The sequence below is a fragment of the Musa acuminata genome, chromosome BXJ1-6, assembly GCF_036884655.1.
Source record: "Musa acuminata AAA Group cultivar baxijiao chromosome BXJ1-6, Cavendish_Baxijiao_AAA, whole genome shotgun sequence".
NCBI lineage: Eukaryota > Viridiplantae > Streptophyta > Magnoliopsida > Zingiberales > Musaceae > Musa > Musa acuminata.
In genome coordinates, this window is record NC_088332.1 from 5124875 (window position 1) to 5264251 (window position 139377).

At 38.1% G+C, this 139377-nt stretch overlaps 16 protein-coding genes and 1 pseudogene across 30 annotated transcripts in view; 8 read left to right on the top strand and 9 right to left on the bottom strand.

Annotated features, from left to right (window-relative positions):
• Positions 1–2657: 2657 nt before the first annotated feature.
• Positions 2658–4439, bottom strand: LOC135675777 (protein GAMETE EXPRESSED 1-like). The gene is made up of 4 exons (XM_065186285.1): positions 3890–4439; positions 3216–3803; positions 3001–3127; positions 2658–2914 (listed from the first exon to the last, which is right to left on the bottom strand). The coding sequence occupies exons 1-4, from the start codon at positions 4363–4365 to the stop codon at positions 2693–2695; spliced, it is 1413 nt and encodes a 470-aa protein (XP_065042357.1). The 5' UTR covers positions 4366–4439; the 3' UTR covers positions 2658–2692.
• A 3635-nt stretch (positions 4440–8074) lies between these two features.
• Positions 8075–11075, top strand: LOC103986944 (serine/threonine-protein kinase RIPK). Its single transcript, XM_009405104.3, has 5 exons — positions 8075–8692; positions 8768–8903; positions 9192–9328; positions 10168–10291; positions 10378–11075. The coding sequence occupies exons 1-5, from the start codon at positions 8309–8311 to the stop codon at positions 10914–10916; spliced, it is 1320 nt and encodes a 439-aa protein (XP_009403379.2). The 5' UTR covers positions 8075–8308; the 3' UTR covers positions 10917–11075.
• A 5599-nt stretch (positions 11076–16674) lies between these two features.
• Positions 16675–19862, bottom strand: LOC135675778 (formin-like protein 16). The gene is made up of 2 exons (XM_065186286.1): positions 18559–19862; positions 16675–18219 (listed from the first exon to the last, which is right to left on the bottom strand). The coding sequence occupies exons 1-2, from the start codon at positions 19827–19829 to the stop codon at positions 16872–16874; spliced, it is 2619 nt and encodes an 872-aa protein (XP_065042358.1). The 5' UTR covers positions 19830–19862; the 3' UTR covers positions 16675–16871.
• Positions 19863–23203: 3341 nt separating this feature from the next.
• Positions 23204–23722, bottom strand: LOC135675389 (ethylene-responsive transcription factor 1A-like). Its single transcript, XM_065185543.1, has one exon. The coding sequence runs from the start codon at positions 23720–23722 to the stop codon at positions 23204–23206; it is 519 nt and encodes a 172-aa protein (XP_065041615.1).
• Positions 23723–30080: 6358 nt separating this feature from the next.
• On the top strand, positions 30081–39036 carry LOC135675779 (uncharacterized). Its single transcript, XM_065186287.1, has 20 exons — positions 30081–31526; positions 31683–31886; positions 32694–32798; positions 32903–32968; positions 33061–33225; positions 34141–34215; positions 34298–34452; positions 34610–34745; positions 34823–34892; positions 34972–35099; positions 35198–35254; positions 36083–36268; positions 36383–36475; positions 37070–37155; positions 37245–37311; positions 37447–37513; positions 37604–37740; positions 38396–38487; positions 38571–38637; positions 38774–39036. Exons 1-20 carry the CDS (start codon positions 30267–30269, stop codon positions 38936–38938), a joined length of 3381 nt encoding a protein of 1126 aa, XP_065042359.1. The 5' UTR covers positions 30081–30266; the 3' UTR covers positions 38939–39036.
• A 956-nt stretch (positions 39037–39992) lies between these two features.
• Positions 39993–41470, top strand: LOC135675780 (mavicyanin-like). The gene is made up of 2 exons (XM_065186288.1): positions 39993–40268; positions 40680–41470. Exons 1-2 carry the CDS (start codon positions 40100–40102, stop codon positions 41075–41077), a joined length of 567 nt encoding a protein of 188 aa, XP_065042360.1. The 5' UTR covers positions 39993–40099; the 3' UTR covers positions 41078–41470.
• An 859-nt stretch (positions 41471–42329) lies between these two features.
• On the top strand, positions 42330–46352 carry LOC135675781 (uncharacterized). The gene is made up of 2 exons (XM_065186289.1): positions 42330–42955; positions 46136–46352. The coding sequence occupies exon 1, from the start codon at positions 42437–42439 to the stop codon at positions 42953–42955; it is 519 nt and encodes a 172-aa protein (XP_065042361.1). The 5' UTR covers positions 42330–42436; the 3' UTR covers positions 46136–46352.
• A 207-nt stretch (positions 46353–46559) lies between these two features.
• LOC103986947 (probable prolyl 4-hydroxylase 6) lies at positions 46560–48491 on the bottom strand. Its single transcript, XM_009405106.3, has 7 exons — positions 48279–48491; positions 48139–48196; positions 47951–48055; positions 47569–47626; positions 47305–47480; positions 47167–47227; positions 46560–47066 (listed from the first exon to the last, which is right to left on the bottom strand). The coding sequence occupies exons 1-7, from the start codon at positions 48419–48421 to the stop codon at positions 46759–46761; spliced, it is 909 nt and encodes a 302-aa protein (XP_009403381.3). The 5' UTR covers positions 48422–48491; the 3' UTR covers positions 46560–46758.
• Positions 48492–53614: 5123 nt separating this feature from the next.
• LOC135677646 (putative vesicle-associated membrane protein 726) lies at positions 53615–58001 on the bottom strand (annotated as a pseudogene).
• A 3632-nt stretch (positions 58002–61633) lies between these two features.
• Positions 61634–79673, top strand: LOC103986950 (uncharacterized). 3 transcript variants are annotated; one of them, XM_018828309.2, is made up of 11 exons: positions 61634–61904; positions 63804–63906; positions 64083–64258; positions 68780–68845; positions 69539–69678; positions 70170–70296; positions 73464–73612; positions 76518–76653; positions 78723–78807; positions 78889–79130; positions 79338–79673. In XM_018828309.2, the coding sequence occupies exons 1-11, from the start codon at positions 61758–61760 to the stop codon at positions 79473–79475; spliced, it is 1509 nt and encodes a 502-aa protein (XP_018683854.2). In that variant the 5' UTR covers positions 61634–61757; the 3' UTR covers positions 79476–79673. The 3 variants fall into 3 exon arrangements, with proteins under 3 accessions (XP_018683854.2, XP_009403382.2, XP_065042362.1); XM_009405107.3 differs by having other exon boundaries at positions 61635–61904; positions 78889–79157; XM_065186290.1 differs by lacking the exon at positions 79338–79673 and having other exon boundaries at positions 61635–61904; positions 78906–79044.
• Positions 79674–80278: 605 nt separating this feature from the next.
• LOC103986951 (GATA transcription factor 18) lies at positions 80279–87512 on the top strand. 3 transcript variants are annotated; one of them, XR_671832.3, is made up of 8 exons: positions 80279–80757; positions 81776–81862; positions 81949–82085; positions 83559–83678; positions 83805–83910; positions 86792–86849; positions 86948–87039; positions 87118–87512. XR_671832.3 is itself a non-coding variant. In XM_009405108.3 (8 exons), exons 1-8 carry the CDS (start codon positions 80497–80499, stop codon positions 87191–87193), a joined length of 945 nt encoding a protein of 314 aa, XP_009403383.2. In that variant the 5' UTR covers positions 80292–80496; the 3' UTR covers positions 87194–87512. The 3 variants fall into 3 exon arrangements, 2 of the variants coding, with proteins under 2 accessions (XP_009403384.2, XP_009403383.2); XM_009405108.3 differs by having other exon boundaries at positions 80292–80757; positions 86792–86857; XM_009405109.3 differs by lacking the exon at positions 86948–87039 and having other exon boundaries at positions 80284–80757; positions 86792–86905.
• Positions 87513–89025: 1513 nt separating this feature from the next.
• On the top strand, positions 89026–96268 carry LOC135675783 (protein argonaute MEL1-like). The gene is made up of 22 exons (XM_065186293.1): positions 89026–89748; positions 90449–90654; positions 90741–90887; positions 90991–91124; positions 91726–91835; positions 91975–92081; positions 92167–92305; positions 92414–92530; positions 92794–92901; positions 93063–93134; positions 93556–93675; positions 93759–93921; positions 93994–94115; positions 94194–94328; positions 94502–94644; positions 94713–94775; positions 94854–94917; positions 95044–95179; positions 95246–95319; positions 95412–95506; positions 95654–95685; positions 95781–96268. The coding sequence occupies exons 1-22, from the start codon at positions 89236–89238 to the stop codon at positions 95960–95962; spliced, it is 2982 nt and encodes a 993-aa protein (XP_065042365.1). The 5' UTR covers positions 89026–89235; the 3' UTR covers positions 95963–96268.
• Positions 96269–97739: 1471 nt separating this feature from the next.
• LOC135675784 (uncharacterized) lies at positions 97740–104828 on the bottom strand. 2 transcript variants are annotated; one of them, XM_065186295.1, is made up of 7 exons: positions 104672–104828; positions 100238–100379; positions 98940–99087; positions 98787–98862; positions 98582–98693; positions 98406–98492; positions 97740–98049 (listed from the first exon to the last, which is right to left on the bottom strand). In XM_065186295.1, the coding sequence occupies exons 1-7, from the start codon at positions 104810–104812 to the stop codon at positions 98009–98011; spliced, it is 747 nt and encodes a 248-aa protein (XP_065042367.1). In that variant the 5' UTR covers positions 104813–104828; the 3' UTR covers positions 97740–98008. The 2 variants fall into 2 exon arrangements, with proteins under 2 accessions (XP_065042367.1, XP_065042366.1); XM_065186294.1 differs by having other exon boundaries at positions 98401–98492.
• A 10884-nt stretch (positions 104829–115712) lies between these two features.
• On the top strand, positions 115713–127755 carry LOC103986954 (protein CHROMATIN REMODELING 35). 9 transcript variants are annotated; one of them, XM_065186298.1, is made up of 10 exons: positions 115713–115903; positions 116049–116109; positions 116208–116361; positions 117129–117227; positions 118636–119512; positions 122040–122294; positions 123740–123889; positions 125375–127140; positions 127239–127305; positions 127406–127755. In XM_065186298.1, exons 5-9 carry the CDS (start codon positions 118640–118642, stop codon positions 127240–127242), a joined length of 3048 nt encoding a protein of 1015 aa, XP_065042370.1. In that variant the 5' UTR covers positions 115713–115903; positions 116049–116109; positions 116208–116361; positions 117129–117227; positions 118636–118639; the 3' UTR covers positions 127243–127305; positions 127406–127755. The 9 variants fall into 9 exon arrangements, with proteins under 9 accessions (XP_065042370.1, XP_018683675.2, XP_065042371.1 ...); XM_018828130.2 differs by having other exon boundaries at positions 116049–116361; XM_065186299.1 differs by lacking the exon at positions 116049–116109.
• Positions 127756–128924: 1169 nt separating this feature from the next.
• Positions 128925–132959, bottom strand: LOC103986956 (tRNA (mnm(5)s(2)U34)-methyltransferase, chloroplastic). Its single transcript, XM_009405115.3, has 6 exons — positions 132757–132959; positions 132566–132629; positions 131050–131242; positions 130757–130830; positions 129577–129732; positions 128925–129165 (listed from the first exon to the last, which is right to left on the bottom strand). The coding sequence occupies exons 1-6, from the start codon at positions 132905–132907 to the stop codon at positions 129042–129044; spliced, it is 762 nt and encodes a 253-aa protein (XP_009403390.2). The 5' UTR covers positions 132908–132959; the 3' UTR covers positions 128925–129041.
• A 1777-nt stretch (positions 132960–134736) lies between these two features.
• On the bottom strand, positions 134737–138505 carry LOC135675785 (reticulon-like protein B8). 2 transcript variants are annotated; one of them, XM_065186301.1, is made up of 6 exons: positions 138354–138505; positions 136689–136894; positions 136429–136609; positions 136222–136363; positions 135632–135701; positions 134737–135075 (listed from the first exon to the last, which is right to left on the bottom strand). In XM_065186301.1, the coding sequence occupies exons 2-6, from the start codon at positions 136891–136893 to the stop codon at positions 134906–134908; spliced, it is 768 nt and encodes a 255-aa protein (XP_065042373.1). In that variant the 5' UTR covers position 136894; positions 138354–138505; the 3' UTR covers positions 134737–134905. The 2 variants fall into 2 exon arrangements, with proteins under 2 accessions (XP_065042373.1, XP_065042374.1); XM_065186302.1 differs by lacking the exon at positions 135632–135701.
• Positions 138506–138893: 388 nt separating this feature from the next.
• The window catches only part of LOC135675786 (early nodulin-93-like), a 774-nt gene continuing 290 nt past the window's right edge, over positions 138894–139377 (bottom strand). Inside the window, exons 2-4 of the mRNA XM_065186304.1 lie at positions 139376–139377; positions 139230–139305; positions 138894–139139 (exon numbers count right to left, since the gene is read on the bottom strand). The exon at positions 139376–139377 is cut by the window's right edge and continues 60 nt beyond it. Of these exons, the coding sequence (XP_065042376.1) occupies positions 139042–139139; positions 139230–139305; positions 139376–139377 (176 nt within the window). The 3' untranslated portion in view covers positions 138894–139041. The remainder of the gene's footprint in view (positions 139140–139229; positions 139306–139375) is intronic.

Genomic DNA, 139377 nt, shown 5'->3' on the forward strand with positions numbered 1-139377 from the left:
TTGAAGAACTCGAAGATTTACACACATTATGACGAAGAACTACCATCACTGAACAAAATTTTTTGGATGATCACTCCACTGATTATGTCATTAATCAACACAAAACAACACGATGAACTTGGGAATGGGGGATTCAGAATGATGTCTTCTCTTCCCAGTTTGGATTATATCAAGCCAAAATTATATTATACCTATGGATTTGGAGGTCACATGACATATCGGTAATATACAAATATGATCATTAAAATAGAAGCGTCAACAAACCTTCAACATACACTGAACCCGAACATGATAATGCTTCGGCTGCTATCGTGCATGTATAGGCTGCTATTTGAAGAAAAAGAGTAGCCGCCACAAGTGGCTTTGGTATCGCTATCACCAGTGGAAGCGTAATCAAAGACTTGTTAGCTTGCTTTACAGCTCTATCTGTATGTATGACTAGTTGAAGGTTGTGATTTGGATGAGGCTGCCACCGAAGTCACTCTAGTGTTGATGTCTGCTGAATTCTCAGGATTTGGATGACAGAAATTGTAGGAGGATCTCTTAGTATCTATCTATGTGTTATGGAATAAAATCTTGAACATCCTACAGATTGTGAAGTTTTATGTCAAGTATGATTTACTTCTTTGATGGCATAGTCTGCTGTGGTCCATAACATCCTACTTCACGCGTGGTGTAAACAAGGTCTAAGTTTCTCGGCTTTTCCAGGAAACATTGGCGCCTTCACCCCACTGGTGGCTCAAAAGTGAGGATGTTCTCTTTGTTAAGATGGAATGCTTTGATTAGATAAGATAAGACTTTCCACCTGACGTTCTTTCATCCAAAAGCAGTATCTCATACTGAAAACATCATCATGAGTGATGATGACAACGCGGTGCAAGATCATTTGATTTAGATTGTCGGAACAAATTAGTATAAGCATACGGCGATCGAGATTTTGATGAGAAATTTTGAGCTCTTGGTTCCTTTTTTGGTCTGATTCAGAAGCTTCTGAGATGGTTATGCCATGACAAGTCGGGTAGAAGGATGAGTCAGTGAAAGAACTCCTCATCTGTTGTTTTTTCTTGACTGCTCATCTCTTTTGCCTGCCTTTGTCGAGCAATTCGCTCTGTGTTTCTTCTCTCTTTCTTGTTACTCACGAAAGTTGCATATCAGCTCAGATACCATCGATAACGCATTGATTAAGAGGTCCCTATCGAGTTGCTGAAGGACTTGGGGAGCAGTTCACTTTCAGGAAAACTGAGAATAGGCATAGTCGTAAGGCAAGTCACAATGTACCATCCATACAAAAAGAGTTGTACTTGGCGCCTAAAACAGTGCATCAAGTGCAAGAGAAACTATAGTAAAAGACTTAGGATTCTTCCCATTTCATTTCTATAGTAAGAGAATTCTAGATAGCTGCAATGCTCAAGTTGTGAGGTGTTTGTGCCTCTCTTCTTGGGTAAGCTGATAGTTAATTGGATCGAGTATTTTGCCAATGTCAGTATGATGATATAATGAATCCAGCAATATATGATGACATGGTTTAGAATTGGACACAGTATGAGAGTTAAAAATGGTACTGCACTACAATCTGGTTTTTGATGAAGACAAGAGCATTTGGTCAAAAGGAAGGCTTCTTTGCTATTTCTTAAACTGGGTAAAAGAAGCATCCATTTGTCTCATCTCATTACAGGATAGTTAGTGAGATCAGAAATGGACAGTTGCGAATGACCAATAAATAGTCAGTAATTTAGGTGCCTTAATGAAGATTGACAGTAAATGATGCATGTGGTCTAAGAATCATGGATTTTCCACACACAGAAACAGGGACACAGACTAAGGACAAGAGAGAGCATGCATGGATGATGTGGACAGTTCAACCCATGGTGTGGATTGTGAGGTAGAAGCATGAAACATTTGAATTATTCGATTAGTATCATATGAAGCCTGAAACCATTGCTGGAGAAACTTTCTCGGAGAAAGCTGGTGTAGTTCCACTTGCCATTGTCTTTAATGGAAGAGTCATTATATTAGAACTTGTTAGAAGGAACAATAACAATTGAGAGTTCATTGCCTACGACGAGGCCTAAGGTTGTATTTTCTGCTGTCTGAGATTACAGTGATGGAATTCTCCCCAACTTCTTCCTCCGGCAATATATAATCTGGATCAACCTTGTCATCGATGTCTTCCGGCAACTCATCGTACATCCATGAGTACTGGCTCACACTTATGTCACTCTCTGAGCCGAAAGCCAAGAACTTGTTTCCTGCACCACATCCATCAGTGTTCAGAAGCTCAATCTACAGATAATCTATCTACAATGGCAATGTCAACTTGAGTGATGCAATTACAGACCTTCATTTTGTTCCATTATCCGAACCTTCTCCACCAACGTTAGCAGCAACTGATGATTTAATATCTCATAGTCTCTGCACAGGCAAATATGTGATCTCAAATCCATGATTTCTTTTCTTATTCTTGAAGAGAAGCTACAAATTCTGTTGATGTATTGTCACCTGTAGGTAAACAAAGAATGAATGATTTGGATGGTTGAAGCAACCAGAAACGAGGATCGAGTTAGGAACACTTTGGACATGATTCGAGACTGCTGATCGAAGTCATCGCCACCAAATCGAACGATGAGGACCTCGAGCACAAATGTGGTACAGAGACCTGTAATCGTTTGGTATCCAATGCTATCAATGGTGATCAGCAAATGTAAAGAATCAAACGCAGAGTCTCACCTAAGTAAAGGCGTGCCCGGATGCTGTATGTCTGTTTCGTACTAGTGAGCATGTAGAGAAGAAAGATCACGCAGGAGTAGAAGAAGAAAGCCTTCAAGAATCGTGATTCTACTAGAATTGCGTTGTGCAGCGCGAAGAGCTTGTCCAGAGCAGCGAAAATGTTTGCTTGCTTCGTTTCGAATTCTTCCTGTTACAGAAGCCAAATCTGTCTGATGCGCCGGAAGAGAAGAATGCTTAACGGTCAGATTCAAGCATGGCTGTCATGTGTCATACCTGAGCTGCTAATATCGATTGAGAGTTCCGAATCAGACGGTCATGAGCGTGTTGGATTTGCTCTTGTCCGAGGAGTAGCTCCTCTTGCTGCTTGTGACCGAGCTCCGCTAGTCTTTGCAAGGTGTCCCTGATGAGAGAGAGCAAAGGTGGCAGTAGCAGATTCAGCAATGTGGTAGCAGATTCATAGAATTAACGAAGCGAATTTGGTACATTACCGGCTTTCTTCAAGCGCTTGGGATTGAAACTTGGTGAGGAAATCGAGGCCTTCGAGGGCCAAAGCCTGCCTGTCGAGAAGCTGCTTCTGTTTCTCCAAGGACAAGCCTGCAACACTACCAATATCGTCGGCTTTGCTTTGAAGATTCTGCATCTTTGAGGACATGGAGCTCCCAACTACCTGTATTTCTCTTTCGATTTCTACAGCTTCCTCCCTTAGCTTCAGCATCCCATCATCCAAACTCTTGTAGGACTCCTGCAAGCTGGCCATGCCGGAGATGAGCTTCTCTTTCATGTCGAGCTGTCCTCCTTGCAGCTCTACCTGCGAAGCTGCTATCTCTTTGGACTGCTCAAAGATCGCCTTGGAGTGTTCCAACACGTCATGGATCTGGGCCTCGACAGCACTTGATGCTTGGGCTAATTGCTGGTTCTGGAGGTTGATGGAAGCTAATGAATCCTGGACTTTATCGGAGTGCTGCAGTAGCTGCTCGGATTTCTCTTCCATGACATCCAACTTCTGTTCTGCAAACTGAGCTGATCTCAGTAAATCATTGACCAACCTCTCTGTGTCATGCTTGAATGCATCAGTCCTGAAAAGATTCAACTCAAAAATCTCAACATTAGAATGCTGAACTGTGAATGAACAAAGATATGATCGAGTATTACAATGCTTAACTGTAACTGGTGGCAGATGGAGTTGGTCTCCAAGAAGAACTCGAGGTAGACCTTGTGCTCCACATCATCTAACGTCTTGAGACATCTCAACATCGGAGCCCCTGCATCACAACTCGGAAAAGCTGATCTCCCGGAGTCTATCTGAAAGCAATCACTGAGCTGCCAAGCTAATCTCGATTGCTTCTCTTTATCGGCTATGATCTCTGCACAACCAGAGAAAAGGTTTCGGTAAGCGTTTTGCCAGCAACTGTTTGCTCCGACCAGCTTTCTCCTTGCGTTCTCCACCAGCTTCAATCCCTTTCGGTCGTCGAGCGTTTCCATGGAGAACTCGGCTGTTGCAGCGTTGATCTCCTTCGGGAAGCCTTGGTTCAATTCTCTTATAGATGATGGTGACGACGAAGAAGAAGAAAAGGGCCACGAAAGGCTCTGGCTCTGAGCACACAAGCAAACCAAGAGGAACGGCAACAAGATGTGCATGTTTACCGTGATCAGACAAATGTTACTTTGGGAGACGCTGATTGCTTAGCCTGTATCGACAGTCAACAAAGAAAGATCACTCAGATCGCAATGCAAACATACGATACTATTAACTTCAATTACAAATTCACAGAGTGCACTCATATTTAGCATAGAACAAACTTAGCATATTCTGACTGCAAATTCTGCCAATTACTTGCTGCTTTATCAAGTTACAGAAATAAATACCTCCCAGAGTTAATTCCTCGGGAAAAGATCATGCCATCTTCCTAATTATTAGAACTATTATGAGAACGATCTGTGCAAATAACACAACGAGCAACGAGACAAATATGCAAAGTCCGAACAACAATTAAAAGAAGACGACAAAACAATCATCGAAAGCAAAACGTTAAACAGGATTTCTTGAGCCGGCCGCAAAAGACAGCATCATCCACAGATAGTCCGTAATCATATATATATATATATATATATATATATATATATATATATATATAGAGAGAGAGAGAGAGAGAGAGAGAGAGAGAGAGAGAGAGAGAGAGAGAGATGAACCGGCGTCGACTTGGGTGTTGGACGTCCGTCTCCTAAAAGTCGATGCATGGAAGAAGGGGAGCGACTTGGTACTTATGGCTGCCCGCGAGTGGCGGCTCTCGGAGGAGGCGCGACCACATGAGACGAGAAGCGTCGGCTGGGAGATTAAATCGTGTGTTAAACCGGAATGGGATCTTTTATGAGGTGGAGTTATGGTGATACGCCCGTAATAAATGAATTGGAGGATCTGACGGCCTGTATTGCTTTCCTACTTGGGAAAGTCAAAGAGATTTGATTGGGAGTTAGAAGCCACCCTTCCTTACTGGAAAAGGTCATCTAATTCCACTAAAAGAAGAATTGAATTGAATTGACTTGGTCAACCTGTGTTCTCCAATAGCCCATATATGACTGACTCATGGTTTCATAGATAGATAGATGTCTCATTGTGATGACTGAAAAGAAATTAACCTTTAGCCAATTTATTATACTTTGCTTAATAATCTTCCTAACTTGTTCCAAATATTTTGATCAACATAGCAGTCTTAGCCAAAAGTACATACACAATCAATCTCTTGGTCTTATATTACTCTTAGCACTAATAGGAAAACTCACATATTGATCAACTTATGGTGTTGTAGAAAGAAGATCTCTGAGGTTGTGATATTCCTACTATTTTTTATTCAAACAAACGAATAGATAATTTATTTGTTTTAAAAAAATAAGCTTAATTTGATTATAGCAAATTATGTGGGTGAAGGATAATTAAGAAAAATAAAAGCATTGGTTAACATCTTTCCTTGAGTTAGCATCACAATCCACCTACCAGATTGAAGATTATGTCCATTTATATTTCTTCTGGGATTACATTCATGTTCTTGTATTCCTCGAGATATTGTTCATAGGATGTAAAAAGGATTGCCATGTACCATTAATCTTAATTTGCAAATCAAATTGTTTCAATCTTTAATCTAAAGCATTACTTTCCATCTGATATGATAAAAACTCGACACTTAAGAACCAATCAAATGGGTTTGTCAGGCAAACATGAACCAAATATTCTTGAAAATATTTTTTATTCTAAAAATATTCTTTATCTAGGATTCAATCTTTCCATCCTTACACTTCAAAAATTATGTTGACTTGAGCATAAAAATAATTATATTAAACATATTTCTAATATTAATTATATATATATAATATAAATAATTAGTTGGGTGGATCATCTTTCCAAAAAATAATAATAATAGTGTTTGTAAGATTACTAGCAAAAGTATTGTTATTCTTATTGATGTAGGACCATAAGTGACTTACACCATTAATGCCACTCACACAAAATATTATAGATGGGTCATACTCGAGAGATTTTATTTTCTTTGCAAAAGATAAGTGATGAAGACAAGATATAAAACTATTATCTTATTGAGATATTCATGTGCATATTAATCATGGTTTTGAAGTTTGCATAGACAATATGGCATGTGAGTTGATGAGTAATTTTGAGGCCCTCCAATATGGCAAAGCATTTATTTCACTTGGAGGGTAATAATTTTGCTATCCCACTTATCTGATTTAATTGCTCTGAACATACCACTATGAAATATTTGACTCCTCATCAGAATGGACTCAATTTAATTGCTCTGTATTTTCAAAAATCAAAGTTTTTTTCTTCTTTGTAATCTATATTAAATAAATTAACAGCTCTCTTCTTAGGTTTATCTTAATTTTTTTTATCATTTTCCTGAATGACTTTAATTGTTTATCATTACTGTTCATCCACAATTAAAATTCGGCTTGAATTTATTATAGGTTTATCTTATCAATTATGTTGAAGCTAATCATGAATAAGAATGAAATCATGAATATATAATTAGAGGACAGATTTGTTGCTTACATATTAGGGCATGCAATAATCATGACATATGACATATGATATAGTCTTTATCAACTAAACTAACTATTCGGCACCAATAGTGTACTCATATGCAAATCCAATTTTCTTGTACCTTATGTTCTCCATAGATTATACAATATAAACAATTACAATATAAATAATTTATAATTATTTAATTATATATATAATTCATAAATACGAATGGCGGTTTAGTTTCATGTAAATAATTATCGTAATATCACTATTAGTTATGTAGACAAAGATTAAGAATTACCTACAATGATGTAATGAGTAGATTATTATTGTTATTTTAAGCTAAAATATTTTGAATTAATAGTTCAAGAATGATATTAACGTGACAATTGGTATTAATTTTAACATTAAAAAAGTCGATGAAAATTAAGATTGACTTATAAGAGCTTGATAAATATATTATTTTTAAATTTAGTTGAGCATTTTGAACCGATTTCATTGGATAGTGATAATTAGGGTGCATTTTAAATGTTAACTTTTTTCTTAAATCTCATTCATTTATCTTAATAATGATATTAATTGCATTATACACATGGACAACAAGGCATCTTTCATGTGATAAACAATAAATATATATAGTTTTACCCAACTTTATACATATCCAATGAAATAATAATCAACGCTACGCGCAAAAAAGATTTTGCATGTGAAATAGTTGAATTAGAAATCAGCGTTCATAATATATGTCAAGGCGCTTTCGATGGTGTCTTACACTTTGGTTATAGGTTTGCAGAAACCATCTCATTCACAGCCTAAAATACCATCAAACTTGTTTGAGAGACGTCATTGTTTAAGAGCAGTAAATTCATGTGTCGGCATCACACCAAATGACATGTTGATCATTCTATGAATTTGACATGGAACGATCTGAATCGATTGAATGATACTGTTTCGGAATAGATGTTGTCAATCATGCATGTGCTACGATTAATAAATGCTTTCGATCAGCAAAACCACTTTTGTTGGGAACTCGGTGTTTACACCTCTTGCCATTTACTTTGGTGGATGAGATAACATGCTAATACATCTGATCTTTGAGTTAGATTTTCTTGAAAGCTTGATGATAATAATCCGGATTTTTAGCAATATAATTAAGGAAAAATAACGCATTAAACATGCTTAGAAGTTGAAAGATCTTTTGTTAGCAGTGGTCAACGGGAAGAGTTTTCAACGCAGCTAAACTGCGGCAAGTTAAGAGGAACATGATTCCGTGTTTTCGGAGGATTTGCACCTTCTTCGCCTTCCCCATTTGACATTTCTGCTCTGAGAATAGTTCCTGTATAGACTACGCGGATTGTTGCTAAGTTGTGTGTCTGACCTCCTCCCTCTTTCGTCTCAGTGTCTCTCACCGAACCCTCCTCCACCAGAGGCGTCTTCAGATGTCTATATAACTCCGTCAGGATGACTTGTTTCTTCTAACCACCAGAAGAATTTATTCATGCGGTTTGAGTAGATATCGTTGCGGTCACACTCGGCTACCTTACAACGATGTCTAGGCATTCATGGCGGTCCTTCATAACAAGCTGCTGGAGAAGCACCAAAGAGGGCTCCGTGACAGAAACCAAGAAGCCTCGGCCGATTCCCAAGTCCCCCCAGAGGCTGTCCTATTATGATATCAGCAACTCCGGCACTCCGCTCTCCCCCGAGGACCTGTCTCTGAGTCTTCCAGGATCAAATCTCCATGTGTTCACGCTTGCGGAGCTGAAGGCCGTGACGAGGAACTTCTCCACGACTAATTTCATCGGGTCAGGCGGCTTCGGTCCCGTCTTCAAGGGGTACGTCGACGACAAGCTGCGGCCGGGGCTGAAGGCGCAGCATGTGGCGGTGAAGTCCCTGGACTTGGAGGGGCTGCAAGGCCACCGGGAATGGCTGGTGAGTATTCATTCTTGCAGCACTGTTTGGTCTCAAAACTCGGTGGAATTTAGCCTCGCCGTGATTTGTTCTTAGGCTGAGGTTATATTTCTTGGACAATTGCGGCATCCTCATCTGGCGAAACTGATCGGCTACTGCTGTGAGGATGAGCACCGGATGCTGGTTTACGAGTACATGGCTCGAGGAAGCCTGGAGAACCACCTCTTCAAGAGTAAGTCTCCATTGCTCAATGATTACATCCTTAATTGCAAGGCATCCCTGTTCCTATTAGAAGAATATAGATTAATGAAGCAAGGAAGATAACCTTTTCTATTCATCCACGAATTTTTCAAATCTGGCATACAGTGAAAATGGCCAAACAATGTCAGTGGTTAGGATAGGGAAAGCTTAAAAAGCAAGGCAGGTAAACTATCACATCGACGTGGTTTGCTTTGGCACCACAATTTCACCGAGAACCTCTTCAAGGAGAAGACTAAATCAAGCATCTAAATGTTCGCAGGGTTGCTTGCTTCGTTGCCATGGTCTACGAGGATAAAGATAGCAGTGGGAGCTGCCAAGGGGCTTGCGTTTCTTCACGAAGCAGAGAAGCCCGTGATCTACCGCGACTTCAAAGCCTCAAACATATTACTAGACTCGGTAATATTCCTGCACCTTCCTCCTCCCTAAAGTCATAGGGTTGAAGAAGTCAACGAGAAAGTTGAAGTGTGTATTCACGTTGTCAATTTGGTCTTCGTATCTAAACGCAAATGCATTGTCGTCATCCCTGAAGTAGTTGGCGTGTAGCTTTCAATGACATGTGGATGACGTTAAACCAAGTTGGCTGGTTCAATTTTGGATCTGAACGCTTCAGCTTTATGTCAGGCTGAACTCACATCTGAAATGCTTTAGGAAAGGAAAGCAAGTGAGCCATTTTACTTGTTGAATAAGGAGAGGCAGAGTGTCTATTGTCCATAGTAGGGTTATAGGGTGTTTCAGATCCAATCCAATTGGAGCCAACCGGTTTCAAAATAGTTCGATTTTAATCGGTTCATATTTTGAAGTTATAAATATTTCTGACTAGGAGCGTTCTTTTTCAGTTCCATTAGTCGGTTAAAATCGAATCGATTTTAATTTACACAATATCAATCTAATCGAATTTACTATAGATTCAAATTGATTAATTGAGTCAAATTTGATCCAATTTCACAAGTAAGATGAGTTCAATTTTATAAATTTTACCGGTCTAATTGAACCAAATTTCGGTTCGGTTCACTTGGACCGAATCAATTTATCGAATCCCATCAATTTATTTAAATATATATGATAATTTTAAATTATAAATCAATTAATCGAACTGGTTTGGTTCAGTTGAACCAAACCAAATCGATTCGGACCTCTTAACTGTCCGGTTTAAACCGATTCGAGGGGGGGGGTCTTACCATGCAAACGTCCATGTTACGTGAGCTTGAGCTGATCATCTCTACTGCAAAACGCAGGACTACACGGCGAAGCTTTCGGACTTCGGGCTGGCAAAGGACGGACCCCAAGGAGAGGAAACGCACGTCACAACCCGTGTCATGGGAACACGTGGCTACGCCGCGCCGGAGTACTTGTTGACTGGTAAGACTCCGAACGAAGCTAATTTGCTGTCGACTCTCTTTCGTCTTCATGAACAAGGAGCTCACTGCCTGGTCATCCTTACCCAGGCCACCTGACGGCGAAGAGCGACGTCTACAGCTTCGGAGTGGTACTGTTAGAGCTGCTCAGTGGGCGGCGGTCCGTCGACAAGAACCGGTCAAACCGGGAGAAGAACCTCGTCGAATGGGCGAGGCCTCAACTGAACAATCCACAGAAGCTGAGCCGCGTCATGGATCGCAACCTCGAAGGCCAGTACTCCACCAAAGGTGCGCAGAAGGCAGCGGCAGTGGCTTACAAGTGCCTCAACCTCAACCCCAAAAAGAGGCCTGACATGAGAGCCGTCGTGGAAACCTTGGAGCCTCTGCTGGAGATGAATGACGTACCCATCGGCCCCTTCGTGTACACAGCGCCAGCAGAGACAGAAAATGATGGCAGGAAGGAGATGGACGTGAAGACTGCAGCAAAGGTGAACGGACTCAAGCAACGGGTCCCCAACTCAGCGGTCCGTTCTGAGGCCACCATTCACATGGATAGCAAGGGTTTGTACAGGAACTCTCCAAGGCACCACCAGAGCTCGAGGAGACAGAACAGGGAACATGGAGTGTGACTCTTTATGTTATGTATAGAGAACAGATTGATGATGCATTGTATTGGTTTCCTCTTTACATGTTCAGATAATAGTGAATGTTTGGAAGAAGTTTTGGCAAAGATTGTGCAGTTTAATGCCGCAAATTAATGGAATATGGCTGAAAGGAAGGTTATTGGATCAACAGCTTATACATTCTCCAATTCTTTGGTTCATTGCATCATATGTGTGTGGTGAAGAAAGATGGGCTAAGATAATAATCTCGTATTACTAAGGATTAAAAGAGTCGAGTTATACTGGATCTAATCTACAACTTAAATAAAAGCTTAAGATTTTGATTGAATTGGCATAAAGTCTTATATATGTTATGTTGATCCCGATTAGTTCGACTCAAATTCATCATTATTTGATTTCTGAAAATTTATACATTTGTTTCTTTTCTATTTTTCAATTGTTGTCAAACTTAATCTCTATCATAATAATACATATTAAGTCTATCGTCTCCTATTTATACAGGTAAGGAGGATTTTCCTCAACAGATTAGAGGACTTTCCTCAACATAGTAGAGAGATTTTCTCATAGTTAGGAAAATCTTATCTGCTATCATGCCCCCGCAAGATGGTGCTCATGTCAAGAACACTAATCTTGGATCGATGTAATGCAAAATTTTGACGAGTGAGAGGCTTAGTGAGTGAGTCGGCTAACTGATCAGCCGAATGGACATGAGAAACTCGTAGTTGACGGCAGACAACTGGATCTCGCATAAAATGAAAGTCGATGGTAATATGTTTCATGCAGGAGTGAAATACTGGATTAGCGCACAAATAAGTAGCTACGATATTATCTCAATATATTGTAGGCGTATAGTTGATGTTGAGTTCCTTCAATAGTAGATTTGTGACCCAATTGAGTTCTGCAGTGGCAGTGGCGATGACATGGTATTCAGCTTCAGTTGTAGACCGTGCGATTGTCATTTGCTTCTTAGAACTCCAACTAATTGGATTAGTGCCAAGGAAGATAATATACCCCGATGTGGATGTTCTATCATCAAAGTTGTCTGGCCAATCAGCATCGGTAAAAGCATGAAGCTGAAGTAGAGAGTGTTTACAAAGAAAGAGACCATGATTGAGGGTCCCCTTAAGATATCGCAGGATTCGTTTGGCCGTAGACCAGTGTATAGTAGATAGTCTCTGCATAAACTGTGATAATTTGTTGATTGCAAATGAGATATCGGGACAGGTGAGAGCTAAGTATTGTAGGGAACTAACAACTTGTCGATATTGAGTGGGTTCCGTAATAGGACTTCCATCAGATAATTTGAGAGAGCCACTAGCAAAAAGAGGAGTTGTAACCACATTTGCGTCCTGCATATTTGTTTTGGATAATAAATATTGAATATACTTTCTTTGTGATAGAAAGAGACCGGAAGATGTGAATGTAGCCTCTACACTCAGAAAGTAGTTCAGGGGTCCTAGATCTTTGAGCGAGAACCGATTTGCCAACTATTTGATAAACGCTTGGATTTCTATGGGGTTGCTGCCTGTGACAATGATGTCATCCACATATACTAGAATATATATTGTGTCACTATGGTATTATCGTAAAAATAACGAGGAATCAGATTTGGAGTTGAGAAAGCCAACGAAAGTCAAAGAGGAGCTAAGTTCAATGTACCAAGCTCTTGGAGCCTGATGAAGTCCATAAATAGCTTTCGAAGTTTGCAAACATGCTTTAGATACTGAGGATGAGTGAAACTAGGAGGTTGTTGCATAAAAACATCTTCGATTAGAGACCCATGGAAAAAGGCATTATTAACATTCAAATATCGTAATTGCTAGCTTTTAGTGGTGGCCAAACTCAGGATAAGCCGAATTATAGTAGGCTTAACAACGGGACTAAACGTCTCAGTGAAATTAACTCCAAGTCGTTGATGTTTGGCGAGGAGGCATGCCTTATATCGGACAACATAACCATCTGGGTTTTGCTTAATTCGAAAGACCCACTTACACCCGATGATGTTTTGTGATCGATAAAAGGGTATTAGATCCCACGTTGAGTCATGGAGGAGAGTATTATATTCCTCACACATGGCAGTACGCTAATGCAGAGATTTTTGGGCTTGAGTTAATGTGGTGGGTTCAACGGTGGTGGATGATGAATCCATGATAGCATGTAGGTTAAGGACTTGACGAGGTTTGAAAATACCACTCTTAGAGTATGTGGTCATATGATGGTTGGAGACTATAGGATCAGGAGGCTGTGTTGGTGGAATAAGCGGTTGAGGGTCAGTGGTACAAGCCAGGTCAAGTGAAGACACGTTAAGGGCACTTGGTCGAGAAGGAGGTAAAGGTAATGGTTGCATTTCGGAACTTATTACCCCATCAATTTTAGAAGAAATGAGTGGAGTAGGAATGGAAGGAATCGACAATTGCTAAACTGGAGTAGTATAGCATGGATCATAAGGGGAGGAACTGGACGATATCATGGGAGGCTCGTCCGATAGGACCGGAGGTATACTCCAGTGAGAATTGGATAGTGAAGTAGTCTGCATGGCAGGATAGTGATGGTTGTGGAAAGGAAAGTTAGACTCAACAAAAATAACATGACGTGATATAAAGACTTTGTGAGTATAGAGATTATAGTAGCGGAAAGTATTATATTTAAGTGAGTAACCAATAAAGACGCAAGGACTAGATCTTGATGTTAACTTATGAGAGGCATAGGGATGTAACCAAGGATAACATAGACAACCGAACACTCTAAGTTTATGAAGGTTTGGGGGTTTGTAAAATAGTGTGTCAAAGGGGGACTGGTACTATAGTACTGCTGTAGGTATTCTATTAATAAGGTAGACTATGGTTTGAAAGGTTGTTGTCCAAAAGGTTGGAGGCATGGAAGCCTGATGTAAAAGTGTAAGCCCAGTTTCTACTATATGCCGATGTTTGCATTCGGCAGAGCCAACTAGTTGAGAAATATGCGGGGGAGACTTGATGTGTTGGATTCCACAAGTTGAGAGATAGGATGCCAAAGCTTGATATTCACCGCCACCATCAGAGTTGACCGTTTTGATTATAGACTGAAATAGTTTTCGACCAACTTTCGGAAGGTGGGAAAGATGCTGAAAATGTCAGATTTTTTATGAAGAGGATATAGTCATGTGTACTTAGTGAAGTGATTTACAAAAATGACATAAAATTTAAACTTATCAAAAGACAGGATTGGAGCAGGACCCCAAATATCGATATAAATAATTTCAAATGATTTAGAGGAGGAAATGAAAGATGAGCCAAAAGGCTGCTGATGACTTTTATTACTAAGACATGCATGACAATGCATTATAGAACTAGTGAATTTAAAAATAGGAAGAGAGTAACGAGAAAGTAATTTTTGCTAAATAAGGGACGAGGGATGACCAAGACGATGATGCCACATATCAACTGGAGCCGCAACAGAAGAATGAATAGTGGGCTGGGTTATTTATGAAGCTGATGGCCATTCGTAAATATTACCTCTATTCGGGCCCTGGACCAAGGATGCCCCCGTGCTCAAGTCCTTAATAAGAAATAAATCAGGAAAAAATTCAATTAAAGTATTGTTATGTTTGTAAAATTGAGAAATGGAAATGAGGTTGTATTTAATATAAGGGGCGCATAAAACATCATCGAATGTAAATGTAGTAGAATCAGAATTAAGTGTTGTGGAACCAGTATGAGTCATAGGAAGTCTTTTACTATCACTGATGATGATATCTTCATCGCTATCATAGGGATTGTGAAGAGACAAATTCTGAAGATTAGCGGTGATGTGATGAGAGGCGCTAGAGTCGACAATCTAGTTGGACTGGGTAGTCGTCGGAGTAGTTATGAGATTTGCCTGAGGCTAGTGTGGCGGAGCAAGGAGGCAGGGATGAGACCAGTAAACTTTAGTGGAGTGTCCGACTTTATCACATAGTTGGCAGACTACCCGTCTTTGATGGCTCAGTGGGGCAGGATGCCAAGATGGACGATTATTAGAGTTGCCACTTTGCAAGAAGTTATTATTAGAAGGATAAGAGGGGTGTTGCATGAGACCCATATAATCAAGATGTGTATTGGCCAAACCTTTGGTGATGTTCGGAGGGTACCGAATACTTTTCCGTTTAGACTTGTGACTAACTTGAGCTATGATAGTCAGTCCGGGCAGTTTGTCCGCAAGCTTCAAATATGTCTTATAGTCAGTAAGCTTGTCATAGAGTTCTTCAAAGGAGATTGGTTAGTCGTGTGTCTGAATTGCAGTAGCCAATTCCTTTTAGTCGCCGTCGAGACCATTGAAGGTATAGATAATGATCTCTTCATCACATAGGGAATAACCTATCAAAGCCAAGTCATCGATGATAACCTTGATATTTTGTAGATAATTAGTGATAGTACTTCTCTCTTGTTTTGTCACCATCAGCTTGGATAGAAGACTGTGCTTGCGAGTACGTGAATTATTCACCAAGGTTGTTTACAGTTTAAACCATACATCGGTAGCAGTCACACATGAAGATATTAAAGGAGAGACGGATCCAGCAATTGGGGCTTGAATAGCTTGGAGGGTGAGATGATCTCGATGCAATCACAGTTTGTGAGCTGGATTGGGTACTGGACTGGGTTCTCCAGAGATATTGAGCATGGTTGGCGGACAATTGAAAGGGCCATCAATGTAGCCTAACAAGTCGTATCCAAATAAGAGATTAGAAAATTGAGCCCACCAAGATGCATAGTTGTCATCCTTCGATAACTTGAAAGGGATTAGCATGGCAGCACTGATGGAGATAAGCCCTGTAGGAGACGAAGGGTGAGTCTCTGCAGAAATAAGAACTGGAAAATCAGAAGAAGAAGAAGAGAACGAAGACATCCCAGTTTTTTTTTTTAGGCTGCTGCAGCTCACTGCTGCTGTGGCTGCTGCTACACAGCGACTGCTGCAGTAGAGGAAGATGTTGTAGGAGGAAGCTGTAGTAGCGATGCTATTGGAGGAGAAATCTATAATGATTTGGGGAATCTGTAGGCAGCGAAGAAATCTGCAGTCGACGAAGAGGGCCCAACCGCGATAACCGGGAAGGTAATGGGAGCCCGCGATGGTCTCCCATAAGATCTTTTCATCGAACGACCAAGGAGATGCCCGCTACAATTTTAGAGGACGAGGCAGAACGGTCGCGACCCTTCTCGCTCGAGCGAGATGCGAGAACAAGGAGGAGAGGAGAGTGCAGTCGACTCTACTTCGCCTCTACTTCAAAGAATGTCGCCGGCACAGAGAGGAGAAGAGGGAAGGACAAGCCGCGATCTAGTTGTTGAAGGAGGTTGCATCCACCGTTCGCTTACGGAGAGGAAGCTGTAGCATCCATCGTTCTCTGTGGAACAGTAATGAAGATGCCACCAACGTCGAGTGTGGTCATGGTGGGAGCAGCGAGCGGTTGGAGTCGTGGCCGAGGAAGCTGGTCCACTTCTTAGAGAGCCTTCACGGTGATGGCTCTGATACCATATTAAAGTAGAGTAGAAGACAGAAATGATCGAAGAAGATTTACATTAATATGTCATTCTTCTATTTATACAACGAGGAAGGATTATCCTCAATAGATTAAATGATTTTTCTCGAAAGAATAAAAAAATTATCTACTATCCCCAAGTTTTTAGACGATCGAAGTCTCCTTCTGCCTCATCCGATGATGCAAAAGGAAATATATCATTTTGCAGCAAAAGATACAATGATTTGGATTTGATATAATACATCGAAGTCAACGCTTTACCAATTAAATTAATCAGTATGTTTGTAAGAACAAAAATTGATGTAATGTGTGATGGGTAATGTGTGAGTCAGTGGATCGTCCTACTAATCACAAAACCGATAAGATATTCGATGAGAAATTAGTCATACAATGCACCTTTGGGCAACGAAAAATTAATGCCGGTCTTCTTCTTCCTCACCGCGTCCGCTTTCTCCGCCCCGACCTTCCCCTCAGTCCTCGTCGCTGCTCGAATCCGACATCGAATTACGGTATAGGAAATCGGGCGGCAAGTTTGGGAACCTGGCCATCGGTCTCATCCGCCTCTCCGATCCCTCCCTCGACGACGGTTCCGACTGTGAAGCCGACGTGGACCCGGACCCCGTTCTTGCCGCCGCCAGCGAGTGCTTCTTCTTTTTCTGCTGTATATTCCTAGCAATGTCGACGCAGGTCTTGTCCACCATATCCAAGAAATCCTTCACTATCGTAAAGAGCTGGAGTGGGTGAGCCCCTTTGACACTGGAGTCACCGGCATGGTAGTACTCTGTAGTCTTCTTCACCAGCTCCAACACCCTCGCTTGCTCTCCTCTCGCCGCCTTTAGCTCATCCTCTGATTCCTCGACAAAGGTCTGCATCTCCCTCGCGAACCCGCCCACGCCGCACGTCTCCAGCACCCGCCTGATCTCTGTCACGCGGGCTTGCAGCGTCGGGCAGGTGGTTATGAGCTCGCTGTAGTCGATGCCCGCTGCCCTCTTCAGGTTGGCGAACTTGTCGCTGAGTCCACCGACGATGGGCAGGCCGAGCATTATGTACTCCTTCTCCCTCTCTTCCCGTCCTGCGGAGCGGCTCGTGGACCGGTCGAGGGTGGCGCCGCTGTTGGAGCGATGGAGACTGTAGTTGCGGTTGACGACCAGGCTCTTGCCCTCCGATCGCACGACCTCCTCCACCACGAAGTGGAGCAGCGTGGTGCTCCCGTCGCTGCTCTTCACGTCGGCCAGCTTGAGGAGCGCCGTGAGGTTAAAGGCCTGGGCGTTGCCCCTCGCTGTGCCGGCGTTCATGCGGTTGCCGGCTTTGAGCACGGTCTCCAACAGCTTCAGGAAGGGACCCCGGGTGGGCGTCTTGAGCTCCTTGCAGGCCTGCTCGAGAACCTGCAGGTATCGCTTAAAGGTGCCCACCTCGAGCGCGTAGTTGGACCTGAAAAGCATGGCGTCGAGGCGGGCGAATGGAACGGTGACGGCATGAAGGATGTGGAAGAGGAACGACTCGGCGTCGGCGAGCTTGGATGGGTCGCCGGTGTATCCCAAGACGAGATTCTCTTCGTCCTTGGTGAGGGCGATCTTGGTGAGCCGTTCGAGGACGTCGGTGCTGAGGCCACAGCCCTCGGTGAGGCCGTCGATGATGTCTTGGCGGCTGATGGCCGTCGACCGCAGGACGATGGCGATGTTCTGCGACCTGCGCGGGTCCAGCAGGACTATCTGAGTGATGGCCGCCTTGGAAGTGGAGGGTTTGGCGGCGGCGTCGACTGCTTTCCTGTTGCTGAATGCGCTACCGAAGAGAGCTTCCATGGTGTCTTCGTCAACCCTGTTTCGATTACACAGAGAAATCAAATCAGAACAATGAACTCAAACCAATTATTTTCTTGTGGCTGGTCACTGGTCAATCGATGTTGACAATGCTAAATTACTAAACCACATCAACTATCTTTTGATATTATAATAGACGACTGATGTGCTCAACAAGGACTAAATTTCCTCCTAAATCAGCAAAATCACGCAACTACTAGGTCAACTAACTTCATAATCGTGGTCAAGGGTTGACCAGTTCATGCTACCATGTAAAACATATATAAAAAGATGTTCAAACCTAAATATAAATTGACTTAATCGCATATACATAAATCGTAATCAAGAATTTACTTACTTTAATGAGCCATTGGAGATCTTGTCCCACACCATTGAATGTTCAACGTTAATGGGGTTCATCTTGTCCCAGTGCAATGGCTTCAGCTTCTTGGGCCCACCGTCCGCCGCACCTGCAGCCGATGTCCGCGCTGGGGCCGGTGGCGGAGGCCCCGAAGATGGCGCACCGCCCGGGCGGCGACCGCCTGGTGGCGGTGGTGGCGCTGCCGGTGCTGGATTATTGTTGTTTGGCAGGGGTGGCGGAGGCGGCGCGGGTTTTGGAATTGATTTCGTCGCCGGCGGTGGGGGAGGCGGTGCAGGCGCCGCGGCGTTCGACTTCAACACTGGCGGCGGAGGAGGCGGAGCAGGCGCCGCGGTGTTCGAATTCATCACTGGCGGCAGAGTTGCCGCATTGGACTTTGTCGTCGGTGGTAGCGGAGGAGATGGTGGAGCCGGTGGTCTTGGCGGCTGTGACATATTACTGGTCTCTGTTGGTGCCGCTAGTAGCGACCACGGCGAGCCACTTTGGGGCGGTGGCGAATGTGATGCCGATAACATGGCCGTACTGGGCGGTTGCGAGCTTGTCGAGCCGCTTCCAAACACCGATTGCCGTGACGTCAATGGTATGGCTCTACCTGACGCCGGTGGCAATTGCTGATTGACCTGCGTCGGTCTCCGCCAATACGAGCTCCGATCATGAAAATTCCGGGACGAGGAATCGATGAAGCTAGCCGGAAGCAATGAATTCTCTTGAATCCTCCGATCGTTTCCTGGCGGCGAAGCGAACACATCATACTCGCGTCGTTCTTCATCGGCGTCCTCCCTCGGCCCGAACAGATACCCTTTATTGCAGTGACTGCAGAACTTCGTGTCGAACTCGCGCCAGTACAGAGCATCCAAGCCATCGTCGTCCACGAACGCACTCCTCCGCCGCGCAGGATTCGCATTGGATCGCAGCGGCCGCAAGCGGGTGCTTTTCACGGGTTGTACCGCTTTCTCCTCACGCCGCCTGGCGACGAAGAAATAGAAGACGACGAAGAGGAAGCCGCAGAAGGCACAGCTGCTGACGGCGGCGACGACGACGGCCTTTGTGACACCGGTATCTGTCGGTCTCAAAGATGACGGCGCCGGAGGAGACGACGGATACTGGAAGGCTGGAGAAGGGAGGGACGGGAAGAAGGTCTCTATGTTCCTTTGCAAGGTTGGTTGTGAGGATGTTAGTGTGAGAGAAAGAGAGCAAGAAAGGTAGAAAAGAGGAAGAAGAAAAAGAAGAGGCCTTAGGTCTGAAGCCATGAAGGAGAAGGGAAAGGATCTGAGGGCATGGCGTAGTTGTTCGATCTATGTAGGGGTGTGGAGGTCGCTTGTGGCTTTGGCTCACCTGCCCAGTTTGGCTGACGGATTCAAAGGAAGCCAAGAGTGGTTGCCGGTGGTCGCATTCAACAACTCTGCAGAATAAATGAATTAGGTTGTGATGTTTTACCTCCTCCGACCTGCCTGCCTTGTGTTCAAATGGAAGGACAATAAAAGTCGGAATCTAATATTATATTTGCAATTGAGGTTTTGTCGTTCGAATTCAACTCACGCAAAACCTTCCTTAAACTGTAGTAGTGTTTATCTAAATAATGAACTTACCGTGGTTGAGAATGGAGATGACATGAAAGAATAGGAGACATCATGAGTATTTGAAACTTCAATTTTTTTTTATGTCTTTTATCTTTCTTTGTGCAAAATATAAGTTTTGAGTAAATTTCATTGATGTATAATGTACAAAGGATATTTAATAATTATCTCATGTTTGATCGTAATGAACGTTTTTTTAATCTAAGATAAACGTATAACGACAAAGATGTGTTAATCGTATCGTATACTTTAGATTTTTTTTTATTCGTAGTAAATGTATCATGCGCAAAGAGATTCGTCGATTGTATCATATGCAAACAAGTTATACGCAAAGGGGATACATTGATCACTTCAGATCTAAAACATGGTCTTATGGATAGCTATATTTTAATATAAAAAAACTTTTACATAATGAATTTGTTAAGAGTTGAAGCTTTTAAAAGATACAAAATATTTTATTTTGTTATCTCAAGTCCAACTATGGTGAGATGGGCCATTGCAGGCCCGTTGAGCAAGATGAGAAGAGATTCGATGAGGAGATATTAAGATATGATAAGGAGCGGAAGAATTGCTCGAAGAGGGGAGGTCTGAATTGAGGCCGAATCCAATGAGGTCGAGATTGAGATGATTCCAAGTTGCTGTCCGATTGCAAGCAATTTGTTGTGATAGATATCGATCCTAATTGGCAGGTCGATAGGAACAGCTTAAACTGTGAGGGCTGATGCTATCTAACTTGGTAATATGGTTTAGGATTCTAAAAATAATGTAACCGGAGAACAAAGAATCTAATTTAAGCTATTCCATTGGAAAAATTTATTATAGCGAAATAATTATTTTTCCTCTTTATATATCAAAATGAGTTTCTCATCAAAATATTAATTTATTATTAAAAATAAATAATAAAATAATAAATCAATTAGAAACTAAGATACCGAATTTTTTACATAAAAAATTCAATATGAAAAAAATCATCATGGGATCGTAGCCCACTTCAAATTTTTACTATCATAAATAATGATAACAAATTTATAATAAGTCTTCTCCCGAATAACTAGCGGATCATAATAATATCAACAACACATGTCTTAGCTCAATAGTAACATATTATCATCAAATAAATTTCGAAAAAAAATTTAGATCTCACCAAGTGGATATAGCAAAAAAGCATCTTAGAGGATAAATTATATATCGATACCGTTAAGATTATAGAGCTTTTGCAATGATTCTTCATATAAAATTTGAGCTAAAAATGATAAAGTCTAGCAAAAACCTTAAAACCATAACATTTCTTTCTCTATTCAGTTTTTTCTCGGCATGCTTTTGTTCGCAGCACTCTCACGTCATATGTCACTTTTTTTTTAATAAATTAAATTTAGGCTCAATACCTAAATACATCCGTCTAAGCTTAGGACTCAACAGATTCTACCTAACATAATTGGTTAAAACTTCGGTTGTTTAATAGTAAAGTTCATCATTAAGGAAAAGAATTTTGCAGAATTAATTCTTGATTTTTTTAAGTAAATACCTTAGTTAAATATTTGCAAGTCATTATCTATTCTTAAAAATTTTAAAATTAATTTGTTAGGGAAAAAAATCTAAGTATGAAAAAACTTCTATGTTAAAAGGAAAGAAATCCAAATGTAAATTAAGAGACTACACAAGAGATTCCAGATTATGTCTAGGTTAATTCAAAAGAAAATTTTATTCATTATATTTAATTATTTTCATATAGTGAATAATTTATTTTCATATACTAAATTTTAGACTGGCTAATCGGATTTGAGTTCGATTGTTAATAGTTAAATCTATTTATTTGTTATCGTAGTAATATACCCTAATATCATTCTTTGTGTCCGATGGGTTAGGAAGAGATGTTAGATTTATGACCATATTGAGTATTATTTTCCCACAAAGTTAAAATATGGCTTTGATTAAGTTGTCGAACACAACTGGTTTGACTTGTGACCATGCGATCTCCCATAACATTATAGGACCTAATCAAACTTATATTTATAAATTTATTTTAATTGGTTTAGATCTATTTTAGTTCATAGCTCAATCTCCATGTTGTGTTGTACTATTGATTACTACAAAAGCCTCTTCATGGCATAATCAAGACGATTGTAATTACGATGATAATAATCCAAACCCCTCAAACGAACTATTAATATATTCATGGTAATTATAGAGATCAAATTAATTATTAATTTGTGCATACATCCACTTCATTTAAGTGTAACTATGGAAGCAAACAAATATATTAGTTGTATGAAGGAAAATAAAAGGGGTTCAAACTTACCATATATATATATATATATATATATATATATATATATATATATATATATATATATCATTTAATTATGTTAGAAATATTTAATCATACACGTGAGCTACCATTATCATATATTTTAGTGGCTAAAATATAATATAAATAGTGTTAAGATATATTTTTATTGTCTGATATCGAAAGAAATTGGGATTCAATCATAGTCTATATCAAATAATAAATTAGATTAAAATATCTAGAATAATCTTAAAATGAAGGAAGTATTCAAATAAGAAAAAGGTAAAACATGCGGTCAACGGAAGATGGTAATGAAACACAAACAAATCATAAAGTTTTCACTAATGCTGATCGATTGTGGCATCTCACGGGAGAATATATGCTTCGAAAGCATATATGAATAAATCATTAAAGAACCATGAGATAAACCATTTATATTTTAGGAATATGATAATATTTTTTTTAATAATTAGAAATCATTTAATAAAAAAGAGTAATTCACCTTTTTTTTCTCCTTTTTATCAATTAAAATTAATTTTGACGTCGTTGAGTATCTTTCATTTTCCATAAAAAATTAATTATGTCTCATCTTAAATTTGTTACTGTTTCAGCGATAAGATGGAAAAAGAGTCAACAAAGTCTATTCCTCATAAACCCACCATTAATGTCATATTGACTTATGTTCGTTGACCAAAATGAAGCTTATGATCGCGTGCGGTCACTTCTTTTTCTTTTTGGATTTTGTACAACAAGCGAGAAATTATAGCTCGAAATTTCGACTCTCACTAATCCCTTCGCGTTGACCCCCGGCAGAAGAAACAGGCGCTGCCACTCTCTTTCTTCTCTTATTCTCCGACGGCGGCGGCGTCTCCGGCGATGCCCTCTTCGGTGGCGCCGCGTCGTCCTGCGAGCTGATGAGGAGAGGGAAGTTGAGCAGCGCTCGCGAGCCACGGATGCGGAACGCCGCACGGTCGTAGGCCAGCGCCGCCTCCTCCGCCGTAGCGAAGGTCCCCAGCCAGACCCGCGCCCCTTTCCTTCCCGGGTCCCTGATCTCCGCCGCGTACTTCCCCCACGGTCGCTGCCTCACCCCCCGATAGTTCCTCCCCCTTTCCCGTGCTTGCAGCGGCGGAGGCCGCTGCGGTGCAACGACGGCGGAAAACACCGCACTGTCTCCGCCATTCGCGTCCAACGTCGCGACGGCCTCTTCGTTGAGGAGATGGTCGCGGATCGCGTCGAGGAAGGCGAGGTCGGGGCACCGTCGTTGCCAGTCCTGTTCCATTCTATTGATCCGTGGGATGAACGAGGGAAGAGCAAGCTGAGAGAGTTGTAGTCGTGGCGGCGGTGTTAGATGGGGTTGCAGACGGTCATATAGACGGCGACGAAAGCAACCATCTCCCTCTCTGCCTTCAGCAGCTCGGCTTCGCTGAAGCTTCCTGTTGGGAACGAACACGTGCATGTTTTTCACGTGCAAACTTACCTTTAAAATAAGATAACGTATATAATCTAAGACTTTTCCTTTTCAGGCAAGTCTTCGCTCCGTTGAAATGGTCAGCGGTCGCATTTGGACTGCGCCGCCGCCCCCGTATCTAATGGTAATATGTTGGATCGAACAAGGCCAAATTGGGCACATCGAGTTCACGAGTTAGGTGGGTTTTGTTCTTCGTCTTCCTGCGAGGAAAAGGGTTTAGCCAAATAGACCACATGATATGCAAAAAGAGTAAAGATCTCAATTTAGGGTCAATCTAAATTCTAATGGACATAGAAACTAATGGTGCAATTTATTGCAGGGGTACAAACCCTTACAACTAAGTCTGATCATGATTGAATAAGGATTGGAAACGTAATGGAGAGAGAGGATGTATTTACAAATAGAAATCACTAAATAAATAAATGCTTGTCGGATATATGTACTGTAGCTAACCTTCCGACCAACCTTGCGAGATATACACACATATAGTTGTGATACCATTTCATCTATTATTTTCCCAATAATTGTCCGATGTCAATTAAAGTGTGATGTATGTAATGTAATCATTATTATTAAATATTTTATTTAATAATAATATAACCGTTCTTAAGTTCATCATTCATTATAATCAATTTCATCAATATTTTAATTTTTCATTCTAAATAAATTATTTATTATTAAATATTTTATTTAATATCATTAAAAATTTTCGTTATGGTTCAAACATTAAAATTTGAATTAATTCTTGAACGTTATGAGTTTGTGATAATAAATATTCTTGATGAAAGAAAATCTATATAAATGAGGATTTTGGTAAGGCTCAACATCTCTTTGAAGTTAAAAGGATTTCCTATACCATCTAAAGTGAGAGTTCTGAGTTGAGAAGTGTCAAAGTTCAAGAAAAAATCATTACTGAAATTCTTGACAACAATGATTGGAGGTACGCTATTTCGTTTTCACATTAGTTTTATTGTGTTTCTATTATAATGATTTAGAAACATATTTTAATATCAAAAATATCTAACATGTAAAACAATTTCGTTAAAACTAGCATCTTATAAAACATAATATCACAAAATATTCGAACAAATAATTTCATGAAAATTAGCACCTTATAAAACACCATATAAACAAAGTAAAAGGTATCGCTAGCCTTTCAATTGTTGGTACGATATTATATCAATCATTATGATTATAATGCCTTTTTACGAGCATCTCGATTCTTGATCAACTTAGATCTTGGAAAAACATATATTTGAACCCTTAGTTAATCTTATCAATTGAGTTGTGCATCATCGGAATAAAAGATGCCTAATGTCTCTCCTTTTTCAAAGATAACAATCGATGATGCATGACATAAGATAGAACTTGAAACAATTGACTCTACAATATCACGAAAGCAAGTGCGTATTAAACAAGGAGTTTCGTTCACCTATTATCATGTAATTTCCATGTATATTAGATATTAGTCGTATATGATAAAATGTCATGCGTACATGAGATATAAGGAATATATTTTTGATGTAGTAATATGAAATATAATCTCGTATAAAAGCATATATGTATAAGCTAAAATATTGAAACTTCAAGCATATTTGTCATCTCGTATCGGCGATCATCACGAAGAAGCCTTCCATCGATCCTCATGTTCTTATTACGATCATGAAAAATCAACAAAGATGTTTCGTTATTAGTAAATTAAAAACATAAAAAGTCATTAAAAAGGTCACGAAGAAAGAGTATTAAAGTAGATTTTGATTGTTTGATTTAGATGTTGTTTCGAAACTAATCGAGGTCCTACTTCGTGTCTATCTTGCCTTCCGCCTTCCATCGATCCTCATGTGCTTACGATTATAAAAAATCGACAAAGATGTTTCGTTATTAGTAAATTAAAAACATAGAAAGTCATTAAAAAGGTCACGAAGAAAGAGTATTAAAGTAGATTTTGATTGTTTGATTTGGATGTTGTTTCGAAACTAATCGAGGTCCTACTTCGTGTCTATCTCGCCTTCCACTTTCCATCGATCCTCATGTGCTTACGATTATGAAAACAAAGATGTTTTATTATTAGTAAATTAAAAACATAGAAAGTCATTAAAAAGGTCATGAAGAAAGACTATTAAGGTAGATTTTGATCGTTTGATTTGGATGTTGTTTCGAAATTAATCGAGGTCCTACTTTGTGTCTATCTCGATGTGAAGTGGAATCATACGTAACTTTCCGATATCGTTCGTTACAAAATTATGTCAAAAATTAAAAATGCATCGGATATTCCTAACAAAACCTCTCAAAAACATAAACTAATTTTTAAATCCATAAATTTAATTAGATGTCAAAGGAGAATGTACCTAAAAATCCTATCAACAAAGATGTTTTTGTATTAGAAAATTTTAAAAATAAAAATATATGAATAAAAAAAGTGTCAAAGTTGATTATTGAATTTTTTATATTAGATTTCAAGATCGTTCGTTGTGAAATTATGTCAAATCATGAAAACAAATGCGTTGAGACATTTCTGACAAAATCCCTAAAAACTTAAATTAGTTTTTGAATCAGAGGATTCAGCTATGTGTGATCTTTAAAAGCAAAATACATTGGAAGAAAGTCCAAGAGATGTTCTTATATTAAAGCTCAAAACCATCGGATTTGAGGTCGTGATTGATTTAGATGTGATCGAATAACGACGAGGTACCAGTCGTTGGTCAGCTTTCTTCGTCAAACCGTGGACTACCAAACGACAACTACCAACGTATGCCATGCATGCATCATGTTGTAATTGAAGTCAATCCTGTCTGCTGCTACCGCTGTGACTAATACAACAAGTGGTGTCATCGGTGATATATGGTGGTATAATGATCAACATGCACACTCGTGATGCTTATACTTCATATAACATTTCACTTGGTCTATTTTGTATAAGACAATATTAGTTTGCCATATTCGAAATCCTCGTTTGAATTGATATGACATTTCACTTGGTTGAAATAAGTTTGCTTCACATATTTTTATACATTTTTACTACTATAACTTGTGTTTATCTAGTCGATGTCGATGTCAAATAAATACCAACACTTTCGATCGAACTAATTACATATTACCTTATATAATTAGTTATTTTTAATATTTTAATTTTATTTATTTTTTAAATTATATTGAGATCCTTATATTTATGAAAGTAAAATATTTAATCATATTTCTCCTTACGTTATACTGTACGTATTATCACGAGTGGAAAATGATACTAAAATAGAGTTAAAAAGATAATTTCATAGTGCTATTCTTATCGTCCAAAGAAAAAAAAAATAGGAGAAAGAAGGGTTTTGTTAGGATACGAAGTAAGTAAGATAGCGCTATTCAATTGCTCCACCTTTTTTCTCTATTTTCGGAAGATTCATTGGAAAGTAAAGCACTCGATAGAAAGAATATTTCTCTTTTTCTTGTAATCCTGCCTCCTCCTCATTTGTCTATTATTATAGAATTATTGGTTTCTCGACTATTGCTTTCACAGAAATTATAAAGGGAAAAATTAATATGGATAAGAATTTTTATACATGACAACACATATTTTTGTCAATAGAACCAATAGCATGAGAAAAAATAAAATTCAAAATATAAGGATCTTAATATAATTTTTAAAAATATAAGAATCATAAAACTAAAGATAGCTACATGGTAATATATAATTAGTCTCACTTCAACCCCTCTCGTTGATCTCCGAGATGTCAATAGTGGTGACACAGAGTTTTTAGAGAGGGAAATCGATCACCTTAAAAAATTATTAGAACAAATTTAGAGCACTCCGACTTTATTTCTCAAAATAATAATAGAATGATTAAGATTTCTAATCCAAACTAGCTTTAGTTTGCACTTGATATCGATGCAGTAGTGCTCATCTCATTAGGAAATATCATATTAGAATATTTTGTTCCAATTAAAATTGGATCCTATTTAGGATCTTAAACCTACTCTTTGGTTGCCACCAGTTTTCTAAACCCAAAAGAAAAGTTGAGTGTCTTTGTGAATGTGGATATGCTTTTCGAAAAGTGATGCCTTGGATCATGTGGGGGTGAAAGAAAGTTTCAGTGACAGCAATGTTTGAGGGGGACATAAAAATGAGCTGTTTTCTTGTAATGAATTAATTATCTTCAGATGCTTAATCAGGAAGATACAGCTTATCTTATACTCGCTAATTATGTGTCGAAGGAAACATATTGCGTCCAATCAATTCCATGACCACTTACTTTAAGAGAGTTCTTCTATTCCCTTTCATGCCATATTTATATTTTAACATTAATTTTTTTTTACTCAATCTTTTGGTAAGTGAGTTTAATATATTTTAGGTGACAAAAAATTCATTGGATTAGATTTTGATAAATGAGGCTGGTAAACGAACATTAGATTAATATTTTAGATGATAAAAATTTATCGAATAAGATTTTAAACTTTTAATCCTTTGTAAATATGGGTTTAGTACCACCGAAGCGATGATTTAAGCGTAAAAATAATTTCGCATTAAATTTTCTTATACGTTTAACCCTCAAACTTTAGAATAGTCTCCTCTTATTGGAGACTATTTCCGATACCAATCTAATGATGTTTATTTCCGATAAACATGTTTATTTTCTCTTAGAATAAACTCATGTTTATTTCCGATACCAATCTAATGATGAAGATGGTTCCAAACTAGATTTGGTTCTATCAGGGCAATCAATCAATATTGACATTAACGAGTGTCCTATCACATCATTACATTTGTTGATGTATCATCAAAACATTTAAATACATTGCATGAGATTGAGGTTAATTTAGTATTGGGTTCTCACTCACATAATATCCTCCTCTAATAAAAGGCATGACATACTGTTGTTTCTTGGTTTAGCCGCATTGTAATGATTCCTTTATCGTTGGTGCCAACGAGTTAGCCGCCCTATTCCAATTCATCATGGTCTTTTTCTTATTTGGACCTAAATACAAGTCTAACTAATCACATTAAATATAAGTCTAATTATTCTTCTTCTTTTTTCTTATTTGGCTACAAACACAACTCAATTTAATCAATATTTGGCTACGGCTTCACTCGTAAATGCAAGTCACATTAACTATTTATCAGAATGATTTTAGGTATTTTACTCTAAAAATTCTTCGATATTAGACTTTAACCGTGGGTATTCATCTTTCATTGATTTGATAAAAGTATCTCTCACCTCCACCAGTAACCTTCAATTGTCGTCACCTTCGTCACTCCATGCTCCCATCATGAGCAGCATCGCCTTCTTCTCCATTGCCTTCGATAGAAGCTCATGAGCAGGGTCAAAAGGCTCCCGTCTTCGATCGTAAGAAAAAGGGAGCAATAGAGGGCGATATAGGCTCTCCGTCTTCGATTGTAAGGAAGGGAGAGCTACAACCACAATGGTTGCAATTTTATTGAGAAAGGTAAGCAATAATGATGCTAGCGATGAACGATAAGAACACTGGTACCAGAGATAGTACGGGAAAGAGAAGTAAGGATGATGACGATATCATGAGAGAAGAGGGTAACAAGACAATGATGATCGACGACAAAAGTGATGACAACGATATCAATTAAAAATCGTTAGTAGAGACGAATGATATTTTTATCAAATCGACAAAAGAGGGATACTCTCAGCGAAAATCTGTTCGGAAGGGCACTATTCGGTAAAAGTTTAATATTAAAATAAATAAGATAAAATAACCAATAATTTTAGTATAATTTAATATTTCAATGATGTAATATCTCCATTCCTTTTTCATATACCACTTAAACAGTCTAATCCGGGAAAGCAAGTTGTCTGAGGACGCCTACGTAAGGAAAGTAATCAAAGGTCTTTCTAGAATCCTCTTCTCCATTTTTATTTTATTTTATTTTATTTTATATATTAGCCACCCGTAATAACGAAAATAAATATTATACTCTACGAGTGGAACGAATGGGAACGAGCGATTGGGATCACAAAGTTACGAGGAGATGAAGGAATCCGAACGGTCCATTACGAACTAAGGACACGTCACCCACATACCATTTGTATTCTTGGTGGGGTTCTCTTCCAAACCCAAACCAACGGAAGTCTCCTGCATTCCTCCATCAACAGTTGCCGCCAATCCGGCGCGCCCCCAACCCCAGCATCGGACCTTCCTCAACTCATCCCCCCTCCTCGCATCCCCCCCTTTACATATTTGCACCCCTTCCGAACCCGAACAACAAAACCCCTCCCGATCCCCCGATCCATCCAACAACCGCAATCCCCCCCCGCCAGCGACAGGGAGTGTCGGATACAGCCTCCCATCTGCTCGCTCCCGTCTTCCCCATCGAGGAGCGGGAGGAGGAGAAGAAGAAATGGATCCGCAACAGCAGCAGCAGCAGGTGGCGGCGATCCTCGGGCCGGACGCGGCGCCCTTCGAATCGCTCGTGTCGCAGCTGATGTCGTCGTCGAACGAGCAGCGCTCCCACGCCGAGTCGCTCTTCAACCTCTGTCGTGACCTTCATCCGGACGCCCTTGCTCACAAGCTGGCCTCCCTCCTCCACTCCTCCCCCGCCTTCGACCTCCGCGCCATGTCAGCTCTCCTCCTACGCAAGCTCCTCACCTACCGCGTTGGTTCATTCGCCTCCGACGCCGACCTTTCCTACCTCTGGCCCCGCCTCTCCCCCTCCTCCCAGGCCTCGCTCAAGTCTCTCCTCCTCTCTGCTCTTCACCTCGAGACGGACCGCTCCGTCTCCAAGAAGCTGTCCGACGCCATCTCCGTTCTTGCTTCCTCCCTCCTACCCGACTCTGCCTGGCCCGAACTCCTTCCTTTCCTTTTCCATGCCGTCTCGGCGCCCGATTCCCCCCGCCTCCATGAGTCCGCTCTCCTCATCTTCTCCCAGCTTGCCTTCTACCTGGCCGACGATACGTCCTTTGTCGGGCATCATCTGTCCGCCCTCCACTCCATCCTTCTCGCTTCCCTCTCCCACCCGTCCTCAAGCGACGTACGCATCGCCGCGCTGTCGACGTCGGTCAACCTTATAATGGCGCTCGAATCGGCTTCCGACCGTGATCGACTGGCCGACCTCCTTTCTGCTATGATGCGGACGCTCACTGAGTCGCTCAATTCTAGCCAGGAGGCCACAGCCCAGGAGGCGCTCGAGCTGCTCATCGAGCTCGCCGGTGTTGAGCCACGCTTTATCCGCCACCAGCTTGCTGATGTGGTTGGTGCCATGCTGCAGATTGCGGAGGCTGATGGACTTGAGGAGGGCACGCGCCACCTCGCAATTGAGTTTCTTGTCACGCTTGCTGAGGCGAGGGAACGCGCTCCTGGGATGATGCGGAAACTTCCTCAGTTCGTGGGAAGGCTCTTTGCGGTCCTTATGAGGATGTTGCTTGATATCGAGGATGATCCTGCATGGCACACTGCTGAGATTATCGATGAAAATGCAGGGGAGACTAGCAATTATGGCATGGCCCAGGAGTGCCTCGACCGGATTTCGGTTGCCATGGGGGGAAACACCATTGTTCCCATTGCATCCGAGTTGCTTCCGGCTTACCTAGCAGCACCAGAGTGGCAGAGGCACCATGCTGCTCTCATCACTCTTGCCCAGATTGCAGAAGGTTGCTCAAAGGTACGGTTTGTTGATCTGGATCATTCTTTTCTAAAGTCAGGATATATACATATTCTCATAAAAGAGTGTCACCTGGTTGAACTGACTAACATTTTTCTCAAGAAACAAACAACTTTTGCTTGGTTTGACTCCATTTGGTGTTCTTACTACAAGTAGGTGATGACTAAGAACCTGGAGCAAGTGGTGAATATGGCTCTGAATTCATTCCAACACCCACATCCTCGTGTTCGTTGGGCTGCAATTAATGCTGTAGGGCAGCTGTCAACAGATTTGGGTCCAGATTTGCAGGTCCAGTATCATCAAAGGGTGCTTCCTGCATTGGCATCAGCTATGGATGATTTCCAAAATCCTCGTGTACTGGCAAGTCGATTAGCTAGTTAACATGTCGTGGTTTCTTTACAACATGTGCAACAACTGTCGAGTTGGAACACATTTCTCTGTTAAATGAAATTAAATCATGATTAAAATTTCTATGATTTAAATGTTTTTAACTTTTTACCTAAGGTTTACTAATCTGGTGTCTCATGATTTGGGTCGTAAGCATACAACAATCTTCTAAAATTTAATACTACACATTTAGTTTAGTTGCATCAATAATCAGAATAATAAGATACATGTAAAAGAGGGATCTTGGCGGCAATACAGTAGCCAAATTTTTAGTTCTACTTTAATTTACCATGCCACTTTACAATGTATATGGAGTCACATTTTAATATTATGAAAAGCTACTTTGTTGATGAGAGTGACATGTTAGACTGTAACTTGAAATGTGAACAGAGCTTGGGCATCTGTGATTGGATCATGCTTATTAAATGCAATTGTTGTCATGCTAATTACCAACTAATGCTGTATGTAGTGCCATATCAACTGGTGTTTGCATTTATATGGACAATTTCTATGACATGTCAATGCCACCAATCACTTTATTACTTGCAATATGGAAAATTTTGGGTTGTTTATGGATGAAGATAAAAATTACACCATGTGGCCTGGCCCTTGAGATTTGAAGGTAGAATTAGTTGGTCTCCTATTTTGAATCGTGGAAGCATCAAATTCCTTAGGATACTTAACATATTAGATAAGATATGTAATCTTGCTAAATCATTAGCTATATAGTTAGTTGGGTCATTTCTTTCTCCAGGTGCTAAATTTTCTATACTTGTACAGGCCCATGCTGGTTCAGCAGTTTTGAACTTTTGTGAAAACTGCACTCCAGATATTTTGCCACCTTACTTAGATGGGATCGTTGGCAAATTACTTGTGTTGCTCCAGGTATATACCAAGTATACTATCTTGTTTTTGACACTGCTCTTGTGTTTTCTCCACTTGGTCATTATTGTTGGAGATGAGTTGTACATGAAAATGTCTCTATTCAGAATGGAAAGCAGATGGTGCAAGAAGGAGCTTTGACTGCTCTAGCCTCAGTAGCAGATTTATCACAGGTTCTTGTTTAATCATTTTTTCTTAGATTGTTAATTCTTCATGTTACTATGACTGGTATATATTTAAATTTGTATGCACATATCAATTGCAGGAAAACTTCCAAAAGTACTATGATGCAGTTATGACTTACCTCAAAGTTATTTTGGTTAATGCTACTGACAAGTCCAATCGCATGCTTCGTGCCAAATCCATGGAGTGCATAAGTTTGGTTGGAATGGCTGTCGGCAAGGAGAAGTTCAAGAATGATGCTAAACAGGCAATAATATTATTTTCCTTCACTCTAAAGTTGTGTATATTTATTCGTTGTTCACTCTTAAAATTATCCACTTAGTATTGGACTGGTTGATGTTTTCAGAATGAGGCTTTTTGGTTATTTGTTATTTTTCTTTTAGGTTTGTAAAGTTTTATTCATTTTGGTTGTCTCTAGTTGAATTGGAGTTTTTTTGAAGAAGCTTTCTTCATCTTCTTTGGGAGGTTGCAGCATGTTAGAAGCAGATAAATCTTCATAATCTATTCCTTTTTGTCTAGAAAGTTAACATTTAATAAATAAAGTCTAATAATGGCTATTTGAGTTTCTATACCTTTTTGTCGAAAGACAATCACTGAAAGAATCTAGAATCTTTTGTTCTACCTTGTGGTAAATTCTGCATCATAGATTTTGGAATTTGCAGTAAACGACTAGTTCTTTACCATCTCTGTTCTTGTATACTTATGCAAGTTTTGTCTTCAGTTGATTTTTTTTCTTTTATTCTCATTTGTTCCTGAAACAGAAGCAAAACATCTGGCTAGTTAAAACTATTTTTGTTTCTTCTGCTTCTTTTATGCATAATTTTTGTTTGTTCGAAATTAGTTGTTTATGAATTCTAAGTATTGTTTTCCAGAATGTGAGACTAAAGAGAGGATTCGGTAATTTTGTTTTCTCTCTGTCAGCAACAGAAAAAAATAAATGAACTGGAAATTGATGAGAAAATTTACTTAAAACGTTATCTAATTGGCATGTAATATCAGTAGTCATAGGTGATAACAAATTTGATGTGCCTCATAAAACAATCATATTCTTTCTTTTCTCATGGCAACCAAATAGATCTATTGGGATAGTGACTGTGTGTATGCGTTTTTCTTGTCTTAAACATGAAGAGACATGGAAAGCTTATGAATCTAGCTTTTGTAGGTAATGGAAATGCTGATGACCCTGCAAGGATCACAGATGGAGACCGATGACCCAACAACAATCTACATGCTACAGGTACATTTGATCTCTTGTAGCTTAATGCATGACATAGCAGCATAAGTCAACAACACATTTAATTCCTATGTTTTGCATGTAGGCATGGGCCAGATTTTGCAAGTGCTTAGGACAAGATTTTCTACCATACATGAGTGTTGTTATGCCCCCACTGTTTCAGTCTGCTCAGTTGAAACCAGATGTAACAATTACCTCTGTAGATTCAGATGATGATATAGAAGATTCAGATGATGAAAGGTTTGTATTAATGACCATTACATATAGTTCACTAGGCACTTTTTACTGGTAATCCTGGTGTGCTATACCATAGGACTTGGTACATTTTTTGGAATACATGATGAGGAACACGTAGTTCCATGCAATTGGTATGCTTAGTTGTATTGTTCTGGTGCAGCATTGAAACCATCACTCTTGGAGATAAACGGATAGGTATCCGGACTAGCGTGTTGGAGGAGAAAGCCACTGCTTGTAACATGCTTTGTTGCTATGCTGATGAGCTCAAGGATGGATTCTATCCTTGGATTGATCAGGTTGGTTATGATTACTATCATAATCTAGAAAAGAATACATCAAATGACTAATCAGTTATAATGCAACCTGAGTGCAGGTTGCTCCTATTTTGGTACCCCTTTTGAAATTTTATTTTCATGAAGAAGTTCGGAGGGCTGCTGTGTCAGGTAATATTATATTTATTACTTTATGCTTTAGTAAAATAAAAAATATCCTAAGATTCCTATGTTTTCCTTCTTTCACTAGCCATGCCAGATTTACTTCGTTCAGCAAAGCTAGCTATTGAAAAGGGGGTAGCTCAAGGTCGGGATAAATCATATGTGAAGAAATTATCAGATTATATAATTCCAGCTTTGTTGGAAGCATTGCAGAAGGTCAGCTTAAATGTGTGGTCTGGTATAGTAGTATTGTATGTTATTATGTCTCATGAGGTATACTTTTGATCTTTTCACTTGAAATCATCTGTCTGTAGGAACCTGAAACCGAAATATGTGCAAGCATGTTGGATTCCTTGAATGAGTGCATGCAGGTATGTCTTTTTTCCTAGAGTTATGTATTTAGTTTGCCCACATTTTTAATACTTTGTATAGATTTATCATGATACAATTCAATATCATCGCATGTCAACTGACGTCTTGCACATGAAGCACAAAGTTGTCTCTTTGATTTAGTGACACTAAGATATATGCTGAAACGTTTTAGATCTGCAGCTCATCTTGTAACACCAAACATCGAAACCTTATTTCATTTGTGTAGAAGACTCAGCAAAGAAGAATGAAGGAAAGATTGCTTTGGGTCCTGTCAGAATAAAAGGGTGTACCTAGTGCATAAGGTCCCCGCATAGGCAGGTCCATAGACGGTCAACATACGCAGCATTGCCTCTAAATATAAATAGGTTTTTTCCATGACTCGAACTTTGGTTTGTCACATCGTGGAGGAGCAGTCTTACCATTGATCCTACCAAAATACATAATTATTTTCAAAGCATAATGTAGGTCAAGTAATTATTGCTTTTGTGTTCCAATTTATGGTTTTGTTTTGTTTTTTTTTTTTCTACAGATGAATTATTTATCTACACAGCAAAAAAAAAAGTCAATTCCCCTTCTTCTGTAGCCATTGTTCTTGTTTTAATAAACAAAATTTTGGCCATTGCCTTTTGGATTTTGTCTTATGAACGAAAGAATTTGTTCATCCTTTGGATCCTATTTTTGTCGTGCCTATGGAAGTTCACATAAAAGAATGGGAATAAATTTATTATCATTATAAAGTCCCTCCTGTTATTAAAACCTATCCTGCATTTTTTTCTGAAAAGAACCACCAAAATAGCTTTTGGGTTTATCACGTTTATGTCATACAGCTTGCTGGAGCACATCTTATTGAAGGCCACGTCAAAATGATGGTTGATCAAATCAAGCATGTAATGACAGCTAGTGTAGCCAGGAAAAAGGAAATGGCAGAGCGAGCAAAGGAGGAGGATTTTGATGATGAGGAAGGAGAAATGCTTAAAGAAGAGACTGAAGAAGAAGAAGAAGTTTTTGATAGGGTTTGAACTCAGTGGAAGATATTCAGTTGCAGGATTATTCACAAATTTTCTTATTTAAAAATGTTATTTTGATGCCAAACTTGAACTTTATTTGCTGTCATTATTTTAATCCAGGTTGGTGATTGCCTGAGCACCTTGATAAAATACTACAAGGCTTCATTCCTTCCATTTTTTGATGAACTATCAATATATATGACACCAATGTTGGTAAGTCCTCTTTATGTCATATTAAGATTTGTCAATGGCACAGTCAATCTTGCAAAAATTTCCATTTTATATACTTTTTTCTGTCATGGCCTAGCTTTGCTCAAGCTTCTTTCACTAAACAAATATTGGGGCCATTTGTGCTATATGTTTTTGCTTATCTGCATCCAATAATTTTCTTAACTAATTTGAGAATAGAGACCTTGAAATCCCAACTCAGCTACCTCACCAGTTATTCTAGCAGCCATCATTCAATTAGACCAAGTAAACCAATTTTCAGAAATTCTGAATTAGCATATATAGTTACTTATGTACTAATCTCAACCCCAGTTTTTTGTTTTTTGTTTTTCATCAAAATTCGGTAACGTATCCATTTGGTCATAACTCATAAGTCTAGATACTTATTTGCAGATCTCTTCAGATGTTATTGGATCATATTCTTGACATTCAATATACTTTCTTACATTGGTTATTCAATATATCTCTTTTCTTTTCTTGTATGCTAAAGTGTAGAAGCTCCTTTGATCATTAGAAAAAGCAAAGTCCTGCTCCCAACTTCTTCAAACATAATTTATGTAAGTGGTTTTTAATGTCCAGGGAAAGGATAAAACGGCTGGGGAGAGAAGGATTGCCATTTGCATTTTTGATGATGTTGCAGAGCATTGCCAAGGAACAGCTCTCAAGTATATCTTTTTCTGTATATTTTTACTAATATTTGGGTATCTTTTAGTCCAATTTCCTCTTTAACATATTTAAATTTTTTTAATGACAGATACTATGAAACCTATCTTCCTTTCCTACTAGAAGCCTGCAATGATGAAGATGCAGATGTCAGACAGGTTCACATCCATTCTCTGTCCATCCTCGACCTTACCTAAAACAGATGCAGAATTTCAATATGAACATGCATAATTGCATTATTGCATATTCACGAATTTGTCATGTTTTGAATACTATGACTAATTTAATTTCAGGCTGCTGTTTATGGAGTTGGTGTTTGTGCTGAATTTGGTGGTTCTGTATTTGGCCCACTTGTTGGAGGTATATCATATTTAATTGTATGAATGACATTTCTGCCGTTCTCCTCATGTCAATTATTATCTTGTATGACATTTCACTTCTGTTTTTCAGAGGCTCTCTCAAAGTTAAATAATGTGGTTAGACATCCTGATGCTCTGCAGTCAGATAACATAATGGCATATGACAATGCTGTTTCAGCTTTAGGCAAAATATGCCAATTCCATCGAGACAGTATCGATGCAGCTCAGGTAGTTGACATTTCTTTCTCTTTTATTATACTCTCTCCCTCTCTGTCTCTCACGTGCTAATGTAAGTGAAATAATTGTTACACATATAGACGTTAATTTGACAATGGTGTTAGATGTACCTCTTTCTGGTGGTTGTCTTGTCAATTATGGTTTATATTTTCGATCAGAACCTGACGGCTGATTTTTTGTTGCTTTCAATTCATTAGAAAGCCTGCGTTCAAACATGATAGGAATTTGTTATCGTAGGTGAGTGCTCACTTAGAGATGCCAGGAAAGGGAGGGAAAGTCTAAAGAAGATCTGGTTATAAACAATAGTATCATCATTTTGATTATCTACTTAAATTACCCTCAGCATGATTCACATAGCTGATGTAAAGTAGTGGGTAATTGCTTCTCACAGAGGGGATTCTTTGTCTTGATTCAAGAGCCCATTTCCTGAAGGATGAATGTCCATTATTATAGATATTACTATTGTTATTTCCTTTCCATTATTATAGGTCTTCCATTACAGCATATGTTACTGATGATAGAGGTTTGATAAGTCCTTTCAACCTCTGGAGCATCACTTGCTCTATGCTTCGAATGCAGTTTGTTTTCTGTGCTTATTTTGTTGATTTTATTTTTCAAAGTATTGAACCCTGCAGATATTTGACAGGTTTTACCTGCTTGGTTAAGCTGCTTGCCCGTGAGAGGTGATTTAATTGAAGCCAAAATTGTACATGATCAGCTTTGCTCCATGCTTGAAAAGTAATTCAAATCTTGATTTTTGTGCCTTTATATATATATTTTTTGTTTGGATAAATTTAAAATTTTGAACCATGTGCTCACAGGTCAGATAGGGAACTTTTAGGCCCGAATAATCAGCATCTTCCAAAAATAATTACAGTGTTGGCTGAGGTAATTGTTTAACTCATCTATCTGTAAGATGTGTCTTATCTTATTTGAATGTTTTCAGAATGAATCTCTAGTTTGGCAAAGCCTAGTTGACCAAGTTGATCATCGAGCTGTTTTTTTTTTTTTTTCTTCGTTCCAGGTTTTATGTGCAGGCAATGATCTTGCTACAGAACAAACTGTTATCAGAATGATCAATCTTTTGAGGCAATTGCAACAGACGATTCCACCATCCGTTCTTGCCTCAACTTGGTCTACTTTGCAGCCTCAGCAGCAGCTTGCACTGCAATCCATGTTGTCCTCATAGTTTTACATTTTACTATTTTTTTTCCATCTGTTGGTGTCATTCCGAAACCCCTCTGCTTTTGTGATTGGTTTGTCTTCTAGAAATAACTTTTATTACCATTATTTTGTGTATTTATTTGAGTTGGGTAATGGATCAGTGTGTCGTCGAGTGAGGTTGTTTTCACCAATAGGAATTTGCAATTTTGGTTCAAAGTGCATAAATTCAACTGTGATGCATATTTTGTCATGTACACTTGTGATTGGTTACAATAACATGGCTTTTGAGTTTTGCAAACTGTATAAATAACATGAAATTTTTACAATTCATGAGGATGAAGCATACTCTAATGAACATATGCCTAATAGACTTGTATTTAATGCTACTCGATTACATTATGATCCATGTTGAAGTTGGTACAGATATTTGTAACCGTAAATTGGACTTGCGTCAATGAAGTATGAAACGCCACCAACATTTAATGTTGATAGCTATGTGGGACAAGATTAGATGTCACCTTTCAATAGTCCCTTTGGGTTCGGAGAGGACGGCAAGTATACGATTTAGATTGGGAGTTCCGAATGCCATTCGTCGGTGCGTTCCACCAACGAAGCCACATGGCACGGTGGGATTAGTCTCCGGTGTAACTCATCACACAAATGGTAAGCCTAAGAATTAATTGCCTTCAAGGAATGACTTGACTTCTTTTTCATGTGCTATAGCGAGACGATGCGTCTGCCCCAAGTACGTCGGTGATGAGGTCATTCGTTGTCAACCAGCAGCAAATCTTGCACGATGAGCAACACAAAACGGGCGTGTCGTTGCCCCTCTCTGTCTCGGGTCCACTTCGATCCTTACACCTCACGCCAATTCTGGTTCATCGATGCTCGACACCCGAACCCGATTCGAGTCGAATCGAATCATCACTCGGCAATCAAGTCACGTAAAGGTCACGGCACGGATGGTGCAATCATCGTCCGTCCAAATCCAACGGTTCTTCTTGCCTTGCTGTCTCTAAGGAGCGAGGGGGGCATTACGGGCATGTGGGACGTCGGGTTTTACTGAACGCTTTCTATAAGTGCTGCGCCACCGCGGGCGAGAGGAGAGAGGAAAGATAATTCGAGCCCCGTCTCCCTTCCCTACCGACTCATCTTCTCTTCTGCTGCTGCTGCTGCTGCTTCGGCCATGGCGATGTCCGACATCTTGGTGCTGCTCGTGGTCGCCGCCGCTGGGGTGGGGCTGTCACAGGCCGTCGTTTACAAGGTCGGAGATGCGGTGGGGTGGACCACCATGGGGAGTCCCAACTACACCGCCTGGGCCATCTCCAAGACGTTCCACAAGGGAGACACCGTAGGCGAGTTTCTTCCGTGACCTTTCCATTCTTTGACGTGCTTTGTCTTCTCCAAGAGATTAAAATTGCTGCAGGGATTAGATGATGGTTTTCGTTTCTTTTTCTTTTTCTTTTCTTCTCCAAAGCCAACACTTCGCTTGAATGGTTTCAGAAGAGGATGTATCGCTGTTTTCGACTCAATTAATGTTACGAAAAACCGATCAATGTCGGAATTGATTGCGGTCAAAGATTTATGACTCGGACGGTTGACCAAGATTAAGGTCATGGCGTTTCTGATGTTAGCTTGAATGCATGGCTGCCACTTGTCCGGACGGCGAACTCGAAGCTTTCTGGTGGCAGCGATCACGTTTCATCCGTGGATGTTGTTGATGCATATCCTAATCTTAATGCGTGCGTTGGCTTTTGCATTGGCAGTGTTCGAGTACAACAACACCTACCACAATGTTCTGGAGGTGAGGAGGGAGGACTACAAGGCGTGCAAGGCGGCGTCGCCCATCGCCACCTACACCTCCGGCAACGACTCCATCAAGCTGAAGCGCCACGGCCACCACTTCTTCATATGCGGCAAGCCCGGCCACTGCGAAGCCGGCCAGAAGGTGGACATCAGGATCCCCAAGCCCACGTCCTCTGCTGCCCCTTCCGGCTCTCCCGCCGCATCCCCTCGTCCCGCCACTGGCGGCAAGGGGGACGTCTCCAGTCCCGTGGCCTCCCCTGGGCCCAGTGGCGCTGCTACAGCTGCGCCCGGGGGCCTTGCTTTTGCTCTGACGCTGCTTCACCTTGCTGCTCTCGCTGGTGGCCTCCTTCCGCAGTAGTTATCGCAGGGGGGCAGTGCCTTTGAGATGATGTTTCTGAACATGATCTCAATTGTTCTCTTGCGCTTGTAGTCGAAGAACATTCATGCTCCATTTTGGGTGGCTTTGATATTGAATAAAAGGATACTTTTTTTATTATAATTTATCAGGTATTTGTATTTTTTTATCATATTCTATTTTTTAAAAATATATCAAATTGATTGATCCAATTTTTCTCTTTTTTTTCCAATCAGATCAAGATCGTTTTTTTTTAAATACTTTTTTATTTTTAGACTATTATTATACAATATTTAAATGTGTCTAATATATTGAAAGTATGTATAATTTATTTCTAGAGTCTATCAAAATCCAATAGGTTTTGTTTTTTTGTTCGACCAATCTAAGGGCTCAGGATTGGTAAGCCTATCCATTGATTCATCTCTTTATTTTATTATATATCTTGCATACAATCGTCAGATGATTAATGCTTGTATCATATCATATCTAATTCGTGTTACAAACAAGAGTAAGAATACTTGATGCAGTTTGAAGTGATATTTTTAATTAGATGGAACTGGATATTTTACTTAGGTTAATTAGAACATTAATAAAAAAATAAACATATTTAAATTGATATTAATATGGTCTAAACTCATCAGCTTGTTATTACCATATAAAATAGCATTAAAAAATCTCTCATTCAATCTTTCCAAAGAAGACCCATTAAGATTAATGTTAGGATATAATACTTACTATATATGATTTTACAAAGATAATAAATAACAATTAATTTTTTTAAAAAATTATTAATAAATATATCATGGTCAATAATCATAAATATAAGCAAATGAGCATGCTATCAAATATAAGGTATGAGCATTTCTTTTAAGATATCATTACTTATTCTATATATTTTTTTATATTTTTATTTTAAAAATTAATTAATTTATTTTAAATTCTTTTATCTATATAGACGATCAATGAAGGTAGGATGATTATTTTAAAATAATATTATTTAAAAAAATTAAAATTATAATGCTCTAAAAAAAATTAAATCTGAGTTTTCTTTTTTAAGAATTCCCCCAAATACTAAATCGCTACTTTTTTTTCCCAATAAATCGCCTATTTTTTTACGCACAACAACGAAGAACGACTATAAAAGACGTTTCCAAACAAACACGGCAAAGGTGTGAAACAGGTGTCGGTCTCGGCCAAATCCGCAGCCTGTCCCTTTCTCCACTGCGTCAACACCAGACGATCCCCAGAAAGGCCCTTAATACCAATTGAAGTGGAAAACCTCCCCAAGTTATCGACCAAACCACCCTTCCTTCCCTCTTCCAACTTCCCCCACCTTCCCCTTTCCCCATCTAATCCAACACCATGACCGTCTTGTCTTCCTCCTCCTCCTCCCCTTCTTCTGTTCAACTTCTTCTCCTCTTGTTTTCTCTTCTCCTCGCATCCCTCACCGCCCAATCCCCCGGCTCCCCGCCCACCGGCACTACCATCTACGACCTCCTCCCCGAGTACGGCCTCCCGTCGGGCCTCCTCCCCGACACCGTCAAGTCCTTCTCCCTCGCGGAGAACGGGAGCTTCGCCGTCGAGCTCTCCGGCCCCTGCTACATCGACTTCGAATACCTCGTCTACTACGAGCCCAAGATCTCCGGCGTCGTCAAGTACGGCGGCATCGAGGACCTCAAGGGCGTCAAGGTGCGCCGCTTCCTCATCTGGTTCGATGTGGATGCCATCAAGGTCGACCTGCCCCCCTCCGAGTACATCTACTTCCAGGTGGGTTGGATTACCCGCAAGCTCCACGTCGATCAGTTCCAGACGGTGCATTCGTGCAAGGCGAATCAGGGATTCCTGGAAAGCGCCGAGGAGGTTTTCGGTTGGTCGATATAGGTTTGAGCTTTTCGTTCCTTTTTATCTCTATTTTTTTGGTTTAATTGGTGTTGAGATTTGGGAATCATTTCTTGTGCTAATCATAATGCGGACTTTAATCGTGCCCTCGTTTGACTTAGTTGTACTTCGCCATGCTTTTGCATTGTTGACTAGTTATTTTTTTGCTTTGTGCTCTTTATATGAAATACTTCGGGGACGAAATTTTATGTGGAGCATGAATTTGCACTCTTTCTGTTCGCATATGCAGAAAATTAGAAAAAATCTTATATGAAAATTTTGAACTATGTAATTTGAAGTTTGTAAGTTGATCGAGAATTAATCTTCGCTAATCTTGGTTTATGATGTCTCTGCTCCAGCGCAGATATAATCTTCTAAGGCACTAAACGAGAGAAAATACAAGTAATAGAACTGAGATCCAAGGTGGTTCTTTCTCTAAGGTCACCCTTGAAAGATTGATCTACCACTGACAGAAAAAAAAAAAAAAAAAGAAAGAAAGAAAGACATAGGACAAAGCCATCCAATGTCATCTGTTTCTTTTTGCTCTATTTGAGCAACCTTTTACTGGGCTAAACAGAGATGCCCTTATCGGATAAGCCTGGATGATGCTTATTTCAAGTGGCTGCGCCCTTCCCAAGTAGGAGACTGTCTTAATTTCATGTCCCAGGACATTGAGGATCAATGTTCCACAAGTTTAGGGGTCACTGCTTCAAAATAGGCAAGTTTCTAGCCTCCTCTCTTCCAAGCTGTAGGATACATTTTTAGTCTAGCTAACTAGCTGCAAATTCATTTAATATCAGCCTCTTGTTTTGATGGTCATCGAACAGAGTTGTCACCATGTGCTTCCATCATTCATTCCTGGAACTAAAGGGGCTTGATCCATCAATTTCCAGAGCCAGCCAGCCTGCTTGACCTTCTGATTGGCAAACCAACTTTACAGGTGTCCAACCTGGTACATTAAGGGGTTAGCTGCCTTTGCTTGGTGCCTTCGGTCTTTGGTTAAGTCATTATCCTAGTTATCACTTTTACTTATCTCATATTGTTAATTTTTATGTTTTATGTTTCTTTCAATAGTCCCACATTGTTAGTTAGGTAGGTTTGAAAGCCTAGAACTAGTATAAATAAAGACCTCCTCCAAGTCTATGAAATTATCAAAAAACAATATCTTCAGGTATTGTAAAGGTTTTCTCCACCATAAAGAGTTGATTTATTTTGTCCTCTCTTATCAGGTCAGTTTACTAGAATCTTTTCTAGTAGTAATTTCCTATTTTTATTTCCGTTATGCATCATTTTGCCCCTCCACTACTTATGACATTCTTCTGGTACAATCCTTCCTGTGAGAGCGACACCATGATTATCTCATGACAATAGTGCCACCATTATCCATACGGCAGTAATGTTTATGAGACGGTTACGGTAGTAGTGTCGAAGAGGAAGACCTTCAAGAGAAGGTTATGGAAGAGTCGTTGAAGAGGATGCAATGATGGAAATCAGTGATATGATAGAAATTGAAGTATGCATTGAATGTCATGTGAAGCATGTTGCAAGGGGCTCATCACTTGATGAGATTTAAGAGAAATCATCAGATGAGCCGCAGTTGATCTTATATTATATGTCTTAGTTTGTATGAATTGGTTAGATTGAACTGAACTGAATCTGGTCTGGGTCAAAAAGGCTCATTTGTGCTTAGTTGAGCTGGCTCAATTAAAGCCCAGAAGCCCACATGGCTCCATCCTGACCTGGCTTAAATATTGCTTAGCTCCATAGGCCCAAGCCAGTTCAGGCCCATTTTTAACTCCAACCGAGGCAAACAAGTTGTATTTTTCTATGTCCTTTTTAATTGTGTAGGTGTCTCAGCTGACACTACATAGTTTTAGCTTGCATCAACCAAAACCATTGTTTTAGCTGCTCACTAGTTAAAATGACACATTTTTTACTATTGTATCTTATAAAGGTTTTTTTTTTTTTTTCCTTTCTTCTTTATCAGCCAAGGATCACTTACAATTAGGATGATCTTAATTTTGAGGGTTTTCTTGTAGTTTTAGAAACTTCTATATATATTTGGCTGAGATAAAATGACTCATGCAATTCAACATATTGTTAAAAAATACAGAAAAATTGGTCCAACTTTGTATTTTTGTGCAACCTTGAGTTTGATGAATTTGACTCTCAATGTCCAGCTAGTACATGGGTAACTCAACTGAGTCACTGTATTTGCTTGCCACGTTTTCTAAAACTGTACCCAACTTGCGTATGTTGACAAGAACTTTTTGCTTTGACTATATCAGGTACTCTGACACTTTGCTTCTTCAAAATTTTTTAAAAGCAAGTATAAAGTGAAGGAAACTGATATTTCCAAAATTTGTGCTTCTTTTTTGTTTGATGAACTCCATTCCATGTGCAGAGGAATGAACCTCCTTGATTCATTTCAGTCTCTGATTCGCAGAATTTTTATTCTTGGTTTGTCCTGGTTTTCTTTTGATGACAAGCATTAGGCATGCATTCTCGTCTACACTTTTGTCTGTTTCCTCAACTAAACATCCAGCTTATTGTTGATCAGAGGATTTACTAGTAGTGGCATATCATTAAGCTGCCTCACTGATGATCATATGAATGTGCTCCTGTAACTGTTCCTCTTACATTGAAGTAATACATCATTTCTGTTCTTTTCACTGGTGCAGTTTTGATCCTAAAGTAAGAGTAGCAAACTCACTTGAAATGTACGACTTTGGTCCATAGACTAAGCATGGAGAAATTTGTCGGATTAGTGATCCTGAGAGTTAACATCGGACATGTTCAGGGTGACCCATGCCGAATACAGATATTGAGTCATAGAGGGATGGTTGATCCCACTAGTAAGCAATTTTTGCTAGTTGCTCGTATGTCATTTGACAATAAATTACAGTAACTTTTACCTATTGCCATGATTTGTTTTGTTGCTCTTCCTATTATTTTTTTCAATGTCTTCTGGATGGGGGGAACCAAAGGAAACATCCAAAGGTGTGCAGACACAAAGCACCAGGACATGCATTCTTTGATGTGGACTTAATGCACCCATATCAGTATCATGTGTCAAGTTATGCCTACATTTGGAATGTTCTTTCATGGATAATAGAATAATCTATTTTGCTGGAATATTAAGCCTGATGTCTTCAATTAATTCTTTCTTTCGCAATTTTGCAGCTCTGTGATATCTCCCAGCCAATGCCATAGATCAAGCTGGAGACCATTGGAAGATACAGTTGGGCAATTCAAGGCAGCCTAGCTAGCGATGTAACTGTCATTTTGGCATCTCTACAACCGTATGAACCTTTGGCATGAAGATATCCTTCCTTATGTCACTTACCTAAGCTTCGTAAGTGGTGGTTCAATCCATCTAAATAACATTACTCTTTCTTTCTTTCTTTGTTTGTAGTAAAATGATTCTAATCATGCTCTCCTCAATTCAAAACAGAGGATTTAACAAGAACTGCGCCTGCTAACTCAGCAGCAGTAGAATATTATGGCATTTAATTCTTCTTATGAAGCATTAGTCAGTTAGAAAAATATGAATGGCTACAGAAACATAAAACATTTAAGCTCGTATAAGATTGACAAGGAATCTATCTGATGCAATCAAATCTTCGTAAAAGCACTTTCAAAAGTTAGGGACACAATCTCATAATAATTTGTTTGAAATATCTTCTCCTCTCTTCTCTCTTGCAAACGAAAAGACTTACTAATCTGCTATCACAACGCTCAAATTCTATGTGCACCTCATTGACTAAGGATAGATCGAGAATAAGCCACTATAATGGACGAATGGCCTACATGTCACACACCATACAACTCTTGCGACAATTCCCAGCAGTCTCATTGTTTCCGATCATGTAGAGGGGATTCTTTTCGCACTCTCCTGCAGCAGCCCATCGAGGACAAAACTCGCTTGCATCCGAGCAATCCCCTCTTGTGCTTGTCCTCTGTGGATCCTCAAAGGACCTGACATGGATCCATTTTGGTGCTGACCACTTCTCACCTTCTATGACAGGGCAGCTTCCATGTAAACTGGCTGGATCTGTTGTGCCATCGATGTGAAGACTGAAGAAGAGTACAGCATCACCCTTGTGAGGTTTCACTGCAAGCATACAAACCACAAGGTAAAGACACATTATAAACGTATCATCAGAACATCGAGCTGATCATAAACATTTCAATCAGCATTCTTATTAAAGTACCTGCAAGGCCATTTCTTGCACACTCAGACCAGGTTTCATCTTTATGCTGAGATGAAGCACCCTGAAACAGTCGCATATAACTACGATGTAGAAAATAAAATAAAATAAAATAATAATTGCAAGCTTAAGTTTCTTTACCTCTGCATTTGGAAAAACAGTCTCCCCACCCTTTTTCACAGTAGAAAGATACATTAGCACTGTAGCATATCGATGTCCTCCTCGTGCTTGATTCTTTGGATCACGAAAATAGTCATAATGAGGTTCATACTTTTGACCATCCTGGTAGCGCAGTACTTGAATGGATTCACCGTTCTCTGCTTTACGGAAAGAGTTGCTGATTACATATAGAAAGGATAAAAAAAAATTTACATCAAGCAATATACAAATTCCATATGGAATTACCCTCTGGAAGAAAGGTCCATGCGGCAATTCTGCTCTCGATTCTTGCGATTACCTCATCCTTGGTCCCAAGAGAAAGATTATGTTAGACTCCCTATCTTATTCAAATGCAAGCAGCAAACTTTGTGTCACTCGAGCAACAGTAGGTATCAGCATTTCAAGTCTAGTGATCCAAATCAAAAGAAAGAGACGGCCATATCTTTAAGGAGTCAAATTGAGGGAGGATAGTTTCTGTTTTACTTAAGCTTGGATCATCCACACTAAATAATCTAATAAAATGTAGTAAAAATCTGATTTTTATGAGCCATGGTAATTCTAAGCTTTTAATCGATAGAAATACTCCATGAGCGAGAAGGAAGATGACCAAGAGAGGGAACAAAAGTACCTGGTGCTTCTGGAGGAACATGCCGGAGCTCGTCCGCACGTTGCTCTTGACGCTGTTGCCGGAGCCGTTGTCCGCCACCATCGATCTCGCCATCTTGCTCCTCGCCTGCTCGAATTTGACATGAAAATGAGTAGACATGAACGCAAACTTAGAGCCATGAAGAGGCAAAGACAGGAGGATCTCCCTACCAATTTGATGATGTGATCACATTCCTCGTCAGAAAGAAACCCCTTGTACAGGGAGATCCTGTTCGAGAGCCAACTCTGTTTGAGCTCCAACAACAAATTACTACATGCATCTACACGTATAATCGGTATTAAATGGGCACCTGGGACGCCAAGAGATCTGGGTGACACGTTTGGGGTCGTAGAAGTCGGGCTGGGCGATGCCGATAGGGACGAGGCCGGGGAAGGAAGCGAGGAAGAGAACGGCAGAGGAGAAGAAGAAAGCAAGAGGAGAGGCGTATCCCATCGCGGATGCGGTGGAGGAAGTGTTTGTTCCTTGTTCATCGCTGCGTTATAAAAAGCAAGCGACGTTGGAAGGAGAGTTCGAAGGTTTCATAGGCGCCCACCGTGTGCTTTTTGGTTTTGCGTTTCCTGCGGCTGGAGCTACGGAGACATCTCTCTCTCTCTCTCTTGTTTTTGACCTTCTCTGTACTGCGTGCGAAGGAGATGAAAGCTTCAAATGCTGCGCCCACAGGATTGAGAGTGAGCTGCGGAGTACTCTTTGGAACTACTCGACGTCCTACCTGCCATATGATTGGAGGACGTCGGGAGACGCTCACCGCATTCTGATGCGACGACCGGCAGGTGAGACACGTAAGCTATTAGCCTTTAGAGTCAACTCCATCGTCATCGTTTCAAAGGTGTAACCTGGGGTGCTACGGTCCGGTCCGGTCCGACCGGCTTCGTTTGGCCGCGGAACGGCTCTTGGTCGACTCGGATTCCGTTTCGACCGAATCAATCGTACTGGCTTAGAAATTTTATGCCGGCAGCCCACGATGTCTTGGTCGTCGTGGGCTTAACATTAGGCTAATTATAGATTATCTTCGTATTGGATTGCACAGTTATACTTTTTAGTATTTCTATTTTTAGACTTAAAAAATTTAAATTTAAATTTCTATGGTTATGAAAATAAAATATCTTATTTAATTTCTCCTAATGTCGTTGGTTTTATTGGCGGAAGTATGAAAGCGATATGCAAAAAGATAATTTCAATATTACAATTACGTTTTCAATGGTGATGAACGACGACACCGTTAGGGGTTGTGACAACTGTGTCGACATCAACATAAATGTAAAGTAGCATCGATGCAGATATAGAGCGACGAAAGGACCACTCGACATCTGCATCGGTACCAACATAGATGTAGAGCGACGAAAGAGCGACGGTCTATTGCGAGACAGATGCGACCTTCCTTTGTTGGGCCTGCAACGCGTTTGTCCACCACACTAACTTCCTCGTGGCTTTGCCACGTCCACCAGATCACTTATGCCTCTTGCCACTCCCTCGATACTAACGGTCGTAACTTTAGAGTACACCTCTAGTTGTCGGAGCGTCGCCCAACTGCCCCTTTCCGCTCTCGCATCCTGCTCTTGGAGGTTGATGGCGAATCGCAACATGGCCATGAGGGCCACTTGTAGTGGTAGGGTCATGATTGTTTCTTGGTGTAGTAGGTCAACCACGTGAGCCACTGCTTCCATGCACCATCATCCGCTCCGTAACCCCATCTTTCGTCTCCAACCTTAGATGACGATCGCCACCCTCTCCTTAATCACCTTGTGTGGTCGCTTCATGATCATTTGTCAAGGATCTGTGGGCTTCTTCGCCTGAGGTATTATTGTGGACTCGAATGTGGAAAGACAAGAGTTAGAGGATGAGGAGGCCATGGAGTACGAAGAGGATGCTACAAGATCGAGATCGTGGGAAGTGCAGAAGGGGTGGACCTACGCCGGAGATGCAACAACCAACATTAAGGGAGTGGTAAGTGGCATAGGTGACCTGATAGACGTGATGAGCCATGAGGAAGTTAGCTCCATGGACGAACGCGTTGTAGGCTCTACAAAGGAAGGCTGTGTTTGGCTCATAGTAGACCATTGCTCTGCATTTACGTCGGCATTACTCAACAACTACGTTGGTGTCGAGACAAGGGCCGCTTAACATCTATATCAACATTCATATAGTTGTCACAACCCCCCGCGATGTTGCCATCTGTTCGAAAATATAATTCGGATGTTGAAATTATTTTTTTGTCAATTGTTTTTGTGCTTTTATTTAGGACAAATGGAGATAAATATTTTGATTTCATAATTATAAAAATTTTAATATAAAATTTTTAAGTCTAGAAACTTAGTTTTTTAAAAAAAAAGGAGAATTCGATGGAGTGATAGAACAACGCAGTTAAGTCTAGAGACTTAAGTTCCGAGTTAAGAGGTCTTAAGTGTTCGGATTGTAGTTGAAATTTATCTACAACAAATATTTTATTTTGTAAACAATTGAAATATATCTCAATAAAGAATAATATGTTAAAAACGAAAAAAGGGATTCGATGGAGAGATAGAACAAAGCAGTCATACCGTCAATCACCTATCACGTCTTTGGTTGTAATGGAGCGGCTCGGTTGACTCCAATTGGATTCCGTTTCGATCGAGTCAATCGTGCTGGGTTGGAAATTTCATACCGACGGCCCGCCCATGTTGTCTTGGTCGTAAAAAAGGGCTAAAAACTTGGCCCACTACTTGACAAAATGGATTCAATGGACGAAGAGATAGAACAAAGCAATCGAACCTTTCGGTCACCATCATGTCTTGGCTCGTGCAAAACTCGACTCGGATTCCATTTCGATCGAATCAATCATGCTGACTTGGAAACTTCATACCACTCGGCCAATATGTCTTGGTCATAATTTAAAACTTGACCCACTATTTGACGAGCTTCTTACTATTTAAAGTCCTCTTTTTATCATCGTATTTTTTTTTATAAAATTAATAAAAAAAATAATTTACTGATTGTCGATCTTTCATTGATGTGATCGTCATTGGCTTTGTTGGCTACGGAAGAGGAGGAAGTCATTATGATCATCGACCCAATTTTTCTTTTTATAGTCGATCTTCTGTCAACTCTGTTGCCTATGAAAAGGGGGAAGAAGATGAGAAGAAAAAAAAAGATGAAATGGAGAAGGAAGAAAGAAAAAAAAAGAAGATATTTTGATACATTTCCAAAGGAGTATTTTAGATATATTAAAAATAAAATGAATTAAAAAAAACTAAACTACACCTGATGACACTATTTCCAGAAGAGATGTTGATTTTGAATGGCGTTTCAATTGATTTCCTAGTTAGAATAAGATTACATTATTATTATTATTATTATTATTATTATTTTATAGTAATTTTATGTTTTTAACATTATTTTATCTTGACTAACTTTGAGCTTCGATATCCCAGAAGATTAAATATAATCGATAGCCACAGCTGTGCAGGTGTTAGAACATCCTGGTTGGAGATGGTGGTGACATGATTGAGATCTGATCCGTGAAACAGGTCTGCTGCTTGGGACTCTGTCTTTGCTCCCCGGTCTCTTCAAAGATGGTGCAAGAAAAGAAGCAATAAAGAGAGAAGCAAAAGGGAAAGCTACTTTGGTAGTTGAATTGCCATTCTGGATATACGTTCTCTCTCCTCCTGCTTTGTGTCACTCCATAGCCAAGTCGATTGATACGAGACTAGATGAATTGTCATGCATATTTAAGCTATTTTCTCGATGACCTTACACTGCTCATTTCTCACCGCCAGTGAACCACATCAATATCCTCACACATACACATGCACATGCAGTGAGAGGAGACAGAGAGAGAGAGAGAGAGAGAGAGAGAGAGAGATTAAACTCTCTTCGATTTGCTCATCTTTCCATGGCAAGCCATGGTAGTATAGTTGCTAATAGGATTGTTCTTTTGTGATCGAGCTTAGTGTATTAGATTTACTTTCCTTCTAAATCAGTAAAGAGGATGACAAATCTCTTCACATCAAGATTTCTAGAATGAACTGCTTGTTTCAACAACAGTCGGCAAAGCAAGGATGTCATGCGTGGCTAATGTTTCAGGAGTCTTTGAAGGTGGTCCATTTCATGGAGACATGCAAGCTGAGACCCACACTCTGCAATCCTTCTTGCGAACAGAAGCCTCCATTCTTTTGCGCACCACTATGCTTCGACCGGAGGTTGTCGGAGTCTCCCCAATCTCCTGAGAAGCACACCCATAGACACGATGCAGTATCAGCTTCATCGATCCCAATAGTCACAATGTCTTACCTTAGATATGCGACGCATCGATTTCAGAATGAGACGAGAACAAGCAGGAAGAAATCAATCACAAGTTGTGCAAACAAGCACCAGGAAAAGAACCTATAGAGCTCGGTAGATCTCAAAAAGCTTAAGCGAAAACATCGTGAGCTGTATTGTGTACCTGTTGTGAATGGGATCAGGCCCCTTGGGCACTCTCCTCTTGCAGGCATTGAGCGGGTCCAAGCTCCTGTTCATGGTGAGCATGTCTCTTGCTGAAGCCACGACTGCAACAGGCACCGGCGGTGGTGTTCCTCCGCTAATCGTGGATGCAGAGAGAAGGAGCTCGATACACAAGCAGCATACTAGGCCAGTAACCAAGGCCCTCGTGGACCTACCACCGCACATTCTTCCCCTTCTCCTAAATCCTCTTCCCTTGGAACAGCAGGTTGCCGATCGGAGTCGGAAGAGCAAAGCCAGGGAGAGAGGTGTGGGATGCTGTTGTCTTGTGGAGGGGATTGGTGTGTGTGTCTTTCTCTTTACGTATCTTCAAGAGATGGGAGGCATTTTTTGGTGCAGTTTCGTACAATCTAAAAGTAAATGCAAAAAAGGAATACGATAAGAAGAATCCCATGCTTGGGACCAAAAATGGCCCCACGAACTGCTTTATATGCTTGGCTTTGTGTTGGAGCTCAAAACTGCTCGTGCTCAGCTCAACCAAGCGTGTTCTGATCCACCTTTCTTGCCCAATAGATTAAAGTTGGGTGTGAGTGAGGGACTCCGTGGTTTGCAACTGAGAGAGAGAGAGAGACAATGTGTAGAAGCAGATGGTCCCAGTAAACTACAGAGAGGGACAAATGGACCATCAAAATAAAACAAGAACAAGGAGAAAAAGGGCTACATTGCCATTGGGAAACACCGAATACAGTTCATGACAGAAGAAGATGTGTACTGGATGGGAACAAAAAGTGATGAGATGACAAAGACATCAAATGCTTCAAGATTTGGATTCAGTCATACTGAGGCTTAATTCTCCTGACAATTGAGGGAATTCAATTTTTAGATTTGTGTGTAACCAACCTGACATCTTGATTGGAGATTTAAGCCACCTTCTGAGGAAGCAATTTGGCTGCTCCCGTGCAAACATCTCAGCTAATGATTACAATTTTTACAATGGCTGCTTCAGTGTAAAAGGAAATCATCCAATTCCAAATGATGACATCTCAGCTAAATTATTACAGGTGTGATTTCTTATTCTGCTCCAGTGCAAACAGCAAACAATGGATCGTCCATGACATGCGGTGAAACTATAAATTTTGAACTTTACATCAGAGTTTCAACTCATATAACAAGAAAGAACATACAAAGTCAATCCAAGATTCTGGGTGATTAAAGTGAAGCTGTAAAATCCTCATTTATTATAGAATATGCTAAACCATGTAAAGCAACAATATGTGTAAGTTGTAAATGATATATTCATATAGAAAGGAGAGGCGGCAGTGGGCACTCAGAAGCACTGGAAGCCATGGCAAATAGACAAAAATATGAGGAGAATTAGTGCGATAATGATGCCAAAGACAATCAGCTTTATCTTCATATTCTCTATCCACAGTTTCCTCTTCATCTTTGTACCCTGTTGCCTGAAATCTTGTGCCTGAAATTCCATACGTCGGAGATCCATTAGAACTATGAACATGAAAAATCAAGATCAACATGCTAGAAATGAGTAGAAAAAGACCACAAATTCTCCTATCCAAAACAACTAACAAATATACTACTACCTACTACATCCATACTTATGTATGACAAAATGCATTTTGTACCTGGGAGCGAAGGTTTTCTGTTTTGTCAACAAGCAGCTCAATTTTCTCCCCACGATCAAGAACCTAAAAACAGCAGAAATGGGAACAATAACTTACTTTTTGTATCGGCAAGAAAACAAGTTGGGATAAATAAACTTCACACATAACTGGAGGATTAAACAGCAAAAAACATCACCTTCTCAATATTTTCCATCATGACTCCTTTTACTTCAGAAACCTGAGCTTTCACTTTGGCCAGTTTGTTTATCTCCTCAGGGTGCTCCACGCAATATTTCATGTGCTCCTTAAGCTTAGACCTGATATGTCAGTGATAACTTCATAATCTAATATGCTAAAACAAACCTACAACAACTAGGTTGGAGGAGGAAAAAAAGGTACTTGAACTCTCGGTTTAGGCTTTTGGCTGTAGCCGTTGAAGCTTTTCCTCCTCCATATCTTTTATTGAAGTCCTCCTTAACCCTCTCTAGAAAGGCTATGGGAATTTGCCTGCCAGCCGACTCAACAGCAACCACACAATAAGCTGCAACATTGATATCTCAATTAAGCTCCGATAAGTAAAACCAATACAAGAAGCATCTATTAGAATGTCTGGAATGTAAACAACCATTAACCTATTACAAGAAACCTAGTAACCTGCCCGTTGCTATTTGGACAAAGTAATGGGACTTGGAGAAATATGTCAAAAGGCATGTGTGAGACCAAAACACATTGAGAAAAATATCACCCTGGTTTGTGAACCTATGTTGTTCTTATTGACAACACTTTTGTTAGAATCCAAAGTGTGGTTTAGTGGAAATTCCAACAAGTGCTTCTTGTGAGCAAAAAGAAAATGCTACAAGTTGCAATTGCACGTGTAGCTGTTTGGATGCCGGCAGTATAGTTACTAATTATAGTTGCAACTAAAATAGCAGTGGTGGCTAGTGCTCAGAGAGGAAGGAACTTTATCAACATCCTCCAAGAAACAAGCTATATATATGTGACATGTATAATCTTCTAGCTTCGTATGTCCTGTATACTACTATACTACTATGAGTCATTTCATTCGTATTATGCGCAGCAAAAAATGGTTGAGCATCTAGTTAAACACCAATTAATAAAATACATCAATAACCACTTGATTCCATCGTGTTAGCCTAATAGCTAACTATATACCTGTTAATAAGGAAAAACATTTGTTTCTAGGGTTTACTTTAAGGAACTAAAATTATTTATGGCTAGTTATTGACAGCATCCATGTGCAATTTGCTAGTTCATCATTAACTATATCTACCAAAACCCCTTGCATCCCTAAGAGAGGTATCCTATGGAGCTTCTCAAAAACTTTAGCTGTTTTATATTTTATAAACATTTCATATAACTTGACAGGTAAACTTTTAGTTGTAAAGATTCTAAATCTAGTCAAGGGATTTCTCAATCTTCAAAAAATTAAATTGGTCTAATGGACCAAATTTAGAAAAGGCTAGAGAAGATGAGAATATTCTAGACCTAATGTGATTAACCAAGCTTCTAACTGTTCTTTCCACCTAACAAATTTTGAGCAATTGTTTTATTATTGAGCAATTGTCTTTGTTGATGCACTAGTGTTTTATTGTCTTGATCATTGTTGTTGTGCTAGTGTATAATTGCAAAAGTGATAGATTTTATGTTCAAGTCCACATAACAATATTATGCACTATCTAATGTAATAAAAAACTTTTCAAAAATATTTGTATAAAAAATAAATTTGAGAAATTGAACCACAACTTGAGATTGAAGATTAATCTAGGGTCACTAGGCAAATTCTAAATATTTTGTAAGCAAAAAGATAAATCAAGAAGAGCTATATCATGCAAATGTCTTGATCATTGTTGTCGTCGTTTATTCATTGAGCAAAAATGCAATTGATAATTTCTATATTCTTCATTTTTTAATTTGTTATGATATTTGTTTCAAGCAAATAATTATAAGATACCTATTCGTAAGAACTTTTATTTCCCTTTAATTCAAAATTATAATTTAAAATAATTAACGATAGTTATGAAATTTAAATCCTGATATTTAGATCTAATTTTTATAATTTTAAAGTATTACAACACAGAATAGTTGAATAAGTCAAGGAAAAGATGTAAATTTTGAAACATTCTAGACAAAATTTAAAACTACTTAGAATGAAAGACCAGGAGTTTCATTTCGAAATAAAAAAAATAAGTGACTATTTATTCCGGAAAAGGGGATGTAAAAATATTTGCAAGCTGGTCCAAATAAGTATTATTTTTAACAATGAATAAAATACTGTTTTAAATTAAATATCATATAGAAATAAAACAGCTAATAAAACTCTTTTATCAAATAGAAAACTAATTTGACAGGTAAAAATAAAAACTGTCTTTTAAAGATAGAAATGTTCAGTTTTCTAAATTTGTGTTTTCTGAATCAGTAACATTTTTTGCTGAACAGACTTCTTTTATAAGAAACAAAATCTGTTGATATTTCTAAAATAATTATTTTTGAACAATTATAATTTTATTTGAAAAAAAAAATTATTTTTATAAATGAATCTGAGATATTTAATTTAGAACTCTAATTTAATAACTCTTTTTAGAAATTTAGCATAAATACTTGTTTCAAGTAAAGAAGATACATTAAAAATAGAAATATGTTTTTCCAAAAAATAAAATAATTTTCTGTAAACAAAAAAACAAAAGAAAATTCATATCTAAGATATTAATTTAAAAATATAAAATATCCAATAAATTTTCAGAAGTAAGGTCTCTAAATTAGTTTCATTCGAACTTGAATAAAGTCCTTCCAATATTTTCTTGCTTTATTAGATGACATGCTAATTGTTGATGACAATATTAAGAACAATACATATTTGAAAAAGAAATCTGTCTGAAAGAGACTAACAATGTGTAAATAAAGAAATCGTTATCATAACTTGCAAAGAAAAAAAAAAGAAAGAAACAAAAGAGAATGTTTGAGGGAGAAAGCATAATATTCTATCAGAGAAGTAGAAACCTTTATTGATTAGATGGCTGATTTATGTTGACTTTCATGATTTTCAGCACTCATTCTTTTTAATTTCATTAGAATTAACATTAAGCTCGATGATTGGTATTGATTTATGAAAAACTTACTCCTACTCTGTTATTTAACATCCCTATTGATAAGATATTAGCTTTCTCCATGGTGTATTTGTAAAGCGCATCTAGGTGATTATATTATGGACCAAAAGTTATTCTTGTGGATAGTTGATCTAAAGAGGACTTTAGAAATTGTAACAATTTTAATTTATCTTGCCTTGCATGTGATTGTATTCTTTATTGTTCCATTCCTTTTTTGATTGGCTTAAGTATTGTTATTTATTAGAGCTTAATATATTATTTTTGACCTACACGAAGAGGAAAAAGACAATCTTTAAATGTTGCACATTCATGCATCTATTCCCAACGTTCAAAAACATAACACGTGGTCCAAGAACACCAGAAACCACAGAAGCAACCGAATCAATCGCACAAAACCTTACACGATCCATCCAAAACTACGCCACAGAGCTAACATTCTCCCCACCGATCAACCGCAAGATAGAAACGCGACAAAAATCGACCAAATCGCAAGACAGGGGATTCGGGGACTCACTGTAACCATCTTGGACGAGGTAATTGAAGGTGTGGCCGTCGCAATTGTAGGTAAACTTGTTGCTGGTGGCGGGGAGCTTTTGGAGGCATTGGGAGGCGACGGTGGTGAAGTTGCCGGTGAACTCGGTGTATTCCGCCAAGATCACCGTCCCTCGGGCGACGAAACTATAGATCAGAGATTGCTGCCCCATCTCCCCGCCACCAGAAGGGGAAACCGTAACCCTAGATCTGCAGAAGCTCTAAGGGAGGAGGAGCGTGAGGAGATCGAGCAATGACGACGTAAAAAGGGGCTGTTCTGTTTTTATTATTCGCATTTGGAAGCTCGGGGAAATGATGCCAAGAATAAATGTTTATGCATCCCACGGGTTCTATTTTTGGGAGGGATCCGTTCCGTTTCAGGGAGAAGCGTGTTTTGCCCTTACCCTCTTCGATGTTAAGGGATGACAGCAGTTGTTGAGGTTGGTTTTGGTATTGTCCAAGTTTTTGATGCATTTATGAATTAAAAATAATGTTTATCTTTATTTACACCTTTTTTTTAGAAAATTCATTTAATGGTCATCGCTTAACAGTTAATTTTAGATGGTATGAGGTCCAATGTGTAGGGACGAAATCCAAATGACAATTTTTGTTTTGGAATTTTACTATTTGTTTGTCGGACATTATCGGATTATAAATTTTTTATTATTTAATTTTTACAAATAAAAAATATATTTTATTAAATGAAGATAGGGTTATTCATATATTATCCTTTATTTTTAACTTTTTTTTATTTATAAATAATAAATTATATTTGATCCCAAAATCTTGTCATTGTTAATCAAATTATTTATAATTTAATATATAAAATTTTATGAGTGAATTTTTGAAAAAAATCTCTACTTTTTGAAATTGTCCCTATAGAGCATTTACTTTAAAAAAAAAATCCAAAAGAGTGCACGCTGCGCTTGTGAAAAAAATCATTTTGTCATTTCTTATGCTAGACTCGTAACCCATGAGAGGCGCCTCCATTAACCTCATCGACCTATTATATGCCTCGCCCATAACTCTCACGACGACAAAGGCGTGTGCCCTTCTCCTCCTTTCTCTTTTACGGTCAATAACGAGGGCACATGGGTCGCCTCATCTCCTTCTTCACCTATGGTTAACGACACAAGAGGGGCTTAGAGGTGACGAGAAGGGCTATGGGTGAGTAGAGAGGGTGGGTCTACAAGCGATAATGGTAATAGTTACGGGCGATTATTCGGGATGAAAGCATGACCCCACGAGGTAAAGGATAATGGTCAATAAGAGTAAATGGGTCAATTTGAAAAAAAAAAATATATTGTTTCAAAAAATTTTAAAGTAGAGGCATCTCAGTGAAATATTTTGAAGTATGAATTTATTTTGAAAATTGACTCAAAATATATTTGATAAGGTCTCAACCTCCCAATCTTTGTTAAATAGACCAAATACACCATTATGAGTCTAATATTTTAATAAAAAATATTAGATAAAATTTTTAATCATCAACCTTCAATAAGTATGTTCTAATATTTTATGTATGCTTTATGTATAAAAATCGAATATTTGGAATCATTATTCTTTGATAAGTAAATATATTATTACTAGATAAATATTTTAAATATGAAAAATTTATTGAATGAGGTACTAATTGATTGATCTGGTATACCATCACATTAAATGTAAAAAATTATTAAATAAAATTTAAAATAAATATATTTTTGATGATTAGATATTGTTAGAAAAAAATATCGTAATGTCTTAGTCAACCCGACGTGGTCCAGACCCGTGTGTGTATGAATGTCCGAAGAATCTCGAAGTATTGCACTCCCAATGTGAAAGTATTGCGCTATTGAGGTAGATGTATTCACGTTCCTGAGTTAAAAGTTTTGTACTCATAAGGTGGAGGTATTGTATTCTCGATGTACCACCTACATAAAGATTAAGATCGAGAGAGAGGTTTCTAGACTCAATTTTTCTAATGCTCAAATTAATAATATGAGGCCCCTAAATATATGCTCAAATAGTTCAGGAAAGGAGAGAGCTCTCTCCTTTTCCTTGTTTAGAATATGTTTTTATAAGTAGAGGAACGAAGCTTGTGATGATCTTATCACGAAGGAAGAGAAAAATTTAAGATTATTTTTCTTGTCATAAAGAGAGAGAAGGAAGCTTAGGATTGTCTTCCTTGTCATTATTGTAATGAAGAAGAAGGAAGCTTATATTTTTCTTTGAAGCGGATGACTTGAATCTCATATGGCAACCATGTGCCAAACGACAGATTTCGTATCACATATGAGATAGATTTATATTAGTGTTTCTTACTTAATTTTTTTTTTTTACTTCAACTATTTTAGTACTAGATTGTCCCGTTTCTTAAATAAAGCCCAGGAACTCATTACCTGTAACGACCTTTTACTTATTATTTCTCCATGTTTTTGTGAGGCTTATACAAAGAAAATTAATGGAACTTCCGTCGTTACTTAGATCTTTATTTTGCCATCGAAGCAGTATCTTCGTCATCCTTATTTACTCAGGTAGGCAAATGATGATGATTGTAGTTTTGAATGAATTCTAAATCAAAACCTATATAAATATTAAGAATAAGCCCTTTAGACAATTAGTCGTACTTAGGAGTTGAATTATAATCGATAATAATCTATTTTATAATTTTATAAAAAAGATAGGAGACATGAATATTCATCCTATTATCAATATTACCTTTTAGACCTTTTTAACATTCTGATTCTTAGATTTTAAAAAAATTATATTAAAATTTTTATAGTTATAAAAGTGAAACGTTTAACTTCATTTCCCTGAATGTTATCGATTTTACCGACGAAAAATATAACACATGATAGCATATGCATAAATAACATGAAAACGATAGACAAAATGGTAATTTCAATGTCCCAATTACGTTTTCGATGGTGGTGGACGGTGACGTCGCTAGGGGTTGCAAATGGTTGTGATCAGCAAGAATGATGCAGTTGTCGACAAGAACACTAGAAACTTCTTATGGGGGGAGGAGGAGAATGAGGAGCGAGAGTGGTGGCTGAGAGGTCAGGTAAAAGGAGAGGAAGAAAATAATAATGCAGATGTCGACGCTTTGCATCTGCATCGATGCCGCTTGCAACTGCGTCGGTGCCGATGCAGAGGCCACTCTATATCTATGTCAGCACCGACAATGATGTGGGGAATGATGGTGCTCATCCTTCTTCCCCTCTTCTCTTATCTCTTATCCTTTTCCCCTTTTGTTGCTTGGCATGCACAAGGGGTGGGAAGAAGGATCAGCGATGTGGGGATGCCAAGCATCGCTCATCCTTCTTCCCACCCATTATGTATGCCAAGCAACAAAAGGGGAAAAGGATGAGAGATTAGGGAAGAGGGGAAGAAGGATGAGCACCATCCTTCCTCGTATTACTGTCAGTGTCGACGCAGATATAGAGCAGCACTTCTGTTGCTCCACATTTGCGTCGACACTGACATAGTTGTCGTGCGGCACCGACGTAGATGTAGAGTGTCAGCATCTGCGTTGTTCTCTTTCTCCTCTCTCTTTGTCTCACCTCTCACATTCGTTCTCTTTCCTTATCCTTCTCCTCCCTCGCAAGAAGTCCATAGCGTTCTTACTAATCACCAATCACCCATGGCCTCATTACCATCGAAAATATAATTGAGATTTTAAAATTTTTTTTTTTTTATCGATTATTAAAATTATATTTTTATCAATTATTTTTGTATTATTTCTGTATATGCTGTTATATCTTTTGTCAATGGTATTGAAATAAATGAAGTTAAATATTTTACTTACATATTATAATATAAATTTTTTAAGTTTAAAGATCGGGATAGTTTTTAATTAGCTCTATTTACTGTACATCTACAATATGACGCTAATCTTACAGGTATTTGTGATTAAGGACTGATATGATGCTAATCTAACTTTTGGTATTTCGAATCTTTATTTTGCCCATACTAGTGAGAAAAGGGTCTCTCCGACTCGGAGCTCGATTTCTCTCTTGAACGACCGACTTCCATTTTTAGCGCTGCCCTTTCTATTTCTCTCGGTGCCACCACAGTGCACAGACAACACCGATGGCTCCTCCCCGAGAAGAGGAAGGCTCGAGAGCAACTGAGGAAAAGGAAAGCGAAAATTATGTTGAAGAAGAAGCAGGAGGAGACGACGAGGACGAAGCACAAGAAGATGCTCCTTCCCACCTTCCCCTCGCCCCTTGCTCGGAGGTAGCCTAATAGCGAAAGACCAAATAATTTTTCTTGTCCCTCTTTGCTTCTACTCGTAAAAAACTTGATGATTGTCTGATTAGGTCGAGTCGTAAACCTGCTTGTTGACACTATTTCTCGGCAACCTCGTGTCTAATCTGGACTTTCGCTTCCTGGAGCATCTGCTGAAAAACCAATGCTCTCTTTCACACATAAACTCGAACATTTATGCTTCTTTTAATATATATATTTTTTCTTTTTATGTTTCAAGTACTTTTGATACATCTCTCGGTAAGTGGCAAATACTGGTGTTGCATGGAACAACACTTGTCGTGATTAAAGGATGGTTGTTGCAATCATGAATATTTTCCAAGTAACGAGTCTTAAAAATTAATAACCGAATAAATGTTTAAGCTGTATGTATATTTGTGCGGTATGAGTATTATTCTTAAAATGTCTGAGATTAATAATGAGATTTACATTTCAGAGCAACTCATGTAGCAACCGGAAAAAGATTAAGTAGAAGCTATAGATCATTCGGAGCTAAGAAAACAGAGCAGGGAGAAATCAGAAGAGTAAAATTGGAGAAGTAATGTTAATGAAGAATAAAATAAAGAGAGAATGCCAACCAAGCTATTAGAAAGCAAATATTTGGGGATAATAATAGAGGGGTGAGAATAAGAATCGAGGAAGAAGCTTACCATCGCAACTCATTGTCCCCTCACAGTCTCTCAGTTTGTCCAACTTTTACACTAATTTATACATTTTCGAATAGAATCCTTTGATAATTCATATTGTTATCATTTTTGTTGTTTTGGATGGGATGCAGAAAGGGGTTGTTAAGGCCTTATTGATTAGATATTGGCCAAATAGTTGTTAGAATAATTAGGATTTGTTGAAAGGGTGGCATGTGAAGTTCAACTTGAAGCGCGTACTCAAAGGTTTAAAATCTTGGTTTGGTGTTGATCCGGTTGGCGACTGAACTAGTATGTTTCTGATGTAGCGACACTTGTTGTTTCGGTTTGGTAATGTTTGGACTAGAGAGAAAGGAGGAGGAAGAAGAGCAGGCGGGAGAGAGAGATTGGGCAGTAAGCTTGGTACCAACCAGTTATGGGCGTGACTAATGATCTGCATGCCAATTCATGGTCGGACAGATAATTGCCAACCTGTACCAATGCTATCTATCCTTGGTTTTTAATACCTTGGGTACAAGTATGAAATATAAATAACTCTACTTGGTTGTCAAATAAGATTAGATGCATTTGGCTTGCTCTAATTAATCAAGGAATCTTTGGTTCGAAGGGTGATGCATCCATGACTTGTACAATGAAAATGATCTTCTTCGTGAAGTTTTGCTCCTCGTCCTACTTTATTTTTGAGCTTTGTGCTTCCTTAATAACCCCAGCTACGCTTCCAATCCTGTTGACTCTCTAGAATTCATATTTTTACATGATCTGTGATGTTACGACATGGACATCATGCAGATATTTGTGCAGAGTCTGAATACTGATTCAATAGTCAGCTGTTATTCTATGCATTACCTTTTTTCTCTTTTAGGTATAACCTCTTTTAACTTATAGTTAGCCTCCTTAAATACTACAGATTAGTACTTAATGACAAGTCTTGTTAATGAATCATGGATGCCAGTACAGATAGTTTTGATTTTGTTGAAGCTTTATGTTGAGAAGTCTAAATTGACTTTATTAAGATCTTTTGTTGTATCACTTGTATGCAGCCTCCATTTTCTAGATACAGAATCTAACATACTTGAAGTAGTACCATCTGAAGTTGTAATTGCTAGAGAGTTTTCATCATTTTCATTTAAGAGCTCCCTCTGTATAAAAGAGTATGATGATGATGTTTATTGTCAATAGTGATCTAAAAGCTCAGATTTTCTGATGGTTTTTTTTATTTATGTAGACACTAGATATACCAACAACTGTTGACCCCAGCTATATCATCTCTCTTATACGGAGACTTCTGCCACATAATTCAAGGGAAGGGACTCGATCTCAAGTGACAGGTAATCAACTAAAGAATAAGTATGCTTTCTGGAACAGAAATGTGTGAATCTAATTGTCTTCATTAATAAAAAAACTGTGGTGCATAATTACTTTTAAAAAGATCTTTTACATGGCTTTTCACAACAAAAAGAACCATAGTTTTGAGAAGAATGTTGATGATTATAGTATTTAACAGAAAATTCTGCTACATCTGTGATGGGTTGTGAGATGAAGCGGGAACTCAGAAATGAAGAAAGAAGTGATGTTTTAGATGATAGACAATCAATAACCGAAGACACAAAAGATCCTTGGGAAGACTGTGGTTGTGTACTTTGGGATCTCGCCGCTAGTAAATCTAATGCTGAACTAATGGTATATTCTAAGACTTAATATTTCATTATTTCTTTTCTAACTCAAACTACTGGTAGCAGTTAAAAGTTAAAACATAAATAAAGAAGTCACTGGGCTTTGTTCCTGTTCTTACGCTTAAATGTTCATTATAAAGAACTTTCTGTCCTTTGTATGGAAGGCTTATAATTTTATCTATGCTATTAACATGTGAAATATGGATGATTTTTTTTAATTATTCAGGTATTCAACTTTTGATATTGATACCTGATGGTTCTGCTAATCATTTTGTCAGTTACACCAAATGCTTGGAATTGAATACAATTTTTTTGGTTTGTTGATGACAATTGGTGGTTAGGATCCTACTAGTATAAACAGTTAAGGTGTTCTACTTTGGCTGACTTAAATTAGTTTAGTTGATACAATTTGCTCAAACAGGTCTGTTTGTTGGGAGTCCACCAAAAACTAAAGCTGGTTTAGTTTTGAGACACATGGCAAAATTGTGTTTGGTTCTTGTGAGATTGAGGATGTATATACCAATCCAACATTGGTTTCTATAGCAGACTGGTGTGGTATCAGTATAACAAGATGTACTGCCAATTCTCACTCGAAAATAAATTAAAAATGAATATGCAAGGATTAAGTTTTCAGTTATACTGGTTGATATGGGCCAGTTCGTATCAGTCCAACAAAGGACCAATACTGGTTGATATAGATTGGTATATTATCTGGTATACCAGTCTTGTACCAGTTTAACTGATTAACAAAATTTATATTGAATGAGATTTAAATTTTTGTCAAGCAGTGCCCAAGTATATGTATTATTATTAGTTCCTTATCAAAATGGTAAATACCAATAATACATATTGATCCATCTGGTTTTTAAACCATGGTTGCTACATTCAAGTTTTCGAAGTTTGTTTTTTTTTTGGTCATCTCAAGCGTATTAAGATACTGGTTGGATTGAAATGTATAGATTAGTACCGACTGGTCTAGCCAAGCATTAGAATAGGGTCATACAACTCATTATTGTTTGGTATGCCATTAATTTTCCTTTTCTTATTATTGTTTCTAGAAACAGTAATGGTACAAGTTGGAATACTGTTTGATGCCTATGGTTGCAATCCTATAGGCTGTTGAAAATTGAAACTAGTGTAGGAGCAGCTTTTAAAACATTAATTTGGTATAAAATATTTGCATGCACATGGAAAGTGTTGGCAAAATGTTTGATCCTTGTAAAATATGTACAAGAAGAGAGTACTAGTAAATAGTAATATATTGGAATCTATGGTATGTTTACACAAATACAGAGCATTTGCAAACAGGATGCAAACACGTCGACGTATCAAGTTATAAACATGGTTTGCATTATCGGTCTGTACTAATGTATCGACCAGCTGTTGATACGATATGTATCGAGCTATACCAAGTGTATTTACACATGGTACACTAGGGTATATCGATGTACTACCCATATCAATCCTCTGTCATATTGATACGTACCACCCGTACCAAGTAGTATGCTTTGATATGTCAAACCTTGGTTATAAAGTCAAAAATGACTACACAAACATGACAATAATACATTTTGTATTTTCTGTGAATTGTTATAATTCATATGTAGTATAATACAGATAGCTACAAGCATCGTGTATGTATAATTCATATGCGCATAAAGACCGTTCTGATAAATTAGAAACATTAATAATAATCCAAATATGAAATAAAATTTTGAGGATTAAACTAAATGTCCTACTTAGATTCATATTTTCAAGATTCAACTTTTCTTCAAGCCTTATTTCTCTAATTAGCTATATGTATTGGGAGTTATTGAATGATAGTCAGTGTCTGACACAAAAAGGGCTAGTATTTTGAAGCAAGGTTCGCAATACCGTACCGTACCGGAGTTTCGACGTGGGCTCGGTACCGGTACGGTACGGTATACCGCTCGGTACACCCAGGTGTACCGAGCGGTATATTCAGGCGTGCCGAGCACTGTAGCAGTGCTACACTGCTACAGTACTGCTACCGGACCGGTAACAGGCGGTCCGCGTACCAGAAGCCTGTCGGACCGGTACATACCGCCCGTACCGGGCGGTATGGACCGGTACTGCAAACCATGTTTTGAAGTGTCTATGCTTCATAAATTGGCATGCTATGTATGTCCCAAAAGACATGAATCAACATGGTTTCATGGACTCTAGTCTACTCTAAACCTGTGTAACATGCATCTTTGTCATGCTTGTCCTTTGGATCAATAACTTTCCAGCATGAATCAACACAGACTAATACTTAAATCTATGGTTATTTACTTGTTTAGGCCCTTATTGTGCAATTGTAAATTGTTTAGTTTTATTTTGTTCCTTTTGAGAACTTAAAGTGAAGTATTTTAATTTATTAGTTAGTCATGGTACTTTATACACTATCCCATATCCATGCCCCAAAAGGAACAAAATCTCATAAACCCAATATTTTGAAAATCCATGACAAAGATTTTTCGTGCATTTTGCTAATGTAGATAGTTGATATCTGTATGTTTGAGAAACAAAACAAAGTGAAGTAACTTTTTTGTGATGTTTTTGATAGGATATGACATTACTATTAGGCCTTTCTGTAATTTTAGCAGTAAAGGTCTTCAAAGGAAGAACAAGGTAGAAGAGAGATTTGTTGATGAATAAACTCTTACTAAACTAATTGCATAAAAGAAATAATGTCTTCAAGCACGGCTTTTAGTCTTTGTGAGCTCTCAATATAAATATATAGAAAAACGTAAATCCTGTCATCCGAAGCATTCCTACTAAAATTAGAGCCCAGAACTCTCAAAGTATAAGTCCTGATAATAACTTATTTGACCTACACAAGATGCATATTGGAACTCCTTGAAACCATAAAATTAGAAGAGGACACCAAGGACTTCGTAAAATAACTACTGAACTAATGGACAAAATCTATCTGAAAATGATAGAATAATGAAAAAAAATCTATCATATCACTACTAAAATTTGATGAGGAGGTTCGTTCAATCCTCACCTTTCCTAACTTAATTAGGACTCTTGAGGAAGGATAGCTTCCCTCCTATTTCAACTAGGTTTTAGCTGTCGACTCTCTTTTGAAGTTAGAGAGGCAGCCTGCAAATTGCTATATGAAGCTGGAAAAGATTCATATTGTGCTAATTTTGGCCCTTTTGCATATAATTTTGCTGGATTCATGTGTCGAAGGGCTGCACCAAGCTGTCTTGAGCTGAATTGGCCTAGAAGACTAATTTACAGATGATAGGCCATGGCCCTGCCTCAAGTTGATGGGAGTGGGTTGTTGGCCGCATGGTAACTCTTTAAAAATTTGTCTCTCATTCGATTATTAACCATCCATAAGCCACTTTTAAGTCCACTGATTAACAAGTGGACATAGATGTGGATTTTCCAATGTCCAAACTTTTCTTACCCCTATTATAGATGCTTGGTTGAGGTGATGAACATAACCTTGGAAATAGATTTCTAGGATGAGCCTGAACATGGATGTTGGATGGATCACGTGAGGAAAAGCATTTTTCATCTTTATTTGATTGAGGAGCCCGCAATGAATTGGAAGGATGCCTCAAGCACATAAAAACAAGGATTTTAATTTCGAATGATATCGCCCGTACCAGGTGGTACATACCAGTCCACCAACAGACCGGTACGTGGACCGCCCGCTACCGAGTAGTACCGTTGATTGGGGCTGTTTCCGCCTCGTTACCATCCGAAATCGGTCAGTGATAGTCAATTTCGACTGTTGCCGCCCACTACCGGGCGGTATTAGCCGAGGGAGAAGAAAAGGGAGAGCCTGGAGATCCGGCGTCGTTGTCCCTCGACGATCCCGATCCATCGCCACCCTCCCTCACCGGAGCATATGAGATGTTGCCTCCTCCTCGTCTGAGGCGATGAGGCATCGGCGTCGTCGACGACTTCTCCTGATCCGCGCGGGGAGAAGAAATTGAGCAGAAGAAACGAGGCAATGTTGCCCCCTTTTTTATTTTTTAACTTATTATTTTATATATATATATATATATATATATATATATATATATATATATATATATATATATATATATATATATATATATATATATATATATATATATATATATATATATATATATATCGAGCGATATGCCAGAACGTACTGCTCAGTATACTCGTATCGTACTATATCGAGTTGAGCTCGATACTCCGATATGGTACAAATTTACGAATCTTGCATAAAAGTAGGTTCTTTGTGATTAAGTTCACAAGCATGCATTTATATCGTTGATATATCTTTTTGAGGTTTTTTATAGACGTCACTTCTAATTTAACTGATTCGTTAGATGCATTCTATTTCTAGTGAAAATTATAAGTTGTCTCTGACTCTGTTGATTGATTGTTTTTTAAACTTTTCTTAGTTCTTTTTTACGTTTGAAGGAAATATATTGTGGTTCTTGTTGGTTTTAGGTTTAGTAACTTTAGTTAACTATTTTAAATGAATAAGGTTATTCATGTGTTATAATTTGTAATTAACAAAATGCAGGTGAACAATTTAATACTTGAAGTGCTACTCACCAATCTTCATGTAACTGATTCTTTCCGGGTGGTGGTAAGATGCTGAAGTTATTGAAGATGTTTGTTATATACATAAATTATGGGAATATATAAATAGTTGTTGCATCGGATGGTTCTGAAGCATGAGTTGAAGCACCATGTACTATGTTTACTGCACTGTATAATTCTATGTTAGTGAACATGGGGCATGATACAGAGGTGCATATCTCTTTATCATGCATTCCAAATTGCTGTATATAACATGGACTGGTAACCACAATTGCACAAGCATCGACCTATCTTCTAACAATGTGCCATTCCATGTGCCATCAGCACTTAAAAAGAGATGAAAGCGTAGATCTTGTCTTAAAAATTACTCTTTTTTTAGTACATGGATAATCAGATTGTCTAAATGGCTGTTCTTAATTAGATAATCTTGGACATATCTGGTTACCTACAAACTTTTCAATATATGCCACTTAGGATCTAGCATCGAGCATCATATGGTGTATTTGAGATTTAAAAAATCTTCCTTAGAGATTGCAGTATAAGCTTCTGCAACTCGTACAACTTTCTAATTTTCTCCTATGGAAATAGGAGATGGTAGAAGTGATGAGGAGAAATTTGCACCTAACAGAGTTGATTCTTGTTTATTTTAAAATTGAATTACATATCACAAGATTTAAATTTCCCCATAAATCTTTTGTATGATTGCTTTGTAGAGCATTGAATATGTAATTATCTGCAGGAAATTTGCCTGGGAATCATTGGAAACTTAGCCTGCCATGAAAACCTAAGCAATGCAATAGTTTCTACAAATGGTTTGGTTGAAACAATTGTTGACCAGTTGTTTCGAGATGATTCTGCCTGCCTTTCTGAAGCATTCAGGTATTGGATTATAATTATACCAGTAAAATTTCTACAAATGAGAAGAATTACTTTTAGAATATATGGTATCAGGCGTTGAAACAAAATTTCCTGATTGATATGTTGGGAAAGCAAAACTAGGTGAAGAAAAGGTGCCACAACTATTAATTTTAGAATGTATCACAGTAATTTTCTTCATTTTGAAGAACTTTTACTCTATGCAGGTATTTGCCTTTCTCCTGACAGTATGTTTGGGATTTTCAAGTTCATTTCTCTTTTGACATTTATATCTATGTTACCTTATTTATCATTACTGACATTTTATTTGCTTAATGGTGATTCTCTCTTGTAACAATGCTGAACTGCTGTCTAGTATAAAACCTGGAGCATTTCTTTTGCCTTTTTTTTTTGTATGTATGAACTGTTAAAACATGAAATAACCGATATAATTAGCTCTAAATACATGATGCACTGAAGGCATTAAACATATCTAATGTTAGTGTCTATTACAGGTTGTTAGCAGTGAGTCTCCAGACTAGCAATTTTATCTCTTTCGCTGAAGCCTTGCAACCTGAACAAATTCTTTCACGTATACTCTGGATAATTGGGAACACACTGAATTCTACCTTGCTAGAAAAGGTACTGATGTATTTGATTAAGCTCTATAGATATTAAGATTAATGCCATGAAATTCATCTTATTGTTGACAACCTTGGACTTTGGTAATTGTTTTTATAATTTCTGTCATAATACTAAATTTCTTGGACTTTCTAGGGCGTCATTTCACTTTTTTTACTTTGGTGTCTAAAACTACAAATCCATTTGTAAAGGCTATTGCATGTGAATACTATTCTTATTTGTATTATATTCACATGCAACTCGATGCTGAGGCTCTAGAGTTCATCATATCATTTTACTTACTGTCCAATATACTATAACAGAATTTGTGGTTTATGTTTGTGTGCTTGATATTAAGGAAATATTTTGAGAAATATCTATTCTAGAGGCAAACTAGGCAACAGTGAGAATGAATACTAGTTTTTTCTTCCATTAACTTAGTAACTCTCTTGGGGTGGGAGGCTGTATGTTAGAATGGGGGACACCATGCTCTAGTAGTAAGGACCGTGGGCTATATAAGCTTGCTTCTCCAATAACCTTGTTCTCCTTCATGTGTGTGTTGTCTATGCATATTTGTTTTATATAAAATTGATAAGCAGTAGGATCTAGATCAACCATATCAGGAACTCTCCAACTTCTAAATCATTTGATAAATACCCCTAGCCCAGACTGCCTCATGCTTATGGTCATTCCAACAGAGAAGGGTTAGCCAATTACCTCATGCTAGAACTCCTATCCAAGCCTTGTGCATCAGTGGAAGCGGTCCGCACTCATAATCAATAATCGACTGAATTCAGTTGGCCACTGCCACTACGGTTGCCCCTGTCATACTCATACCATAAGTTGCTCTGTCTATGTCTCATCACTTCATTTTAAATGTGCCGATGCTCCATGGGACCATGTATGCTGGCTGCAAGATCAGGAATGACATCATCATCGCGACCCTTGTACTCATCGTATGTATGTGACTCTAAAACATGCCTATCAAATTCCTTCGAATGTTCATTCTTCTGCATTCATAGTGTTCGCCGATATCAAATTTTGCTATGAAGGCCCTTCTGATATCTTGAGGTATCTTTTTGCAAATTTGTATGATGTAGACACAATGAATACTTGTCAGTGATGGTGGTACTTGTCCATGCGACAGGTTTTCTGCCATGCTAAATCATTACTTTACTATGTTGAGGACATTTTCCTACAAAAGAGTTATCAACATATAATCAAGTCCGTAAGTTCTTGGTGGCACCAAAATTAATGCTAGATTCGTTTGGATCAAGGCATTCAAATATAGGCTAGATCCAGCCATCTAGGAATATCAAGGCTACATCCGCAAAGATTGATCATCGATTTGAATGGATGAAGCCTGCATAGTTTTAAGTTAAATGTTTGCGTACTGAGGCTAGATTTTCGTGGATCTAGCCTTGATCCATTCAGATCTAGCCTTTTAAAACAACTATGGTTTGAGGAGCTTAAGAATTATTAAAATGGTTAATTGAAGGTATCATTTGGAGAGCTCAAGAATTCTTAAATATAGTCATGGCCTTTGCATCGAGATATCTTGTGTTCACCCGAGTATTTGTGGTCTATTGCAAGTTGATGCATTTATTGCACTGCTACTAAGGACAATAAGGTGCCATCAAGCATGAACTACAGGCTTGGTTACTATTAGGTCTGAGGTAGCAAGAAACTGCAGATGACATATTTGCCTCCAGAACTTCTTGTGCCTGGTGTAAACATTTGCACTTAAGAATACCTGGTGTTGATAACACTATTTTGCTATCAACAACACCTTCCAAAATTTGGCCACTGGGAGGTTCAAGGTGGTATACCACCTCTTTATGAAGGCCAGGAATCATCCCTCACTAGATGTTGACAAGCAAATCTTTCTCAGACCAGCACAAGGGCAGGTTCAAAAGGTGCTCAAAGTGTGGCTAGATTCTTGATCCATCTTGTTCTCCAGCAAACTAGTTCTAATAAATGATCCTCAACTATTTGAATTCATCGCCTGGAGGCACCCTGGTATAAAGAAATATCTGCATTCGATATCATACTTTATCTAGAGTTCTATATGAGTTATTTGAGCTGTTCATTTGAAGCAGATTTGTCTACATTATTGAGATATTCTTGGATTTCTAGTTTCTATAAACTCCTAAGTCATCAACCTTCTACTACTCCATTTAAGAGAGCTTAACATTTACTTTGCTAGCTAATATGACGTCCAAAATAATGAAATGAAAGCCAAAGATCATTGTGTATCATACTCATTTGGTGTTATCTCCATTAAAGTATTCTGTTGTATCATAGTTATCCATGCTAAGTAGTTTGATAATGCATTCTTAGGACCAAGGTTCGCAATACCGTACCGTACCGGAGTTTCGACCTGGGCTCGGTACCGGTATGGTACGGTATACCGCTCGGTACCAGTGCTACAGTACTACTACAGTACCGGACCGGTAACAGGCGGTCCGCGTACCGGAAGCCTGTCGGACCGGTACGTACCGCCCGTACCGGGCGGTACGGACCGATACTGCAAACCATGCTTAGGACCACATGTTGTTCCTTGTTAAATTTTAAATGAAATAAATTGGAGATTAAGTAAATTGGATAAAAAAATAGTAGAGATTAAAAGGAAATAGAATAGCAGTTTTAAGAACGTGGTTCGCATCATGGTTTGCAATAGCACTGCTACAGTGCTCGGCACGCCTGAATATACCGCTCGGTACACCTGGGTGTACCGAGCGGTATACCGTATCGTACCGGTACCGAGCCCAAATCGAAACTCCGGTACGGTACGGTATTGCGAACCTTGGTTCGCATTACTGTCCGTTCTAGTGTATCTACCAACTATCGGTATGGTACGTACCAAGCTATATCGAGCGTACCGACACATGGTACACTGGGATGTATTGATATACTGCCCATACCTGTCCTCTATCGGACTGGTATGTACCGCCCGTATTGAGCGGTATGATTTGGTACGTCAAACCTTGGTTAAGAAGTCTATGTTATTACATAATTTTAAACTGAAACAGTTGTCTTGTTTCATCTTTCATTTTCTAAGTCTATTTAAGCATTTAGTTAGAAATACAAGACATGCATTTTCTATGAATTTACTTGGTGCTACGTGTTCTTCTAGTACAGATTCATGACATATCCTTTAACTCCCTGATGTCTTTTACTAATGACAGAGCATTGATTTTTTGTTGGCTATAATTTATAATCAAGAAGTGAGAGTTATTCTTCTTCAGCCTTTGGTGAAGCTGGGTTTGCCAAATCTTATTGTGAGTCTGTTGGCATCTGAAACCAACAAATCAACGGAAGTGAACCAACCAGAAAGGTTCCACTAAATTACCTCAACTTTTATTTGTTCAGTCTTGTCGCCAAATCCCTTGATTAAAAGTGTGCAGTCTTTTTCATTTCTGTTTCATGTTTGGAGCTGTTATTTTTTGTTGCTTCAATTTTCTATATCATATTTGGTATCTCTACTATTTACCTCTTGTATTTGTGTTTTGTCATTTTCTTGATCTTTTCCAGAAATCAAATACATAAAATAAGCACCATTTAGCCTGATTTCTTGCAAGTATGTCTAATGGCTTTTCTTTGGGATTGCAGAAAAATTAGAATGTATGCATAATTTATAATTTATAATTTATAGTAAATATGTGGAAGACACTTTATGACAAACCGAGATTAATGTGTATGCATGTTTGTTCTGTGATATTAGAGATTTAGAGGGAAATATTAGCTACCAAGTTAGGGCATTAAACATGCATTCTGGTTCAGGAACATGTAGCATTACTTAAATACGTTTAGAGGTAGACACTTTACAAAATATAGATGAGCTTCGATGCCAATAGGTACAGGATTCTAGGTTCTAGTGGTGTTCAGCTTACTCTCAGTTACATCTTGAACAAGGCCAAGGAGCAACAAACAATAAAGTGTAAACTTTGGCATTTGGGTGAAGAAATAAACCTGCTGGCCAGAGTGGGTTTTAAACTAGTCAATTTTTGGAGAAATTCTAAAACATGTTTGGTTATGAATATCATTTTTTCAAGGAAAGGGTTTGCAATACCTGTCATATTGGTCGGTACTGACCGATGTTACTGGTAATATCTTGTGTTAACCCATATAAATATATAAATTGTTATTAGGCTCTTAGCTCTTAGTTATTTTGAGGAAAAGAATTACGTTTCTTTTTCTCTGATCCCAAATTCTCATCCTCTTCTCATCTTGTTCGACATCAGTTAGTTCCTTCAGGAAAGAAGACAATGCCATATTAGTTCATGAGGGACTAGAAGATTTAGGTATAGATAAAGGGACAGAAAATTTAAGTGGATCAAACAAAAAGAAGGCAAGGCTTGTGGGGCTCCATCATGGTCTTCGTTTGGTTAAATGTAGGTACAGAAGATATGAATAATTTCATGTCAGAACCCCATCTAAATGAGACATACCAGCCAGTACAGTTTGGCATGCTTAGTGTCATCCATGTTTTCTAAGTACTAATGCTTATGATTTTTTTTGGATATGATTCAGTAGCTAGAAAAATCATGAGATGACTGTGCCAAGGCTCGTCATACCACAGCATACCGCCTGGTACAGGTGGTACAAATCGATCCGATAGAGGACTGGCATGGGTGATACATATTAGTCTGTCGGTATGTCCCATGTATCATATGTCGGTATATGTCGATATGTACCATACCAATAGCCGGTCGGTATGCCAGTACGGATTGATAAGGTGAACCATGGACTGTACTATGTTTTTTATTGCACCAATCTACTTTTATTGGAGCTGATTCATTTCATGTAGTAAGATGCTACAATAGCATATATTTGTTGGCTTTGGTAAGGTCCAATATTGCATTCATAATCAGATCATTTAAGGGGTTCTAATTTTACTTTATGTACAATTTGAACACATATAACTTTTCAGCCTACAAAGTTACTGAACATAACATAGGGGCTGTTTCTTTTTTATCAGACAGGTTCCTCCATGTGCAAACTGTGTATTGCGCTTTTGATACTGAACCCTGTACCACTCGTTGGTTAGATTTTTATGATATGCCATTGGCATCCTTTATACTGGTAGTCACCAGTTGGTACTGGTTAAGAAAAATTATGCCAGACTTATCTTTCACTTGCAGTTGAAGCTGTGAGTGTTAGCCCTTATTGGGCATTAGTAGGAAAGGTGGCTGGAGAGAACCCATGGCCAGCCAGATTCCATGGGCAATGGTGGCAGTAGGGAGGTGGCAGTGGAAAGGGAAAGAGTTAAGGTTTCAAAAGGCAAGGTTCATATTTTGTCAGATAAGTAGCTTTTTGACTGTTCTGATTGAAACAGGTGATATCTAAGCTTTTTTGGTGTGTTTTACTATCTATAGCCCTAAACTGGGTGGTTTTCATTATGGTCTCCTAGCTGAATGTTACATACTGCTTGATATGAGTGGTATACTGTGATTTTGCAATCCCTCATTCATACATATTAAAGGAAAATAATCCAGTGGTGCAGGATAATGATTAGCAGAAATGTAGTCAAGCTGATCAGATAAAGGGCTAATTACAGATTATCCTCTGTAATTAATTATCCTTAGCATATCGGTTCTTATACTTTTAAAAATTACATTAAGATCGCTATACTTATGAAAGTGAAATATTTAGCCTTGTTGCTCCAACAAAATCTCTTTTTTTAACCCTATGAAATTACCTTTATAACCCTGTATAGGGATCTTAATATTTCACTTTTGTAAGTATAGAAATCCCAATATAACTTTTGAAAATGTAGGGATCGGAATGTTAAGGATAGCTAATTATATGAGATAATCTGTAATTAGCTCTCAGATAAAAGATGCTATTGAAACAGAGAGGAAGAAAACTTTTGAAGAAGCTAATGTAACATGCTGACACTGTATGATAAGTATGACGAGAAGGAGGTTAATAGAGTATATTTAGGAGAAACAAATTGAAGTTAAGAATTTCTTGCCTGTGTGGGAGTAGGTGCATCTAAAAATACATGCACAGCTATAAAAAAAAAAAAAAGTTATCTTATGATCCTCATCTGATGCTGCATTTCTGATCCTGATAACCTTGTTCAGTGCTAAGTCGGATTTCTATTCTTTGTGTTCTTTTTAGACAGTGTTCATATCACCATATTTTATTAGCTTTCAGTTAGTAGTATATTCTATCATGACATTATAGAACTAATATTTGGTACACATGGAAACACTTATTTGTTGTGATCATCTCAGGTTCTTTATTGTTGATCTAATTCTTCGATTAGTTGAAGCACTTTCTACAGCAGATAATTATTCAGATGTGATATCTTCAAATGGTGACCTTTTTCGTCTTGTTTGTGAAGTGGTTAAGCTGCCTGATAAGTTTGAGGTTTGCATGTTGCTTGACGATTATATATCATTGGATTTTGGACTACTGAAACAATGCATTCTCATACATTGCACCAATTACAATGATCAACATCCACTGCATTAAAAGGTTATGTACATGTTGCTCTTATACTCATAACATCTCTCCTACTGTAGGCATACTTTCTGTGCAATGCTGCATTGTACTGCTAATGCAAAAGAGCCACAGCAAATTTATATAATTGATTCTTGCTATTTTCTGAAACTAAGGGTCGATTTTACCTTATGAGTTTACACGAAAATTCAACCAACTTAAAAGCTCATCATTTTGTTTTTATCTTCTTATTCAGAGTAGAAATAGTATAGTAACCAGACCAAGACAACAAAATGCCTTTTGGCAGTATACTTTCATGCATGATGAAGGCATCTGTTGAGTCATGCCACTTTAGCTTGTACTTAATCTCTTTTATCATGATCAATTTATTATTTATCAAATAAAGAAGTACAAGATGTTAAATAAAAATCAACAACTAACATGCATTATCGTAAACTGGTAAAATGACCAGCAGTCTTTGGATGACCATCTCAAACTACAAGATGTCGCTTGTATATTTTGTTCTCTTGAATATTTTATTCTATTGTGTCGAATGTAGAAGTTGTAGGCAATAAGCATGAAAATCTTGACAACTTAATATCGGTAGTTATTGTACAAAATCAAATTGACAATTTCGAAATATATCTCTTTTTTTATATAAGACAGATTAGTTATAGTGTTAGTTGAGTCTAATTTGGACTTGTAAAGTTAGATCATCATTTTTAATTTTTTTTATTGGTTATCACTTGTTAAAGCAGAATTTGGTTGTCCGACATGTGGCGGAGATTTAAAGCCAACCTTGGTTTGAGTCCGAGCCTATCACAATCTTGAGTCTCTCCTACAAAATTTGCATTGGGAGTGTGCTCGAGAAAGGCCCTTCCGATGCAAAGGATTCGATCAAATGTTGAATCTATAAGACATAACTAGTCTTTAGAAAGCCTTGGAGGAATACCTGGGAGCTCTTTTATAGTGTTATATGCTATCGTTGGTTGAGGTCAACAGTTATGTGCACTGTTCAGTCATGAATGGGGTCGTGGAGTTATATGTTGTGCCGAACTCAACGGATACGAAGCAAAGACTACACAACTCAGCTTTCCGTTGATGTTATGTGGCTAACCACATAGAGTTTAGTCAATCGCCTTGCTAGCACCACACTGTCTGTATCATAGATTCTGGCCCTATGTAATACGTAGGCCGAATGGGGTTGGCATGTCAGCTAGGTGGAGATGATGTGTCGACATGGTTTCAGTTACGTGGAGCTGACGACTATAGTCCACGTGTCATATTACTCAAAACTTTGGATTGGGTTGACATGTGAATTAAAATTAAAGTGCAAAACGTTACAAATTAAAAAGGAATGGATAATTTAACAAATACCTATTTGATGAAGATGCATTAAAGGAAATAGATACATAGTTCGAACTCATAACATGCTTTGCAATCATGATAGAATTTTTTATTAGGTTACAACTAATTCCAAAAGCTTAAGCTGTTAGGAAAAGGTTTAGTTTTGTTTATCTATACTTGCCACTCTAATGACATTTAGGTCTAGGTTTAGGTTTTTTTTATTGTTTGGATTTTTGTCCAGATTTTCATCATTATTTTTCTTGGTTATTTAAGAGTCTTATTTTGAGTGAGACTGATGTTGAAGTCATAACATGAGTATATTATTGTTTAGTACAGGTGTTCATTCAAATAAGTTTTTTTTTTCCATGAGTCTTCTTAATTTACTTGGAGTTAAGTGAAGTCTACAAAATGAGCCTAATTAAAGAGGTGTTATATGATGAGATGATCATCAAAGTTGTGTTTTTGTTTAGGCCTGTTTGCCATGATTGTATCTTCTTCTTGCCTATCTTGCATCTCTCTCTTCCTAAACACCTAAGCACACTTTCTTCCTGTTATGATAAAATAGAAATATTGCAATCATGATAAAAGAAACAGCTAAATGTTGATATCTTGAGAAAAAAATTTATGCTAATTACCATTTCTTACAACAGGTTGCTAGCTTGTGCGTTTCTGCTGTTATCATAATTGCAAATACCTTAGCAGATGAGCAGCATTTGATATTGGGCATTCTGAATGGTATGTGATTCTTCCACTGTAAAGCCTGTTTGGAATACTGTTATGGCATCAGAACAACTTATACAATGTTTTTCCTGCTAGATTTTCAATTTTTGCAGGGCCTATTTGATGTTTTACCTTTTGTTTCCGATGATTCACAAGCTCGAAATGCATTCTGGTGCATCCTAGCTAGGTTGTTCCAACAAGTTGAGAATGTTAGCACCACATCGAATCTGCACCAATTTGTATTGCTTTTGTTGGACAAATCTTTCCTTATTGAAGAAGACCTTGATAGCCATCTGGTGGACGATCCAGGAGATAATTCGAGTTCCTGTGTTGTGGAGGTAAAATCGTATGCAGTGACTACCTGCGTATCCTTTACGTAAAAATTTGGTACTACAAAGCATAGGACATTGCAGCGAACTTTTTTTTTTATCAATTAAATCATTTGAACAATAACAAGTTTCTATTTAAACTGGCAAATTTAATATATATGCTTGATTTATTTGGCTGGCTCTGAAATTTCCTGTTAACCTTGACCCTCATCACAGCTTAAGAGAATTGCCCGTATTCTTGAGAAATGGAACAAAGATGGAGCTGCTAATTTGGAGAAAGATGATTCTTGGGATGGAAACCATGGTAGTAAAGCTCGGAAGTTGCTTAGTTACTGTCTCAAATACTCTTCGTAGGCGCTACCTCTAATGTCAGATCAACTTGAGATGATTAACTCCTTTTATTTTGTGGATTTTCTGCCTTAAATTTTCTTGATAGGAAATTGATAGATAGTTTTTCTTAATTATTTTAGTTTCGTGTGGGTGATCTTCCTTCGCTATCGATATGCTTATGTACGGTGCCATTATTTAATGTTCTGTGCTTAGTGCGACAAATCTCTTGAATTTTCAATGTTTACTGGTGCTTAAATCACTAAGTACCGCAGAATGGATAAGTATTTTGTAATGTATTGGCTCTTTGGATTGCAATGGTCTACAGGATGATGTTTTTTCTTGATGACTAACCTAACCTCATAATGATGAAAGGTGAAAGTGAAAAGAATTCAAATATATTTAGGTTTACTAGAGAGAGGAATTCACCTTACAATTTGCTTTCTAGTTGGAAGTCGATTTATCTTTTTCATCAACTTAATTGGGCATAAATTCTCCAATACGACATAAATGGATTATATTATGTAAGTTACTTTCAATCGGGATCAGTAGCAAAATTTGTAGCTAAAAAATTATATCGATTTGATTTTGAAGAATTAAATTATTATGGATTTGATTTTATTTTTTTCAACGTTACTTTTCTGTGCATCAAACAGATTATTTTCGACTTGTATTTGTGAGCCATAATTCGTGGGCCATTGATGGGTGCCTACGATTCCTCGTGATCATCCCCTCCATCATCGAGTTGGACGGTCGACATTGGCAGCGCTTCACCCATTTGCGGTCCCCACATCGGGGAAGGGCCCCTACTGCCGAAGTGCCACCATCATCATCATCATCCGCAGCAGCATCATCATCATCACCACCATCACGCGTCTCCCGTGTCCTGCAATTCATCAACCCAAATCAGCGGCCGCGATCATCGCTGCTCCTCCCCATCCCCTTCCAAACCCACATCTAGGGCTCTAGTTAGGGTTTCATCCGCTGCCGTACTTCGCCGGCCGCCGCCGCCGCGGTTACCCTCGGCCGCCCACCTTCTCCAGTCGCGATGTCGTCGAACGCGAACCCTGAGGGCCTCGGTATGTACGGCCACGACGACGCGGCCGCCGACGCCAGCGGCGGCCAAGGAGCCATAGAGGGCGCCACCGGTGGGGAGAAAATGGGCGTGTCCCTTATCCCGACGTCGGATCAGGATCATCTCGCGGAGGCTATGGATGCAGCCGCGCCGCTGATGAGTGTAACCTCGAACCAGCTCACGCTGTTGTTCCAGGGCGAAGTGTACGTCTTCGACTCTGTCTCGCCCGAGAAGGTTTGTTCCAATTACTCCATTTTTGTCACTTTGGAGGAATCTGTGCTAAATTTGGTTAAAGGTGGCCTTTTCACATTTTAGTGGAATTGCATATAAACGCGTCTGGTTGCACCATTTTAAGTCACATCTGTTTGACGCCTATGATTCATTCACGAGAATGGTCGAAATCCGACATTTTTTTTAAATTGAAACTCGCATTTGTTTCTTTTTTGCGTTCTAACAAATTGGTGATATATCCAGTGATTTAATTGATGGATGACTTGTACTGAACATTCTTTAATATGTTGGACTTTCCATTTGGTAATGCTAACTTTTGGATGTCATTTGTGGCTACGTTGTGGCTAATCAAACGACTCCTGATGTTTGTTAAGGTAGGATGCACCTTTTATTGATGATGGTAGTGTTTATTAAATTGATCAGATTTTTATTTCGCCTACTAGCAGGTTTATTTTGGGAATAGCAGTATTCTTGATTTTGAGAAAGGGTGCTATTTTCAAATTCATTGAATATTTGAATAATCTGCCAGTGTGTTTTCACTGATCATGATGAAGCATTTACAATGTTTGTGAGAATTGACATTATTGTGGGAAAAAAATGTTTTTGTATGTTAGACATTGTTTTCCGTCGACCATAATTTTCATGGAAATTCCTAGATGGGAAATTCCATCTAGGACATGAGGTTCTTGTAGACTGAAATAAGATTAATTTCTACTATAATTATTTGTGTATGATATCTGATCTCAGTGGTATGACCTGGATTTCTCTCTTTGATGTTTTTTCTGTGGGTCTAATTCTGTGGAATATAAACAAACTTATAATATGGAGTTTTGCTGTGGGATTTCTGTCCCAATATGTTAATTTCTAATCTAGGGTTGTTCTGTTTGTAATTCATAACTTGTCAATCATATATACTAATTATGTCATCCATGTGTAATACCATTTGCTAATCAAATTATTTTACATTTTCATTTAACATAATAAGAATCTGAGCTTTCCTGATTGGATGCTAATGTTGCAGGTGCAAGCTGTGCTCTTACTGCTGGGAGGATGTGAAGTACCTACTGGCGCAGCTGGCATGACATTATCTGGTCAGCAGGATGATAGGGTAGTCCTGCATCTTTCCTCTAGTCTAGATCATCTTGAAGGCAATTCTGTTTCTGTACACTGGTTTCTAACTGCATATTTAAACAGGGTTATGATGATTTACTTCATCGAACAAATATTCCTGCAAAAAGGATTGCTTCGTTGATAAGGTTTCGCGAGAAGCGTAAAGAAAGGAATTTTGATAAGAAAATCCGGTATAATGTCCGCAAAGAGGTTGCCCTCAGGTATTGAGGTCCGGTTGTGATTTTAATATGAATTCTTTTTTTTTCTGTTAGCTATCAAATATAATGAGTTGCAAATGTCATCCAGTTTTTTTGGTTCAGTTTTATTCTGTTTGTCATATCATGTCACATTGATCTCTGTTAGTGTTTTCTTTGTTGTAAAGCAGTGAATATTGTTTTATACTTTGATATCCTCTCTTTTGTTTGCATCATCCTATTTCTTATGTTGAGGAGAACAAGAAAGGAGGATTTTATGAAGCAAGACAATAATTTTTTAAAAGTTAACTTCTCTTTGTGGTGGGTGTTTATGAAGAAAGACACAACTGTTGATCAGACCTCACGCTGGTCCGATCAATAGTTGTACCTTTAGTGTGAACTCTAGCACTGAGGTTCTATCAGAAGAGCTCTTTAGGGAGGTAGGGCTGGATTCTGGGAAACCAATGATGTCTTGACCATCTGAATTGCTGTACCATCAAGTATGGTTCAATGCTTCTCTTTGGAAATGTTCTCAAAATTATCTTATATTTCATTTTTGTTCAAGCTGTATCCTATTGTTGATTTCAGTGCGTTTATTACTCCAACAATTTGGAACAAATGTGGTGCCATCATCCTTTGCATTCTGATCTCATAGTCATTGCTGGACATGCATATTGTTGTCCTTTGCTGTTCTTTTGCTATCTGCACATATTAAAGTTTATCCTTTCTAGGGCGCTGTTAGCATAATCTAGGTCTTTTCACAGATTTGATATCAGTTTTTCATAAGGTGCTATCTACAGGCATGAATTAATTCCGTGAGTAAGAGTTTAAAGGATATTGAAGAACACACATATGACTGTTTGACTTGAACTGCAGACTGAATTTCGATGAGGTCATTATTTTTAAGAAAATACCTATAAAGCATTTTAAAAAATAATAAAAAAATCTCTGGAAAAGTATGATAGAACCAGTATAATTTTGTTTTTATTTGGTTTTGGCATATTGCTATTTTATTGCTCTTAGATTTACCAAGGAATTTGATTTCTCACGTACTGTTGTATTCCCAATTTCTGCATGAATGGCTTTTTCATTAGAGTTGGAGTATGATTTCATCAACATTATTCAATTAAAATCTTAATTTGCTTAATATGCATGTTTGAATGAAATATGTGTATTTTATAATGTATCAAACTGATATAGCCATACCAAATATAGTAGTTTAGCATGATATGTATACATATTACAGAACATTGACAAGTTAAAACTTTCATAATCTGTAAAATACTAGCCCTCTGGAATGCTCAGGAGTCTTTTTCTATCAATTGGCATTGTGATCATATTTGTGACTGAAAGGTGTATTTGTTCATGATACGCATATTTTCAACAGAACCTGTTTAATTTTATGATCGTGGACATTTTGGCCATGCCTCTGTTTGATTATTCCTTAATTGGTTTCTTAACACTGCTTGAAGTCTTTCTAAATGCATAATGGCTTGACAGGATGCAGCGCCGAAAAGGGCAATTTGCAGGGAAGGCTATTACCCAGGAAGGAGCATTGGCCTCTTCAAGCGGTGATCCTCTTCAAAGCTCAATCCAAGAAGATCCTCCTAGGGAATCAAAGTGAGTTGCATATCACTTTTATCTGTTATCATGATTTTGCAGAATTCTCTCCTCTTAAATACTAAAAATAATCAATGTGCCACTGTGTCATATCAATTGCTCTAAACTTTTAAGTTGTCTTTTCAGATGTCAAAATTGTGGAATTAGCGAAAAAATGACACCAGCAATGCGGCGTGGACCTGCTGGACCAAGGTCACTTTGCAATGCTTGCGGACTAATGTGGGCAAACAAGGTCTAGTTAAAAGCTAATTTGATCTATTTATTGATATTTTTGTAGTCTTCATCTTATAAAAGTAATATCTCTCTAAGATTTCTTTAAATCACTATTCTGCCCGCACATGTGCTGGATGTGCTTTTTTTCATAAAAATATGGATATATAAATGTGCTTGTGTATTACTCTTAAAAAGCATGTCGCATTACAAGGGAATGTTTTATACTATGAGTCACCAAAATTTTATAGGGAACTATTGTTTCATGTATATAGATATTACTTTATTTGGTTGAGTTTTGGGAAAAGAAGGATTCCTTTATTGTGTACTATTGCCTAAGCATTGGATCAAAGTAGTATGCCAACGCAAGCAGTCTATCGGGCTGTGTTTACCATGGGAAGAGAAGGAAAAAATAAGAGAGATAAGGAAGAGGTGGTGGGGTTGGTACGGTGGACATAGGTATTGGCAGTAAGCCGAAAACCAATGGTGTAGTAAGCTTACTGGGCATAAGCCTGGCTTTAGATTGGGCCAACTGAATTTGCTTGGTCAGCATACCGATCAGCTGTTAGACTGGGAAAACTAGACTGTACCAATTGGTATGGTTGAGATTTTAATCCATGCTGCTCTGTATCTGTAGTCTCTGATCCCAACCTCCTAGTCTCTTATCCAACTAGTATGCACTGCTGTCAGTATTTGTTTGGTTCGTCCTTGTTGAGAACTATTTGTATCATACCTTATTGCTAACATGCAGTTAAATAACAAAATATCATGGCCTAATGTTTCTCTAGTTTTGTATTAACCATATCTATACTTTATTAACTGGTATATAGAAATCCAACTAGGCTCCAGTATTGTTACCAGGTCATAATTTTAAACCTCAATTGACACTCCATCAAAGTTCAAAATGATATTGCATGACAATACTAATAATTATGTGGAATTTCTTCAAATATGTAAATGATGTTGCATGTGCCTTTTTGAGGGATAGGACATCTAAAGGTTACCCAAGTTCATTACATTTAAAAGAGTGTGACTGTGTGAGAAACTTTTTAGTACCGCGTAGATGTCCTTTGATGGACTGACTCAGTGATGCCTATGTCGACAGTCCAGTGGCTGGCACTGACTAAGGAAAAAGATGCGATCGAATACAATATGAAATCTGAGAATTACCAGAAATATAATCACAGAAAGATGAGTAAGGTCACTGTGTGCATTTTTTTTTCGAATCATCTTCTGTTGTGTATCAGATCCATTGTGAACCTTTGGTGGACTGAGTTGGTGATATGCCTATTTGGGTGGGTCTAGTGGCTGGTACCAACTAGGACAAAGAAGTGAATGAATACATTAAGAACTCAGAGAATAACAAGAACATGGAAATATGAATGAGGTCACTGTGTACATTCTTTCTCCATCATCTTCTTCTGCTCCACCCAGAGTTCTTGCTTCCTTGTGTGTTCATCTTTGCCTCTTTCAGTTGTGGAAGTTGGGAGTCTTGATTGCTGTGAAAGATAGGATTGAGATGACGAATCTTTAGCTTGAAGGGTTTGAAGTCCTAAACCATGGACTAGTTCTAGCGTTGAATCTATCCAATGCATCTAAACAGATTTTGGATGAAAGTTGCCCGAGGCTTGGTTTTATATTAATTTTTTGAAGGGTTTTAAGGTCTATAGTATGAAAGAAAGAATACTGCTCGATTTGGACAATTTGCATCTTGGTCCCCTCTTGACCTATATGTACTGCTTGGATGAAGCTGCAGGGATTGGTTCTTATGTGTGTGTTAAGAATGTATGTATCATTCTTTATTTGCATGCATATTGAAGCTCAGAACCATAATTTTCAAGTAAATGGAAAGTTCTGAAATCTGTATAACTTAATCTGCTCCTTTATTCCACTGAGCTACCACATAAGGTGAAATTTAGAATGTCTTTAACTCTTTATTCACGTGTCCATGATTTCCATCCATAATCTTTCTCTATGATCAAATGAAGCAAAGGCACCTCAAAGTGTTCCAGTGTTGGTGTCAGATGACAGCACTTGTTGGATGCTTTGTGACGCATGTTGGTCACTAAAAAAAACATGTCAACGTACATGTGCATCGTTAAACATGATATTTGTTTAGGTAATGTCATCCTTCCCATAAGACCTTTGAACATACCCATTAGTGGAAACATATATTTTTGGGATTTGACTTACTATGACATCTTTTTATTAATTTTGAATGCATTACCTAATTTATAGATCTGCCGGTCATAAATCATCTAGGGCAACCTGGTGTACAAGGCTCTTGCCAATGCAGGTTATAGACAGGGCCAACTTATGTAGCATTACCTTTATAAACAAAGAATTTATTTCCATGACTCAAACCTTAATCATAAGTTGTCTGGCTTGTTTTAATATCTTTGTATATAAAACTGTTGCAACTCAACTTGGTAATATTACCCTTGCATTTAAATAAGCTATTTATGGTTCAAATGTTTCATCATAAATTGTCTGGGTTGTTCAAAATATTTTTGCATATAAAGCTGTAGCAAGGTTGATAGTGAAGAAAATAATGCAACACGGTAGCCCAAATCTATTCTCTAATAGGTTTTATTGTATGCCCGGCAGAAAATATGTAAAACAAACTAACAAAAGATACAAAGATTAGATGGAAATGCATGAAGCTAAAAGACCATGGATGGCAGTATTAAATTGGCTAGAGAAAAGGCCATTATGTAGTTAATCAATTTCGTGTTGTATCTGTTGGACATATATGTACCATGTTTACTATGCTATTATTACCATAATGCAAATATCAAGTAATTTTGAACATGGATTTACTACATTTAAGATGACTTTTGGGTTCAAAGTTATGAGAATATTTCTTTTCATAATATTGAGTCCACTTCATTTTGTTTTTGCAGGGTACTCTAAGAAGTCCTTCAAGGGCCAAAATAGGTACTCCTAGCACTGCCAACCCAAGTGAGCATGTATGATCTTGTTAGAATTGTGCAGCTAAAACATGAAGCTGCTTAATGGTAAATTATAGATTATCTGTCGGCCTTTTCCTATCTCTATAGGGTCAAGCAATTGACTCGGAATTGATTAGCGACAACAAATTACATGTCCATACACCCAGCAATCATGATGCTGTTGTGTCCAACTCTGAGATGTGAGTTTGGAGTAATGTTGTGGTAACCGCTACGATAACAAACATCAACTGACTTTTGCTTCTGTTTATCCTGTCCAGAGTCGGGGACGGTATGACGGCAGATGTACAGCAGGCAGACACAGTAGGACTGAAGACTGAATTGCGAGAAGTATAAATGTGTTGAATAACAAAATTGACGGCCTACTCTGCGAGTCTGTAGGTATGTTTTGACCTTATAATCGATGATATAGGAGGCTGCGCATGCATGCAGATTAGTAGTGCACGTGGGATGTATTACCTGTCACCGGTGAGTCTGTTTTGGAAGGTCCGGCAGTTTAACGGCATCCATATCGTGCATTGTTCGATTGTTCCATATGAACTCCAATCTTGATGTGTGTAGTTAAGAGTTTTTCGAATCTAGAAGTTCTTCATGCCATAGAGAGAAGCTGGAAACACTTTCCCTTTATAATATTGCTCTGATTACTTGTGGTGAATGCAGGATGTTGGTCGATTGATCTCTCAGCTCTTCGTATCCAGATTCATAAAGTATGCGAATTATCAAACTTATATTATGAATCAAGATAAAATATAAGATTAATTAATTGAATATCGATCCTTTGTCTTCCTGACGAAATCGTTTCCATTTCATATAATATTTTAAGTCCCTCCGTTGACTAACATCTATGACTAAAATTATTTATAAATTAATTAATATTCTTATCAATTAAATTAATCGACATCTTAAAAATTTTATCGAAATAAGCGAATCTAATATAAAAGTTTTTAAGATAAATTTTAGAACTATAAAGTATTTTAATTTCGTTTTCGTCATTTTTTTTAAATAATAATAATATAATAGGATCATAAAGTATGCAACCAAACAAATCGAGGGTGGGTCCCCTGAACTTGCCCCGAACAATCCTAGACAGCTTTTATGTTGCTGCATGCACGGAATTATGTCTTTTGACACGCATATGGCATATATATATACCAGACTGTCCAACCGTTTGGTTTCTTTTGGTTGCTTCGCTGGTGCGTGGTCGTATCCCTGCTTGGCTTTTAAGAAAGAACGTGGAAGCAGCAGTGTTGACTCCAAAGTCGAAGTCTCGCGGGGTGGGACACACCGGCCCCACCCAAGAACCGTGCACTCGTGGTGGGCCCGCGAAAGAAGGACAGTCGTCTGTTCCACGGCCGCATGGGATCGGATTCGTTTGCTGCGGCATTGAATTTGCATCTTCTCCCGACCAAACTACTCGTCGTAATCGATCGGTGAACCACGCCGTCTCGTTTGCTTCGTCTTCTCCGCTTCGAGGATCGTGCTCCGCCCGCACGGCAACATCAACGCTGCGGCATTGAATTGCATCTTCTCCCGACCAAACTACTCGTAATCGATCGGTGAACCACGCCGTCTCGTTTGCTTCGTCTTCCCCGCTTCGAGGATCGTGCTCCGCCCGCACGGCAACATCAACGCTGCGGCCCGAAACATTATCCATTGTGTTTTTCCCACCCGAACGGTACCTTGACCGATGCGTGACGCATTTGGCCTTTTGTTCGCGTTCGTCGTTAGCGTAACAACGAAGGCAAAACACTATACCTTTCTTACATCCGAAGCAACCGACATTGTGGCATTCCCGGAGATTATGGTCATCGGTGTGGGGTATTATAGTCATTATGGTGAGGTAGACTTGAAAAGCCGCCACGTTACGAGGTGGGCTCGATGGGCGTTGTCGCCCGTCCGTTCTGCGGGGCCCACGGGTGCCTTCGGAAGAGAGTGCGTGGGTTGACGTTTTGGTGACGCACGCGACACAGTTAGTGCTTGGGGTTTGGGAGCGTACGACGTCACCTTTTGTTCGCGTTCGTCGTCAGCATAACGACGAAGGCAAAAATACCCTCTTAAACCAGAAGCAACCGACATGGCGGAGTGTAGTCATTCTGACGAGGTCGACTGTATGAACGGAGGGCAAAGCCGCCACCGTACGAGGTGGCCTCGATGGGCGCCAAAAGGGAAGTGGGTGGGTCGACGTTTCGGTGACGTTGTCTTCTCCTTTACACTCGTCGAGTCAATTGGATTTAGAGGGCGAACACTGACAGAGTGAGTGGTTGGGGCGTGGGAGCCTTGATGTTATTCGCATTGTTACGTCCTATATAAGACCTTACCTCGCCTCGAATCTTCTACTTTTACTTTTGTTTGTACGCGATCGGGGTTTCTTTGATCTGATGTCGAGGCGTGGAGGCGACGGTCGGCGAGGCGGCCGAGGCGATTATCCCAGGGAGCAGCATCCCAGCGTCGCTCCGGCGTACCCCACTAGCGGCGGGGGGCGGGGAGGCAGAGGTGGCCCGGGAGGCAGCGGAAGGGGACGTGGCGCCGGCCGCGGTGGTGGTGGTGGAGGGGCTCCGTCTGCGCCGCCTTCCATGATGAGCCAGCGCGCTCCTCCGCCCACCACGTCTTACTATTCCCCTCCGGCTGATGTCCCGTCATCATCGGCAGCTGCGGCCGCTGGGACTTCCTCGACGTCACTGAGCCAGGAGCTGGAGCAACGGCTGACGATTAGGGATCCTGAACCTGCGGTTGCGGAGCCAGAGGCTACCCTGACTCAGTCGACGCCAGCGTCGAGCAAGGCGTTGAGGCCTCCGGCTCGGCCCGGATTTGGGAAGGCGGGGGTGACGTGCATCGTGAGGGCGAACCATTTCCTCGTTGAGGTTGCAGATAAGAGTATCTGCCACTACGATGTGAGATCACTCGGGTCTTGTTCTTGTTTGTTTTTGCTACGACTGCTACAGACTGTGATGGCCTTTTGAACATGTTCTCTCTGCTCTCCTCCAGAAAAGTCCCATTTATCCTTGGTTTGTGATCCAGTGTTGGCATACTAAGCCGATTAGTTTGTGTTTCTTTTGGAATGTTTAGGATCATTTTTATTTTTGAATTTTCGAGGGCATCTTGGATTTCCGGCTTGACCGTTCAGCTTTCTCTTTGAAATCTATGCAGTATTTTCTTAAATTTGTACGTTTTCGGAGCGATATATGAACTTTAGATTTTGCTTATTGTCACATAAAAGTGGTTTGCTTGAAGGTTTTTTCTCTTCAAAAGCTTTTGTTCTTTACCTTCTGATTGAGGAACTTTTGGTTTTCTTCAGAGTTCTTTGAAATTGTTTGCGTAACGAGTTCCGATTCTTCGCTTCTCCTAAAAGATGTCTTGCTTTCAATCTACTGCATTGATTTATATTATAAAAAGTGAATATGTATCTGTCCTAGCGTTTTGTTAACAGTTATGCGATTCGTCTATTTGATCACTCATCACTATAAGTTGTATTGATTAGGAATACTGTGGTTACAATTACAATGAAGTCAGCAATGCTTGCTTAAAAGAGTTTGAGTGCCTACTTTGGAAGTAGCATATAATAATTCAGTTTTGACTTGTTTTAATGATTAGGTAGCAATATCACCCGAATGTACATCCAGGATTACCAACAGAAGAATAATCACTGAGCTTGTTAGGATGCATAAGAATGGAGTTTTAGGAAAGCGATTGCCGGTTTACGATGGACGGAAGAGCTTGTATACTGCTGGACCTCTGCCTTTCACAGATAAAGCTTTTGTGATCAAATTAGCTGATGAAGAAAAGACGGACAAAACCAGGTTTACCTGCCTGAGAAAGGAACTTCCATAGTTTATTATGCCCGTAATGAGTTATCATTTGATTCAACTGCTCTTCAATTCATCAGGGAAAAGGAATTCAAAGTGACAATTAAGCTTGCTGGGCAAGCAGATCTCGATCATCTGAGAAACTTTTTACAGGGCAGACAAATGGATGCTCCACAAGAGACTATCCAAGCTCTTGATATTGTGCTCAGGGAGTCTCCTTCAGCAAAGTAAACTGTCTTTAATTCCTTCTCAGTAACGTTTTGTAAAATAGTTAAAGGTTTCCAATTAAGTTGTGGTGCTTTTCAGCTACTCTAATATCATTGTTTACAGTTATGTCACCTCTTCGCGGTCATTCTTTTCTCCCATGTTTGGGCATAAGTGTGATATAGGTGAGGGTTTGGAATGCTGGAGGGGGTATTTCCAGAGTCTTCGTCCAACGCAGATGGGATTATCTTTGAACACAGGTATTATGGCTTATGTACAGATTTGTCTGTTTGCTTGTTGAACTATATCTTTGTCTTGCATACAATTTCTAAGAAATGTGATAGTTAGAAGAGGTGATATGATTATTATCAGTAATATGAGAATAGGTAGAGGGAGATTAAAAAATTCTTGATAGAAATTGTAAATAAAGATTTAAAAATACTCATAACTACAGATATAACTCTTTATAGATCTTAATAATAGCTAAAAATCCATGTAGTCGACCCCAAATAGTTAAGAGTTAAGACTTTATGATTTTGTTGTTGTTGTTAGATATAAAGTGATGTCAACTAGTTGTGTACTTATGCATACCATCCTTTGTCTTTCCTCATCTCAATTTATCCATTATTCATTATGAGGACACAGGTTCTATATTGTGTACTTGTGCATACTGTCCAGACAACTTGTTGATTGATGCCTTTGGTGCTGCACATTGCTGACAATGGATATATAAAACTTGGGGACAACATTGAAATAAATACTCCAATTGTCTTAAATGTATTATGATCTGCCTCAGTTGTCTTGTTATCAATGTTGATAATGGATTTGAGCAAGTCTTTTACATCCCATGTTTGTTTCCAGATATCTCTGCGACCTCATTCTATAAGCCCGTGACTGTTGTGGAATTTGTAGCAGAGTATCTTAACATCTATGATATCATGAGACCCTTGTCTGACCCGGATCGTATTAAGGTTAATATCCTTGAAACCTTTAGCCATTTAAATTATTATGTTTGGATACTGATAATTGCTTAATGATTCAACAATACATTTCTTTTGTTTTTTCATTCTCATATTCTCTCTTTCCACTTCTGTCTTTTGACTTTGGTAGATAAAGAAAGCTCTAAGAGGAATAAAAGTTGAGGCGATGCACAATAGAAATTGCCGCAGACGTTACAAAATTACGGGGATAACCTCAATGCCCATGAGTGAAATAATGTCCTTTGTCTTTCCCCCTCTTAGTTTATCCCTTTTGTTTTATAATTTTGTTAGATAAAAAGTGAATTATGTCCCTTTTGTTCAGGTTTCCAGTTGATGAATCGGGAACAAAGTTATCTGTGGTGCAATATTTTCGAGAACGGTATCAATGTTCTCTGAAGCATGTTTCATGGCCTTGTCTACAAGCTGGCAGTGACGCCAGACCTACATACTTGCCAATGGAGGTCTATTATTTTATGAACATATAATAGTTTGTTGTCTTACTCTGTTTCACAATTTTGGTGCTTAAATTTGATTTTTTCTAATAATGATCTATATGAATTGATGATTAGGTCTGTAGAATTATAGAAGGACAAAGGTTTACAAAGAAGCTTAATGATCGACAGGTGACTAGCATATTGAAAGCAACATGTCAGCGGCCTCGAGATCGGGAGAGGAGCATCCTGGAGGTATATAGTGAACTGAATTATAAATCAAATATACTCTTTCTTAAAAACTGAAAGAAGATATGCAAGTATATTTACTTAGAGCTTTAAGTTACATTATTCCGGTTGAAAGTTTTGCTAATATGGTTATTTCTGGGAATCTACATTTTTGTTGTGTGTTTGTACAAGGCTTTGACAATGGTCGAATTTAATTCAATTTCTAGGTGTTGATACTTTATCATTTTCTCCTGGTGACCGACTTTAGTTATAACTAAATGTTGCTGCAGATGGTCAGACTGAATAAGTTCAATGATGACAAATTTGTGAAGGAGTTTGGCATTAGGATTAGGAATGAATTTACTCCTGTTGAAGCTCGTGTGCTGCCACCACCTAGGGTAATGTGGTTCAATTAGAATTGTCTTCTGTTAATTATCTGTATGCATCTACTTGTGAAGTGTTCATCTATCTACTTTGCATGCTTATGTCCATGTCTTGATACATTACTTTTTTCATCATAATTCCGTAATGTGAAGCTGATCAATTCTGAATATTTCAGCTGAAATATCATGAGTCAGGGAGAGAGAAATTGTGCAGTCCTAATGTTGGTCAGTGGAACATGATCAATAAGGTAAGCATAGCAGGTCATTTTGTTGCTACTCTTACAACATGATCAATAAGGTCAAAATAATTGGTAACTTTCTGCTACTTCTAAGAAAAATACTCTGCTTTTTCCCTTTCTCCAAAAGACTATGTTTAGGTGCCCAACTAAACACATGCCTGCTACCACTTGATGTGGTGCTTGTCTGTCTGCAGTTCTTGTGTGTATTTTATGACCTTCATTAATTGGATTTCTGTAAAAGCTATGATATTTTGATTTTATGTTTTTTAGCATTTTTATTTCTGACAAATTTTCATTATTGTTTTTTCTTTTTAAACTACATATACTTTAAACTAGGTAATGATAATGGATATACAACTCCTTAAATACAGACTTAAATGAATGTGCAAGTTATGCATATTTGAACTAATCCTCCCTGGTGGATCCACAGAGAATGGTCAATGGTGGCAATGTAGAACACTGGACTTGCTTAAGTTTTTCACGTCTTCGTGGTGATGAGATCGACCGATTCTGCGGTGGTCTTGTTAACATGTGTAATAACATTGGCATGGTACTAGTACATAAATTCTTGTTGTTGTCCCAAACATAACTGTTCTTCCATTTGGTTTACTAACCTTTTTATAAAATCTGAAGGTTTTTAATCCGAGACCTTTTGTTGACATCTGGGCCGTTCACCCTGATAGCATGGAAATAGCTTTAAGAAAAGTTCACAGTCAGTCCTTAAATTGCTTGGGAAAGAGTGGAAGACATATTCAATTGTTAATTATTGTCTTGCCAGAAAAGAGTGGTCACTATGGTATGCACATTTTCTTTTGTATAAGCTTGAGATACATTTGTCTCTATGTTACATTTCCATTTTGCTCCACAGGGAGAATCAAGAGAATATGTGAAACTGATCTTGGGATTGTTTCACAATGTTGTTTGCCAAAACATGTGGCAAAATGTAACAATCAATATTTGGAAAATGTTGCTCTGAAAATCAATGTGAAGGTACTTTAGTTCCGTTCCGTCAGTTTTGCTAATACATATTAATTGTGTGATAATGACTTTCACACATTCTCTAAACAGGTTGGAGGACGTAACACAGTGCTTGAGGATGCCCTCCACTACCGAATTCCCTTTGTAACAGATAAGCCAACAATCATATTTGGGGCTGATGTCACACATCCAGCCCCAGGGGAAGATGCCTCCTCAATTGCTGCGGTTTGTTATTCCTTCTCTTAGCCAGTATTGCATTTTATGTGTTTCACACTTATAGATTCGTGAAAGTGGAAACTGAAAGTGACAACTGCCTCAGATAAAAGAAGAAATCGGATTATGGTACCTTAAACTTTTATGGTGCTTTGTTCTGTATAATTTCTTCCTTGTGTTTGTAGGTTGTAGCATCGATAGATTGGCCTGAAGTTACCAAGTATAAAGGTTTAGTCTCTGCCCAACAAAACCGGGAAGAGATGATACAGGATTTATTTAAAGTTACACAGGATCCACAGAAGGGCACCACCTATGGAGGCATGATTAGGTACAGGCACAAGAAATAACTACTAGGCTTTGGGTATGAATATGAATTGTTGTTTCATTGTTATGCAGGGAACTACTGCTTTCTTTCTTTAGAGCTACTAAACAGAAGCCTCATAGAATCATATTCTACAGGTAACCATTGCTACTTCAAATATCAAATGTGGTTTCTTGCTGCACAACCTGAATTTAGCAAACTTGTGATATATGCAGGGATGGAGTGAGTGAAGGACAATTTAGCCAGGTCCTGCTTCATGAAATGACTGCTATCAGAAAGGTACCTAATGCTTCTTGCTCAGCAGAGTGCAAGGGTTGCTTTCACTTTTATTTGTTTTATTTCGTTTGTTGCTGTTGCTAATTTGCATGACCTACCTTAGTGATGACTAGATTATGTTCATGCCAGGCATGTGCCTCTTTGGAAGAGGGTTACCTGCCCCCTACTACATTTGTGGTAGTTCAAAAAAGGCACCACACACGGCTGTTTCCTGAAATCCATGGAAGCCGGGATTTGACTGATAGAAGTGGGAATATCTTACCAGGTTAGTCAAGTTTACTGTCAATTGCTGTACCATGATTAAGAATTAACATATGTTGGCTGTGTTTAGGAACTGTGGTTGACAAAATGATCTGTCACCCCACGGAGTTTGATTTCTTTCTCTGTAGCCATGCTGGCATACAGGTCCATTTTGTCTACACCTCTTCAGCAATAAATTTTCTGCTACCAAATCCTTTTCTTGCTTTCAAAGCCTAAAATTTATCTTCATTTTGCAGGGAACTAGCCGACCAACACACTATCATGTTCTTTTTGATGAGAATCATTTTTCTGCTGACGATCTACAGAGATTAACCAACAATCTGTGTTATACGTAAGCTTTAAAACTCATTTTATCATTTTAATGGCTTGGTCACGTCTTAGTTCAGGTTGAAATCCTAATTTTCTGGGAGTATTGTGTTTCAAATTCGCTAGTGTCATTTTGTCGATATGCTCATGTTTTCTTGCTTGTGAAATACAGTTATGCTCGGTGCACTCGTTCTGTTTCGGTGGGTAAGTTGCACATCTGTTCATGTGGTTTCTGCCTATGTATTCTTGAACCCTCAGCAGTCTCAATTTTCTTTTCTTTTTCTTCTTTTATTCAACAGTTCCTCCCGCGTATTATGCACATCTAGCAGCATTTCGTGCACGCTATTATATGGAGGGTGAGCTGTCCGATGGAGGATCAACGTCTGCTGGTGGGAGGAGTAGGAGCAAGAACACGTCAACTGAAGTGCGGCAACTTCCTTTAATCAAGCATAATGTGCAGGAAGTCATGTTCTATTGTTGATAGCTTCATTTGGATGGATTTTGGTATTGTCTATGGGTTCTGTCAATACTTAGAATAGTACCAAGTTTGATGTTTTGCCATTTTGGGTAGAAATGGGATCATGAATATGATCATTTTTAACCACATCTACATGGGTATGAAGATGACATGCTTTTAGGCTTCCTCTCAGATATGGAAGTTTAGGTCCGTAGTAGGCCAATACTTGTATGTACACTTCCACATTTTAGAGGCTTTTGCTGCCTGTTGATTTATATTCTCACTGGTAATTGCTTTAACAGCCAATGTGATGTTCCGTTTGTTTTTATATGGACTACGTTCATAGAAGTGAAATGGAAGTGCATGTGGATGACTTTATTTGTTTGGTGTTTGCTCATTCTCTGTTCCACGTTGAACTGTCGTATGTATCATATGGCTCCAATATTCTCATTAGCTGTGACTGAAACTTCAACTCGTATAACTAATGTGATAGCTCCGAAATGTCATGTTGTAGCTGAGGTTGCTCAAGGCAAGTGGCTCCTAAGCGATATTTGTCAGCGAGGATCGGATCTAAGGTTAGATGAATGTGCAGATAATATATTGTCAGTTGCGCGTGAAAAATATAAGATAATTGGGATTGTAAGCAATACAAAGCAATTAATTTTCTTTCTAAACGAGTTGAACGATCTCACATGAAGAGGTTCCGAAGAAAAGTGCAGACCTAATATTCACCAAACATTTTCATCAAATAGAAAGTGGGTATATTGCATTGCCTCTCAAATATATAACAAAGGCTCCATTCGGTCTAATTCCACCCAAGAGATTCCAAGATATTGAGACAGTTGACAATTCTCATTCTCACCATAAGACCATTAGCAGATGGCACACGAGAACAGAGCTATTTTGATTATTTTCTTGTTTGTATAACGTTGTACGATCGGAAACATAAGACAAAAATATTAAAAAAAATCCTTTAAAGTAAAATATGGTTGACGATGGTATTTTCTATCATGTATATGTTATCTATGAAAAAACACTCGAAAACATCAAAAACAACATAAAGACAAGAATTAGCATCATGGACATGTGTCCGACACTTAGCCAACTTCCTCAACTGAACCATCTCAACGACAAAAGAATAAGTGTCGTTGACTTGACAAGGCAAAGAAGTACGAGAACGATAAAAGAATAAGTGTCGGACACATGTCCATGATGCTAATTCTTCCTTTAAAGCAAAATGAAACTGAAGATAATTCTTTCTGTCACGTACATGCTAACTAAAACAAAATACTCAAAAATATCAACAACAAAAAAAAAAAAACATGAACACGGCTCAAACACCTTTCGAGTGCAATTCTCCTTTGGACGTTGGCACAGTATGGTTGCGACAATCTCAACTTGCAGGTGGTGACTCGTTATTAATTAACTCAAAGTGGTTGCTTGTGCCAATAAAAGGCTTCCTTTGTTGTATCTTAGACTTCTTTAGGCAAACTCGGGTCAATAAGTTACAGGTCTGGTTTGACATCACATAGACTTGGTTTGGGTCATTAGTGCTTTGTTGTCCATGTCAGGCAAGATGAATTATTACTCACAGAAGATGAGCAAACTTGGAACAGCTAATTTAGAAGCCTGCTGCATCTATTGCTCAACCAATCTAAAATTTTATCTGGAATACCATGTCATCAGAAAACGGTAGTGATTCACAATTCATGTCATTTCAAAATCACTGGAAACTAAACTTTGCATTGGACATATACAAGCATTCGGATGGTCTTCAGAATAGTGCAGAAGACAACAAACATGTCACTAATCTTTCTGAACATGTTAATTTAGAAGATATTGGGGGCTGTTTCTCACAAATGCACACAATCCCTCTTCCATCCAACCATAAGCAGCTTTTCTCAACCAAATACTCATTAGAGACAACCAAATGTGATTCATATATGATCATGCTTTTAATTATAGGTGGCTGACTGTACAATAATTGGCAGCTCAGAAGATTCTCAGGAGAAATATATCAACCATGACCACATAGGCAAAGTTCATCAAGCACATAACTGCAGTAACTAGTTATCCAAAAAGGCCTTCAATGAAAATGGTGGATGCCCATCCTGTTAAAGTACAAACTTAAACGTGTAAGGCTTCAGAAACTAAAAAACATTCAGTAATACAACAATAATAGTTTGCATTAGATTGATTTTTTAATGACAAAAGCATTTGATGATTGGGATGGAAGGAACAACTCCAGATTCTATGCCAACCTTCAAATTCAAGGATATGTAGTCTCGAGACTTAATATAGCATTAAGCAGTACAACAAGGATTAGCAGTAACATGTGATGTCTATTAGTATACAAAGTCAGCAAATAGCAAATAGAAAAGGCATCAAATTTGTCATATGTTGTATGATAGAAATCACTAAACAGGCAAATGTCTAGATTGTCACACAAAACAACTACTAACCTTACCAAGTTCCTGATGTAGGACATGTCTAACCACAGCTGCTTGCTGTATCAACCTCTCCATGGAAGAATAGCTTGGCAGATTAGCACGATCTAACATTAAAGATAACTCCAAGGCTAGTGACTTCATCGTGATGAATATAAAGCAACATCGAAAAAAAAGTTTAGGTATAGTCAGATACCCAAGATAGCTCGATTCAGACAATCTGCAATGTTTTCTCGATATTCTGGGCTCAAAAGATGAAACATCGGAGATTTCTCAGGCTCCTCATAAGCTAAGAGTGTAATAAAGTCCTGATGAATCAGCTAGTATGAGAAATGACTACATAATTTATTATAACAACAATACTAAAGAAATAAAAGATCGGGTTAGTTTCAGAATCATACTTCCAGTTTCCCAACGAACTTGGGCACCTTTCCGAATGGCGTTAACTTGGTCTGAGCAAATTCCAAAGCTTCCATGCTGCCAATGAAGTATGAATTACATTAGAAGTCTCATGGTATCAAACAGAACCTAACATTTGCTAAAAGATCATTTACCATTTCCGTGAACGTACTAAGTCAATGAAGTGAAGGCTTAGGAGATCAAAACACAGGTCTTTGTTATCTTCCAGTAAGTTGGGCACGAGTTGGTCTGTAAGCTCTATTGCCTTAAGAGCATTCCCCTCCATGGTGAAATGGAGTATTGCTGGAGACAGTCGAATATAAAATTATTATTTGATTCAACAGTTGGTTCCACTGCCATGTACAAGCAACCTACACCTAATCCAAGCATCACTAACCTTAGACAAAAACCTAAACGCATCATACAAGAATATAAAAGTCATCCAATGCCAAGGCATCAAGAAGTTAAAAATAAGATGTAACACCGCCTTGGACTACAACCACAAACAAACATGACCCCACAGGGATTTGCTAAAATAATTTAGCTCCTTTATTAAATGGATGGCATTGTTTATCATGGAAACAACCTCTCTTATTCATAGTCCCAATTCTCATATTTCTTTGCCAAACATAAATGAGTTTGAATTTAAAGGAAATTCAATCCAAGTCTTTTCCACCAAGCAAAGACACTTTTAGTATTGATGCTCTTGATCTTTAGGTTGTAGCATATCAACAATTTCTTCAGAGCGAAAGCAAAAGATCAAGAACTCACCAAGGTTCACATTGTCCAACTTCTTTTTCATTCATTGGCAAGACCAACCTATGACAAGATTAAAAAATTAAAAAGCCCGAGAAGACCTTTCTACAAAAAGATTACACCAAAGATACCCTTGCAAAGATACACTGCAGAAACGAAAAGCTCCCGAACTGAAATGGAAACGTCTCGTCAATTACAAGAGATATGCCCTCATGACACCAATGGACAGGAGAAAAAGGAAAGGTCATCATCATTCCAGTCTTTCATCACTACATTTGACAAAATTTATTTATTTATAAAGGCTTACAATAAACTACAGCATGATTGCAGTGAATTCAGATATATATAAACCACTAAACTGTTAATGAAAGCATTAACTAAAAGATATTTCCAAATCATCATTAAAAGCAAGTACAGTTTGGAGTCTTTGGACAATGTTGCTATTGTGATAGAGGTGTTAGAACCATTTAAACATCTAGCTGAGTGTATTGTGTGTTTTTCTGACCCGCCAGAAGCATTAATCAGTAGACCCTGAAGCCTTTGCAGCGCATGAATGATAGGGTGACTTTTTTATGACTGTCTACATTTCCCTATTTTAAAATATCTGAGGACAACAAACATCATATGTAACAATGATGGAGACAGCATGGTGTTTTTATTAATGCTAAAAATAACACAAGTTACAACAAGAACTTACATTTTCGTTTCTCCATGTCCAAAAGATAATCAACAGGTTGATTCATACCAGTACAAGTAAGAAATGTCTCTGCTGTCTCTTTGAAACAATTATGCACAAGATAAGAGAGGACAATGTTACGAATATCACTGTCACTGATTGCCTATAAAAAAGAAGAAAATCAGCAGACAGAATTATCAATGACAAATGATCTAGTCCAGTAACTTAAGTGTTTTGACTTAAAAAATCAACAGTAATTGGGAGAAAGAATAAGTTGAGATTAAAAAGAAGGCAGAATGGAAAAACCACAGTAATTAGATATGTACAAGAAGCCAAAAACATTTATCTTCTGAATATTTCAAAAGGCACCTTAAAGAAATTTTAAGACGATCAATAGAAGTATTAGCAAGATGCAGAAGCTTGATGATACATTCACCACCAAGAAAGTATATGAGGTATGTTTCTGTATTACCAGGTATACAAGCCTTACTACAACAGCGTGTCCAACCACATGAAACAGCAACATCACTTTAGGTACTGTCAATGAAGTGGTACTATGAAAGAGATAGGTGAGGACAAGAAAGTGATCAGTGTCTGACAGGTCATGGTTTGGAGATGCATGGATCATATACTTATTCTTTTTTACTTAGCCATAGTGACTAATAATCAGCAAAGATTCAGAAAGGATTTTCCCAAAATATTGATTATGCAAGTGTGTTCTATTAATGTCCAGCAAGCACCAACATTATAGTTAGCATCTAATTTGACAAAGTTTGTCATGGCTAAAAAAAATTTCACAATAGAGCAAAGAGATACAGTATCATATTTAGACAAGATAGATTTTCTGCTCTTGGGTCCAGCAAAATACAAGTTCATATGGTCTTAAATTTATGTGCTTGAAAAGTTGCATATAACATCCACCAGGATCACCACCAAGACATAATACATTATTCTGAAAGAAAACTGAGCAGCTAACCCACCATATGGATACCTCGATGTGGATCAGCAGATCTTACAATAAACATGAGATAGGACCTGCTCAGGTAAAGAAATAAGAAGCAAACTTTTTGAATAGATCTTCTGATATTTCAATTTAACCATTGGTGTATCTAGTGATGTTTGTGAAGAGTTAGTATATCATTGTAATATGCCATGTTCAAGTTCAAATAATTCCTGCAAACAATACAACTAAACTATTTTCCTTACACCACTTCAAACAAATACTATTAAGCATGGTAAAGATCATAAAGAACTCTTTAAATCGCTGAAACCTATGGCTGATGGCTGCTCATTGAATCGCATGACATATACCTAGAATATACAGATCGAATTTGTAGAAACTACTAAGTGAACTAAGTCAAGCTGAGACGGCAAATTGCAATAGCAGGAGGGGCTTGTATAGGTATGGAAATTTACTCTTACTAGTAGTACCAAGACATAAAGCATGATGATAGAGTAAAACAACCTCAAGTAACCACAGTCATTATTCACCCTATCCATCAAAGAAGCTTGTCGAACCATTAAAAATATCAAAATGGCTATTATGTAACTTGAATAATTCATTTTTTGATACCACAAGAATGATCAAGGCTGCATTTGCCCTGTTATTGCTCAAAACTAGCTATATTAACAATATTGGAACCCAGTTTTTGGATGCCTACTGACTTCGCACTGAATCAACTCCATTAAGTTCTTCACTTAGAAGGAACCCACCATTAAGGGCACCATTCAAGTTTGACTGCTCAATGTAACTGTTATTGTCAATGTTATAAGCCCTAGCAATTGCCATAGAGGAGAACGAAAAATAACATCAGAAAGAGAGAAGAATGTGTCTGCAATCTATTATTTATCAAAGAAATGTTCATAGTTCTTAAGTTCTTCATTTTCTTGATAGTTCTAGCAACACAACCATGATAAGAAACAACAAACAAACCACCGAGGGACTGGGACACCCTGTTTCGATGACGAATGGGTCCCTGGTAGTGCATTCCATCAACATGAGAAATAAAAACCACTACCAGAAAACATGATAAAGTGCAGAAGTTATAGGATTTTTCACCTCCTAACAAAGATAACCTCCAAAAGAGATATTAAGAGAAATGAGACAAATAAGGAGAAGGAAGAAGAGAAGCCAAGAAGAAAAGGACGAGAGAAGAGAGAAATTTAGAGAGAAACTAGAGAGGTAATAGAATACACAACTATAATACTGGTCTGAGTTGATACCTTAATTGCTCAAAATAGCCTTTGCATATAGGATCTCATCCATTGCCTCTCCTATTTCAAAACAGAGTAGGACTTACCATGATACATTATCTTGTATCCCCACAATATCTCCTCATTAGAGAACTCTGTAACTCTCCAAATATAATCATAAATAGGAGAATAACTATGCTAATCTATTGTACATTGTACATGGGGTTTTGGACTTTAGTTTGATTCTGAATATGACTCTACAGACTTTCCAAAGTACCTCTTGAAATAAGAACAATAATACAATATATTCCTTCTGTCAAAGAAGGTCAATCCTAATAAAAGTAGCCATAGCCCCAATTAACCTTGACTTGAATGTGGCCTAGTTCATTCTCCTTCTGTCTCAATCAGGATATATCACCCAAATGAGAAAGGTTGCCCAATTCAAATATAAAGATCAATTTAGGAAGGGATCTTCTGGTTGCCCAATTCAAATATAAAGATCAAGATATCATCATAAGTATATTTGTGAAGCTCATATTACTTGTGTAACACTCCCAAGTCTAGTCTCATGCCGGACGAAAACTTGAATTGACTTGTGATCTAGCATTTTGAACCAGTGGTTCAAGCTCAACAGAGTTACTAAGTTGGCTATCACATTCGGTCGGGTTGCGGCCACTTGTCTAAGTGATCCCTCGTGGACCTTCAATATGATCCAACCATGAAGGTTATAAGCCAAAACAAGAGTTCTATGACCCCAAAAATAATCTTAGATCGGTAGGGCTTTCATCATAAAAATTTCCCACCGCTCAAAGTCTTTAAGAAAGGATGATATTGATGACAGGTAGTATCTAACTTATAATTAATGATGTAATCCAAAACTTTACTATCCTTGAACACTAAAGGTCATCAAGCAAAAAGCACACGGTAAACAGTTATCTACAAACTGTTGCCATAATATACCCAAATAATTTTCCTTTTACAACAAAGTAAAATAATCGAGAGAAAAAGGTGTATACTCCTTGTCACTAATGAAATTTAGAATAATTTAGCTTGCATGATTATTATGTTATCATAAGCTAGTATAATTTTGAACATATAAGTAAAAGTGAAGAAGATAAAATTCCTATCTAATTCCTTTTAAAAATATTTTTTATTGTATTAAATATAGTACAAGACACTCTCACATGGACTCAATGATGAGACTTAACAATTGTGCACTAACAACCATTAGAATGTCTCATCAGACTCCCATCTGATTCCTTGACATTAGTATAGATTATAAGAAATTTCATGGGAATGTAAACTCGATAAGGTCATATCAAGAATGAGTAGCAGACCTACAAACATGGTAATGTGGCTAACTGATGCCCTCGTAGTATATTCGAACTTTCTTTCGTTTTGGTGCATTTCTTTCTCCATAAGATCCGGAATTTGACATCAAGAAGGCCAATGAAATAAAATAGAAGCCTTCAATCATGTAACTAATTATTCTTTAATGGGTATTTTGCCAAGGGTTTAATAAGTTTAGTTCTTACACATTCTTTCAAACAATCATCAGTTTTCCAAATTATATTTCACACGATGAAGGAAAATAATTCACACTTAGATACAATAAGTAACTTTTTTGTTAAACCTCGAGTGATAAGATTTTCCAAGTATCTTAAACCAAAGCATTCTTTATCAATATGTCTTCAAACTTACTATTTTCATAAATACGTTTCCTTCTGCTTAGGGTTTCTTGAGATGTAGAAATTCAAGTTTCCTGCTACCAACTAATTCATGATATGACGATAGATGGAGGGAAGATTGAAAAGAAAATTTTGTACAGAATATTTGACATGACGAAACAAATAAAGAGGCAAATGTAGATTTGCTTCCCCAATATATCGAACTGTCAAGTACGAATGAACGTGACAAGGCCTTCACACATCAGGAATGCAATCGTGCCACATTACCGAAACAAGGAAACAGTATTCAAATCTCTAACTCAACTTACAACACAGCAACTTCAGAAAAGAACAATATTCGCACCTCTGTCTTCAAAACTGATACCAAAATCAACGGATTAACAAGACCTTCATACTACCATCCGAAACCTATTGAATGAGAATCAAGCACCCAAGAAAGGCAGGAAGATAAAAGAGAATCGAAAGAACAACTGACTCATCAAGAGATCGAAAGCAACCGATAAAGAATTTCCGCACGGAGACTTTAAATCTGTAGGGCAGTAGCAAGGAAGGTCAAGAGGAACAGAAGACTCACGACGTGATCGTAAAGCCTGGGATCCAAGTCCATCAGCGCCGCCACCTGCGAGGAGGAAGGAGACGAAAGCGAGGAAGAAGAGGAGGGGGGAGGGGGAGGATTAGTTCTTCTCGGCCGTGGAAATGAGGCGCAATGTCGCATCAGCTTGTCCCCGCGATACAAAGGGTTGGGGCGCCGCTCGTGTGGCTCGCTCACACGCTTAGCCCGGCTGTGAAATCTTTCCAGATCTTACCTTTCAACTGTAGTTTCACATATGGTAATTATCTTTTCTTTTTTTTATTTATATGATAAATTATTTGGATAATTTGCCCAAAAAAATCTTCTCGTAATCATTTTTATGCTCCTCTATTAAAAAATTATTAAATCATTTTTTATAAATACATATACTGAAAAAAAAGATAATTAAGATAATTGATTAAAAATATATATAATTAAATTTTAAATTGTAAATTTTAAATTTTAAAAAATAATATATTTTTTTAATAGAAGAGTGCTTTTTAGTAAAATAAATTATTACGAGGATTTTTTGATAAATTACCAAATTATTATCAATTTATTTTTATTGTAAAAAGAATGCTACATTTTTGTTATTTGTGATAGCGTGAGGCATAGTTGAGTTTTTAATTTCTTACCAGCGTAGAACTCTCTTTTTTTTATTCATATATATATATATATATATATATATATATATATATATATATCATTAAACACCAAAATTAACCATCGCCACTGATACAGTAGTCTTTCCTTAAAAATATGATCTAACGCAAAATTTTGACTTTTGGAAGTTTAAGTGCTTGTTTGTTGTATGTTTCCAATGTTTGATCCTTTCCAAACCATCCATTGCCTTTTCTTTTTCTTAGATTGCTAAAGATTACTACAGGATATGTTTAAGGAGATTGATGTTAATTATTTGTTATAAATTTATTTATTAACTTAGTCGTTTTTAATATTTTTATTAATTATTTTTTGTCACGTGATTTACAGAAAATGTAAAACAAGGTTTAAATTACACTTTGTCCAGATAATATTGCATACTAAAATAATTATAACCAAAGTTTGAAATTTCGTATTCATTATAGATTTGGTTCATGTGATACGGATTAATTACATATTAAATAATATAATTAATTATCCTTAATAAATTATTTGATTACGATTGCATTTACAACCCGATATGAATCGCTTCTTGGATGACATGGCAAGAGTTGTCACGCAAATGTCGTGAAAAGTGAGTGCCACGTTACGAGTTCATTGGTTCTGTCGACTTGTATAGACGTTGAAAAGATATATAAAAGGAATCCATCTGCTTGACTTCATTTACTTCACGTATTTACTCCTCAATTGATCAACTTGTTTTTGCCTTCGCCATTTTCTAACTCCAACTCTACTCAATTATTAGAGGGAGGAGAAGTATCTTTTTCCCTTTCAATCGTAATCCAAATAGTAAACAACTGTGTGCATGACTCGACGTCCTACATTAGTCGAATGATCCAAGCGAGCTTTCTCAAATAGCATTAAGTGGATACATCATTAGTAACGAGGAATTATGAAGTAATTTTTATTCAAAAACATAAAAAAAAATTGCCTCTATTGCTTCGTACAAAGAGTGGTTAGATAATTCTTTGACTTAATCTACAGTATCTTGGCTAATTATTTAGTTACCTACATTTAGTATTTTAATTCATATATTTTAAAAAATTACATTTGTATCCCTATAATTATGATTATATAAAAGTAAAATATTTATGTTTATTTACCTTGACGTCATAGATTTTTGTAACTAAAATATAAAAATAAAGAATAAAAATATAATTTTAATATTGTAAATGATGGTGACGGACGATTGTACTGTTGGGGCCACAAGTGGTTGTTATTGATGAGGATAACAACAACGAAAGGTGAGGGCCACTCTACATCTACGTTAACATCGACGTAATTATCGAATAGCCTTTTTGTTGCTTGGTATCTACGTTAAATGCAGTTTGCGTCTAAACGTAGTTTTACGTCTAAACGCAGATTTACGTCTAAACGCAGATTTACGTCTAAACTCAGTTTACGTCTAAAACGCAGTTTTACGTTTAAACGTAGTTTGCGTCTAAATGCAGTTTTACGTCTAAACGCAGATTTACGTCTAAACTCAGTTTACGTCTAAAACGTCTAAACACAGTTTGGGCAGTTTTACGTCTAAACGCAATTTTACGTCTAGACGCAGTTTCAAAGGGATCTGAACTTAGAAACTCGTTCGTAAAAGCGCAGAAGACAGTTTTGCAGAATCAAGGCGTAAACGTAAACTGCAATGTAAATATCGTACGAAAACACTGGTTTACGTCTGAAAGCAGATTCGGACAGATCAGCACTTAGAAACTTGTTCGTGAAGGCGCAGAAGACAGTTTTGCAGAATCAAGGCGTAAACGTAAACTGCAATGTAAATATCGTACGAAAACACTGGTTTACGTCTGAAAGCATATTCGGACAGATCAGCACTTAGAAACTTGTTCGTGAAGGCGCAGAAGACAGTTTTGCAGAATCAAAATGTAAACGTAAACTGTAATGTACGAAAACACCGATTTACGTCTGAATGCAGATTCGGAAAGAACATCACTTAGAACTTGTTCGTAAAAGCGCAGAGAGCAGTAGTTATGAAGGAGGTTTGCAGTAATGATAAAGTGCTCAAAATAAACGCAAACCAGAGATTTAGAGTGGTTCGGTCAGTCTTGACCTACTCCACTTTTGGCTTCCTCCACCGACGAGGTCACCGACGTCAACTAGAGGCCTTCCTTCAATAGGCGTAAGCCAACTGCCCTTTTACAGTTTCTCTCCTTTTGACAGGCTCAGGAGACAACCTTTACAGACCTTTCTCTCCTCACTTTACAACTCAAAACTTGAAGAACAGAAGGAGGAGACTTAAAGGCTTTACAACACTTTTGAGCTCTTAGAATCACAGAAAAGATCAAGATTTCGGTGTTGGTCTGTATCTTTTCAGTGCTGAATGGGTGGGGTATTTATAGGCCCCAACCCAATTCAAATTTGGAGCTCAAAACGATCAAATCCCGGAATTCCGGGATCAGACGGTTGCACCTCCTGACTGGAGAGGTTGCACCGCCTGGCAGAGCTCGAAGACTGAGCCTAGGCGGTGCCACCTCTTGATTGAGGCGGTTGCACCTCTCTGTCAGGGAGGTTGCACCGCCCAGTCTAGCTCAAAGACTGAGCTCAGGCGGTGCCACCTCCTGGCTGGGGAGGTTGCACCGCCCAGTCTCGCTGGGAGGCTTAGCCCAGGCGGTGCCACCTCCTGGCCTAGGCGGTTGCACCTCCTGGTGCAATCAGGGTCCGAATGGTTAGCTCCATTCGGCCCAATTTCAGTCTTTCAGGGGCCCAATTGCCCCAAGATTAAGCTAATGGGATCACCTCCCATTTTCCAACTTAATCAACGTGCTAACTACGATTAGATCTAAGACAATTTCTGCAGCTTTGCTTCGGAGCGTCAATCGCTTCTTCCGGCGAGTTTCCGACGAACTTCCGTCGATCATCCGATGAACCCTCGGTGATGCTCCTGCAGACTTCCGGCAAACTCCTGGACTTTGCGACGATCCACTTGGTGAGTTCCGACGAGCTTCGCTTGGCAAGCTTCTGGACTTCTCGGATCTGTTCTCGCAGAACCTCCGACGACCGTCCGAACTTCCGTCGAACTCTCGAACTCCCAACGTGATCATGAACTTGACTCCGGCACAACTCCTGCTGCTTGTCTAACTTTCATCGTAGTTAATCCTGCACACTCAAAAACAAAACTTCGATCGAGACAATTAATCCTAAGCGATTAACCAAGTTGTCCGGCATGTCATTGGTCCCTCGACGCTTCGTCTGATTCTTCGGCGCATCGTCCTTTCCTGCGGCCTATTGCCCAATCGGCCAGTTGGCTCCGCAACTCCGATATCCTTGGCACAATACCCGCTCTTCTTGGCCCGATGCCCGAGTCCACGGCCCGAAGCCTTCTGTCGATACGTCGACCGATCCACCGGCCCGACGTCCAATCTTCTGACATGTTCCTCTGGCACAACATGATTTTCCTGCTTTAATTGTCTCATCCTGATCAAAGCATCCTGCGTCACTCAAAACGCAGATTAAATCATAAACATATATCAAGTAGTTTTATCATCAAAATACGAGATTCAACAATCTCCCCCTTTTTGATGATGACAACCACTTGATAACGGAGTTAAACTTAACTCCCGAAGTTTAAACAAACTCCCTCTATCAATATGCCATATTGATAGAAACTCTTAGATTCAAAAATCTAAGCAACATGTCATCATAAACGGAGTTAACCTTAACTCCCAGAGTTTAAACAAACTCCCCCTATCAATATGTCATATTGATAAAACCTTGAATTCAAACTGAATTCAAGTCATTGCAATATTCATCATGAATACTTGCAATACGTCAACATGAACATATGCATAAACTTATGCATCACATGTCATGTCATCAACATACTTTCATCAACATACTTCTCCCCCTTTGTCATCAACAAAAAGGAGAAGTACCACAATCAAGTGTTTGTGATATTGGTTCAACTTATTGCATGAAAAACATAATATCAAGTTTTATCATCATGCTGTTTTGCTGGAAAATATAGCAAGTTCTACATCATGCAAGCTAGCAATTTAGAGATGTTCAAGAAGGCAACTCTTGCTTCTTGAAATATGAAAATTTTGTCCACTTTGCTAGATGCGCAAGTTAGCATGTTTTGCTTCTTGAGATAGGCAAGATAGCACCTTTGTTCTTTTTGTTTCTTAAGATGTTCAAGATAGCAATTTTTCTCTTTTGAGAAGTGAAAATTTGCTTTCTTCTTGAATTGTGCATGCAAGTTATCTCCTCCTTAGTCATTGTCAAAAAGAAGGGAAAACCCTTTCTGTCAATTTCTAAATCATGACAAAGGTGAGTAATCATTTTTATTTCAAAATTCCATAATTGAGATAAACCTTGAATTCAAATCAAGGCAATTTTAATCAAGGTTCATATCATATGCAATACATTATGTAGAAAGCATATGTATTGCATGCATCATTTTAGCAACAAATCGTAGCATTTCATCACATGGCAAGATATCATAAGTAGAATTACGATGCAAGTTCTTGATATCTTAACATGATGAAAATTCAAATATGGCACTTATAGTATCAATTCATATATTTCTCCCCCTTTATCATCAACAAAAGGAGAAGTAGCTCTAGCTATTTTAAAATATATGCAAGTTTTTATAACATGAAGCTATATTTTCATCACAACATATAAGCACAAAAGCATAGCAAGATTCTTAGGTTCAATCATGGCAATTCAACACTTGCTTCATGTGCAAGATTGCACTTGCTTTTCTTTGCATGTTCTAACTAGCAAAAGCTTTCTCCCCTTTGTTTTTGTCGAAAAGAAGGGAGAAATCAATGGCCAAAAATTTTTAATTATTATACAGGCCATATTACAAAATCTTGTCATGATATCAAGAAAGTTCAAGAAGGACATGATACATTCAACAAATCCTTTTAATAGGGCAAAGGAATTATATAACCAAGAATCATAATTAAAATATTTCAATATCATAGATCAAGTCATGATTCGTGATTCATCATAAAGCAAATTAATTTTCAGTCATCACATAAGGCATTTAAAGAATTTTTGAAACATAGAAGAATGATTAATTTAAGCATGTAATGTTTCAATCAAAATCAAGTCATGAATACCAATACTTTCATATTGTGAGTATCAATTCATGAATACCAAAAGATATTATTTGTGATTTCAATTTTGCAAGATCATGATTATGATTTAGACATAACTTATTCAAATCAAATCGTCAACTTGAAACTCATAATTAAGTCATTAAAATTAATTTCGAAATTCACAAAATATCATGAAATCAAAAGACAAGTTGCATTTCATTTGAAGAACTCCTTTTTGATAAATGTAGGGAGCATAATGAACGATCTTGATTTATGAAGAGCTTCATGTTATAATTATCAAGATCATGATTTTAATAATTATTCTCTTTAGCAAAGAAGCACTTTATAAGAAATCTCATTGTATTATGATTTATAAATTCTTTTTCTGCACATGAATCATAGGAGATATGTATGTGAAACAAATCTTTGCAAGCAAAGACACTATTATTCATATTTCAAGATGGAATTTATAAGCAGGAATCATTTCATCAAATCCATTTTAGAAAAATATTTTTCATAAGTGTATGAGAAAATCCGATTGTTAGGATACCAATTGTTAAGTGAATCCGAAAATGAAATTAGTACTTTCATGCATTCGGATAAGATCTTGCTATAGATTTTCAAGTTCAATTATGAAGATAAAACATGCTCATGATCATAAAAATTTATGTATCCAAAACATATAATTTTCAACATGTTATAGTGTAAAATCATCATGGCAATTAAGTGTTTTGAACATTGAATCAAGAATATCCGAAAAATAATCTTAACACGTTCATGCATTCGAGCACATTTTTGCCATAGTTTTTCAAATATACTCATGAGAATAACACATGCTTATCATCGGCTTAAAATCTCATGCATAAAATTGTTAATCAAAATATTTAATTTCATCATTATGCATTTCTTCAAATCAAACATGATCTTTAATCAAAATCGAGAAATAACAATGGAAATCAACGTAATACACATTATTACTTCTTAACCATGATTTCATATTTTCAATCAAGATCATTTTATTTGTTTATCATAAAATATGCAATATTATCATTTTCGAAATTACTTAGTATGATCATAATAATTTTTTTTTTAACATGTAATTTTTAAGAAAATTAATTCTAAACTAAAAGAGAAAAATACATCATGAAAGCATCAAGTAATTTCAAAATAAATTAGGGGGATTTCGATTACCTCATCATTGTAGGTTGTTAAGGCGTAGTTTGCCGCCTTGCTTTTGTTGACTTTCTCTTCTTCGGAGGAGCTCGATTTATCCCAATTTTTGTTCTTCTTCTTGCGTTTAAAGCAAGTAGTTCGATTCTTTTTACTTTTTAATTTTCGTTTCATTTGTAGTTTAAGTTCACCATCACTTGAGCTTATGCTCGAGTGGTCTTCAAATGTTCTATGTCCCAAATCCTTCCTGTTCTTTGGAAGGTTGTTTTGTTCATCATTGTCCTCATCACTTGAGTCATCGCTCAAGTGGCATTCATTTGTCCAGAGTTCCAAATCCTTCCTGTTCTTTGGAAGGTGATTGTGTTCAACATGTTCATCATGTGCATTGTGCACCATTTCATATGTCATCAATGAACCAATTAGTTCTTCAAGTGGTAAGTTGTTTAGGTTTTTAGCTTCTTGTATTGCAATTACTTTTGAATCCCACTTCTTAGAACGCAAAATCTTGTTTACGAGTTCAAAGTCCGAAAAACATTTTCCAAGAGCTCTTAAACTATTGACAACATCCGTGAAACGGGTGTACATGTCGCCTATAGTCTCGCTTGGTTGCATTCGAAAAAGCTCGAAATCATGCAATAAAAAGTTAACTTTCGAGTCTTTGACACTACTAGTTCCCTCGTGCGTGATTTCAAGTGTTCGCCAAATGTCAAAAGCTGTTTCGCACGTAGAAATCCGATTGAACTCATTTTTGTCCAAAGCGCAAAATAAGGCATTCATAGCCTTTGCGTTTAAAGCGAAATACTTCTTCTCCAAATCCGACCATTCGTTCATCGGTTTAGAGGGAAGTTGAAAACCGTTTTCAACGATATTCCATAAATCCAGATTTAGAGAAATCAAGAAAACTCTCATTCGAGTTTTCCAATAAGTGTAGTCCAATCCGTTAAAGAATGGTGGACGAAAGACCGAAAAGCCCTCTTGAAACGCCATTTCTCTCGGGTGTAAATCCGAAATGAGAAATACCCCGCTCTGATACCAATTGTTAGGATCGAGAGCACTAAGAGGGGGCGGGGGGGGGGGGGGGGGGGGGGGGGGGGGGGTGAATTAGTGCAGCGGAAATCTTTCAGCGATTAAAAATGAAAGCTGCGTTCGTTCGATAAAAACGATTTCGATGTAAAAGCCGATTTTAAGATTACTTAAGATTAAGCGCAGTTTTACTTCTAAACGCAGTTTACGTCTAAACACAATTTACGTTTAAATGCAGTTTGCGTCTAAACGCAGATTTACGTCTAAACGCAGATTTACGTCTAAACTCAGTTTACGTCTAAAACGCAGTTTTACGTTTAAACGTAGTTTGCGTCTAAATGCAGTTTTACGTCTAAACGCAGATTTACGTCTAAACGCAGATTTACGTCTAAACTCAGTTTACGTCTAAAACGTCTAAACACAGTTTGGGCAGTTTTACGTCTAAACGTAATTTTACGTCTAGACGCAGTTTCAAAGGGATATGAACTTAGAAACTCGTTCGTAAAAGCGCAGAAGACAGTTTTGCAGAATCAAGGCGTAAACGTAAACTGCAATGTAAATATCGTACGAAAACACTGGTTTACGTCTGAAAGCAGATTCGGACAGATCAGCACTTAGAAACTTGTTCGTGAAGGCGCAGAAGACAGTTTTGCAGAATCAAGGCGTAAACGTAAACTGCAATGTAAATATCGTACGAAAACACTGGTTTACGTCTGAAAGTAGATTCGGACAGATCAGCACTTAGAAACTTGTTCGTGAAGGCGCAGAAGACAGTTTTGCAGAATCAAAACGTAAATTGTAATGTACGAAAACACCGATTTACGTCTGAATGCAGATTTGGAAAGAACAGCACTTAGAACTTGTTCGTAAAAGCGCAGAGAGTAGTAGTTATGAAGGAGGTTTGCAGTAATGATAAAGTGCTCAAAATAAACGCAAACCAGAGATTTAGAGTGGTTCGGTCAGTCTTGACCTACTCCACTTTTGGCTTCCTCCACCGACGAGGTCACCGACGTCAACTAGAGGCCTTCCTTCAATAGGCGAAGGCCAACTGCCCTTTTACAGTTTCTCTCCTTTTGACAGGCTCAGGAGACAACCTTTATAGACCTTTCTCTCCTCACTTTACAACTCAAAACTTGAAGAACAGAAGGAGGAGACTTAAAGGCTTTACAACACTTTTGAGCTCTTAGAATCACAGAAAAGATCAAGATTTCGGTGTTGGTCTGTATCTTTTCAGTGCTGAATGGGTGGGGTATTTATAGGCCCCAACCCAATTCAAATTTGGAGCTCAAAACGATCAAATCCCGGAATTCCGGGATCTGGCGGTTGCACCTCCTGACTGGAGAGGTTGCACCGCCTGGCAGAGCTCGAAGACTGAGCCTAGGCGGTGCCATCTCTTGATTGAGGCGGTTGCACCTCTCTGCCAGAGCTCGAAGACCGAGCTCAGGCGGTGCCACCTCTTTGTCAGGGAGGTTGCACCGCCCAGTCTAGCTCGAAGACTGAGCTCAGGCGGTGCCACCTCCTGGCTGGGGAGGTTGCACCGCCCAGTCTCGCTGGGAGGCTTAGCCCAGGCGGTGCCACCTCCTGGCCTAGGCGATTGCACCTCCTGGTGCAATCAGGGTCCGAATGGTTAGCTCCATTCGGCCCAATTTCAGTCTTTCAGGGGCCCAATTGCCCCAAGATTAAGCTAATGGGATCACCTCCCATTTTCCAACTTAATCAACGTGCTAACTACGATTAGATCTAAGACAATTTCTGCAGCTTTGCTTCGGTGCGTCAATCGCTTCTTCCGGCGAGTTTCCGGCGAACTTCCGTCGATCATCCGATGAACCCTCGGTGATGCTCCTGCGGACTTCCGGTAAACTCCTGGACTTTGCGACGATCCACTTGGCGAGTTCCGACGAGCTTCGCTTGGCAAGCTTCTGGACTTCTCGGATCTGTTCTCGCAGAACCTCCGACGACCGTCCGAACTTCCGTCGAACTCTCGGACTCCCAACGTGATCATGAACTTGACTCCGGTGCAACTCCTGCTGCTTGTCTAACTTTCATCGTAGTTAATCCTGCACACTCAAAAACAAAACTTCGATCGAGACAATTAATCCTAAGCGATTAACCAAGTTGTCCGGCATGTCATTGGTCCCTCGACGCTTCGTCTGATTCTTCGGCGCATCGTCCTTTCCTGCGGCCTATTGCCCAATCGGCCAGTTGGCTCCGCAACTCCGATATCCTTGGCACAATACCCGCTCTTCTTGGCCCGATGCCCGAGTCCACGGCCCGAAGTCTTCTGTCGATACGTCGACCGATCCACCGGCCCGACGTCCAATCTTCTGACATGTTCCTCCGGCACAACATGATTTTCCTGCTTTAATTGTCTCATCCTGATCAAAGCATCCTACGTCACTCAAAACGCAGATTAAATCATAAACATATATCAAGTAGTTTCATCATCAAAATACGAGATTCAACAGAAGTGAGTGAGAGCTGGACCACCACGTTGTAGGGTGGCGGGTGAGGGTGTAGGAGAGGATTAGGAGACCATTGCGTGCACAACGTTAGATCAGTCAACACACATCCACACGAGGTAGGATAGGAAGCTCTTGAGCTCGTTGTTAGCAATGGAGAGACTGCATGTATATGATGCTCTGTTAGGTAGCAGTGGCTCAATGCTGTTCTTGGTGGTCACTTCCATGACGACGCCTCATCTCGTCATTGATGGTGATCTCAATTATTTTAAAACTTAAATTATATATTATTATATTAATAATTTATTATGAGCCAACATGCTACGTAAGTAAACTCTAACATCTATTAACTCAGATTTGACGGAAGAGACATGTATACTATGTTTTTTAAAATATATAAATTATTTTAAATATAAATAAATTATTAGGGTTTAAGTGGTTCATGATCAAAATCATAATAGTTAAAATGAATCTTAATTTTTTTAACTTAAATTATATATATTATTATATTAATAATTTATTATGAGTTATGTTATATAAAAAATAATAATTTAGATATGAATAAATTATAAAATAAACCTTTTTAGCCCTAAAAAGTATTATTGTTTACCTCGCTTCGAACATAACTATTATGTCAGCGATTAGTTCCCACAGTCACTTTTTTCATGGAATTGACCTAAGAACCTGGAACGATTGATTGGCAGCACGGAAAGAGACAATGGCTTTTGTGGTGCTGATCAGGCGGCATCTCTGTAGATCTTGAGGCCGCGCCGTGAGGGCAGAGAGGTCCTCGTTAAACCCTTGACCGATTGCCCTCTCGTCTGTTGTGTTCTCTTCGATCATTCTTCTTCTGCATTTTCCGGGTGAGTTTCGACGAAGCTTTGACGAATCGTGCATATTCTTGTGTTTGTGTTCATGTTGCTGGTTCGGATTTTTCATCTAATGTGGTTGTATGTCATGATCTAATGTTTGGTCTCTCTTGCTTTCTGTTGTTGTTTGAGTTTGAAGACCACGATTTGGACAGCTACCCCAAATGGGGTAAATGTTCTAAGCACATTACCTAATCACTGTGAGAGACCACTATTTCTCTCTCTGTTTTGGTTTTCTTTCTGTTGTCATTTGGACAGCTACCCTAAATGTGGTAAATGTTCTGAGCACATTACCTAGTCACTGCGAGAGACCACGACGAACGACGGCGACGACGTTCTGAGCACATTACCTGTTCTTGTATCGGGCGACGACGTCTTCCTCTCCGTCGGCAAACGGCAGTATCTTCCTTCGGCGAGAGGCTTCCGTGCGATCTCCGGCGGGCTCTTATTCGGTAACTCTATCTCGTTCTCTCTTCTCCTTCGTCATCGCCCTCCTCCCCCTCCCCCGGACCCCGACGGAACCCCTCTCCTTCCTCCTCCGCCGTAGCCGCGTCCCCCTGAGTTCCCCCTCCTTAGCTGTCCCCCGAGTTGTTTCCGTGGGGAACGTTCTCTTTCTCCATCTCGGATATTTGGTCCCCCACACAACCGGTTCTTTGTCCGCCCTCAGTAAAATGTTGCATATGGATTCCCACTCTGTGCGATTCTATTTTTGTTTTTTATCCTCTGATTGCTCGCCTTGCTCCTCCTCCCTGCTCTCGGATCCTGGCAGCCCCTTCTCCTTCCTCCTCCTCCTCCTCCCTCTTCCCCTCCTAACCGACAGAAACCCCTCCCATGCTCCAACAGCTCCCTCTCCCTCCTCCGCCTTCTACTCCTCCTCCCTGCTTCCCTTCCAACCGACAGCAACCCACCTCTCACATACCCCGACAGCCCCCTCTCCTCCTCCAACGAGAGCTCCTTCCTTCCCTCCCAACTGACTGCAACCCCCTCTCCATCCTCCGCCACCTATGTTCTTTTTTTCGTTTTTGTTAATATAGCATGTGAATTTTGTAAATGATTGAATTTGTCATTGGCTCCTTGCTACTTCATAGTTTTGTCACTTTTGTCATTATATTTTGATAATATAATTTATTACTTTAAATGAATCTAATTTGATGTATTATTTTTTTTAGTTATCATATTTATTAATAATGATATACAATTTTAAAATTTTAATATCCAGGGCACCTCGGTGCACTTGGGCGATCGCTAGCAACTCAGGTGTTTTGCCACCTTGGCACCAATTAGTTCCTAGCATCTTTGACTACACTTGACTACACTGGTAATATTTTGTCTTGACCATTGAGCTATAACGGTGCTAATTCAGAACTGTTCTCATTACTGATTTCGTTCTTTTAGAAATCATTGTTCATTAGTGTGAATTGGACCACCCATTTAATAGGAACAATTTGACAGTAAAAGTGCATGTTAATTGTTTGCTTTGTTAGCAAAGTGAAAAACCTTTCTAAATGGTCAACACTTCCAATTATATTGGAATAAATTTTAGAATGTTTATAAAACAGTCTAAGTTTCCATTCTTTAACTGGTTGTGTCTTTGATCCTGGTATTATCATTTACTTCAACAAGTTTTAGATTGTAAAACCTTTTTCCCCTAGTGGTTAGCGTCTAAAAGAACTGGATCTATCTTATCATCTATTTAATCTTGCACTACACATCAAAAGTTATACTTGATCCATTGGATAATTATTATGCCTTAGGTCATGTTTTTATTCTCAAATTGGCTCACTAGAGAATCACAATGTAGATTTGTTAATCTATATAAACTTGATATGCTGTCTTATCTATACCATGGTGCGACTGTAATAATATGTTCCAGAGTATCTGTATCCAATATATGGCATATCAAATGAACTAAATTTAAGAAACTTAGCAAATTTTATGCTGTGTGATTATGCAAATTGAATGCTATCTAGTAACAGAAATATATATTGAGATGTATGCGAGGGCAATCAGTGAGAGAAACTATAGGGGGTGTTGGTAATTAATTTGTCAATGAAACATATACCAGCTGCAGCAATTTAATTTTCAAAAATATAGAAATCTGCAGAAATTTTCCTTTTTTTACTTTTCACAAAATTATCAATACATATAGACGGACACATACTTATATGGTCAAGATATATTAATTTGAATGTGGCCAGAATCAATTTTTTTAGGCAACATGTAGGACATGCATGAAACCACAATTACATTTTCATGTATATACCAATTTGAATCTAGCCTAGAATCATTTTTTCAGACAACATGTGGGACATGCATCATACCACAATTGCAGCTTTGTGACATGCCTTTAGCAATAGTTCCTCTCTGATATTGATTGTTCTGACTCAACCTGATAACCTACTAACCCAAGCCACTTTTATTGTCCTTATGATTGTGCCTGTGGTCTCTGGCCATTCTTTTGAAATACATTTGAACTTGAATATGAAATGTTTTCTGAAGCCGGGACTCAGAATATGAGATACTTATATTTTTTTTGGAAGTCAAATGAGTTAATCATATTATTTTTGGTTTGAACTAATATGCTTGTAATTTTTTAGTTGAGTGACCTTCAGATTTCTGAATTAACTGCATGTCTCACATATTTATGTACACTTCTTTTCTTGTTCTTGGTTACTAATGGTTAAAAAAAAAAACTTTCTAACATATTAAAGCACACTACTTTTTAGAGAGATGCATTTTCAAGGACACAAGAGGAGGAAAATTAACAATGAGGATAGCAACGATAATTGCATATCAAATTTGAAAACTCCACCTCTTAACTATGGAAAGATTGGAGGCTCTTCTAAGGTTATTGACTACTCAAATGATTTTGCTTTAACCAATTTTCTGGAAAGGTTAGAAGATGGTAAGTATGGGAGTGTAACCAAAGAATATGAAGCTCTTCATTCTCAGAGGATGCAGGTAATCAATTTTTTATCTGCGTTACAGCCAAGTATAGCATCTAGAACTTTTCAGGGTGGTGGAAGCACTTCTGCTAATTTATCAACAAGGCAGAATCAGATGAAGTCAGGTCAACATGGTGATAACTTATCTCATGATATAATCGATCTGGAAGTTGATACCATGGAAGGTGCTGCTAACCCTGTCAGAATACCTGTAGAACAGACACATGATGCTGTTGGGAATATCTCACTACATTCCAGTGATTTTGAGTCTGTAACGTGGAAGGGAAAGTCAGATGCTGCACGTGGCCCATTGAATACACCCCCAGTAGATGAAGACAACAAAGAGGAAACCACAGTCATAATTGTAGATTCAGACGAAGAAGATGCAAGCCATCAAGGCAAAACAAAATATGATTGCCACCCTGATCATGAGGTCTTGGAATTTGGAGCGTCACTGGCAAGTCAAATCCAGAAGCACATATCACGAGCCAGCAAGTTAGCACAAGAAGTTAACTTGTATCAACTAGTTCCATATGACCAAGGAATTGGAAGATCAGTGTGTACTACTAATTTTAAACCAAACTGGCAGCCTTCTGTTCATTTTGAAAAGGTGGTCTTACAGACAGTCGATGAGAAGCAGCGTTTTCAAGATGTTGTTGTAAGTATTCGGTGTATTACCTTGAAGCAATTACTTCAATTTGCACAGATATGATGTGCATGCGTGGCCATCTCTTAACCTTCATGTCCCTACATTGTTACCTTTACTTGCCAAAAATGTACAGTTATTATATTTGGAAAGGACATATAGAAAATTGAATTCTACATTATTTGACCTAAAGAAAGTGGTGACCCAAGTCAGATCTGGATGTTTTGAACTAGATAATTTGACGGTGCAAGACAAACTTATAAAAACTCATGTGCATTCTTTGAAGAAGAAAGGTTTTCATTTGCATAGATATTTTAGCTTGACCCCTTCTTGTTGACATACTGTTTCTGGTTAATTCTCAGAATTATTCGTGATATCGTCTATCTCAGTTTCATGATATTAAAGATTGAAACACAATCTTTGTCATATGCCATATCTGTGTAGTTATGCAGTCTGTAGCAGACATCCACTGAGAATGCATGCCAATTAGCTCTCTAGAAATGAAATATACTAATAATTATGGGTGAATTTATACTGAAAGTCCATCAACTAGGAACCAGCTGGTATTTTAACTTGGTTGTATGTGCCCATATGTAGTATTTTCTAAATGTCTAGAACAATTCTCTTCAAATAAAGAAGGATCATCGGTTACATGTCATAGAAACAAGCTGGATCTTGCAGCAAATGGACAGTAAATCTGCAAAAAGTTGACAGGCTCAAGGAAGCTAGAAATTGTTGTCTGAACTTCGAAAAGAAGTATTCATGAAATTTGAGTGTAAAATAACATGTGATTAGTAGATACTCTGGTTCTTTGTCTTTGAAAATGAGGTTCATGATAGTATCTTATCTTCTAGTAACTCAGGGGCCAAAGTGAAATAATATGTTAATGTAAAATGGGGTAACTCCACATTGTGTGCTTTGGAATGGCCATAGTTCTGTAACTTTTCTTTGTGGTGTTCTCCTAGGAATGAGATAGAAACAAAAGCTACTGGAACTTTTGATTCTTTAGGAAATAAGGTGTCCTTCAAGAAAGAAAAGGGAGAGAAGAGAGAGACGAAAAGAGAAGAAAGATAAAGAGGAACTCTATAACAGCGAGTATTATCAAGTTTAGAACTCGATTTTATAGTCCTGAGGGCCATAGATCAATTTTATTTGTGGACTCCTTTTCATTGTATCTGATACCTATGTCATACAGGATTAATAGGGCCTGGATGATCATCCAATGTTGACCTTCTGGTGCTGGTCGCATAGCCTTGGATGACCAGGCTTAGGTCACCCTTCTTAGTCTCTAACTAGGAGTCCAAAAAGGCTTAAACTCGTTTGAGTTGACCTTCCTGTGTGATTTATTGTCAATTTGACTAACTTTGGTGCAAACTCAAAGTGAAAGAAGGTTGTTTGGACTGCTGTCATCCTACCTCCAATAGACTAGGCCTTGTTACCCGGTCAATCCCTATACAATTATAGTGACCTCTGGAGGTGCCACTTGTGTAGCATCTCCATCGTACATGCAACACTTCTTAAATTAGCATCTATTACAACTTTCTTTGGTATTTCTTAAACTCTGAGACGTGGAAGGGATCATGGATGTAAGCATTTACTATCAACTGGAACCTATAACCTTTTGATCCTATAAGTGTACAACCACATTGAATGGGCCATAGAATCGAAGACAATTTGTGCTATGGCTTGTTTTACCCAGAATGGCTCTATCTATGGTATCTTGGTAGCTTTAATACAACCCAGCTACCCATTTAATATTCTTTCTCCTTTTGCAACCAAGTTAGGTAAGGAAGGGCAGTAGCCCCAAACATACTGCTATGCAACCAAGGGCTTGTCAGCCAGCAGTTTTATACTCCAAGAAGGAGTTCTAAAAGGCTTAAATCTTCATTTCAATTGTCCATCTCCCAGTGTCATTTGGAGTCAATCTGGTAAGTTTGGTGTCATTAGGACTTTCCAATTGAAGATAAGGCTGTACTATTTTGTCTCAGTCCTAGTCTTTTGTAGAAATTTGAACTTTGTTGACTTACCGATTAGTCAAATTATGATAATATGGGACTGCTGCAACTAGAAATGTCGGACAAGTCAAAACTTGTTTACCCAGATAAAACATAATCAAGTTCTCTGAATCATGCTGCACCAGATAAAGAGCTTACATTGAAATCTTGTTGATGCAACTTTTTCGTGCAAATAAGAAAGCCTGATATTATATTCTGAATAATTTAATCATGCTTGTGGTGAGGCTCTTATCTTTTGCTTGTTCTTACTTGAGATGCTTTTGTTACCTATTCGAGATTTAGAAAACCACCTCGATACATATATTTTGTGTTTCCATATCACTTCTATGAGTTTCTAGGTTTATTTTTATCAGTGATTTTTTCAAGAAATTTGCATCTAACTTCCTGCTTAAATCCTGGTCCAATTTTTTTAGTTGAGGCAGAAGCAATTGCCATTTATGAAGTTAGTTCAGCTATATAATATTTTTATTGATTTTGCATTGCAAGATTATGATATTTGATTTTATGCTTGTGCATCATTTTAGGATGAAAAGAATATGGAAATGAGATGTGAGAGACAAGCTGCTGAAGCTCCTAATGTAGTAAAGACTCTGTATTCTAATGCTGAAATGAATAAAGAGAATGAATGTGATGGCAATCCAAAATTTGTTTCCTCTACGGCAATCGAAGATATCTCATCAGGCATGGGAAGCCTTTATGAAGTTGACAAAGTATCATCACAAAGTGATGGTCTGGAAGATCTTTGGAAAGACATGTCATTAGCAATGGAATATTCAAAGGTTATTATGTTGCTATTTTCTATTTCCTTTGTTGCATATTCTTTCACAATTAGCTTTGTATTTGTGGTTTATTTTGCAATTTCCATGTTGCATCGTTGAACAAAAATGACTTTCCTTCAGGTAACTACTTTTCTATAGGATTATATTTGAGTTAATTAATATTTGAAGAACTGTAGGGTGCAGGTGCTTGTATTGATGAAAAACTAATTAAATGAATAATTGAAAGGTCCAGATTTAGTCAGTTTGTTTACCATGATCTAGAGAATTATACTCAAGTTTCTTCCTGCAAGAGTCAATGAACTTAAGTGACAAGGCCTTTTAATTCGATGCTAGTCATGGGCAAGTGCTTGAAGTCAAACCTATCATCTTTAACAAGTTATATTATTACAGCAAGTAATGTAGTGGCTTATAACCTTTAAGGAGTGAGCTTTCTTAACATGGTCTAAAATGCTTCAACGCTTACTGTCTTAACATAAAGATCCATTCTTTCTTTGTTATCCAGTGGAACAATATTGAGGTGCCCATCAACCAAATCTTCCCCACTTGTATCCTTATGATGATCATCCTTGTTAGGTCCCCAGTCACATCCTTGATGACATCTTCTTTGTCAGGTCAGTAGTAGCTTAGGATGTTTGTTTGGGCTCCCTTTTTGGGACTTCAGACTTTATATTAAGCCCCTGTTATTGCATCCACAAGGAAACCTTCACCGTGATTTATGTTAATTAATGCACCATGGATGTGTCCTGGCACAAGTTTCAAGTAGTGAATACATGGTCGTGTAATAATTTATTCTTTTTTCTTTGTTATCAAACTATTATATTACGGCATATATCCTCATTGATATTTATATAATTACTAGTAATGGATTTGTATTGGGATTCAAGTTCTCTCACTTTTTCCTTTACCACATACTTTTAATAGCATGATACATGTAGAAATTATAAACTGTTTGATACTAGAACTTACATAACAGAAGCTAAAAGATTCAAATTTGTTAAAAGGTATGATATCAGTTTATTGGGTAATATAATGACGTATATCACCTAATATTATTGAATTAATAATAAAAAACAAATACGAATTGGTAGCTTGATATATGTCATAGCACTGAACTATATGGTCAGATATCATCATTGGTCAGACCAGTAATACTAGCCGGTATACTGGTCCGACATATACTTGAGATTAGTCAAGTATAAATTGATCAGCCAAGTATACTCAGCGTATGCTAGAACATGTCTATTTGAGATTAGTCAAAGAAGCCATAGCGTCAATTCGATTATAGATTTTATGAGCATATCCTGTATGGTATATGTTGAAGTTAATCCAGAGAGTGCCATAGGGTTGTAATGTCTTTTTGTAGGTTCTATATAATTCTCATCAACATACATCAAACTCAATTCTTTTCCTTTAGTCTTATTGATTATCTTTTCTTTTGTATCTAGATTGATACATCAGATGATCAAGCACTTGTGCAACAAGAAGAAGAATGTAACCATTCGTACTTGCTCCAAGATGACTTTGGCCTTGTTTGTCGTATTTGTGGAGTTATTCAGAAGAGGATAGATACAATATTTGATTTCCAGTGGACGAAGGTATGTGCACCAATAATATATACATTACTTCTTGTAGAGAGATTTTTTCTGCGTACATGTTTGGATACTTATATTCAGCAAAATTTTATTCAATCAATAACATCTCTCCTATACTTTCTATAATTAGGCCTTGAAGAGTGTATCATCTGTAATTGTAAATGCATTCTTAAGCAATCGTGCCATTTGACATCTTGTAGTGTTTGTCTCTATCAGGGATCACAACATGATACAATTGGTTTAGAGGTAGAATAGCCTTATAGAATAGGTTCTACTTTCAAGTTAACTTATTGCCATTGTTGTCCTTTACATTATACCACACTATTGACAAATTTGCTTTGAACACATAGGGGCTAAATTATAGGTGTGAACATCAATACCACCTTGTGCTAGTCCACTGATGCCAAATTTGGTGAGTGCCTACTATCTATTAAAGCTAATGGTGCATAATGTTAATGCATCTTGCTAACCTTAATCAGCTATGGGATTTCTTGTATAATGGTCCTAACGGGGACGTTACCATTTGAATGAGGGAGATTGTGATGCTCTGATAATTGCAAACTGATACAAGAGAAAACAAAAAGTTTTAAAGAGGCATATGGTTGGCAACCTAGGTTAATAATGTTTGGTTCATTTCAGTAGGCCTACCCCATGTAAGGTATTTAGATAGTAGGCTGTTTAGGTCTGTTATACATGTTATGCAAGTGGTAGATATGGGGCTTGTAGTGCCTGAAATTTCCTTTTACTAGAGTTTAAATTATGGGCATTGTGATCTAATCTACATGGGCAAAGGAGTATAGTGTGATACCCCAACAATCTATCATCAGAGATGCAAAAGAGAGGGATTTGTGCAACTCAAGTTTACCACAACTAGAAAATTGTATCAGAATTTTGCGGCACATAGTGGCAGCTCGAAATTGTTATATGTTATTGACAATTTAGGATAGTAGTTGATTGTATTGATCCCTTTGTGTGATATCTCAACTAAGAGGAGCTTACAAAGATGCACCGACACATCTCCAACTAACTAGCTTGTCTAGAGGAGCTACCTAAAAGAACCTCAAGTCCAATTAAATAGTAGTTCATTATACTAGTTGAAAATTGTATGCTGAAATCCTTTCTATATTTCTTGTTCCTCCAGTCATGTTGCCTTTTCCTGATAAGATCATTTTCTTGGGTTTCCATTTCCTTATGTATCATTTTGTTTCATCATCTTTTTTTTTTCTTTCTATTTCAGACCATGTTCCTTAAATCTGAAGTTCTATTTGGGAATAGACAAATTGTCCAATTGTGTTGCTTTTGCTAGTTGAACCATATCATGTTAAAACAATCATATTAGAGCAGCTGCTGATTGTCATTGTTTAATGCATGGAAATATTATGGTTGTGAATAATGATTTCAATAAATTCTAGCTTCTCATGTAAAATGTTTTAGCAATTTTTGTTCATGAAATGTGTATTATCAGTTGTCTTGCTGTTTCCTTCTCAGGGCTCACGTGCAACAAGGACATACTTGACTGGACCAGGGAACTCCAAGGATCTAGTGGCTCACTACTCTGGCCTTGAAGTTTCAGAGGATGATTTTATTGCTGCCGAATTATCTATTCATCCAAGGCATCTGAAGCAAATGAAGCCGCATCAGCTAGAAGGCTTCAATTTCTTGGTTAAGAACTTGGTTACAGATAAACCAGGAGGATGTATTTTGGCTCATGCGCCGGGGTCTGGGAAAACCTTCATGCTTATAAGCTTCATCCAGAGTTTCTTGGCTAAGTATCCATTGAAGAAGCCTTTGGTTATCCTTCCTAAGGGTATTTTGCCTACATGGAAGAAAGAGTTCCAACGGTGGCAGGTTGAGGATTTACCCATCTATGATTTCTACTCCTCTAAAGCTGATAACAGATCTCAGCAATTGGAAGTGTTAAAGCTTTGGCAAGAGAATAAAAGCATTCTTTTTTTGGGTTATAAACAATTTACGAATATCATTTATGATAAAGAAAACAGCAAGGTCTCTGCTGCATGTCGGGAAATGCTGCTGAAAATCCCCAGCCTTCTGATATTGGATGAAGGCCACACTCCAAGAAATGAGGACACATTCGTGCTTGATTCACTTGCAAAGGTGCAGACTCCTCGAAAAGTAGTACTTTCAGGAACCCTATTTCAGAATCATGTTAGGGAGGTCTTCAATATTTTGAATCTTGTGCGCCCTAAGTTTTTGAGGATGGAGACTTCCCGAGTCATTGTCAAGCGAGTCCTAAGTAGAATATATATATCAGGAGGTAGAAAGCTCTCTAAGAGTAGTGTGGACAACGCTTTCTATGATTTGGTTGAGGAAACACTGCAGCATGATGAGAATTTCAAAAGAAAAGTTACTGTTATACGAGACCTTCGAGAATTAACCAAGGACGTTCTTCATTATTATAAGGGTGATTTCTTGGAAGAGCTGCCTGGTCTCGTGGATTTCACTGTCCTCTTGAACCTCAGTGCTAAGCAAAGAGTGTATGTTCAAAAACTTGCCAAGTTTGAGAAGTTCAAAAGAACCTCTATGGGTAGTGCTGTCTATATCCATCCTCACTTGTATGACACAGCAGAAAAGGCTTCTGGGGACAGGGTCGCATTTTTCAACGATGATAAGATCGATAGCTTGTTAGAATCTCTTAATATCAGAGATGGGGTTAAAACAAAATTTTTCCTCAACATTTTGTCTCTGGCTGAATCCGCTGGAGAGAAACTACTTGCTTTCAGTCAATACATTCTACCTCTAAAATTTTTGGAAAGGCTAATAGTTAAAACCAAGGGTTGGCATTTAGGAAAAGAAATTTTTATGATATCTGGTGATTCGACTTCTGAGCAAAGAGAGTGGTCGATGGAGCAATTTAACAACTCCCCTGATGCTAAGGTTTTCTTTGGTTCAATCAAGGCTTGTGGGGAAGGCATCTCACTTGTAGGTGCATCTAGAGTTGTGATCTTGGATGTTCACTTTAATCCATCTGTCACCCGCCAAGCTATTGGGCGTGCATTTCGGCCTGGCCAGCTGAAGAAAGTATATATTTACAGGTTAGTTGCAGCTGATTCTCCGGAGGAGGAATTTCATTATACCTCCTTTAGCAAGGAGTTCATCTCAAAGATGTGGTTCGAGTGGAGTGAGTATTGTGGCCATCAGAACTTTGAGTTAGACGAGGTTGATTTGGCTAGCTGTGAAGATTTGTTCTTGGAAAGTCCTATCATAGGAGAAGATATCAAGGCGGTGTACAGAAGGTTAGTTCCCGTACTTGGTCTACGTCTGAGTTATATTTTTTACTGCATTCAAATGCAATTTTTGCATGTTGTTGATTGACGTTGATATGATAATACAGGTGATTCTTTGGCTGATGCGTGGGAGAGCATACGACAGATTGTAGGATCTTCAGATGGTCTGACATTGTACATCATACCAACTCTAATTTTTTGACCTTGCAGTCTTTTTCTATAATGCACAATTTTCATATCTAGAAGTGATAAATCATGTTCTTCCCATGTTCAGGTCTTCATGGTACTTACTGGTCACATTATGAACTCTCCCTTTTCAAGATACATGTAAGAGTTTGACTTGTTGGCTGTTTGAATCGACTGCAAAGCTACTAGAGAGATGATCGGTGCTGGCGTTCTACTTCTCTTGATGATGTGTAAAAAAGATGTGTTCATGGTTGCTGATATCTGTTTTGTTCTTGTTGGTGACTGTTTGTCATCGAGATGCATTAATACTATCTACCATTTTGTTGAGTGTGCTGTTGAGCTCGCACTGTAGATGTTTTGGGATCAATAGCCCCTCTAAATGCAAGACATGTATATAAAATGACCTGTCAATGGTTAATGCCAAATATTTTGATACAATATCGCCATCTACAAGTTAATACTGTCTGATGTTAAGTCGAATATATATGTCCTTTTGGTCTACAGCTGTTGCTTATACCCTGCCGTGTTGCCATCGTCTCCCCATTTCTTGGTGTTCCGTCCTGTGAATGTTGTAGCAGACTTGAAACTCGTTCATCGAAAGAATGCGTCTATCCTCGTTTCATGGCGAAGGTGAAACATTTTTATTTGGTTTAATGTTATTTATTTAAGTTTATAATTTTTCTTATTTACACAAGCACTTCGTAATCTAAGTTTGGGTATATCTTGAATTAATTTATAAATTATCTCCTATAGTTAATTATTTTTAATATTTTAATTTTATTGATATTTTTATAATTATGAAAGTAAAACATTTAGATTTATTTATTCTAATATTATTAATTTTATGAATAAAAAATATAAAAATAAAGGTTAAAAATATAATTTTAATATTTTAGTAAATGATGATAGACGATAGTATTGGTGGGAGTCGTGGATAATTGTCATGGATGAGGACAACAAAAGGTGAGGATCGTTTTGCATTTACGTCAATATTGACGTAATTATCGAGTGACGAAAGGGTTGCTCAGCAATTATGTCAACATTAACGTAGATATAAAGCGCCTATCAACTCTTCTCATCCACAACCACTCGCGATGACCTCAGTGATGTCGTCATCTACTACCATCGATATTGTCCGTCGCCACCAATTAGAATGTTAAAATTATTTTTTTATTTTATATTTTCAATAATAAAATTATTAAGATAAATAAATTTAAATATTTTATTTTTATAACTATAGAGATCTCAATATAATTTTTTTAAATATAAGGATTGAAATATTAAAAATAATCAACTACATACCTCATTATAAGGCCTTGACATGACGACGGACAAAGCATCTTTACTTAGTAAGTTTATACATTTTTTACTATCAACTGCGAGATGGACATAATTTTTAAGATCTTGGTAGGCTGATCATCTTCTTCTTTCTAATTCCCGAATCACCCCTGGTAGAATCTCGTAGCCTACAGCTTGTGAGATGTTAAGAGAGAACCTGTGATGAAGAATTCCTATAATAAGCTAAAAAATGACGTATATATAATAATAATATAAAAAAAATTTAGTGTTTGTTATTTATTTTTACATGGCTTGATGAGAGGTACTAATACGACAATAGAAAGTTGCTATATAAAATTGCCAACGTGCTCGATAGCTTACAATAAGTTCTCTTCCTGGATGTTCAAACATTTTACTTCCAGGAAACAGAACTCTTGCATGTCATTTCACTTCTTGAAAATAAGAATAAGAACAGGGCCAGTCGGTCGATTCAGCATTTCTAATTTAAAGCTTGACCAGGATTCAACAGGCAGACCAGATGCAAAACCTTCGATGCTCTCCAGTTCATCCCTGCATAATGAAATATAAACAACATCATAAAGCATCTGAATTCATACGTTAATGCATGCTATAGTTCTTCGTGTTGTTTGGTTGTATACACTCAAGCTACTAAAGAGCTAAAGCAACAACAAAGTTCAATATGAGAGGGAGTAACTAGTGACTGAAACTAGGAAAATAACTACGCCTTGGAAAGTATGAACTTCCATAAGGTTATGCATTAACGTTAAAAGAAAGGAGGACACATGATATTGTAAATGATGAATCACACACTGTGCCTTCATCACGAAGTTTGCAGGCTGTACTTGAAGGTAATCATATATATCTAAAAGATGAGACTCTGCTCTTTGAATTGTGAATTACGACAAAATTCAGAATGTTAGGTTGCTCAGGCTGCAGAAAAATAAAAAGCAAAACATTTACCTTCCGCCTGGATGTCCAACATAGACCATGACGCTGATAAGTCCTCCAGACCCCAGTACCCTACCAGCAGCCTGCAATGCTGCCAGCGTTGTTCCTGGTGTTGTAAGAATTGCTTTGTCTCCTCCTGGCAGATAGCCCAAATTGAATACCACAAGTCTGAATTGTAACAAGCAGAAATTCTTGTGAACAATAAACGGATGTAAAACCAGGAGGTTACTTCAGCAAAAAAGAAAGTCTAAGCAAAATTAAAACAAAAAAATAATATTTCCTAAAACACAAAACAAGAGTGATCTAAAATAAAATGTCTTAGTGATGCTGCCTGGCTTAAGCATATACCAATTATTTTTCATGTACCCCAAATTATATCTTTGGTAGCTCACTTTATGTTCTTATAGAAAAATTAAACTTTTTCGGAACGTCAGGGTCCAGATTCCAGAATTAAACATTAAGATTTTACTTGCTCAAAACTACCATACAATAAATACTCTGGAACCTGTTCCCGATATAGTTAGAAATAAATTAATCTGATAACATGGATTAAGATCAGCAACTTAATGTGTGAGAATAATAAACTCAGTTTGAAAATGTAATCACACTTTTAGTAGCACTCTTAGTCATTTGAGACAAGATCCCTTAATAAAAGCTCTTGCTCTAAATTGTAGCTAAATTGATCATGGACCAAAGGGAGTCTTCCATAATTCCAACTTGCAGCAAAATCAGGCAGTTTCAGCCTTTCTTGAGTAGCTGGCCCGAAATGGGTTCTACCAAAATCCCTTCACACATTGGGAACATCAAACAACTTGAACCAATCAAAATCTATTCTTGAAGGTGTGCATGTCATGACAAAAGTACAATCAAAACCAACACCTTACAGTCACCTCAAGTATGTATATGTAAATATGCACACATATACAGACGGATACATGTATATACATGTAGTGATTCTCTAAATAACAATGTCAAAAAGACATATCATGTTTATGGTAACTTGAAGAGAGTGCTCGAGCTCATACTACAACAATTGAGTTATTTTTCTTCACAAAAAATACATGACAAATTCATGCTCTACATAGGTCAATGCTGTTATGGGATTGACAAGGTCACTACTGAAAATAATGGTATGTATGACAGCACATATGGGTTTCCAATAATAGTAACTGAGTTCAAATAGCTGGGTTACCTGACAGAGTTGTCATTTTGAACAATATCTTCCATTTTGCTATGACAAAGCTTCAAGAGCTTCACTAGTTTCCTCTACCATAAAACAAGTCAACTGTTACTTGTAGATCAGTGGTATCTAAAAATGGAAAAGCAGTTCAAAAGTACAACAAAATCTAATTTCAAGATCTTGGTCCAAGAACTATCAAATAAGATTTTTTTCTTCAAGACTAAATTTCTCAGCAAGCGATATCATTATTCGCTTGAAAAATGGAATAAAACAAGTGAGAAATATAGTTGTAAAAATTTTAGCACCTTGTTTTCCTCAACTGATATTTCCAGTAAAGCAGAAGTGTTGTCCAATGCTTCTTGCTGAATGTCCATTCCATAAACACAACCCCTGCCAGATTCACCGGCTACCATTGCGAGCAATGCCAGCGTGTCATAACCATTGCCGCATGTTGCATCAATTACAGTGTCTCCTTTCTGAATGATATTCTTCCACACCCTAATAAACCACAAGAATGAAAGCAGAACGCAATTATCAGCATATTTGTTATTCATATAACAAACTGAATATTAAGGTATTAGCAGTTTGTTCAATACTCCCTTGTGCCTTTGTTTGCAACTCCACTATGCTCACAGGAAATGGGAGACGATGCAGCAATTTATTTAACAAGATAAAATACAGTTATTCCAAAAAGAAATTAGGAGACCCACATAATTATAAACAAGAAATTAATTTCAGAATTAATTGAAGCTATTAACATAGGAACTATATATCTTTGATGCTCATGATTGTGATAAAAGATATTTTTGTACCAAAAATAATTTAGAAAAGGACTGTAAGCCCAGAAAGTACTTAAGCATGATCACCAGATTCAAGAGAGACAAGACTGACTACAGGATTGGCACAAGATTAATCTGTATATGAAAGGAAGCCAAGCAACCCAATTAAATCTCATTTTTAAGGCCTTACATATACATTAGCTGATAGAAAGTCTAAGGTTTATCAGTATGTTCTTTTCTACGCCTATACACAGAGAACGCTTGATAATTGGTGACTTGTGTTGCTATTTCCTAGACCCATTTTGCAGAATAATAGTTACTTGCATATATCCTAAACCTTCCAGTCCTATCAATGGATAAATAGGAAAAGGCAAATAACAGGGTAACATTATGATACATCACGTCCCTTTGACTTAGAACTCATCATTGAGAAGTGAACAATAGGTAACAGTAGTGCCACCACCATGGGTTTTAAGATGGCCCAAATAACATACATACTGATACTGAAGACATGGAACCAATCATCCCCCCCCGCATTAAACACACAGGAGAAATATCAAAAGAACTATGTTATTGGATTGAAAAATCAAGAAAAAAATCTGCTTCAATAAAATTCAAAAGGTTAATTGTGCATTCATGTCACTGTATCGTAATTCTCGCTAAGATGCTACAGGCTCCATATATTTTTCAAAAGGGTTTTGGTAAACTATGTCAGGGATAAGTAGCTGGTGAGAAGCAGGTACCAGACTTTTAAACTTCCGGTGCAAGAAAATCCTCCAAAAACCAACTTTACCCCAAAACCACAAATTTGCATCCTGATGGCAAGCAGAAAACCTAATTTCTAAAATACTCCTTTATCACTAACGTCTGGACATATCATCCTGACAACTGGGAATGTTAGAAAATCTGCATCAAGTTTATGAATTAGGATATCTAGTTATACTCAATAAGCATGTAAATCAGAAATCCTTCATGAATTTTTCCATTGACAACATATCGAAAACCATCAAAAGGAAAAATAAGAAAGGATTGTTGTACCTACGAGTGAGCTACCTCCGTTGCTTTCTTCCTTCCGGTGATAAAACCCATAAAAGCGTCCTCCATTCCTAAATTCGAAACAGATTGATACGAAAGTGATATTTTATCATCAAAAGGAGAGAACAGTGGCCACAATTGCTCATATATTAGTTTGCGGGTTGCAATAGAAGAAACATGCACTACATCGTAAAGTACCGGCGATAGGGAACTCTTTGGCGCCGGATTTTCGTGAGGAACCCGTCGAGAGCTGAGCCTTCAACGATATGCTTCGACGAAATAAAGATCGGAGGGGAGATGGGGCGGTAAACCTTCGGAAATGCGGCGACATTAAGGTTAGGGCTTCCATTTTGGGAGGTTGTGAGAGAAGAAGTGAAAGAGGCGACTGCGTCGACGAAATGGCAGAACTCGATGTAATATCGCGATGTAGTGTTCAGAATAATCCACGTGGTCTAAACTGACGGCTATGATTGCATCGACTCATCGCTCACCTCTTGCATTCGGACAGCACAGTTTTTGAGATTGTGTATATATAAAATAAAAACTAAAATAATATAAAGTATGATAGAATAATCTAAAATTTGAGGGAAAAATAACCGATATTCATGAAAAAAAATCTCATAATTATTAGCACAAAATAAAATGTTATTTATTAGTATCTTTTAAAGCGCCAAATACACAGTCCAAATGGTGAAGTAAACCGGAAAAAAGGGTCCAATTTTTTCTTGCAAAACAATTTTACTTTAATCTTATTGGTTCTTAGTTAACTTTGTTTTAATCGTCAAATTATTTGCCCCATTATCAATCGCTACACTTTTCTCTTTACCTTCGTATATTCTTGGATTTCTTCGTCATCGGGTATTCGCTTGTGGTTCGTGAATCAGAAGGATGTGTGCGGCGGCGCAGCATGAGATGCATCCAAGATTCAGTGTGCCAGAGAGATGAAGTTGCTATTTATAGTGCAAATTTATTCTCTAGGAAATGGTGCCGAACATACGATAAGAACGTAAAATCTCTCACACCACGTCACATAGGTATCACGTATACTGAAACAGACTCTGGACGTCCGCTCCTGCACGTATATATAGTAGCTAGCATGCAAGATAACTACTGCAGTGTTCCTGATGGCCATCACGGGGCTTCTGCAGGTGCCGGAGCGAGGAAGGGAACGGCGGGCACAGTTGGGATGGAAGGCATGACCGGGATGGAGGGCATCGTGACCTTAGGGATGCTTGGTATGGCAAACAAAGTCGGCAACGTAGCAGTCGGTATGACCGGCATTGGCGGCACTGCAAGCTTCGGAACAGTCGGTACCATCGGCATAGGCGACGACGTGGGAAGTGAGGGTGGAAGTACTGCAGGGGCTTCGGCGGTGTCGAGCAAATGGCGTGCTGCACCGCATGTCAAATGGGTAGCCAAGAGAAGGGATGTGAGAAAGCTCATTCCGTAGAGGGCAGCCATGGAAGTCATGGATGTGCTTGCCCAAGTTTCAGCAGGGTCTGGGATATGATGAAGAAGGAAGAGCTAGGGCTGTGCTTGTGATGGTGGTGATGCAGTGGGGATTTATAGTGGGAGGCTAATGGAGCATGGGGTTGTGCTGGTGCAATTAATGATGAACTTGATTGACAAGGTGGTTGGCTTACATTGATCGTTCTTCAATATGTGTTGGTGGAAAAAGCACAAAGCTTATGTTCTTTTGTACTAATTTTTCTATATTAAGCCAGCAAATCAATCTTAGATCCTTCCAACCACATTTTTCTCCCTTGTGCATCTTACTTCACTGTTCTGTTCCCACTTAGAGTGAGACAATACATCATCTACCTCACAGTTGCCTCTTTATTGTGATTAAGACCAGCCTTACCATATCTTTTGTCTCCAAAAGAAACCCCCATTAAGAGGGCGATAATTTTGTGGATATACAATTCTTTTGATTGATCAAAATCAGCCACACACCCAAATTAAGAGAAAATTTTGATCCACAACAATAGTTATCAGTTCATCCAATTGGGTGGTTGGACTGAAATAATCGAAAACCGTATTAATAGTTAACTCGATTTAATTATTGGATCGGATGTATTGAAAATTAGGAATTGACCTGATCAGTTTTTGGATAACTAACATGAGATCAGGTTAGATAAAATCGATCCAATTTTGTAATGTAGTGAATGAATACTAAAATACTATTAAATCTCTTTTATTATTATAGGAAGAACACACGTAAAGTTCGACACCTCAATTATAGGTTGTTCTACTGAAATTTCATCAGAATCTCGATGATTTTTACATTATGAAGGTAATTCCACCTTCAATTACAAAAAAGCAATCGGACATGTTCAAGTAAAGAGATCTATTCATTCTTCTTAAACTTGAGATTTCCCTTTGGAATCTTGCTTAGTAGACTCCCATCCAGCTTGCGATACTGGCTCTGCATCTGCCCCAAGAGCTTGTAAAGGAAGCCATCAACTTGGTTTTCATTTTTCTCATAAAGCACAGGCAGTGTGTGAGCACAGACAAACCCTGCACCAAATGAGTGAAGAAGGATAATTGGATTTTCATTTAGATATCTCGGTGCAGTCTACAACATTCTCCTCATAAATTCAGGTCAATAAGCCTAACATCTCAGTCGATCACAGAATTTATGTAGCGTCAATCCATAATTTATCTAAAAATTTAAACTAATATAGGATTTCCAACACCAGCTACATGCATAATTTGCCACCAGGGATAAAGAGGAGTTAATTATGATTTCCTGATGATTCAAATTGCAAACTCCTTGATTCAAGAATTTGCCTATTCCAAGCTCATCATTTCGTATTTGTTTAGCAAAGTAGAGATAAAAAATATGGCCACATAAATTCCAACTTGTTCTATGAAGATGAATATACCAAGCTAATACGAGTCCCCCAGCAAGTGATCAGTTGCCAAAACAAAGTCATATGCTTCATATTTTTATTTAGGTACAAGCAGCTCCCTATTCTAATACATTTTACCGATAAATAACATAGATATGCACACAAAGAGAAGAGACGACAAGTGAGTTACATAAGCATGTAATCCAGGTATAGATTCTCACCAATATAAATGATGGTGAGAAAATTGCACCAACTTCCGATCAAAGCAGTAGCCCCCAGGCTTGCTACAACCTGATGAAATTTCACATTAACTAGAATCATTGAAGATCTTATAAGGTTTCATTCCTTATATGATAAAACCTAGACATTAATCAGAAAAGCACCACCTTTTGAAACTCTACAATTGTTACCAAAGGAATATCAATACCCAACATAACAAAAATATTATACTAGAAAAATGAATCGCTAGTGGCAGGAATCAGTTCTCCTTGTATGATTTTCTAGTATTCCCATTCCTAGAACATGTTTTCATATGTTCAATTGCACATCACAATTACTCAACAGGGACTATTTAGAACTACCTCAGTGAATAATATAAAGCATCTCTTCCAAAATTAAAAGTATGAAACATCCGATGAAAACTTCCTAAATGCAAAGACTCCATGCTTTTATCATTTCAGCTGCGTTGCTAATGTGAAAAGTCAAATCTATTGCAAACTTGATAAGCATAAGAAAAAAATTTACATACAAATTAATAGAAAAAGAACTTAAATATGCATGGTATACAGGAAATTTCCTGAAAGCAGCATACCATAAGAAACTGTTTCAAGTTTCCTCCACATGAAACATCTTGAATGAATCGCAAAAAATGATTAACTTGGGCACCAAGAGAAAGAGCAACATTTGCAAAAAGATCATCGGGCAAAACAAGCCGAGGTACTTGAGGTGGAGATCTATAAGAGAGGGTCATTCAGCAACTGTCATCAGAAAAATTCTTCATGATAAAGTAATTCGCTACCTGTTTAATACTCTAGAAGCATTTGACCAAACAAACTGAATAAGCATTCCAATGACAAGTGCAAAGGCCAAGAGAGTCAAAAAGTGATAATTCAACCACTCAAAGAGAATCCAGATAGCTGTTGCAACAGTCAAGACACTTGATGATATCTTATTGTTCCGCCATAACAACACATCAGCAGCTACAAGATCAAAATGAATAATTTCATTTTAGTTATATGATACTTAAGAACAAGACATCTGGATAGAAAATTAACTTACATTTTCCACCTCCCAAGATCTTGTGAACAGAGTTCTGGCGTCCGAACAACCTATCCATCTGTGCTGAGACTGAATTTTGTTCTTCAAAGAATCTTACAGACTTCTGCTTGGGTACAGTATCAGCTATCTTTTCCATTATGTTGTTCAAAAAATTTTCAGATGTGCGCTCCACATGCTCAGCCATGTTTCTGTGTGATGGTGTCATCCTAGAAAGCAACTCCAGCAATTTAACCATCCATTATGTCTTTTCAATCCAATAAAAATTGAAAAAAGCCATAGAAGTATAATAGAAGCACAAAAAATGACAAGCATACACTAAGCCCTTCACATGGCAAATGCTATTCCAACTGTTCTACCCTCTGTACCACTTCACCCCAACCCACCACGCATAGAGAGAAGATTCAAATGATAATGAATTTATCACATATAAAATTCATATATACTGTGGAAAGGAGAATCCCCCAGAAAAGAAAACTGTGCTACTTACCATAACAAATAAAATGTCTAGTGTCACAAGAAGCTAATAATTAGGATTTTGCCCAAACGAAGGCGTAACAAGACCTTTAATCTGACATATACCCAGGATAGCATGACAATTATTTCTTTTCTAAAGACCCAATTAAAGGAAATAACAATACCCAGGAATGAACAAAGAAGCCAAAAGTAAATATGAATGAATACATCACTTTAAGCTGGTGGTATGCAGCAATAACCAAGTATCACATTTTTGAGTCAACGTGACCCCCTTAAAGTGAGTTTAGGGCATTTCTAAACATGCCCCAATTTGGCTAATTTCTTTAATCAGATAATTAGTTCCTAATTTTCACCACATTGCACCAAGTTTCACAGAAGCATGAGAAATCTCCATTTGCACTAGGCAGCTCAAATGCCCCTTAAGGAATACATACGTTCTGCCCTATTTTCCAAGACGCAGTGAATGGCTAGACAAGCAAAATAGCATGCAGGAGCTTCATCAAGAACAGAATGCCATCCGAGCAGCAGGAGAAATGGACAATAGGGCATCTACCCCATAATTATCAAATATAGCACCATTTCTCTATGTTACTAAAATAACTAATATTATGGATTTTTATTAACAGTTCAATATAAAGTTATCAAATTTTCTCTACATCAATATCTTTATTATACTTGAACATACATCAGTACATAAAAAATTCAAACTTCCGAAGACCACAGATTTTCATTTGCCTCTTTTATTTTGCTTGGCAACAAAAAGATCATTTTAAGATACAAATACACAACGCTGAAGTAGAGATTTCTTATCATGATCACTCCAAAGACATTATTATTCACAATATAGAAACTGATTCATTGTCACAAAGAACTTCCAAGAACTTTGTCACTGTTGAAAGCTACAGACAACTCTCACCCACAACGAAGGAATTTATAAAAAGACAAAAAAAAAAACTTGATTGACGCAGAGATCGGAGATAAGCATGAAAATCCGGGCGAAAGAGCATAAAGAAAATGAAACAAGGCTTCCTTTGATCCCATTTCTCGTCTCTCCAAGAACTAGAAGAAATTGGCACAGAACCGAAGGAAAGCAGTAAGGAAGTCGATGATCGAATGATCGACTTAATAGAAATAAGTCTTGGAAGGATTTGGAAGGGAGAGAGGGGAAGAAAACGAGGAAAGAAGACTCACCCAGATTAACGATGGTTCCTCAAGCAAGGGGGGGAAGAATTTGGGAATCAGAGAGTGAAGAGGAGACTGCGTGCGTGCAGTGGGAAGGGAACCATTAAAATAACGGCTGTTATGATCTGCGTAACAGATTTGCGCATAATGTATCGGCGTTACTTAGGCCGATCTCAGATCTATTACGATAGAAATAATTAATGTTTCATTTTACGGATGTCACGAGCGCGAAAAGTGATCGCCACGTATGCCTAACACAGGCCGAATAAATGCACGAGACGAATTATTGTCATTTAATTAAAACTTTTAATCGAGTTGAAATTAAATTAGTGATATAAATCTTCTATTTCTAAGCTTAAATTAAATTGGCGAGCACGAAAGAAATTTTAGCTGAGAAACAACATGACATCCATGTAATCTAAGGAGTGACATCCATCACATCGGGCCCGCGTATACCTGTAGCAGCGGTCAAACCAGTCGTGGAACGAGAAAGACTGCCGGAAACCCGCCTGACATGGAAGCCACATTTTTCTCACTAAGAGTTTGGACTCAATTTGAAGACGAGACTGTCTGTGTTTCTTATTTGATTCGAATTCTTGCTGAACAAAATTGGAACGACCGAGCTTAGGCGACGTCCCACCCATTATACATGCGACACTAGTCGCATACATTATAGAGCTTTTACTTCCTAGGCACGTCAGTCAGAGTTGCCTTGGTAACTGTTCTTGAAGGAGTTCTTCCTGGCCGATGCCAGCACCGTCTTGTCGGCGACTATGAAGTAGGCCGCTCCCGCGGCTGCACCATTCACACGAGTCAACATAAGGCATCAGCATAAACCATCTATCTAAACGCGCGTCTGATAGTAGTAAGGAGAGTGTCAGTAACCTGTGGAGATGATGAGGGCTTGAGCAGTAGGATTGAGGTTGGACCTCGCCCATGGCAGCATCCTAACGCTAGCCAACTGTAGTTAACATTTCATGAGGCATTACAATGGAACTCGTGCATTAGATTGCATTGAAGAGTACGCTTACCG

Coding starts and splice junctions, on each gene's coding strand:
- LOC135675777 (XM_065186285.1), bottom strand. CDS start 4,365: ATGCACATCTTGTTGCCGTTCCTCTTGGTTTGCTTGTGTGCTCAGAGC. Junction 3,804..3,889: donor TCCATCTGCCACCAGTTACA/GTTAAGCATTGT, acceptor GAATCTTTTCAG/GACTGATGCATTCAAGCATG. Junction 2,915..3,000: donor AATCGATATTAGCAGCTCAG/GTATGACACATG, acceptor CTTCTGTAACAG/GAAGAATTCGAAACGAAGCA.
- LOC103986944 (XM_009405104.3), top strand. CDS start 8,309: ATGTCTAGGCATTCATGGCGGTCCTTCATAACAAGCTGCTGGAGAAGC. Junction 8,904..9,191: donor GGAGAACCACCTCTTCAAGA/GTAAGTCTCCAT, acceptor AAATGTTCGCAG/GGTTGCTTGCTTCGTTGCCA. Junction 10,292..10,377: donor GCCGGAGTACTTGTTGACTG/GTAAGACTCCGA, acceptor ATCCTTACCCAG/GCCACCTGACGGCGAAGAGC.
- LOC135675778 (XM_065186286.1), bottom strand. CDS start 19,829: ATGGCTTCAGACCTAAGGCCTCTTCTTTTTCTTCTTCCTCTTTTCTAC. Junction 18,220..18,558: donor ATCTCCAATGGCTCATTAAA/GTAAGTAAATTC, acceptor TAATCGAAACAG/GGTTGACGAAGACACCATGG.
- LOC135675389 (XM_065185543.1), bottom strand. CDS start 23,722: ATGGAACAGGACTGGCAACGACGGTGCCCCGACCTCGCCTTCCTCGAC.
- LOC135675779 (XM_065186287.1), top strand. CDS start 30,267: ATGGATCCGCAACAGCAGCAGCAGCAGGTGGCGGCGATCCTCGGGCCG. Junction 31,527..31,682: donor TTGCAGAAGGTTGCTCAAAG/GTACGGTTTGTT, acceptor TACTACAAGTAG/GTGATGACTAAGAACCTGGA. Junction 38,488..38,570: donor CTTTGCTCCATGCTTGAAAA/GTAATTCAAATC, acceptor ATGTGCTCACAG/GTCAGATAGGGAACTTTTAG.
- LOC135675780 (XM_065186288.1), top strand. CDS start 40,100: ATGGCGATGTCCGACATCTTGGTGCTGCTCGTGGTCGCCGCCGCTGGG. Junction 40,269..40,679: donor CCACAAGGGAGACACCGTAG/GCGAGTTTCTTC, acceptor TTGCATTGGCAG/TGTTCGAGTACAACAACACC.
- LOC135675781 (XM_065186289.1), top strand. CDS start 42,437: ATGACCGTCTTGTCTTCCTCCTCCTCCTCCCCTTCTTCTGTTCAACTT.
- LOC103986947 (XM_009405106.3), bottom strand. CDS start 48,421: ATGGGATACGCCTCTCCTCTTGCTTTCTTCTTCTCCTCTGCCGTTCTC. Junction 48,197..48,278: donor CAGATCTCTTGGCGTCCCAG/GTGCCCATTTAA, acceptor GCTCTCGAACAG/GATCTCCCTGTACAAGGGGT. Junction 48,056..48,138: donor GTGATCACATCATCAAATTG/GTAGGGAGATCC, acceptor AAATTCGAGCAG/GCGAGGAGCAAGATGGCGAG.
- LOC103986950 (XM_009405107.3), top strand. CDS start 61,758: ATGGCTCCTCCCCGAGAAGAGGAAGGCTCGAGAGCAACTGAGGAAAAG. Junction 76,654..78,722: donor AGCTGCCTGATAAGTTTGAG/GTTTGCATGTTG, acceptor TTCTTACAACAG/GTTGCTAGCTTGTGCGTTTC. Junction 79,158..79,337: donor CGTATGCAGTGACTACCTGC/GTATCCTTTACG, acceptor CCCTCATCACAG/CTTAAGAGAATTGCCCGTAT.
- LOC103986951 (XM_009405108.3), top strand. CDS start 80,497: ATGTCGTCGAACGCGAACCCTGAGGGCCTCGGTATGTACGGCCACGAC. Junction 82,086..83,558: donor CGCAAAGAGGTTGCCCTCAG/GTATTGAGGTCC, acceptor ATGGCTTGACAG/GATGCAGCGCCGAAAAGGGC. Junction 83,911..86,791: donor GACTAATGTGGGCAAACAAG/GTCTAGTTAAAA, acceptor TTGTTTTTGCAG/GGTACTCTAAGAAGTCCTTC.
- LOC135675783 (XM_065186293.1), top strand. CDS start 89,236: ATGTCGAGGCGTGGAGGCGACGGTCGGCGAGGCGGCCGAGGCGATTAT. Junction 93,922..93,993: donor AGAAAAGAGTGGTCACTATG/GTATGCACATTT, acceptor TTTGCTCCACAG/GGAGAATCAAGAGAATATGT. Junction 94,918..95,043: donor AAATGACTGCTATCAGAAAG/GTACCTAATGCT, acceptor TGTTCATGCCAG/GCATGTGCCTCTTTGGAAGA.
- LOC135675784 (XM_065186294.1), bottom strand. CDS start 104,812: ATGCGACATTGCGCCTCATTTCCACGGCCGAGAAGAACTAATCCTCCC. Junction 98,493..98,581: donor TCTGAATCGAGCTATCTTGG/GTATCTGACTAT, acceptor CTTTAATGTTAG/ATCGTGCTAATCTGCCAAGC. Junction 98,050..98,400: donor TACATCAGGAACTTGGTAAG/GTTAGTAGTTGT, acceptor GTACTTTAACAG/GATGGGCATCCACCATTTTC.
- LOC103986954 (XM_018828130.2), top strand. CDS start 118,640: ATGCATTTTCAAGGACACAAGAGGAGGAAAATTAACAATGAGGATAGC. Junction 119,513..122,039: donor AGCGTTTTCAAGATGTTGTT/GTAAGTATTCGG, acceptor GCATCATTTTAG/GATGAAAAGAATATGGAAAT. Junction 123,890..125,374: donor TTGATTTCCAGTGGACGAAG/GTATGTGCACCA, acceptor TTTCCTTCTCAG/GGCTCACGTGCAACAAGGAC.
- LOC103986956 (XM_009405115.3), bottom strand. CDS start 132,907: ATGGAAGCCCTAACCTTAATGTCGCCGCATTTCCGAAGGTTTACCGCC. Junction 132,630..132,756: donor CAAAGAGTTCCCTATCGCCG/GTACTTTACGAT, acceptor TTTCGAATTTAG/GAATGGAGGACGCTTTTATG. Junction 129,166..129,576: donor GTTGGACATCCAGGCGGAAG/GTAAATGTTTTG, acceptor TTCATTATGCAG/GGATGAACTGGAGAGCATCG.
- LOC135675785 (XM_065186301.1), bottom strand. CDS start 136,893: ATGACACCATCACACAGAAACATGGCTGAGCATGTGGAGCGCACATCT. Junction 136,610..136,688: donor GATCTTGGGAGGTGGAAAAT/GTAAGTTAATTT, acceptor TTGATCTTGTAG/CTGCTGATGTGTTGTTATGG. Junction 135,076..135,631: donor TCTCACCATCATTTATATTG/GTGAGAATCTAT, acceptor CATTTGGTGCAG/GGTTTGTCTGTGCTCACACA.